This window comes from Hemicordylus capensis, chromosome 10 (genome assembly GCF_027244095.1).
Source record: "Hemicordylus capensis ecotype Gifberg chromosome 10, rHemCap1.1.pri, whole genome shotgun sequence".
In the NCBI taxonomy this organism is placed as follows: domain Eukaryota; kingdom Metazoa; phylum Chordata; class Lepidosauria; order Squamata; family Cordylidae; genus Hemicordylus; species Hemicordylus capensis.
The window spans coordinates 9,124,321-9,268,499 of NC_069666.1; the positions used below are offsets into that span (position 1 = coordinate 9,124,321).

At 46.9% G+C, this 144,179-nt stretch overlaps 3 protein-coding genes across 8 annotated transcripts in view; 1 reads left to right on the forward strand and 2 right to left on the reverse strand.

The window, feature by feature from the left end:
- Nucleotides 1-5,355: 5,355 nt before the first annotated feature.
- LOC128334925 (translation initiation factor IF-2-like) lies at nt 5,356-30,598 on the reverse strand. The gene is made up of 3 exons (XM_053272499.1): nt 30,552-30,598; nt 28,337-29,061; nt 5,356-6,221 (listed from the first exon to the last, which is right to left on the reverse strand). Exons 1-3 carry the CDS (start codon nt 30,596-30,598, stop codon nt 6,169-6,171), a joined length of 825 nt encoding a protein of 274 aa, XP_053128474.1. The 3' UTR covers nt 5,356-6,168.
- On the forward strand, nt 28,377-61,041 carry MINAR1 (membrane integral NOTCH2 associated receptor 1). 2 transcript variants are annotated; one of them, XM_053273030.1, is made up of 4 exons: nt 28,377-29,014; nt 39,453-41,788; nt 45,915-46,169; nt 52,872-61,041. In XM_053273030.1, the coding sequence occupies exons 2-4, from the start codon at nt 39,506-39,508 to the stop codon at nt 53,067-53,069; spliced, it is 2,736 nt and encodes a 911-aa protein (XP_053129005.1). In that variant the 5' UTR covers nt 28,377-29,014; nt 39,453-39,505; the 3' UTR covers nt 53,070-61,041. The 2 variants fall into 2 exon arrangements, with proteins under 2 accessions (XP_053129005.1, XP_053129006.1); XM_053273031.1 differs by having other exon boundaries at nt 52,903-53,078.
- Nucleotides 61,042-134,456: 73,415 nt separating this feature from the next.
- MTHFS (methenyltetrahydrofolate synthetase) overlaps nt 134,457-144,179 on the reverse strand; it is a 22,808-nt gene continuing 13,085 nt past the window's right edge. For all 5 annotated transcript variants that reach the window (XM_053272996.1, XM_053272998.1, XM_053273000.1 and 2 more), the window contains exon 3: nt 134,457-135,221. In XM_053272996.1, the coding sequence (XP_053128971.1) occupies nt 134,992-135,221 (230 nt within the window). In that variant the 3' untranslated portion in view covers nt 134,457-134,991. The remainder of the gene's footprint in view (nt 135,222-144,179) is intronic.

The following is a 144,179-nucleotide window of genomic DNA, read 5'->3' on the forward strand; positions in this document are numbered from 1 at the left end:
GGTCCTAGTCCAGCACTCTAACCACTACACCACGCTGGCTCTCTTCTTCCCACTCCTTTCCTTTTCTCGCCTCTGCTTGCTTGGGAGAGACAGTGGCGGCTTGCGGCGGCTTCTCTGGTGGGACTTTGGGAGCTGCGCTCAGCTGCAGTGCTGCTACCAGGGCCGGAAGCATCTTGTAATTAGGGCTGCAGTTCCACCAATATTTACTCATTTTGAAATGTAAATGTTGGGGGTTTTCACCAAGTGCCTGGGTCCCTCTCGAAAAGCAATTAATTGCCTGCTAAGGAGGAGCTGCCGTCCTCTTTCATTTCCCCCCCCTTAAGCCAATCTAGGGATTCTCCAAACAAACCCAAGGAAACCTATTTTTAAAAATCTGCTGTGAACCAGCAAACGATGCTGTCTGTCTGTCTGCCTAGAGTTGCCAACTGGTCATGAAAAAGCCTGCCAAGCCTGCTCCTGTGCCTTTATGAACTGCTTGATCAAGGGAGGCAGGAGGGAAGCAGTGGTTGAAGCTTTCCGCAGCAGGAAAACAGCTTTATTGCCTCCTGATGGCTGCAGACTGAGTGACTGTTAAAGAGTACTATGTAGTAGTTAATAAGTTGGCAGCCCTATCTATATGTGGGATTTTCCAGGTGGGCGACTAGGGTAAGGCTTCCTCCCCATTAGGAATCTAGTACTGCTATCAAACTGGGTCATAGTTCAGTGACAAAGCACCGGTGTTGCATAGAGAAGATTATAGGGAAAAGTCATGCTGCCGAATCAGACTATTGGCCCAGTTAGCTCAGCATTGGCTATACAAGCTACTGATCCAGTTAGCTCAGTGTTAGCTATACAAGCTATTTCTCCAGTTAGCTCAGCATTGGCTATACAGACTAGCAGCAGCTCTCAAGCATTTCAGACAGGTCTTTCCCAGCCCTACTGGGAGATGCCAAAGATGCATGCAAAAGCATCTCATATCCCTGATTTGGAGCATTTTAGATAGGGAACCTTCCCCATCCTACCTGGATAATTTTTGCAACCAGTTGGTAAGGATTGGGGGCTCTGAGGGCATGCTTTTATTTTGGAGGAACTGATGTTTCTTTCCAGGCAAACATCTGTTGGGGTGCTTTCCTGCCTTCCACCTGCTCTCCAAGTATAATAGCCAATAAAGAACATATTACAAGGCTACCTTAAACCTTTGTCTCACAAAGGAGCTGACTCTGCAAAAGTCTGGCCCATGAACATTCTACCCCTTGGAGATGTAGGGAAGCTCTGTATTCATTTCCCCACCAAGTTACTGGAAACTCATTCTGTAGGCTGGTTCACACAACCATTAAAATCAGGGTAGGAGCTGGGCTACCTTGATTTGTTCAATTGTCAGAGCCCATGCAAATCCCTCCAGCCCAGGTTGTTCAAAGCAGGATAACCCAGCTTTCTTATCCTGCTTTTAACCAAGGGCGGAAGAAAGGACAGCCCTCCTACCTCAATTCTGAGGTCATGAGAAGTCATGTGGTTCTCCTGCCCAACCATTGCACAGAGCACACCCGTGACCCTCCCTCCATATGGGAACTATAGGAAGCTATGGCTGCAGTTGTAAACCACCCAGAGATGTAAGTTTTGGGTGGTATAAAAGCATGTTAAATGAATGAATGAATGAATGAATACAGACAGAATGAATACTGCCATCCATGGATGTGCCACTCTGTAAAGCACACTCTATGACCCTGAAGAAGACACCCAGAGCCCCCAATCATTTCCACAATGGCACTCTTCTCCTTCCCATGGCTTGACAACATCAGATCCCATTAAGGAAACTGATTAAACATACAGTAGATAGTTTGGCAGCGGCTGAGAACTCTAGGGATTGCTTGGCAGGGAAGAGGAGGTTATCCTGAGTTAATACTATAAACACTTTTTAATGATGATGATATGGAAGATACATTTCATCTCCCCCTTCCCCCGGTCCTCTGCCTCCTTTTGTGAAATATTTATCTTTGCAAAATCACTAGAGATTCCGCCCCTCTTTGCGTTAGGAGAAGCAGAGCTTCAGTGAAAGATGAGTACCTTGCAGTTTTCTGTCCCAACAGGATAAGTAAAGGCTTAACTGTAGATTACCCTTAAATGCATGTTACCAAACCCAAACCTCCCCCCTCCCCAAGGAGAAGAGGTAACTCAAAGCAGAGAACCAGAAGTCAGGAAGGGGTGCTTAACCCTTTCCCTACCGATTGATTCTTGGGGTCCAAATCACACACCCCAGATGCCTCTCCCTCCCCCCCGCTTCAAAATACGAGTTTGCAAATTGTAAGGCTCTAAGGACCACTTCAGATGTGATATTTGTCTTGCACACAAATGTATCTTGATCTGGCAAGGCCTACTAGGGTGGGGAGATGGTTTGGCAGCAGTGAGTGTGACTTATCCTCTTTGCTCACACATCAAGACTCCCTTTCAAATGCATCCAGGGTGGACCCTGCTTAGCTAAGGGGACAAGCCATGCTTGCTACCACAAGGCCAGCTTGCTTTCAGTCAGACAATGCTGAGCTAGACAATGTGGATCAATTGTCCGACTCGAGACAAGGCAGCTTCCTGTGTTCCTATGAAAACTGAATCCAAGGCATGATGCAAGCCCCTGGAACATCTCCAGACATGGAGAAGAGGGGAACACGAGGCAGCATAACCATTCATACCACAAAGAAGTATAAGTCTTATTGCATATTGTGGTGTTTTTGGTGAATCCATTCCTCAATCCAGGCCAGCTTTTGAAGGGGGCTTTAGTGACTTGCATTCCAGTCCTGGAGTAGAGGCAGAGCGATCAACCAGCCAGCAGCAAGAGCGCTGAAAAGCCGTCTTAACTAGCCTCTCTGTACATCAAATCTGTCTCATTAAAGTATTAATATTCCTGATTCCGCTCCTGGGAGAGTCATTGCCAGTATGTGGAGACAATATGGAGTAAGATGGACCTTGCTCAGTGATGGATCACTGCCATGTCCTTGCATACCCCAACTCTTTCCTCTGGATTCTACACATATCATCCCACAGTGATCAAGCCCATGAGGCTGTTGTCAATACCAGCCTAACCGGGTTAGGGTTAGGCTAACCCTGGCTGGGCTGCCCCTCACGGATGCTCATGGATCCCTCCACTCCTCGTCCGCATAACCCCCTTAACGAGCTCAGCTTTTACCCGAGTTTAAGGGTGCTCTGGCACCCGTAATCCAGCTACCGGTTATTGTGTGAGTCACAGCCTGAGGAGTCACAGAGATGGGTGCATAGAGGGGTATCCCCAATGCACTGTGCATGCCGCACATAACAACAAGTTCTGGCCCCAGATCCTTTCTTGGGCTTCACAGAGCTGCATGGAGAAGGTCTGCCCATGTGGGCGCGCGGGAGGCGTGCTGAAGAGGACCTGCTTGGTCATCTGGGGGGAAGGTAAGGAGAAAGCAGCCTTCCCCACGTGCCTTCCCCACCCACCTGGGACAATCGTGTGCATCACTCCTATGTCTGTTCCATGCAATGGCCATTCACTAAGAAGCATCAATTGGCACCCCACCACACACATTCAAGCTTCGTTTCATCCCCCTGAGGACCAGAAACTTGTTTTCCTGTTTTTAAAGAAGTGCAATCACCAAATGGCAGAACAGACATAACTCTCTGGGTAGACATGGCTATTGCTAGGATGAAAATAAGTGGGACACAAGGACTACCCAAAAGGGCTGTCTTGTGAACAACACGCCCTGTTTATTGCATGATCCTTGAGCTGAACAACTTTGCTCCAGGACCACTTTTTTAAAAAATAAAATAAAACCAGAACAAACTGCATACACAAGCAAATGCACAGAGGCTTAATTAAACTCTTCGTCAGGGGAGGGTCAGAAAAGTCACAAAGAATGGCGCCTCACGTTTTTGCTTGGCACCTCAGAGGCCTTTTGGAAGTGCAGAAGGCATATTTTGACAGTTACCATTATGTATGAAGGTGAGTGCAGTTTGCAAGCCACAGCAGATGCACACATGATTAAGTGGAGGGAGAGGAAAAATCTCTCTGCAGAGATCCTTGTCTTCATCAATTAGTTTTCTGTCCTGAAGCGTCAGCCAGTATAAACGACGTCCTTTAAGCTGTGTTTCTAACTGACCCCTGAAGTCTTAAGTTGCCAATAATGGCAAGAAATGAGACTAACATGCTGGTTGTTGCTTTTAAAAAAATTGAAAGCATGAGTTATAGAATCATTGGAGCACCCTGTTTACACTCTCAGCTAGCCTTGATTTTGTCATTAAACCTCCATTCATTAGTAGCAATGAAACAGATAGATATTTCATAAGTTTTAGCCATTTTTTAAAAAAAGTATTTTGCCATCAGTTTTGTAACATATTGAGCTCATTCACACAATCAAAAACTGTTCTACCCAGGTTTGGGAGCTGTGTCTGCTCCCAGTTTTTGGTTGTGTGGAAGCAAGGTAGGAGGAGAATCTGGGTAGCTTTTCCTCCTACCTTGTTTCCACACAATCACTTCTAGCCAGGTTTTCCTCTTACAATTGCTTCCACATGAACGAAAACTGGGAGCACACACAGCTCCCAAACCTGGGTAGAACACAGTTTTTGATTGTGTGAATGACCTCATTGCATACCTGCCAACATGAATGGGAAAATTGGGACATTTTGGCAGGTATGCATATTGGGCCTGATCCAGCCAAAATCAAATATTTGTGCAGTCAGATATATCCATGGTTATTCTGAAGTACTGGCCATTGAGCTCAATGGCATTTTCTCCCCAGGAGACATGTAGACCTGAGATTCCCATGTTGGTGTGGGTTCACACAATCACACTACTGTCAGTCACCCATTAAACCTAGATTCAAATGATTGTGTGAAAACAGCTTAGTGTAGACAAGACTGAACTAGATGGACCAATGGTCTGAACTGGTATAGGAGAGCTTCCTATGTTTCATGTTCCTATGTACCTTGAGGTTAACTCTTAGCATCCCCCCACCAAATTTGGTTTTGAAAAGCAGCCCAATGTTTGCAGTTATGCAATAATTTCTCCTCACCTCTATTCTTTCATTCATGCTTTCATTTATTCCTTCATTCATTCAATCTTACACTGTCCACCCACAAACAGCAGGTTTGAAATAAGTTTTCTGTTAATATTTTAAATGGTTTTTATTTTACACTTTATGCTAACATTTCAAATGGTGTTGTTTTTGACTGTGAGCTCAGGGTGGCTCAAAGTCAAAAAATAAAACAATTTAAAATAGTAACATGAAGCTTTAAATAATAACCATTTAGAACGCAAATGTAAAACTCATTTAAAAGCATTAAAAACACTTAAATATTATTAAAAGCCAGGGAGAAGAGGTGGGTCTTTACGACTCCTTTGAAGGCCTCCAGGGATGATAACCCTCTTACATCCATGCGGAGCACGTTCCACAATGTAGGGACAGCTACTGAGAAGACCCAATCTCAAGTTACCACCAGACAAACTGATGACAACTGAAGACAGAGAGTGTCTATTAGGGGTGGAACCTTATAAGTGTAACCATCAAGGCCTTGAGCCAGCTCCTGAGGAGGGTTTTTGAGCCAGGCTTGGCTCGACTCGCTCTCGGATCTATTCCCCTCCGGTTCAGTTCAAGGGCGAGCCTTCAAGCCGAGATGGCTCAACCTCGAGCCGGCTCGATTCCGAGCCAGCTCATACACCCTAGTGTCTATGACAATGGGCAGTTACATACATTAGTTGGACCTTGGTCTGATCCACCAAGGATCATCTTATGTTCGGACTCTGAAGCACGGGTGCAGAGCACTCCCAAACATCTGTCCCCATCCAGAGTTGGAATGCCGCAGCTGAAGCTGATGAACAGTCTTCAAGAGTTTGTTCAGACTGCCATGACTCTTTCTGTCATCTCTTTGGTTTCCTGGAGAGTTGAGCAATGGTTTTAATAGAACGGAAATCAAATCATGTGCTTTTAACAGTTCTTCTTTGTGACCTTCCCTGCCTCCTAATAATCTGTCCTGTGTTAATGTCGCATCGCTATCGTCCTGGAATATTTTTATTTAATGCAGCACATACATTATGAAGGAGCAAGCCAGGCAATGAAACAGTATTAGATTCACTGGTTACAGTTATAAATGATTAGGTAAAGAACAAGGCAAACTTTTTCTGCAGCTCATCTGCATCCATTCAGGACAGGGAAGCTTCCAAAATTTTCATCTGGACATCTCGCAGGATTCTGGAGTTTCCAAGTGGTTGGCCTTGTTGCCTGAAGTGGAAGCAATGAATAGGAACCCATCAGTCTTTGGGTTTTTAGTTTTTATTTTCATTGTTTGCAATGCATGCAACAGCATACAGTTCTTTCAGTTCATTTATGCAATTTTCTCCTCTTTGTTAATGATGCACACTTCACTGATGGGACCATAGCTCAGTGGCATGGCTGGTCTTGTGGTAGAAAGCATGACTTGTCCCCTTTGCTAAGCAGGGTCTGCCCTGATTTGCATTTGAATGGGAGACTACATCTGTGAGCACTGTAAGATATTCCCCTTAGGGGATGGGGCTGCTCTGGGAAAAGCATCTGCCTGCTTGCCTGCAGAAGGTTCCAAGTTCCCTCCCTGGCAACATCTCCAGATAAGGTTGGGAGAGATTCCTGCCTGCAGCCTTGGAGAAGCTGTTGCCAGTCTGTGAAGACAATACTGAGCTAGATGGACCAATGGGCTGAATCAGTATATGGCAGCTCCCTATGTTCCTTTGCTCCTATCGGCTTTACATGAAGAAGGCCCCAAGTTCAACCCCTGGCAGCATCTCCAGGTAGGGCTGGGAAAGATGCTGCCAGTCAGTGTAGACAGTACTGAGCTAGATGGACAAAGGGTCTGACTCCACAGAAGGCAGCTTTCTATGTAAGTCAACAGAACAGGAAGTGTGAAGTCCAGCAGCTGAATTGAAGCAATTTAGCACATCAAGAAACATTAAACAGTCAATGATTAGGAAGTGATACTTCTAGCACTTCCAGAAAAGCTTTTGTCCACACCAACCAGAATTTGCCTGACAGAAATTCAGTGATACAGACTGTGGTGTTAGGGTATCTGGACCTCCAGCACTCTGGACAGCTCACCAGGAACAAGGTAGTTCAAATCAGCTCTCTGGGAAGACCAGTCTCTTTGAGGCTAAATTTGATTTGAACCAAATTTTTCTCCCAAATGGTCAAGATTCTTCTCTACTTATTTTGATGTCACATAATAATCAAGTATGCTTTCTATATTTCAATAGCCACTAACATTTGCTACATTTTAATACCAGTATTTGAAATCCCATGCATTTTATTTATATTTGATATTTTGATAGTTGATATTAGACAGAAATTGAGAGTTGACATTTAGTGCTTGGCTTTAAGTATTTGAAAGGCTCTCTTAGTTTTGCAAACAGTATTTAATATCTAAGTGTATATTTGATAACAGGCATGCAATGGTATCTGGGAGTTGACATGCAGTGCTATTTCATATTAACAGGTTATGACATTTTATATTTTGATACTTGCAAGAATAACAATAATCATGATGCCAAGAAGGGTAAAGTACTTAGTGTCAAATTAAAAGTGATGTAGACGTTATGGGAGTAGAATTTGCATATTTCCCATTCTTTCAAAAAAGCAGCTGCAGGGGGGAGATTGGAATTTAGTTGTGGGGCATGGTGGGGCAGGAGGGAAGCTGGCCTTGTGTTGGTGAGGCCTGGCCTTCCAGGGATGATGATGATGATGATGATGATGATGATGATGATGATGGTGGTGGTTACATTTATATCCCACTCTTCCTCTGAGGAGCTCATCTTCTTCTGAGGAGTACATGGTTATTTTTATCCTCAGAACAACCCTGTGAAGTAGGTTAGGCTGAGAGATACATGACTGGCCCAGTGTCACCCAGTGAGTTTCATGGTTGAATGAGGACTTGAACTCAGGTCTTCCTGGTCCTAGTCCAACACTCTAACCACTATGCTATGTAAACAGTTTTTAAACCGTAAAGGTTTGCCCAGGTTTTCCAGGGTTTTAAAAACTGTTTTAATTGTTTTAATAATGGTTTTATGTTGTTGTTTTACAGGTTTTTAAAATTTTTATTTTAAGAGTTAATTGATTTTAGTTTTGTTTTAATGTAAACCGCCCTGAGCCATTTTTGGAAGAATGGTATACAAACAAACAAACAAACAAACAAACAAGTAGCCCCACTGAATTTGAAAGACCAATGGCCAATGCCAAACATGTCCTTTTATTTTCAGTGTGTCTACTTTGAGTAATTTCCCTCATTGTGTCAACCAGGGAGCCATGGTGAAGTGTAGGGAAAGAGATTGCTAGGGCAAATTCGGAAGAGAATTACAGCCCTCTAATGCTAGCATCCTGGAGGGCTAGAAGAGTCTAGCCTTCCTTGTCTCCTGCTGGAAGCTCTTCATCTTATCTGTTTGAAGGAGATAATTCTTACTAACTTCAGAACCTGCTCCCTCTTTGATGGAGGAGTCATGATGAGACAAACATTGGGATCTTCGTGAACCCAGTCTGTTGGTGCCAACCTGGCATTGTTTCAAAATTGGTTAAAAGAAAAAGAAAAACCTTATAAGGACACAGCAGTCAGAGCCAAGATCAATGCCTTTTATGAGTTTTTGGCTGGGGTAGGGGGTGGATTGCCCCAAACATCCACTTCACAGAAGATAATGAGCTTAAGATTGTTAGCAGAGGAAATAACTGTGAGATGCCTCATTTCTTTTTAAAAAGGAAGACAAGGAGAAGAAACAGGGAGATCAGAGCACTGGGCCCTTGGCTACTGTCCAAGGGTGACTTGAGCTATCTGCAAAATTTATGTGAGTCGACAATGGTAAAAGCACAGGAGCAGCAGCAGGAGGAAAAGCTGGCAGTCCTATAGATTGCGTGGAAGAGAACTGGTCTTGTGGTCTGAGCATGGATTGTTCCCGTTGCTCAGCAGGGTCTGCCTTGGTTTGCATTTGGATAGGAGACTGCATGTGTGCACAAGAAGACAGGATGGGGACATAGCTGCTCTTGTGATGAATTCTCCCCTTTGCTAAGCAGGGTCTGCCCTGGTTTGCATTTGAATGGGAAACTACGTGTAAGTACTATAAGATATTGCCCTCAGGGGATGGGGCCACTCTAGGAAGAGCATCTGCATGCTTGCATGCAGAAGGTTCCAAATTCCCTCCCTGGCATCTCCAAGATAGGGCCGAGAGAGACTCCTGCCTGCAACTTTGGAGAAGTGGGAAGACAATCCTGAGCTAGATGGACCAATGGTCTGACTTGGTATAAGGAAGCTTCCTGTGTTCCTATGAACCATTCCTAAAATGCCAAGATTTTCCCTTCTGAAAAGAAACAACCTTCATTCAGCTGAGGGAATACAAACCATTTACTCACTTGGGCTTTATGGAGGTCAAATGGAGGTCATCTTTCAGTAGACTTGGCCACAGTAGTCAAGAGTGAGGAAATATTCATTTCACAACTATGTTCCTATATTCATAGCTCCGTGAAAAGTAAATCCCAGGTTCCCTCCCTGGCATCTCCAGGTAGATCTGGAAAAAACTCCTACCTGAAACCTAGGAGTGCCGTTGCCAGTCTGTGCAGACAATTCTGAGTTAGAGAGACCAAGGGTCTGACTCGGTATGAGGCAGCTTCCTATATTCCTAACTTCCAAATATTCCAGTCCTATATTCCCTTACCAATGTTGAATTCAGGAAGGGATAGCAGAAGCAGGGGTATCCCAAGAGACTGTGGTGCCTCAGCAGAGACACCCAATGCTGCCTTGCCCCATGGACCTGTTGGGAGCCAGCCCCCTTTCAAAACCCTTGCAAGCTTTGAATGTGGCACAGGGTGTGGAGAAGGAGGAAGGTTTCCAGGACCTTCTTTCCTTCTCTCAAGCTTTGCAAGAGAAGAGGCGCTGCATGCAAGCATCAGATCAGTCCCAAAGGCCTGCTATGCATTTTGCCGCCCTACTGGTGTCCTTGCAATATGCCGTCTGAGGCCATGGCCTCACCTGGCCTCATGAAAGCGCCACCCCTGAGCAGCAGCATTTCTGTCGATTGTATTGTAAACTCCTTTCCATTTTGTCTGCTGTTTGTGGATTCCTCTTCAAATGACAGGATGCCATCAAACATGTAAAGGAAATGAAACCTCTTTGTCTAGACATTGTGTTAATTGATCTAATCAGCTACCTTGTGTTTCTACAACAGTTTGGGCTGCAACTTCCATTTCTTCCGTTAAGGTTATTGCCTGCATTGTGCACCAGCTGGAGCCATTCCATTCCAGCAGACCATATAAGTGATCTTTGTTAATCTCATTCCACGAATAAAGGAACACATTTTTATCTTTATTTTTTGCCCGTCAACAAATCCGGCTTCTGACATTTCAGAGCGTGTGGAGTTTTATGCAGATTGTGATCTTTCCTGGTGAATTTCTATGCAACAGCTCACCTCACTTTGCAAAAGCCAATGAATTTTAAATTGAAACATTCCAGGTTTTCTGTGGATGAAAGCAGATTTTATTTCTACAGCCCATCAAACTCCTGGGCAAGGGGATACATCCATTAAAACAACTCTGCTGTTTATCTAGATGCACATTCTTAGACTGGAAGGGACATTTTTAAGAGAGAAAAGCTCCCAGACCTTCACTGTAAAGTTAAGCCTTAGGGCAGGGTTACATAAGCTTTGGCACTTCAGTGCCAACCCCCAAGACTACCTCTGTGCCTTCAGTGTATCATGATCCTAGAATTCCTCAGGTAGGGGATGAGGCAGAAGGTCCAGTGGAAGAAAGAGAGGTTGATGCCTCCCACCTGTGACCTCGGGAGGCATTGATGCCTCCCACCTGTGACCTCGGGACTCAGTGGGGTACCAGTTCTCCTGGTATGGGGGGGTCCTGGTGGCACATGGTTGCCCTGAGTCATCCAGACCTGAGAACACACCTTTTCTATCATGCTTCAGTAACAATCTCTCTATATAAAGCACTGCATGGCATGCGCATGCGTAGCACACTGGAGTTGCCTGGAGCACAGAGCCGCATAGGTGCCGAGTCCAGTCAGAGGTGTGGAGGCAGCAGTGGTGGTGGTGGTGGTGGTGCTGCTGCTCTAGGTGATAACACTGCAAAACTTCCAGCTTCCAGTGTGTTATTGTGCTTTGATTTTCCGGGCCATTGGACTTGCAGCGGCCAAATTTTAAGGGAGTATTAGAAGCTGTTAAAAAGTGTTTTAAAGCACAAAAATGATGATATAACTGTATCAGTGTTGTCAGAGGAAGTGAAATGAAAATTGGCAGGTGTGTCCTCTAAATATTACTCCATGGAAAGAGTACAACGATTTGTTCATTGTTACCCTAATCCTAACCCAAAACCTGTCCTCTATGCAAAAAATGACTGCAATTTTACTCGGATTGTTTAGGGGTAGGGATAAAGAAGGGGTGATAACACAGAGAAAGCTGTAAATGGAACAATGTGTTTACTCCTAGAGATTTTCCATCTCGAGGAGGGTAAATGCAAAAAAATAAAAATAAAAAATAAAAATCACTATGAGCATTCAATTCCCTGAGATGTTACCGATGGCCAAAATTTGTGGGCCTGGCTCATGGACTACTAAGCAGCAGGCTATAAAACCCAACGGTGTGCTGAGAGAAACTGCTGGAGCACCATTCCCTCCCTCTTGCTGCACCCAGCTCCTGTATTTCCTGATTGGTGCTGTCCGAGGTCCTGACAGGCACTGTCCAAGGTCCTGGCCTGCCATGCTAGCAGCTATCCAAGGTCTGGTGCATTCTTGAGCTTTGCATTGGAGGAGACTGTGATGGCTCAGCCTAGAGCAGCATGTTCTGGTGGAGCAGCTCTCTTAGCCAAAGGTTTTACTCCAACGTCACCTCCTCCCTCCAATCACATCCCAGCATAAGAATGGATAATAGTGGGGTTTGGGGGGGGGGGTTGCAGCCCGCCCCAGCCCCACCAATCCATGCCAGAGTATGGTATTTGTTAATTAGGCTTGATTGCTTCAAAATGAAAAGTTGAAACAACATTTTAAGAGCTATTAGCACTGCATGGGTTCCATACAAATGTGAGTTACCTAGCACTTTTCCTTCTGGAAAACTTTCTATGGGCAACACTCCATTCTTCTGTTTGATTTGTTCTGAGAATGTACATGCAAAATAAATCATTCTTGGCTTTATCAGAAGGGATTGTTTCTCTTTCACAACAACCCTGTGAAGTAGGTTAGGCTGAGAGAGAAGTGACTGGCCCAGAGTCACCCAGCTAGTATTATGACTGAATGGGGATTTGAACTCAGGTCTCCCTGGTCCTAGTCCGGCACTCTAACCACTACACCATGCTGTTATGAGAGCTGTGAGTCTTTCCCCACAAGAGTGGACATTTCATTTAATGCTGTGTCATGATGAACATGCAAAAATGTCCATTGATCAAATGCTGCCCACACCTCATGATGGCCAAGGAGCCTCAGGCTTGATTCAGATTAGAACTGGCAATTATTTTCAAATGACATGCAGCTAAGAGGAATTCTGAACACCTTAGAAGACAGCATCAAGATTCAAAATGATCTGGAGAGGCTTGGACGTTGGGGTCAAATCGACAAGGTGACATCCAGCCGAGACAAGTGTAAAGTCCAGTATTTGGTTAAGAAAACTCAAGTGCATAAGTCTGTGCTGGTATGGCAGCACCACATGGGGAAAGGATCTAGGTGTCTTCTTGGACAACAAGCTGAACATGAGTCAATATTGTGATGCAGCTCTACAAAAATGAATGCAGTCTTGGGCTCCATTAACAGAAGCCGTGTCTAGATCATGAAAAGTAATCATTCCACTAACTTCAGTTAGTAATGCCTAACTTGTCTCATTGATTTCAGATGCTTAGGAGCACAGGAAGATGCTTTATGCTGAGTCAGACCATTGATCCATCTAGCGCAGTATTGTCTACACCAGTCCTGCTCAACTTCCCCGCCCCAGATGTTTTTGGACGACCATAATCCCCAGCCACAGTGGCCAATAGCCAGGGATTATGAGAGTTGTAGGCCAACATCTGCAGGAGGGCCGAAGTTGAGCAGCCCTGGTCTAGCACCTCTCCAAGGTTTCAGAAAGAATCTCTCTCCCAACCATACTTGGAGATGCCAAGGAATGAACTTGAGGCCTTCTGCATGCATTATGCAGATGCTCTTCTGCTGAGTTATGGCCCCATCCCCTAAAGGGAATATCTTACAGCACCCATCCAAATGTAAACCAGGGCAGCCCCTGTTTAGCAAATGGAGAATTCTTGATTGCTGCCACAAGACCAGCTCTCTTCTTGACTGATTCCTAACTTTTTAGGAATGACTAACTCATCTTAAACATTTTTGGGAAACAGAAAAATGAGCTTAAAGCTTGCTTAACTGTGTGGGACTGTGGCCACTAAGTGAATCACGCTGAACAGGCTCAACCAACATTTAAAGAACAAAAATACCATTACAACTTTCTAATTATTTCCTGTTCTCCAAACAAAACAGCAGTACTATAAAAAGGCTTGTTTCATGCCATGACCAGAACCATGAACTTATTTACTTTAAAGAAATCCCACTGATTGAATTGGCACCACTCCAAAGTCAGTTTGAATTCTGGAAGGGATTTGATATCACACCTCCGAAATCTGTTTCTGCAGATTTCAAATGCTGTCATGTTTTGAACGAGTTCAGATAAGCTTTTGAAGTCATGGGTGCTGAACCAAAATAAGCAAAAATGTCCTTGCTTTAATTTCTTCTTTTTCTTTTTTTACTCTTGGAGATGGAAATTAGCTCATCAGTTGGATGGTGGTGGCTTTGTGAGCGACGGAGCCCAATTAGACATTTGTGAGAATCCTGTGATTGGAATGCCACAATTTTGTTTTCCTGTAACATAGGAAATAATGGTTATCATAGGAACATAGGAAGCTGCCATATACAGGGTCAGACCACTGGTCCATCTCACTCAGTATTGTCTACCCAGACTGGCAGCGGCTTCTCCAAGGTTGCAGGCAGGAATCTCTCTCAGCCCGATCTTGGAGATGCTGCCAGGGAGGGAACTTGGAACCTTCTGCATGCAAGCAGGCAGGTGCTCTTCCCAGAACGACTCCATCCCCCAAGGAGAATATCTTGCAGTGCTCACACATGTAGAGGCTGTTCTCACATAGCAGCCAGGCTATGGCAGCCTAGAGTGCCCATCTGACAGGGGAATGTCCCCCCATCGTGCAGTGCCTTGTGGGATATCTGGAGGCTGGGAAAACAAGTCCCAACCTCAGTTGATCCACACTGCCAGGAGTGTGTGGGTGTGAGTTGTCTGCATACACAGCTTGCATGCCAAAGACACAATGATTGATCAACTGGGGGAAGGTAGGTTGAACCCTGCCTTCCCCCCTGCTCCATTCCCCATCCTGGTATTGATCATGTGAACCAGGGATTCTCAACGTTCTGTCTCCAGATGTTATTGGACTTCAACTCCCATAACCCCCAGCTCTGGTGGCCTTTGGTTGGTGATTATGGGAGTTGAAGTCCAATAACATCTGGGGACCCAACGCTGAGAATCCCTGATGTGAATGACCTTGTAGTCTCCCATTCCAATGCAAACCAGGATGGACCCAGCTTAGCCAAGGGGACAATTCATGCTCACTAGCTCTCCTCCTATCATTGCTTGCTTTGTGTTTGAGTTGTAATTGGACTGGCCAACTTTGCCAGTTGCTTTTTAACAAACTCTTTGAGAGTAGATTATTACTCCCCAGACCTTGGTGAGATCTGAATCATTGGCTGACATGATGAGGTAAATCACTCAAAAGTAATCCCATTGGCACTAATGTCTAACTTGTCCTTTTAATTTCAGTGGGAATATTTTGAGCAATTTTCCTCATCACATCAGCCATTTTATTCTAAAAACAGAAAACAAAACCCATGCTCAGCAGAAAAATTCCCAGACTACCACCAAAGTTTACCACAGGGCTCTGGGGTCGCCAGGAGTCAACACCGACTCAACGGCACACTTTACCTTTACTGGGGTCAACCAGAGAGAGGGAACATAGTCTAATGGTTAGAGTAAGGAGGGAGGAAATTCAATTTCTATTATCTGGAGCACTCTTGGATGCTCTTCAAAAAACCACTCCGTTCATAATTCCACAAATGTGGTGTGTGTTTCCCCCCCATAATAATAATTCAGCCTTAAAGCTACTGTCCACAGAAGTGGATTCTTTCTGAAACCTGAATCAATTGCATATATTTCTGGAGTGTTATGGTTTGAAACCGCTTATGTGGAGATAACATTTCTCAAGGGTCATAGACAACAACATAGGAAGCTGTTGGGCAGAAAACGTCTCATCATTCAGCGCAGGAAATCCACTGACATTGATGTCCTCACACAGAGATACAGAGAAGGGGAAAGATACACATTTTGGAGTTAAGAATGCAAACACAGGAAACTGTCTTTGGGGCGGTCAGCCCACCTTTCTTGAACTGGCACTGACACAAAAACCTGTCTGTGTATACATCAAACACCTATATGCACATACAGCAGAATGTCTGTATAAGTGGCTAGGAAATATTACAGCACCATTGTTTGCTTGGAAGTGCTGCCTAACCCATTCATACCACATCCCTTTAGAGATGAGCTGCTGACAAGGACCATAGTATCGTATCTGTGAGTACTACAGATGTTTATACTAAGGCAGAACTGAAATGGGAAGGGGACACATCTGAGACAGAATTCAAAACGTGATGGCATAGAGATATATTTACTAGGGTTGAGCAGAAAGGGGTATGTTGTGTGAAATATCTCTCTCCACCCCACCCACCCCACCTCGCCATCCCCACCCCCCACAAAAACCATTCCCCTATTTGGGTGATGGTTTGGGGGTCTTGCAAAATGCAGCAAAACATGTCCCCATTCAAACTAAGAACAGGAAGGAGCTATCCACATGCCCAGGTGGGCAGGCGGGAGATTGAGCGTGGGGGAGGCTGAACAAAGCTTACCTTCCTGCACAGACGACCCATCTGTCGTTGCCGGGAGTATGAACAGTGCTCCCAGACGATCCTATGGAAATCCCACAATGCACTGCACACCGAGCACAGTGCACTGGGGGAGGAGTGCCAGAAGACAGGCACTCTAGGCACACATCTCTATGTGCGGCCAGGCTGGAAGCAGCCTGAGGTCGCACACAACCAGGAAGCCAAGGTTAAGGGAAAGAGTGCTCACGTAACCTGGGCTAACAGTCGGGCTCACAAGTCGGGCTAGGTAGCACTGCCCCTCCAGGATCGCCTTCCCTAGCCTGGCTTCGGCTGCATGTGAGAACCGCCTTGAAGTATTGCCCTCAATCTGGGTTGGCTCTGGGTTGATTGATTGGATGATTGATTATTTTGCATGTTTTTATATCACCAATATATACATCTCTGGGGTAGTTTACACACTAAAACCAATTTAAAGCCACCAACGATAACAAAACATTGAAATGGTTATAAATCATTAATGATGATGTCATCATGTGCCCTAATCTGATTGGCTTTGTGGAATCATGAAGTCAACAAAATGAAGATTCCCCCCGGTCTCATAATATTAGCACCTGGGGTCATCTGCTGAAGCGGAATGCTGGGAGATTCAGGACAGACAAAAGGAACTATTTCTTTACCCGATGGGTAGTTAAACTTTGGAATTTGCTGCCGCCGGATGTGGTGATGATCACCTATCTAGATAGTTTTTTAAAGGGACTGGACAAATTCATGGAGGATTGGGCTATCAATGGCTATTAGCCGGGATAGCTGTAAATTTCCATCAGGATCAGAGGGAGCATGCCCCTGAACACCAGTTATCCCCATCCATTATGGCTGGGGATGATGGGAATTGTAGTCCCACAACAGCCTAAAACTGGGGAAAGTGCAGAAGAGAGCAACCAAGATGACTAGATAGGCCTTGGGCTTGATCCAGCAAGGCTGTGTTTATGCCGCTTTGTTCTTCTGCATGCCCTGCCTTGTTTTTTGTGGAATATACACCATCACATTTATCATGAGCCAAAAACTGACTGCTTCACCAATACATTCATAAAAGCGTTACTTTGAGTTTGTTGTTCACTTTCTGCGCCATGATGCATCACAAAGGTCAATGCCTTGCAACTAATTCAATTACCATGGGCTCATCTATCATACCCGTTCTGCGAAGCCTTGGTTGGCTCACTGCTTTGTGTTTTGACGTATGGCAAAGATCCACGTGTGCATCTGGGCTTCTCTGCTTTAATTACTGGCCTTGTGGCTGACAGGGAAAGGGTGGGATGGAGAGGGGCTACTCTAAACATCTCCTGCCATTTCTTTTTGTCCTTGGGAACACAGGAACATAGGAAGCTGCCTTATTTTGGCTGCATTCACATGTAACGGCAAACCACGGGTAGATGGACCTGAGGTTAATCTTTGTAACTGTAAATCGCATTGCAGACATTTGTCCAAATGTAGCCCGGACACCTCCAGTTTCAGGTTAGGGGAGTCACTAGTAGCAGGTTGTGTGGGGTCAGTTCCAGGCAGGGCTAAGCAGGGAAGAATATGTGTTTATTTCAGATACACATTCTTAACCAGAGTTACCATAGGGTATTGGGACTGATAAAGTAATCACGCACATTTTTGCATTGTTCTGTTGAGAGGGAATGTGATTATCCAGATTATTGAAGAAGATGTGCATACTTGGATAAAACCACTGGGGGGCAGTGGGGGGTGTGCTGGAAAGTTTAATTACTTCCCATGCAGATATGAAGTGAAGGATATTTTGTGGGTAGATACAAGAGATGAATACAAACAGAGCAGGGGCTAATTCCATGACCTCTTTTCAAGCTGTAATGAATGGAGCTTTTCACATTACTTGACCTCATTTGTGTATTCATTCCTGGCTTCTGAAAATTAGACATTTTATCTGCAGCACTTTCCAATTTCGGCAAAATTCAAATGTCTCCAAAGAGCTTATTTGTGAAACAGTGGAGATGAAGTTGAAGTTTTTGCAAATGTTTTCCACAAAACTGATGCCGCATTCACATGTAACACAACACTGAGGGACCAATGGGCCTGCAGTTTCACCCCTTCCCCCCCACCACAAAAGGTTACCTGTCTGTGTTCGGATGTAACCTCCAGGACCCGAACTGCAGTCAGGGGGACTGCGGAGAGGAGGATGGAATGAAGGACATCCCTGGCAGCCAATCACAGACAGAATGAGGGAGGAGCTCAATGCAGCATTTGGATGTAACAGCCCTAAACAGAAACCTCAGGTAGGAATGGCAAAAATAACTACAAACCAAAGGTTCAAATTGGAGTTTGGAGAGGGAAACCTGGAGTCACTTTTGTGTCTGAACCGCAGTTGCACACATTCGAATGTACAAGAAATTCAGCCTCTCAATCCCCTTCAACTCCGGTATCTCATTATGTGTGAATGAGGCCAGTAAGGCATATCCCTCTTTTTTTGATAATATGGGGGCATTTCTGGTTCAAAAAGTGCAGACAAGTGTGAAATTGTGCACTTATTAATTCATTGATATTATCCTCACTTGACCTCACTTTCACAGCTGAATTGGACTGACCACATAGCATCATGACATCAGCCCATTAACTGCCTGAGCCCTGGTTGGGTGGAATCAATCATGTGATTAAGGGAGGAAGAAGCAAAAGCAATGAGGGGAGGAGTAGCACTAAAGGGGCTGGTCTTGTGGTAGCAAGCATGACTTGTCCCCTCTGCTAAGCAGAGTCTGCCCTGGTTTGAATTTGAATGGTAGACTACATGCATGAGGACTGTAAGATATCCCCCTTAGGGGATGGGGCCACTCTGGGAAGAGCATCTAGGTTCCAGGTTCCCTCCCTGGCATCTCCAAGATAGGGCTGAGAAAAGCTTCTGCCTACAACCTTGGAGAAGCCACTGCCAGTCTGTGTAGACAATACTGAGCTAGATGGACCATTGGCCTGACTCTGTATAAGGCCTATGTTCCAGTGAAGTGATGTAATATTGAATATTTTCACTATCTATTTTTCTAGGATTTATTTTACTCCAATGAAATGGCTAGTTGCGACAGCCAGACCACATTTCAATGGCATAGGGAGCAAAAGAGAGATCAAAACTGTTTCTCCCCTTCGGCATTTTCACCGGATGGATGATTTTGGGTAGTTGGGATGAAACTCACGGATACTCTTAGCCTCTACAGCTGGTGGCCACCATTTTGTTTTCCCCAGAATGCCCTGGAATGAGGCTGTCATATGACATAATGTTGTTCTGAGAGACATTCTGGGGGAAATGCCATGCATTCTTAAAATGGAACACAAACTTTCTTTTAAAAGTCTATTGTGATGTTGTGCCCACTGCCTTTATTTTGAGGGCATCTGCATTGAAGAATCAGTTATTCGGACCCATAAAGCACTTGAAAGAGCTTTTGTTAGTAAGGAAGACCATTGACAGGAATTCTAAGGTGATTCCAGCAAAAGCCTGCTCCAATACATTATTTAAGAAAGCACTGTACCATCAGCATATTTGAAATGTTTCTTGTTGACCACCAAGCCTTTTAGAACTACTTAGAACCATTATAAGGATGGCTATTATCGCAGACAGCAAAGGGTGGGCTTGAATTTCCTCGCTCGAGACCTCCAGTGGTTCTCTAAAAAAAGAAAGTGAAGTTCAAATGTCTTTGTGCTGAGATTTACCAGCAAAACTAGGTTGAACAGCCTCCCTCACATATGGTTTGCAGACTGCAAATAAGACCCTTCTTGGAGATGTTGGGGGCACTAGGAACAGAGGCGGTGCATTCATCCCATTGACCACAGTAATGAGCCTCCCCCACACACATTTATTTATTATTTATATTTTATACCAACCTTCATCCTAAGATCTCAAGGTGATTAAGATAAAAAACCATCACAGACATTCAATAAAAACAACCTGAAAATTAAACACAGTTACATGCATCCTAAAAAAAGAATACGGATATGCAAGCCAGCTCAACCTCAAACTGTCTCGGTTCAAGGGCTTGACCTCACGTTGAAAGTCCCGGGCTGGTTCAAGCCCAGTTTGGGGGTGCCATCCACATTAAAAAAAAAAATTTTTTAAGTTGGACTTATTGCTGCCAAGAGCTTCTGAGGCCTCAGGGAGTGCTGCTGCTGTCACAGAAAGTTCTCTGGTGGTACCGCCAAACCCAGAAGGTTCTCTGGCCACCCCCGAACCAGGCCTAAACCTGTTCATATTCAAACTGAACAGGAGCCCTCCTTCGGGGGTACCAAAACCAATCATGCCCAGTCCAGTTTGAATCCGGTTCAGACTGGAACCAAACCTCCACCAGTGCTGTGTTTAAAAATGGTCCCACAAGGCAGCAGCAAACCTCCTTGCCTCCCTGGTGCATGTCAGACCAGGAGTGCCTGGTCCATGTGTGTGCTCATGTGCGCAATGTGCACATACACACCAGAGTGGCAAGGAGGTACATTGCCACCCTGAATGACCATTTTTGAACACTGCACCAGTGGGAAAAACACAGCAGATAGGGGTGTGAGAGCACCCACCCTGCTCCTTAAAGATAACGCCCCCCTGCTATCGAACCTGCCAAACCACCAGTCCTTCGAACCGGTCCAGGGGTTCTGAACCGGTTCGGGGGTTCCGAACCGGGCCTCCGAACTGTTCATGCATATCCCTTGTGGCCACTGCAGGCCCGATGGTCAGGACAACTGAAGCAGGACAGAAACATACTGAAGTCTTGCAATGTGATCATCACTCTTCCATCTCTAGGGGTGCAGACCTTATCAAAAATCACAAGGACCATTCAGACCCCTAGATGGTACTGGCCACCCCAGCTAGCTCAACAACACACACTAATATTTATATACCACTTTTCAGCAAAAGTTCCTTTAGCAATTTACATATAGAAATAACGTGAGTGAGTAAGATGGCTCCCTGTCCCCAAAGGGCTCACTCCCAATCTAAAAAAAACCAACACAAGAGAGACACCAGCAACAGCCACAGGAGGGATGCTGTGCTGGGGGTGGATAGGGCTAGTTACTCTCCCCCTGCTCAATAAAGAGAATCACCACATTGAAAAGGTGCCTCTTTGCCCAGTTAGCTGGGGTTACTGCTAAGCAGCACACTGCTCGGGCACTAGCAACTTTGCTCAGAAACTCTTAAATTCTCTTTAAGTATAGGCCTGCCCTATGCCTTGAAGCACAGAGAAGACACCACCAAACCAGTATCAGAAATGCATGTAAAAAACTGAAATCAGCATTCACAAGAGAAGAGGGGTTTTTTTGGTCGTTCGGCTCCTGTGTTATTCATAAATCAAGCTGAAAAAACTCATTCGTTTCTGCCTAGCTCTGGCATCAAGTCCTATAACTTTCATTAATTTGGCGTATTTTTCATCAGTACATCTGGTGGGGATGGATTGATTTCTCCCCAGCAACCCGATGCCAAAAAGCCTTTAGCTGAACAAGAGTGGGTACCCATCATCAGTCATCTAGTGATTGCCATGGCCAGCTCAAAGATGCATCTTTCTAGGCACAGTGCTTTTGCAGAGTAGCCATGGATGCTGAGTTAACTATATTGATACCCTGAGGAGGAAGATTTCGGGAGGAGTGCAAATATGAAATAACTGATAAAAATTGCATCACGCACAAGTGCTGGCACATGAAATGTTTCTGGCCAGAGCAGAGCACCAAATGGTTGCACAGAAAGATGCCTTCTACCGAGTCAGACCCTTGGTCCACTTAATTCAGTGTTGTCTACACTGATTGCTAGAAGCTCTCCAGGAACATAATAGGAACAGAGGAAGCTGCCTTTTACTGAGTCTGACCACTGGTCCATCTAGCTCAGTACTGTCTGCACAGACCAGCAGCAGCTTCTCCAAGGCTGTAGACAAGAGTCTCTCTCAGCCCTGTCTGGAGATGACAGGGTGAGAACCTGGAACTTTCTGCATGCAAACATGCAGGTGCTCTTCTCAGAACAGCCCCATCCCCTGAGGAGAACATCTTACAGTGCTCACGTATGTAGTATCCTATACAAATGCAAGCCATGGTGGACCCTGCTTAGCAAAGTGGACATAGAAAGTTGCCATATCGAGTTGATCCATTGGTCCATCTAGCTCGGTATTGTCCACACAGACTGGCAGCGGCTTCTCCAAGGTTATAGGCAGGAGTCTCTCTCAGCCCGCTCTTGGAGATGCTGCCAGGAAGGGAACTTGGAACCTTCTGCATGCAAGTATGCAGGTGCTCTTCAGGGTAACATAGGAAGCTGCCATATACCGAATCAGACCTTTGGTCCATCTAGCTCAGTATTGTCTACACAGACTATCATAGAATTCTCCAAGGTTGCAGGCAGGAGTCTCTCTCAGCCCTATCTTGGAGATGTTGCCAGGGAGGGAACTTGGGACCTAGATGCTCTTCCCAGAGTGGCTCCATCCCTTGAGGGGAAGATCTTACAGTGCTGACACATAAAATCTCCCTTTCATATGCAACCAGGGCAAACCCTGCTTAGCTAAGGGGACAAGTCATGCTTGCTACCACAAGACCAGCTCTCCTCTTCCACTGAGCTATGGCCCCATTCCGTAAGGGGTATGTCTCATAGAGCTGACTTGTAGTCTCCCATTCAAATGCAAACCAGGACCCTGCTTAGCAAAGGGGCAATTCATGCTCGGTAGCACAAGACCAGCTCTCCTCCCTATGCTGGGTCTCAAGAGTAGAAGCAGCTCCACGGGTCTAATCCATTATGGGAAGGGTCATCGCTCCGCGGAAGAGCATCTGCTTGGCATGCAGAAGGTCCCAGGTTCATCTCCTGGCAGCATCTTCTCCACATAGGATTGGGGAAACCTTCTCAAACCCTGGAGAGTTGCTGCCTGTCAGGATAGACAATCCTGAGCTAGATGGACCAGTGATCTGATTCAGCAGAAGGCACCTTTGTTTGTTTTAATGATTTTTCCCCCAGCAGAAAGGGGGGGGGGAAAGGCAGTCCTTGCAAGTTCATGTTGACATTGTGGCTGGGTATCTCCATCTGCATTGTTTACTACTCTGCCCTGCTATAAATAGCAAAAAGGGATGGCAACGTGTATTAAAACCCACAGGGTCAGACGCCTTTTCATCACTGGACAAATATTATTGCACTGACAAGAACGATCACTCAAAATTCCAGTGGAAGTAACCATTTAATTATACCCCAACTTCATTCTCTCTGGAAAGTCACATCTACATTTTCTTAACTAGCCTATTCTTTTTAAATGTATGTTTTAATTAAATTTTGCAAAGGAGTAAAAATTCAAACAATAGAACATCACAGTATAATACAAAGTAGTAATCGCAGTATTTTCAGGTATTGAAAAAAGAAGAAGATTCCTACCAGATGATTGACATATGTTATGATACCTGAAACATTTATATGTTTTCTTTTCAAAAGATTATTTAAAATCTCTGTTACCATCCATAAATATAGTTCGAGGAGTCAGAACTGTGTATAGGGCCTATACTTCTCTCTAAGTATTACCAAAATGAGTTCCATCCTGCGTAAAACAAGGTCTTAAATTTGGGGGGTTCTGGTTTGAGGAATGATGAAACTTTATTGATAATCATTACTGTACACATTTTGGTAAACCAATATTTAATAGATTACTATTAAAAACTATCTAATAGTAGAGAGCCAGCGTGGTATAGTGGTTAGAGTGCTGGACTAGGACTGGGGAGACCCGAGTTCAAATCCATAAAAAACTAGCTGGGTGACTCTGGGCCAGTCACTTCTCTCTCACCCTAACCTAATTCACAGGGTTGTTGTGAGGAGAAACTTAAGTGTGTAGTACATCACTCTGGGCAACTTGGAGGAAGAGCGGGATATAAAAAATAAATAATTTAGATTTTAATACTTACTATTATTATATCCATATTTAGGTTACTATTTATTTATAATTTATATATATAAACTTTATTTTGGTTGTAGACCAGCGATACAAAAAATAATAAAATGAATAAAAAGAAATATAGATAGCTACACACACATACACACACACAATCTATCTATCTATCTAATTTATTATTATTATAATTTTGATTACTATTACTATTATCCATATTTAGATTACTATTTATTATTTAGAATATATATAAAATGCCATATATGTGTGTGTGTGTGTGTGTGTGTATAAATAAAATAAATAGTAATCTAAATTGGAGGAGAAGAGAGCTGGTCTTGAGGTAGCAAGCATGACTTGTCCCCATAGCTAAGCAGGGTCTGCCCTGGTTGCATATGAATGGGAGACTAGAAGTGTGAGCACTGCAAGATATTCCCCTCGGGATGAAGCCGCTCTGGGAAGAGCAGAAGGTTGCAAGAGCAGAAGGTTCCAAGTTCCCTCCCTGGCAGCATCTCCAAGATAGGGCTGAGAGAGATTCCTGCCTGCAACCTTGGAGAAGCCGCTGCCAGTCTGTGAAGACAATACTGAGCTAGACAGACCAATGGTCTGACTCAGTATCTGGCAGCTTCCTATGTTCCTAAATGTGGATAAAAGTAATAGTAATCAAAATTATAATATACAGGAAGATGAGGAGGGGAGGGTAAGAGGCAGAAGGCAAGCAGGGAGAAGGGAAAAAGCGGCAGGAGGTGAGAGAGAGTGAGTGGGGCAGCACTAACATCACAGCGTGTAATGAACCCGACTCTGCACTTTTGTTGGGGGGCAGTGCTGGGGGAGGTGAGGATGAGGCAGTGGAGGGAGACCCCGACCCCTTGGGCCCATCAGCTATGGCGTGGATTGTGAGAACCCAGAGTTTGTGGGTTGAAGCTCAGTGACAGAGCCTTTGCTTCTTATACAAAAGCTCCCAGGTTCAGTCTCTGACATCTGCAGGTAAGGCTAGAGAAGACTCCTGCCTGAATCAATGGAAAGAAACTGCCAGTCAGTGGAGACAAGCTACATGAGTCCTGAGCCTGCCTCGATAGAAGACAGCTTCCTAGGTTCCTCTGAGCACATCTGTCCTTCAGTGTATATATAGCAGGGGTTCCCAACCTGAGGTACTGCCAAACTACAACTCCCATCATCCCCAGGCACCATTTGTTGTGGCTAGAGATGATGGGCGTTGTAGGCTGGGAACCCCTATATATAGGGGTGGGGCTGTAGCTCAGGGAAAGAGCATCTGCTTGGCATGCAGAAGGTCCCAGGTTCACTCCTGGCATCTCCAGGTGATTGATTAAGTGCTGTCAAGTTGGTGTCGACTCTTAGCGACCACATAGAGAGATTCTCTCCAGGATGATCTGTCTTCAACTTGGCTTTTAAGGTCTCTCAGTGGTGCATTCATTGCTGTCGTCATCGAGTCCGTCCACCTTGCTGCTGGTTGTCCTCTTCTTCTCTTTCCTTCAACTTTCCCCAGCACGATGGACTTCTCAAGGGAGCTGGGTCTTGGCATAATGTGTCTGAAGTATGATATTTTGAGCCTGGCCATTTGTGCCTCGAGTGAAAATTCTGGATTGATTTGTTCTCTGATCCATTGGTTTGTTTTCCTGGCTGTCCACCGTACCCTCAAACGTCTTCTCCAGCACCAAAGTTCAAGGGTAGGGCTGAGGGAAAATTCTCCCCGATACCTCGGAGAGCTGCTGCCAGGCTGTGTAGACAACCCTGAGCTAGATGGACCAATGGTCTGACTCAGTAGAAGGCAGCTGCCTATGTTCCTATAGACCCTGCTCTCCTTTTGGAAAGCCTGCAACGGTTTCCATGTGGCTTCCTGCAGCTTCCCGTACAGTCACTGATGAGTTCCGCACATCCTCTGTGCATCAGCACAGCAAGAGATGGAGGTGCTCCGTGAACAGCTCGAGGCTTTTCCCTATTTGTCACCCGCGAGCAGGACTCAGTGGTACAGCAGGACAGTGTCATTTCAAACACATCGAATGAGGACATATGGCTCTTCCGTGACCTCCGGGTGCTCCATCTCATACATCAAGCGCGCCCGCAATTTAATTTTGCCGAGGCAGTGACAGGCGGCGGAGGAGAGACCAGGCCAGCCAGCATGGCAGCGGCGTAGCAGCACGGTGAGCTGAAGGGAGGTGATTAAAAAAGTTCAGGAGGTGGTGATGGGAGAAGACGGGGAGCAAAGCAGGCTCAAAGAGGAGAGCGAGAGAGAAATTGACCTGGGGAAGGCAGGAAAGAGAGGAGGAAGGAACCAAGCAATCCACTGGAGGAGAGAGATTGTCTGATGGCAGGGAGCATGGATGGTCTCCTTCTTTAAGCAAGCCCTGCCCTGGTTTGCATTTGGATGGGATCCAGCAGGGCTGTCCTTGTGTTCTTAAGTGTTCAGTGATTTGCGGGGAGGAGAGCTGCTCTTGTGTCGGTGAGTATCAATTGTCCCCTTTGCTAAGCAGGGTTTGCCTTGGTCTGCATTTGGATGGGTGACATCCAGAAAGGGCCATTTGGTGGGCTGGGAGCCAGGAAGGCCATTTGGCTTTGGCCCAAGGCTCAAAGGGGCCCTCAGATGTAGACACTTGTCGGTTCTTTTGCATTGGATATGTTTTGCACCTTGTTTTGATATGCATCCCTATCGGGGATTGTCCCCCGATATTGTCCTATTCAGCTACAGGACAGCAAAGTTGGAATGGGCTCACTGTGCTTAATATTAGCCATGACATTGCACAAAAGCTAGATTTTTCCTCAATAAATAGTGCATTCACATGGGAAAAGGCTAGAAAAGCATATGCTAAATAAAAATATATATTCAAAATGTTTCACCTTTTTTGGGGGGGAGGATTTCCATGTGGTGTCACTTTTAATTTTTATTATGGATAGGGACCTCAAAAGTCAGAGGCAGCCCAGGCCTCTTGGGACCTCTGAGAAGGCCTGCAAATAGATACCAGATAGCTTGCTGCTTTGGGACCTAGAGCAGCAGAGATCTTAAAAAGAAATAAAGGCGTTTTTTAAAAAGAGAGAGCTGACCAAGAAATGTATGAAACCATTAATTAAATAGTGCTCAGAAATCAGGGACGCTCCTTATATATTAGGACTGGAAAAGGGAAATAATGCCAAAATTAATAATCATCAAAAGCCATTCATTTTAGATAGCCCCTGGTCTCACAGGAGATTTGGGGTGCAGATGTTTGGTCATGTGATCTGCAGCCTCTGCATGCAAGCTCCGCCTCCATGAGGCACGTTTGTTGATTGGCGGGCTTCTGCCAGCCTGGGAATCAGCATATGCATCCAGGTCCACACCAGCCGCTTTGGAATCCTCTCCTTAAGCAGCTGAAAGAGAATTTGAGGCTTCTCCATCAGCCTGCTTGGGATCTCCTGCCTTTTTGTTCTGGAAAGATCCTTCCGCTTTAAAAAGAAAGAAAGGCACTCTGGATGGAGGAGGAGGAGGAGGTCTGGCTGTGGGAGCAGAGAAAGGCACTCTGCCTGTGCCTAGAAGCCTTCACCTCATTCCTAATGATTTTGGCACCGTACAAAGTGCTGAGAGCTGGCATTGCATGTCTACTGGGGAAAGTGGCTTTCTGCCCTGACCTGATTTAACAGCAAAAGGATTTTTTAAAAATATATATATATTATTTTTATTATTTTCATTTGCTTATTTGTGCTGCTTTAGGATAAAAGCATCAAGAAGCACAGGGGACAGTGCAGGGGGGAGAGAACCTCTTTAGGATCAGGCTAGCCTAGGCTTCTGTTTCCTTCCAACACAGATGCACCAACAGGATGCTGCAAAGCAAGAGGAACCACCCTGCTCTCTTGTTTGAGCCTTACAGTCCCTGGCCTTCAGAGATACACTTCTCCTGTGCATGGAGGTTCCATCCATCTAGCCACCAGGGGCCTGCCAAGAGACAGAGTGCTGCAGGATCTTGCCCATTGAGGAGAAAGTCCTAGAGCAGTGGGCGAGATTCACTTTGGAGTCAAGAATGCTCCGGATTGCCTTGTAGGGGGAGGAGAGCTGGCAGCGAGGAGCACAGGGCACCTTCTACCGAATCAGACGTTGGGTCCATCTAACTCAGCGCTGTCTACACTGACTGGCAGCAGCTTTCCCCGGTTTCAGGCAGGAGTCTTTCCCAGCCCTACCTCAGGTCGCTGGGGATCGAACCTGGGACCTTCTGCATGCTCTACCTCCGAGCTACAACCCACCCACCCCCAACAAAATGCCTTCTAGAGCACGGGTCCACCTAGCTCATTGTTCTGCACACTGACTGGCAGCGTCTCTCCAGGGTTCCAGGCACCAGTCTCTCTCCAGCCCTGCCTGGAGTCGCTGCTGGGGACGGACTACTGGGACCTTCTGGACACCACCGAGCAGCAGACGCTCTCCCTCTGAGCGGCAACCTGGAAACACAGGAAGCTGCCTTTCACCAAGCCAGACCGTCGCCCCACCCAGCCCAGGACTGTCTGCACGGACTGGCAGCAGCAGCAGCCGCCGCCGCCCTCCAGAGCTCCAGCCCCAGCCCTACCGGGAGTCTCCAGGGCTTGAAGCGGGGACCTTCTGCGGCCGGGGCCCCGGGGCTGGGCTGGGTCTGCCAGCCCGCTCCCCAGTCGGCGGTGGGACGCGGCCACTGATGTCTTCGCAGTCCTTGCGCGCGGGGAGCTCTGGGGAGCGAAGGGGCGAGGCAGGCGGCGGGATGGGGCTGAGCTGAGCCTGCCCGGCGGCGGCCCTCCTCTCTCTCTCTCCCGCCGCCGGCTAAGGAGGGTCCGGAGGCGCTGACGTCTTCTTCCTCCAGCTGCTGGAGAGCGCCCCCCGCCCGCCGCACACAAAGGCGACCACAAGCAGCAGCAGCAGCAGCAGCCGCCACCAGCTCCAACCCGCGGCGGCAGCAGCAGCGTCCGGACTCTCCGAGGCGTCCGCAGTGGCTGCGCTGCCAGTCCGGGGCGGGCTGGAGGGGATCGCGCCCCCTCCCATGCCCAGCCCCGGCTGCTGCCGGCCTGCCCTTCCCCGCCTCGGCGGGGCCGGCGGCTGTCGGGGCTCTGCGAGCCATGAGGAGGCTCTGCCGGGGCGGCCCTCCGCTCGCCTCCCGCCTCCCCCGTGCCCAGCGCCGGAGCCGGACGTGAGGAGAAGCCGGGAAGGGAGGAAGCAAGCGGGGCTCCTGCTGCCCAGCCAGCCAGCCGGCGCTCGGGAGGGCAACTTGCAGGAGGTAAGAGGCGCGCGCTCCCGCCGGCTGGTGGGGCCCCGAGCGATTGGCTTAAGGAGGGGACGGGGCGGCTGGGTGGCTCGCGGAGGGGGGCGGAGGGGGGCTGCTGCTGCTGCTGGGTCCCACCACCCCTCCGGCTCTCCCTCCTCCCTCCTCCCCAACGTGGGGGAGAGGAAGAGGGGCGGGTGGGGGGGGTGTTGAAAGGACAAAGTCAGGGGAGAGGGACCAAAAGATCAACCTCCCCTCGCCGACCCAGCTCAAGCCCCACAACCTAAGAGGACTACTGTCTCTTTAACAGTTGCAGATTAATTATTATTATTATTATTATTATTATTTACTGGGAACAGCCTATATTCTGCGACGATATCTTATAACAACAGCAACAACATTGACAATAAAATTCTGGCATCCCAGGTCCTTGGGAAGGACTCGATGTCTGGATAAAACAAACCAGTCAATAACACCTGTCGGACTGTGTGAAATAATATATAATAATAATATAGCTATTCAACAAAAATCTAGGGTGATCAGCTGCCAAGATAGAGAGGGAATAGTTGATTATCATCATCGTTACTATTATTACTATTTCTGTATGGCTTTTCAACAACAACAGACTAGGGTAATCAGCTGCCAGGCAAAAGAGGGCTCCTGTCTCTTTAACAGTTGCAGATGATGATGATGACGATGATGACAAATCTGTATATGCCACTTTGCAACAAAAGATCTAGAGCGGTCAGCTGCAAAGGGAGGAATGGCTCTTGTCTCTTTAATAGTTGCTTATTATTATTAATTATTATTATTTTGATATTATTATTATAAATATTTATACACCGCTTTGCAAAAAAAAAATCTTGTGGTCAGCTGCAGAGGAAGGAAAGGCTCTTGTCTCTTTAATAGTTGCATAATAATGATGCTGCTGATAACAACAACAACACATATTTATACGCCGCTCTACAACAAAACAAAGTTTTCAAAGCGTTTGCCTAGGAAGGGCTTGCAGGGAAAGCAGCATTTGGGAGTGAAGCTGCAGCAGCTGAAATCCCCACTTCTATAGGCCAGTACTGAAACCCCAAGACTGTTAAAGGTATATTGTTCCTCTGCATCTGGTCCCTTTAGGCTGATCCAGGTTATTATGTCATCACCTGGCAAAGAAGCCAGATCGGGTTTATAAGGGAAGAGGGTGAGGCATTTCCACTGATGCTGAATAAATGTGTGGGGGGGGGGGCGCTGGTTGTCCCTGCCTCTTCTCCCCCACCCCCCTGGCCTCTGAATTCTCCCGGGAGCATCAAAGTTGGTTTCCGTACTCTTTTCTTCTTAGACTCCTAAGGGTAAAGAGTAAGCGAGAACAACATTGTTCCGAGGAGGACTTGGTGTTGTGGTGCCAGCTTTGAAAATCCCAGTCGAGGTTGAGGACACCCATGGATGATGTGAAAACCAACTCTTCCCTTTTGGCAGCCAACGATGCCAGAAGGCAAGGATCTTGGGTGGGGATTTGGAAACCAGGAAGTCTTGGATGGGGGAAAGAATCCCCACTGCCAACCTGGCTGGCTGCAGGTGCCGAGATGGTTGGCTGAGGAATTCCACCATCCTGGCAAAGTCTTTCTTGTCTGTTTTGCTTTGCAAAGTGGGAATGCAAAAATGGGAATGAAATGTTTAAGATCCTACCTTTCTGCTGAGAACCACTTCTTTTGTGTATTTTCCACATAGGACTTAACATGGGTGTCCACAGGACTTTTTCGGGGTGGGGGGGGCAGAGAAAGGCTGCAATCCTATACCCAATTATCTGGGAATAAGCCACATGGAATTCAGTGGGACTGGTTCAATGCGGGGGGGGGGGGCTGCCCTCCTCTTGCCCTCTCCCAGACACCCATGCTTGCAAATGTGCCTGCTTGTCTGTTGAAAGATTCTCAGTTTTAAAATGTGAATGTTGACATGTTCGAATATCTTGTGGGCAGGACAGGAATTCTGGAGAGAAGGTAATTGGGGAAGGCTACTCCCAAGCATGCAATGTGAAGCAGTCATTGATCAAAATAATAACAATAACACAGCAACAATCTGGGAGGAGGGTTACAATTATAATTTGATCCCCCTTAAAGAAGAGACCCCCCATTTTCCTAATGCAGGGTTTCCGTTACATAACCAGATAATGACAGGTATTAATTTTAGTGTAATTATTCTAGGGGAAATTCTATTACAGACTGAAAGCATCGTTCAAACTTGGGCAAAAAAGCAACACTAGGAAATGCTGGTGTCTGTGAAGTGCAAAGTTAATGGGTTTTCCTTGGGCGGTGGGTGTTAAATTTTCAGGCCTGAAAGTTTAAGGGAGGGGAGGCGGAGCGGGAGGGGCTTATCTGGCCCCATCAGTCCTAAGCGCGGGCAGTTATTTGAAAATTATTTGGTTGTGAACAAATTGGGGGGGGCAATAAAAATGGGGGGGCAGGTCTGTGCTAGCCCCCCACTCTGTTTTCCAGTGCAATCTTTCCCCTGTAGGAAAGCAGATTCCTGTTGAGTCCATGGGGAGAATCAATCAGCAACAGGGAACTTCCTTGCAATCAATTTATCCATTTGGATTGGTTTGGGAGGAGGCGTTTGGAGGTCTCTGTGCAAAGCTTACATTTCCGTTAAAACACACACACACACACACAACCTGCAGAGAATGCCGACTTGCAGTAAAATGTTTGCCTGAGCTGATGAATAAGCTTCTTGTGGGTCGCAGGTTGTGTGGCATTGATCCCCCTCCTCCTCCTCCTCCTCCTCCTCGCTGGCTGGGGAGGAGGGAGTAAAAAGCCCATTAAGAAGGCTCCTTGCCAGACAAGGGTCTCATAATTGCCCCAGGGGGTGGGGATTTAAGGAGAAGCTGAAAGCTCAAGGCGATGGCCAGCATGTCTGCCATTGTGTTCAAGGCTGGCTCCATTGTTTCCTTCCCCTCTTTGAAAGCTTGTAAAAGGATGGAGGGCTGGGGGGATAGGTTGAGCATCACATGGGCTGGACTCAGAAAAAGCCCTTCTAAGTCACACTTCCTCTCTTCTTCTTCTTCCTGATCCCTAGAGGCAAAGAAAAGGGAGTCTGCTGAGGCTGTATTGTTGCCTGCATCCCTGTCTCCAAACAGGGGATGCAGTGAAAGAGGTTGTGTTTGATTTCCTCCTTCAACAGGAAAAGGGCATCTGCTTTGTATGCAGAAGGTCCCAGATTCAGTTCCTTCCTGGCATCATCTCCAGGTGGGGCTGGGGAAGATCCCTGCCTGAAACTCTCCAGCATCTAGAGATTCCTCCTCTCCAGCATCTGGAGAGATGCTGCTAGTCAGTGTTTGCAATATTGAACTAGATCAGGGCTGCTCAACTTCGGCCCTCCTGCAGATGTTGGCCTACAATTCCCATAATCCCTGGCGATTGGCCACTGTGGCTGGAGGTTATGGGAGTTGTAGTCCAAAAACAGGGCTCTGCAGCCTTGGTGTAGATAATGCTGAGCTAGATGGTCTGACCCAACATATGGCAGCTCCCTTCGTTCCTATCTCTTACAGACAGGAAGCTCCTCCCAATGTCTAGCATGAATCTGCTTCCTTGTCATTCCCACCCATTGATTCTGGTTCTGCTTTCATGGGCTGGAGCCCACTTTCACCGTGTTCAGACATTCTGCTGTACGAGTCTACAGATGCCTGTGTGAATGCCTGGACTTGCATTGGTTCTAAAAGTGAAACAATGGGTCAGGCCTCCTGGAATGCAGGATACAGTTCAGAAATGTACTTTTGCATCTGTGTTCAACACAGGGGGCCATTTACATGACCTACTGGGCAGGCGGGCAGGTGGGCGACTTTGCAAACCTTACCTTCCTGCCAGAGGATCATTGTTTGCTTGTGGAAGCACACTCCACGCTTCCACACAATACCCAGTGCAGTGCAGATCATAGAGGATCACTCATGGAGGATCACTCCCTCATGGAGGACTCAGACTCATTGTCCCAGCTTCCCGGTATCCCACAGTGCACTGTGTTCCAAGGGATTTGCCCAGGGGATGGGCACTCTAGTAGCTCATCTCTGTGTCAGTTTGAGCCGCACATAATCCCAGCAGCCCGGTTATTATAACATACTAGGAAATGTTATTGGCGTTATCAGAGGAATGGAAATAAAAATTGACAAGAATGTCCTCCAAGGATTATACTCCATGGAGAGAGTACAATTTGTTCATTTTTCCCCCTAACCCTGACCCTAACTCTTACCTTAACTCTTTCCACTATGCAAAAATGACTGCAATTTCACCCTGATCATTGGGGGGTAGAGATAGAGAAGAGGTGATAACTGTAGAATCCAGAGGAAAGAGCTGTGGTATGCAAGGACAAGACAGTGTTGTTGAATCAGGAATATTCACAATTTTAATGAAATAGATATTATATACAGAGAGGCAAGTGCAGAATGATTTTTCCGTGCTCTTGCTGCTGGCTGTTTGTTAGCCCCGCCTCTACTCCAGGACTGGAATACAAGTAACTAAAGCTCCATTCAAAAGCTGACCTGGATCGAGGAATGGATTTACCAAAAACACAACCATAACTCAAGATAGATCTTCACGTGCAGCAATGCTATCACCTGTTTTCAGATGTTGCCAGAAATCACCATGAGCATGTGCCCCCTGAGACGCTGTTGATGGCTAGAACTTCTGAACCTGCTTCATGGTCTACATAAGTTGCAATAACATCTCGTAAGTGGGATCCAGTTCACAATCACATATGTTGCAATAAATCCGTTCATCTTTAAGGCGTTATCATTACTGCAACGTACTAAAAGGGTGACTCCCCTGAATTTTGGGAGATGGAGCTGTGAAGTCTGCCCTGATACCATGCCCAAAATAGAAACACACCCTCTTGTACGTATGTATGTTCCTTGGAAGTATGTCCCACAGATTTCTCTGCAGTTGGCTTCCACCGTAGCGTGAATGAGATTAAACTGTCTGGGATCGAAGTGAGCTGACTTAACGGTCTCACAGACAGCAGGTCTAAAATGTCAGGTCCTGAAAAGGTGAAGGGCAGGAGCTGAGGATCTGTTTGACTGTGAAGTCTTGTAATACTGTGGCAGAAGTGTGCGCTGATTGAATAGTGAGCAATCACAAGGATTAGCGTCTGGCAGGAGGGTTGTGCAGGCTATGTTGATTTGTGCAATTGATTTGCAAGCCAGGGAGAGGCACTCCTTATGTCTATAGGCTGCCTCCATGTTCAGAGGCAGGAGAGCAATGGCAGGAGAACATAGGAACATAGGAAGCTGCCATATACTGAGTCAGACAATTGGTCCATCTAGCTCAGTATTGTCTACACAGACTGGCAGCGGCTTCTCCAAGGCTGCAGGCAGGAGTCTCTCTCAGCCCTATCTTGGAGAGGCCAGGGAGGGAACTTGGAACCTCAGATGCTCTTCCCAGAGCGGCCCCATCTCCTAAGGGGAATATCTTACAGTCCTCAGGCATGTTGTCTCCCATTCAAATGCAAACCAAGGTGGATCCTGCTTAGTAAAGAGGACAAGTCATGCTTGCTAGCACAAGACCAGCTCTCCTCCTCAAGAGGAGAAGGGACATGTCTTACGCTCTTCCCATCTGGTGGGCTTCTGTGGGAAACACGATTCTGGACTAGATAGGCCTTGGGCTTGATCCAGCAAGGCTCTTCTTATGCTCTTACCCTAACAGCACTTCCAGACTAACTGAAGGCTATGCAGCCATTGGGGACATATTTTCTGGTGGTATGGAAAGCTTCCGGGGAAAGGGAGGTTGGCACAAGGGAGGTTGGCATGATTTGCCCCTTCCCTGGTACTCCAGCACAGTTAGTCCAGAAATGGCATTAGGCTACTCCTCTCCTGCACCCGTGGTCCCTTGATTTCTCTGTCAGCCAGTGAATTTATTTATTTTATTTATTTATGAAAATATTCAATATACTGCCCAATTCACAGACTCAGGGCGGTGTACAAAGCAAGAACAGCATCCAAGACTTTTTAAAAACAACAACAACAACAACAACAATAACATAAATTAAAGGGCAAACACCTGGCGGAAAGAAATGTCTTCAATAAGGATTTAAAGGCTGAAAGGGAGGAGGCAGACTGAATCTTTTTTTTTGGGGGGGGGGAGTCCCAGAGTAGGGAGGGCAGCAACAGAGAAAGCCCTTCCACGGACCCTAGTACTTTGGACCTCTCTGAGACCAGGGACCGAAAGAAGGGCAACCTGAGAAGATCTCACAGAACAGGACGGGACTGGCCGGAAGAAGCAGTCCTGAAGGTAAACAGGCGCTAAGCCCTGAAGGGTTTTAAAGGTGAGAACCAGCACTTTGAATTGGACCCGGAAGCAAATAGGTAACCAGTGCAGTGACCGCAAAAACCGTGTCACACTGTCATATCTTCTAGCGCCCATAAGCAGGTGGGGCACTGCATTCTGGACCAACTGAAGCTTCTGGGTCATCTTCAAAGGCAACCCCAAGTAGAGCACATTGCAGTAATCCAGACAAGAGATGACAAGGGCATGAGTGACCATTGCCAGAACCTGCCGGTCGAGATAGGGCCGTAACTGGCGGACCAGCCGAAGCTGGGCAAAGGGTCCTCTGGCCATGGCCTCCACCTGCTGCTCGAGCAGGAGCCATGGGTCCAAGAGGACGCCCAAGTCGCGGACCACCTCCGTGAATGTATATGAGAACCAAACTTAACACGATGTGGTAGTTTTCAGATGGGACCTCATGGGCTGTGTAGGAGACTACTTTATACTGAGTCCAACCCTTGGTCCTTCTTGATTAGTACTGTCTACTCGGACGGGCAGGGGCTCTCCAGGGTTTCAGACAGGAGTCCTTCCCAGCCCTACCTGGAGATACTGCCAGGGACTGAATTGTGAACCTTCTGCATATAAAGCAGGTTCTCAGCCACTGAGATATGGCCCTCCTAATATATGAAGCCGCCTTTCTCGAGTCAGTCCATTGGTCCCTCTAGGTCAGCATTGTCTACCCAGAGTGGCAGCAGCTCTCTGGGTTTTCAGGCAGGACTCCTTCCCAGCCCTACCTGGAGATGCCGAGGACTGAACCTGAGGCTGCTGCAGGTGTGCAGGTGTGCTACAATCCCTCCTCTAACTCCTGATGTTTTTGTCTTTTTAAAAAAGAGAGAGAGAGAGAAAAGAAAAACCAGCCATGGCTGTCAGGTCATTGGAATTGGGGTGGGTCTGTTAACTGCCTCGCCCCCCCCCCGCCCTACACACATACACACACTGTGGCCCGAATCCAAATGAAATGCTTTTCTTTTACATTTCTCCAGTATGGTAAGTTCTCTCTGTGAGCTTATTAATGTAGGCATACAATTGTATTTCAGCTCTGGAAATCTGCAACAAAACCCTGCATTCGCCTAGTACAGATTCTAAATTCTGCCATTGGAATAAGTTATGGACATATTTATTTATTTATCATATTTTCATACCACTTGGTATGTAAATCTCTAGGTGGTGTACAAAGAAGTACATATACTTCTTTTACTTCTTTGCTTGTGTCAGGTAGCATTCCTACTCCGGGGTGCAGATCCCCTTTACTACTGCTACTAGATAGATAAACTTTATTGCGGTCTTTGACCAGTGTAGAAGCAAGCAGAAAAAACATAATATTATACACATACAGCATAGCAACAACATAGCTTTACGACTATACAGTGGCATGATGAATTATTCCACTACAGTGGTCATTAGTTGTTGACGTATATTCATTGCTATTAAACTTAAGCCATTGCTATTAGATTGGGAGCCCTTTGGGGACAGGGATCCATCTTCATTATTATTATTATTATTATTATTATTATTATTATTATTATTATTAATTGCAACTTATGTAGACCATGAGGCAAGCCCACAAGTTCTAGCCATCGATACTCTCCCTGCCTAATCTAATATCCCATCTCTTTAATCCTATCTATCTATCTATCTATCTATCTATCTATCTATCTAGTCTTTCCTCTCCCAAGGGGCATCATTAGGGGGTGATGTTCAGATTTCTGAAATTGTGGGGTGTCATAAGAACCTAACATATTAAGATGCCGGTATCTCGTGTGATCTTTCTCTCAGTCTCCATTTCCAATGGGAAGGTGGGACAGAGGTGCCAGAAGCGTCATTAGGGGATAGTCCGTAAGGCATGGGGCCAAATCACATCAGCCACCCCCTCCTCTGGGACTTCTTCCAGATAGGGAGTGCAGCATGTAGGATCCAGAGGAAAGAGCTGTGGTATGCAAGGACAAGACAGTGTTGTTGAATCAGGAGTATTCACAATTTTAATGAGATAGATATTATGTACAGAGAGGCAAGTGCAGACTGATTTTTCTGTGCTCTTGCTGCTGGCTGTTTGTTAGCCCCGCCTCTACACCAGAACTGGAATGCAAGTAACTAAAGACCCATTCAAAAGCTGGCCTGGATCGAGGAATGGATTTATCAAAAACACCACACAGTAGAGGAGGTAGCTGCACAGAGCAGGGGAGAGAGCTCCTTGCCTCACCTACTTCTCTGCTGTCTCCATCTCCCTAGGTTCGGGATTATAATACTATCTATCTATCTATCTATCTATCTATCTATCTATCTATCTATCTATCTATCTGAGAAATTTTGGGGGAGGGTGTATTCATGGGGAGAGCTGGTCTTGTGGTACAAGCATGAATTGTCCCCTTTGCTCTGCCCTGGTTTGCATTTGAATGGGAGACTCCATGCATGAGCACTGCAGAATATTCCCCCGAGGGAACTGGGCTGCTCTGGGAAGAGCATCTGAGGTTCCAAGTCCCCTCCCTGGCAGCATCTCCAAGATAGGGCTGAGAGAGACTCCTGCCTGTCATTTTGGAGAAGCCGCTGCCAGTCTGGGTAGACAATGCTGAGCTAGAAGGATCTGACTCGATAAGAGGCAGCTTCCTATGTTCCTATGATTGTGTTTAATGGTTTAGGGGGAACTGGGGATCTGGGCCCTGGATTCTTATAAGTACCCACCAGCAACACTCCTGCCTCTCACCCCCCAAAAATATTTAAGAGAAGAGTTGAACCTCAAGCGTTTCCTCTGTCTGTACTCCTGCTTCTGGAGGAACACGTTGATGGATTTTGTGGCCATTTTTGCTGGAGAGGGACCGGGAACGCAAAATCCTTTCTGTGCATCAGAAAAGGTAAAATTGAATGATGAATGCCTCCGTCTGCTCTTTCAGATGGCCAGAATGCTGGGTTAGGATCTGGGGCCTGTGTTCGCCCCCTCCCTGGCGGTCCCTCAGAGTGAGGGAAATAATGAAGAAAATAGAGAGGGTGGAGCTTAGGGGGGGGAGTTCAGAAGCTGGGGGTCCAGGGGTTCTTTGAACCCATCCGCTCAATTATAGCTACACCCCTGGCTAAGATTGCCCACCACCACCACCACGCATCTTAACATGAGAAATGTGGGATATTCAGCCTGACTTGATAGAGGTCATGGAAGGATTGATCTGTGCTAAGCCTGCTGCGTGTCCAAAAGACCCAACCCTTTCAATGCCAGCCAATTGCAAGGTGATAGTCTGTGTGTGTTTACTCCGCAGTGTGATTGCTCTGTTCCAGTTGAGAAAATTGAATCTAGGAGAGACAGGTCTCTCCTCAAAGACAACGTGTTCCTTTCGTTATTAATTGAACAGCCACTAAGCACTCTGTTTTGGATGTGGTACAGAATAGATATAGGGATTTCTTTGGTCGCATCAACTTCTTTTTTCATGTTTGATTCTGCAAGCCTTTGAGTTAACACAGAGCTCTTCAATGAGCAGCAAAGGAAACTGATTAATTCCCAGCGCGCTCGCTCTCTCTCTCTCTCTCTCTCTCTCTCTCTCTCTCTCTCTGTATTTAAAGTGTTAATTCCAAAGGAAATAATGAAAAGCTAGTATGTTCTGCATATAGTTGTGTGTGGTGTGGCTTGGTTCCCTGAGATATCTGCAGCAGTGTGTTCTGCAAGCATGTGCTGGTATGGCACAGTGGTTTGGAGGCTGTGCTTTCCTTCTGGGTGTGAGTGCAAATCTAACTACGCGGGGAGAGAGCAGGGACCTGTGATATTAAAAACATGAGGGGAGAAGCAAAAGCAGAAAAGATGCATTTCATGTAAAAGACCAGGAAGATCTCCTCCATATTTCACCACCATCTGAAGTGATGTTGGTAAGTATGTTGGATAAGGTCTTCTCGGTTGTGGCATCCAGACTCAGGACCTCCCTCGGGGATAAAACGTTCATGCTTGTGGCATCTAGGCTCTTGATGTCTGTGAGACAGGGCCTTCTCTGTTGTGGTGCCCAGATTTTAGAACTCCCTGGGACATGGAATTCTTGCGCTAGTATGAGAAAGAGAGAAAATCTCAGAATTGACATACATAGAATGAGAGAAAGAGGGAGAGAGATTGCTTTGATTTTTTTGTAATGATATAGTTCAGGAAGCATATTGTAAATGTCTTTTTCTTCTATTGTATGTTAATGTAGACCTGGAATACAACATTGAGGAGAAACGACAACGCTTGATATCCATCACAGTCATGGAGACCAACCAGGACTCTTCGTTGTTCCTCATGAACATTTTGGAAGAACTAGATACCAAACAAAACACTGTTTCCTACCAGGATCTCTGCAAATCCTTGTGTGCCAGGTTCGACTTGTCCCAGCTGGCCAAGCTAAGAAGCGTGCTCTTCTACACGGCCTGCCTGGACCCAAATTTCCCCGCCACCTTGTTCAAAGACAAAATGAGGTGCACCGTCAACAACCAGCAATCCAAGAAGATCATGGTGGCGGCAGACATTGTGACGATCTTCAACCTCATCCAGATGAACGGGGGCGTGGCCAAGGAGAAACTTCCTGTGGCCCGAGAGAAAGTGCGGAAGAAAGAATCGCTGGAGTCCTGCCGGTCGGACACGGAAGTATGCAATGTGGTGGACTGCGTGCCTAACTGCGAGATCAGAGACAGGGAATTTAGCAGGGGGTATTCGGGCAGGAAGTCTTCCAAATGCAGGAAGGGGGATTGTAAAGACTGCCCGCAATTTGTGCCTGCTTCGGAACCGAACTTTTTGCTTGGGGTCAATAAGGACATGAAGGGCCGAGCAGCTTCCCTTGATCGGTTGCAAGCCCTGACGTCATATACCATGGCCAGCTCTCCCCCCTGCGAAATGCAGAGTACATATTTCCCCATGAACATTGAGACTGAGTCTATATCGGACCAGGAGTCATTGCCCATCAGCGTGGGCATCAAGGAGACGTTCATTTCAAATGACGAGCCCTTTGTCATGCAGTCGTGCATGCAGAAACGAAACATCTTCAAGGAAGATTTCCACAACCTCCTCACCATATCGCCCAACATGATGTCGCCCACTAGCAAAGTGGAAGATGAGTTAGGAGACGCCCCAAGCCACAAAGAGACTTCCAAGCAAGCCTTTTTCAATCACAGTTTTGAAATGCCCTACAGCAGTCAATACTTGAACCCGATTTATTCTCCTGTCCCGGATAAGCGACGAGTCAAACACGAAAGCTTAGATGATCTCCAAGCCTCTACTTATTTTGGCCCGACGACTGTTCTCGGATCGCAAGAGACTAAGCGGTGGTTGGGAAAGCCTAGTAAACAAACCCCGTGGCCAGCCAAAAGCTGGAGTCTGAATACTGAAGAAGTCCCTGATTTTGAGAGATCCTTTTTTAACAGGAAACAGTCAGAGGACAAACCCCGGTACCAGGGTTCCAACAGCCAGCCTTCCAATTTCCCTGTCACTGAGAGACATCAAACTTATCTCAACCCAAAAGATCAGCCAAGCTACGCTGTGAAACCAAACGGGCATAAACCCAAAGAAATCCCTGCCATTCTAGAAATGGAGAAGCACGAGCCCATCAAAAAGTTCAAGGACAAAAGTATTAACTGCACTTCTGTTCAGCTTCTCAGCGTGGACAAAACCAACAGCATTGGGACACAGACAGACCAGCAAGGGTTGGAACACAAGAAGTGCAAAGAGATGGGTCACCCATCCCAGAATAAATATGGCGAACGTCATTCTCTTAAGCAATCGGACGATGACTCTGAAATCGTAAGTGATGATATCAGTGATATCTTCCGGTTTCTGGATGACATGAGCATCTGTGGGTCTACTGGAGTGATGCAGTCATCATGTTACAATAGCACTGGCTCCCTTTCGCAGATACACAAATCCGACTGCGAAAGCTCCCCTGAACACCATTTAGTGAAGATTTCCAATGGGAATTCCAGTAACAAGCTAGACAAAGTGACTCGGCTGGAGATCAGCAGCACAGATGACGAACTGAAAACCAGTGTCTGCAAACTAGTCCTGAGGATTGGGGAAATTGAGAAGAAACTGGAGTCTCTCTCGAGTGTCCGGGATGAAATTTCCCAGGTCTTGGGGAAGCTGAACAAATTGGACCAAAAGATCCAGCAGCCAGAGAAAGTGAGTGTTCAGCTAGACCTTAATTCCTTGACGAGCGAAGCTCAGTCAGAAGAAAGTACCTCTCCTAGGATGTTCTCCTGCCACAATTCATCCCATGGGGGCAAACTGGAGAACAATCCAGACTGGTGCTGTTCTGATGCCAGTGGCAGTAACAGCGAAAGCCTTAGAATCAAAGCCTTAAAAAAAAGCTTATTCACCAGGAGGTCTTCTAGGTCACTGACGGAGGAAAATAGCGCCACAGAATCCAAGATAGCAAGCATTTCCAATTCTCCTAGGGACTGGCGAGCTATCAGTTATTCCAACCAAGTTGGCATCACAGAAGAAGAGATGAAAGACCGAGGCGGGAGTGAGAACAAGGACTGGCACAGGAAATCCAAAGAGGTAATTTTCAGTCTCAGTACAGTCCATTATTTTCTTAACATGCTGGCATGAAAAGATCCGGTGCTCATTGTAAGGCTCAGAGAATGACATCTACCTCCTGCAAGGATTCGCAGACTGGGGTCCCCAGATGTTGTTGGACTACAACACCCATTGCCCTCGCCACGATATGTCAGGGGATGATGGGAGTTGTAGTCCAACAAATTCTGGAGACCCCGGTTTGAGAACCCATGACTTTAAGGTATTAGAACTGTCATCATGTTGTTGTTTTTATTATTATTGATTGTTTTCTTAGCCTGTGTATTAATTTCCCTGGCAATATCCCAGAGTGTAAACAATGGTTATGGTCTGAAACACACTGATCGTAGTAGAGCTTTGAGATGGAAACATGATAAAGAACGCTTTTGTTCCCCAAAACAAAAAATATTGGTGCTTCTATAGTGTGTTCTTTCCCACCTACAAAGTGTTCTTATGTCACACATTTTAAGAGTGGATTTATATGTGAATTATTTACAGAGAAATCTCACTAAATGCTGAGGTGGTACACAGTTACAGGCCCAGAAAAGGGATTTAATATTTCCTTAGGGCTATCAACCAATGGAAGACTGTTAGTCGATTAATCATCTGTCTTTTGGCCAATGCATCAATTCAGTTTAAATAAATTTACAGAATACAAAATCTGCAACATATCTAGATGCCCATCTGATAGATGTACTTGGTTGTTTTCAGAAAAAAGCAACCAATGCGGCATAAAATCATGTTAGAAAACACAATAAAGTAACCCAAACATTATAGAAATTTCACTGAAAGATCAGCCTGTAAAACCAGATTAAAGCAGTCATTCAGGGAACTGAAGGCTCATGCAAAAGAAGCTTCACAAAGCTATAAATGATGAAGAGGGAGGGTGCTACATAAGCCTCTCAAGAAGGGAAGGAATTCTAAAGTCTGGGGGCCACAGCTAAAAAGGCCCTATCCTACACCCCCCACCTACAAGTGGTGCTCAAAGCAGGGTCTACCTGGCAGATCTCAAAGGGCAAGCAGATTTATGCGGGAACAGGTAACCCTTTCAGTAACCTGGACTAAAATGGAATTGAAGGAAGTGTGAAATAACTTACATGGCTCATTCAGATGATTATCATTAGGGTAGGACAGGCTCCACCCTAGTTTGGGAGCTGCGCATACTCCTATTTTGATCGTCTGCAAGTTAAAAACAAGGTCGGAGGCGGGGAACTTGCTCGTGAGCTAAGCCCCAGCTGGGGAGAATGAGTGCTCTTATCCAGATTCTGCCCCCAACTTCGGAACGAGGCAGGAGGGAAAACTGTCCTACCTAGCTGGGGCTTAGATCACGTGCAAGCTCCCACCTCCGACCTTGTTTTTAATTCGCACATGATCACAAAACAGGAGTGTGCACAGTTCCTGAACTAGGTTATGACACTTGTCAGATCCGAATCCGACCCAATCCGAATCCGACAATGTCGGAATTGGATTCTATAGCCCCTGGTGATGTCAGATATCAGACTGGAGTCGGAATTCGAGCCAGAATTGAGTTGAACACTTGTCCTACCCTAATGATGAATGTGTGGGTGAAGCGACAGTCTAAGAAACACGATCTACCATGCCCAGTTAGAAGGAAAGGTCATCTTGAATCTCCCTTTCCTTTTGCTATTGCAGTAATCACATCAAAGCCAAAATGGCTTCAAGAAATGAACAGGGGTACTGTCCACTGATAAAAATCATATCTTGGCATTTAGTCATCTAGAACTGCAGTGGATTAATCTGCCATGTGAGGTCTGCAGCCCTGATTTGCAGCAGGAGAAAACTTGTGGAACATAGGAAGCTGCATTCTACCGAGTCAAACATTGGTCCATCTAGCTCAGTATCGTCTGCACAGACTGGCAGCAACTTCTCCAAGGTTGCAGGCAGGAGTCTCTCTCAGCTCTGTCTTGGAGATGCTGCCAGGGAGGGAACGTGGAACCTTCTGCATGCAAGCATGAAGGTGCTCTTTCCAGAGCAGCCCCGTCCCCTCAGGGGAATATCTTACAGCGCTCCACTCACATGTAGTCTCCCATGCAAATGCAAACCAGGGCAGACCCTGCTTATCAAAGCAAATTTCATGTTTTCTACCACAAGGCCAGCTTTCCTCCTGTGCTAGAGCTACAGTTATCGTTACAAGAATGTATGACAAAGAGCCAAACCAAAAAGCTTTGATCTTATTCCTCTTCCTCAATGGTAAATCACAGAAAGACAGTGGGGTATCTAAATTAGTGCTTCTCCATGTTTTTTAACTGGAGTGATAAAAATCACACAATGCCCCAACTGGCCCTACTCCCCTACCACTTTTTCTTTTTTCTTTTTTGGCAGCAGCAGCAGAAGCAAAGCTGTTGCATGATTATTACTGAGTGATTTAATTCACCCCCTTATACTCTGGGAATCCCTGTTAGAGGGAACACTGGGCTCGGACTGGATTTCCAGATTAGCAGCAGCCTCTTTTCATCCCTGAAGTGTTTGAGGTTTGCCCCCGTAATAGACTGGGACTGTATCCTCAAACCAGCACAGGCTCCTTATTCGCTGGTCAGCCATGCGGGCCGGTCATTCAACCCCACGGATGAGCAGTCTATGCAGCTCAAGTTAAAGTTGGGGCTCTGCACATCTTGGCCGTGTGTGGGGCAGGGCAGGGGAGTGGGGCTCCAAAGCCAAACGTTGCCTAGGCGGCCAAAAACTCGAGGGTTGGCCCTGGAGGGCATGCCCTTCCTGGTCCATTCTCTCCCTCTCTCACAACACTAGAACCAGGGTCCACATCATGAAACTGACAGTCGGGCTTAGACAGAGGAGAGGTCTATCACTGACTACTAAAACCGCCCTGAGCCTTTTTTGGAAGGGCGGTATAGAAATAGAATAATTATTATTATTATTATTATTATTATTATTATTATTATTATTATTATTATTATTATTAATACTATAGGCCACCTCCAGCCTCAGAGGCATGATGCCTCTCGATACCAGTTGCAGAGGGGCAACAGCAGGAGAGAGGGCATGCACATATCTCTTGCACATACCCCTGCTAACTGAGCAAAGAGGCACCTTTTTAACGTGGTGATTCTCTTTATTGAGCAGGGGGAGAGCAACTGGCCTTATCCACCCCCAGTACAGGACCTCCAGTGGCGGTTGCTGGTGTCTATCTTATGTTTCTTTTCGATTGTGAGCCCTTTGGGGACAGGGAGCCATCTTATTTATTTATTATTTCTCTGTGTAAACCGCTTTGGAAACTTTTGTTGAAAGGCGGTATATAAATTGTTGTTGTTGTTGTTGCCTGTGGCTTCCAGCGGCATCTGGTGGGCCACTGTGTGTAACAGGATGCTGGACAAGCTTTGGGCCTGATCCAGCAGGGCTGTTCTTTTGGGCCTGATCCAGTGTGCTCTTTCTTAGAGTAGAGTAGAGTAGAGTAGAGTAGTCTTACATTTTTTGTAATGCTCTGTTTTAAACTTGACATCGCTGAGAACCTTGACATGTCACAACATGGCCCTGTCTCAGGCAAGAGTTAGGACATGGTACCAGTTTGGGAACCAGAGAGTGCTTTCGATTCCTGGCATTTAGCCTAAATATTCCCGACTTACTGTCTTACTAACTGCCCTAAACTGTTCTGGGATGGGCAATATATAATCAAACAAACAATATGATGAAGGCACTCTCTTAAATACACTAGGCCCAAATCTCTCTCTCTCTCTCTCTCTCTCTCTCTCTCTGAGGATTCCAGCAGGGTGAAGGTTGTATATGTGAATCCATTTGAACCCTCAAAAACATTATACAAAATCACTATATTCGGCTCAGACCTATTTTCATGTGTCAGCTGATTCCACTGGAAAGCATTCCACCCATTCCACCAATCTCTGCATTCAGCTCAGACCTATCTGCATTTTCAGCATGCTGCTGAATGTGTCAGTGATTCCACTGGAAAGCATTGCCCTGGAGGGAATCTAGAAATTTCCCCTGTTCGTTTTGTTATCTGCTCTTTCATATATGTTGGCTGCTGTTTGATGCCACAGTTGGTTGTATGCACTGGCCCGGCGTGGAGGAGGTCGTGGGAAAGCCCTTTCCTCCTCTGAACCTTTCTCGAACCTTGTTGCAGGCAGACAGGCAATACGAAATCCCGCAGCCGCACAGACACTCCAAACCAGCCAAAGACTCTTTCTTGATCGAGCAGGTCTTCAGCCCACATCCCTACCCGGCATCGCTCAAGTCACACATGAAGAGCAACCCCCTCTACACGGACATGCGGCTGACAGAACTGGCCGAAGTGAAGCGGACCCAGCCCTCGTGGACCATCGAAGAATACACGAGGAACTCGGGGGAAAAGGGGAAGCTGGCAGCCTTGGATCTGCAGGTGGGTGGCCTCTCGTTCCAGTTCTGCTGACATGAGTACAGGGACCCAGGCAGTTGCCTTAGACCGTTACTGCATCCAGCTCAGTACCACCGACACGGACTGGCAGCAGCTCGCCAGGGCTTCAGGCAGGAGTCTTTCCCATCCCTACTAGGAGAGGCTGCCAGGAACAGAACCCAGGACCTTCTGCATGCATAGCAAATGCCTTACCACTGAGCTATGACCCCGTCCCCAGTAAATAGAAAAGAATTACCACTTTACATATGGACATAGGAAACTGCCTTATACTGAGTCAGTCCATTGGTCCACCTAGCTCAATACTGTCTACACTGATTGGCTGCAGCTCTTCAGGGTTTCAGACAAAAGTCCCCCACCAGACCCCAGCCTTACTTGGAGAAGCCAGGTGTTGAACTTGGGACCTTCTGCATGTAAAGCAGATGCTCTACCACTACAGCTCCATCCTTAATAAATATAAGAGAATCACTACTTTACATAGGAATGTAGGAAGCTGCCTTCTACAGAACAGAATATTGGTCCATCTAGCTCAGTATTAAGCTACCTAATGACACAGCGAGTAAATGACTTGCCTAGAAAGCATGAGGTGGCTGGTTCAAATCCCTGCTGGTATGTTTCCCAGACTGTGGGAAACACCTGTATCGGGCAGCAGTTATACAGGATGGTGCTGAAAGGCATCATCTCATACTGCATGGGAGGAGGCAATGGTCAACCCCTCCTGCATTCTGCCAAAGACAACCACAGGGCTCTGTGGTCGCCAGGAGTCGACACCGACTCGACGGCACACAATACCATCAGTATTATCTACACACTGACTAGCAGGAGCTCTCCAAGGTCTCAGGCAGGGGTCTTTCCCATCCCTACTAGGAGATGCTGCCTGGATCGAACCTAGGACCTTCTGCATGCAAAGCAGATGCTCTTCCACTGAGCTACAGTCCTTCCCCAGCATGGCTGTCCTGAATTCCTCCCCCTTTCCATTCGCAGGTAGTGAAAATTTATATTGGCGGTCCCTCAGGTATCCCGGGCCCAAACCGTTAAGGGCTTTAAAGGTCAAAACCAGCACCTTGAATTGGACCCAGAAACAGATTGGCAGCCAATGTAGCTCTTTCAAAATGGGGGCAATATGGTCCCAGCGGGCAGCTCCAGATAACATCCTAGCTGTGGCATTTTGCACTAGCTACAGTTTCCGAATATGCTTCAAGGGCAGCCCCACGTAGAGCGCATTACAGTAATCCAGTAATCCAGCCACGACGTGACTAAGGCGTGGGTAACAGTAGACGTATCTGCCTTCTCGAGAAAGGGATGCAGCTGGCACACTAGCTGTAGCCGTGCAAAGGCACCCCTGGCCACCGTCTCCACCTGAGCATCCAAAAGCAGAGCCGGGTTCAGCAGTACCCCCAAGCTGCACACTTGCTCTTTCAAAGGGAGTGCCACCCCATCCAAAACCAGTAGAAACTCCTCATCCCGATTGGCTCTCCTGCTGACCCACCATACCATACTTCCGTCTTGCCTGGATCTCAGTTTGTTACCCCACATCCAACCCATCACGGCTTCCAGCCCCTGATTCAGGACATCCACGTCCTCCCTAGAATCAGGGGACACGGAGAGATAGAGCTGAGTGTCATCTGCATATTGCTGACAACTCAGTCCAAATCCCCGGACGGACTCTCCCAGCAGTTTCATATCAATGTTAAACAGCATGGCGGGCAAAACTGAACCCTGTGAGACCCCACAGACTGATGGCCACAGAGCTGAGCAGTAGTATCCCATGGAGGATTACATTTTAGGAATATGAAAGGAGTGAAATTTGGAGGGCACGACATTAATTTTCTTGGTCAGCGTCAGCATTCCTCCTGGTGGTCAACAACTGGTAGCTGTCATTTTTTTTAAACCCAGAAGCATCCTGAAACAGGGGCAAAAAAACCCACATGCTGTCAGCCCTCCAGATCGCCTCAGCAGTTAAGGGAATTCATTTTCAGATATTCTGTATGTATTTGAGATTCAGACTTTGCATCATGGGCAATGTCTAACATTAGCCTTGGGTCAGAGGAGCCTAGAATATATTCCGTTTTAAACCTAATAGGCCAATTTACAGTAAAAGCCATTATCTTTCTCAAAGAAGTGTTACGGGGTAATTGTACAAGGGACAAGAAAACAGCTAAAGTGAGAACCCTCAAGGCATTCTGAGATCTGCTTAATGCATATGGCTATACTGAGAGTCCATGCCCACTTCTGCCCTCTGTGTGGAACCAATCTCAGTGTAGGAAGTGCATCATGCATTAAGCAGCCCTTAGAATGCGAGAGATTTCAGTTGTTTTGGGGATAGTTAGATAAACAAGGGAGTCATTGTCCATTTCACAAATCCAGATCCACGTAGATGCAGCCACAAATACGTAGCCCTCAAATCTTGGAGCTGCACGATTGTACAGCCATTGGAAATCATGGCTATACTAGTGCACAAGAAAAATACCCTGGTGGGCCATAACCAGCCATGACTTGGTATTATTATTTACATTTTACATTTTTTATATCCCGCTCTTCTTTCCAAGGAGCCCAGAGCAGTATACTACATACTTAAATTTCTCCTCACAACAGCCCTGTGAAGTAGGCTAGGCTGAGAGAGACGTGACTGGCCCAGAGTCACCCAGCAAGTCTCATGGCTGAATGGGGATTTGAACTCGGGTCTCCCTGGTCCTAGTCCAGCACTCTAACCACTACACCACGCTGGCTCACATGGCTGGTATGCAGGGGCCAAGGTAAATTATCGGCACATTAATGATGACATTAAAATTATTTTAATCTCCACACCATGCATGGAGTGGAGAAAGTGGATAGAGAGAAATTCTTCTCCCTCTCCCAGAACACTTGAACCAGGGGTCATCCCATGAAATTGATGGCCAGGAAATCTAGCACCAACAAACGGAAGTACTTTTTCACACAACGCATAATCCACTTGTGGAATTCTCTCCCACAAGATGCGATGACAGCCAACAACCTGGATGGCTTTAAGAGGGGTTTGGATAACTTCAGGGAGGTGTGGTCTAGCATCGGCTACTAGTTGGAGGGCTGTAGGCCACCTCCAACCTCAAAGGCAGAATGTCTCTGAGTACTAGTTGCAGGGGAGTAACAGCAGGAGAGAGGGCATGCCCTCAACTCCTACCTGTGGCTTCCAGCGGCATCTGGTGGGCCACTGTGTGTGAAATAGGATGTTGGACTAGATGGGCCTCCTTGGGCCTGATCCAGCAGGGCTGTTCTTATGTTCTTATGTTCTAATTATTAAAAATATTAATGAAAGCAATTATTAGTTACTCATTAAAAATATCAGTGAAAGCAATTCTTAGTTACCCACAGCATGAGGAGGGAAGAGGCATCTCCTAGCAAACTTTCCTCTTCCCTGTCCCCCATGGACTTTCAACGCTTGCAAAGGTCAATTTTGAAAGGGGGCTGACCCCCACCAGGTCCACGGGGCAAAGCGGCATTTTGCACCTCTCCTCAGGCACCACAATACTTTGGGCCAGCAAAAAAAGTCACTGCGGGCTGGATCCAGACTCTGGGCCTTATGTTGTGCAGGCCTGCTATACTGTCACGCAGCTGTGTTTGCAATATCTTTGCACTTGCACAAGAGTGTGCTTGTGCTACCTGACAGCATCCATGTTCCAAAACAGGCAGGAGAAGTGAAATTAGGAGAACCAGGAGGTGTTTTTCCTCCTTGTGTTGTTACTTCTTAAATCCAGCTTCACGCTAAACGTTCTCTACAGGAGAATCTTCAGCTCAGCCATACCAATAACGACAACTTGTGCAAACCTGAGTTAAGTCCAAAATAACACAAAAGTTTTTGGGTGCGTGCATTTTCATGGTAGTTCCCTTTCCCACAAAGCAGATGTTTTTCACAGCCTCTCTCACAGAAGGTGCAAAGGTTCCGGAATAGTCATCTGCTCCGAGGCCCGAGAGATGTTGGCGGCAGGAATTTTCAGTCACGAGGTGTGGCGATGACTTGACTCCCGCACATCTTGTGGGCTGTTTTTAGTAAAGCCGCAGAGCTGAAAGGGAGAGGCGTCACAACCAGGGAATGGGAAGCAGCCGCTTTCCCTCTCCTCACCTGCTTTGTGATGCAAATTCGGGGACAGGGGAGGTGGCTTTGGAATGCTCCAGGCCTAACCTTGTCAGTCCATAAGAATGAGGGAAGCTGTCGCCATTTGGAGAAGCTGGCCTGCTTTTTGGAGAATGCTTCCAAACAGAACAGTTTGTATCTGGTCTTGTGGTAGCAAGCATGAGTTGTCGCCTCTGCTAAGCAGGGTCTGCCCTGGCTTGCATTTGAATGGGAGACAACATCTGTGAGCACTGGAAGATATTCCCCTTAGGGGATGGGGCCATAGCTCCATGGAAGAGCACCTGCATGCAGAAGGTTCCAGGGCTCCTGCCTGGCATCTCCAAGATAGGGCTGAGAGAGACGCCTGCCTGCAACCTTGGAGAAGCTGCTGCCAGTCTGTGTAGACAATACTGAGCTAGATGGACCAATGGTTTGACTCGGTATAAGGCAGCTTCCTCTGTTCCTACTTCCTGTCATCTCTTCTGTTTGGGAGAAAGTCAGGGGGTGGCTTCAGACATGATGCAGAACCATGGTTTGTTTTGACTAAGGGTTCGTTAATAAACCCAGAGCTTGTTTTCATGACCAGAATCAGGGTAGAAAGAGCCTCCGGCCAGGTTCCAAACCCTGTGCACACTCCCAAGAACGGCTGTGTGTCACCAAAAGCCGAGGTAGGAGATTGGCTGAGGCTGTTCTCATGACCAGAGGGTGGGTTGGAGGGAAAACAGGATCCTATTGTCCTGGTCCCAGATGATCATAGCCTCCTTTTAGCTCTGCAGCTCGTGCACCCACATGAATGCTGCAGTGGTATTCTCCATAGCTTAAATTAGGAGCTGGGACCTCCAGCTATCCCAGAATGCATTGCGTGAGCAGCAGAAAGGCAGCCTCCAGTACTGAAGCAGCTCCATTCTGCCCAGCTCTGCTGTCCTCAGAACTCTTTGGTAAATATGGCCGCCGGCTGCTGGCAGCTCAAAAAGCCAGTGCAATCACCCAGATGTCCAAATTCTGTCCTACCTTACTTTAGACTTGGGTTATCTGCCCACTTAGGCAGGAGTGAGATATAAGGGATTCCCATAGCTCCAGGTGAGCCTTTGTACCCTGGTTTAGCCTCTCCTACACAGAAACAGCTGGCCATGAGAACAAACTCTCTGCTATACACAATCTAGGCAGGATGTCGCAGGATGTGCCCCCACCAGTGGCCAGGTGAGTGGCCGAGGCAATTCCCCGCTGCGGGGGCTGCTGGGCGGCATGGAGCACCAGTTCTGTTTACCTTAAAGAAGCCGCCCCACCCCCAGAGGAGAGTTCACGAGCCGTGCCTGCGCACAACCAATGACAGTCGGGAAGAGGGAGGAGCTTCCTCCCTCAGCTCCGGTTTGAGTTCACGCCGCCTTCATTTCTGCATTCAGACATAATGCAGTCTGCGCTAAACCTCAGGTTGGAGTGGCGAAACTCACTACAACTCAAGGGTACAAATTGTACAGTGGAACCTCAGGCCACTCTCCGAGCTGAACCAGAGTTCTGAGTGGCTGGCCTGTATTTGGATGTAAGCGTCCGGGAACCTCTGGCCCCTTACACTCCAGCTCCATGTTACGTGTGAATGCAGCCAGTGACTTCCCCCTCCTTGTACCTCCATTTTTGCTGACATACACAGTCATTGTTTAGGAGTGCAAACAGGGCTTGGAGCCTGGCTGAAGGCTCCTCCTACCCTGAAATTGGTCATGAGAAACAGCCCCTTTATAGGCACCAGACAGTCACCAAATCCTGCTTTGTTTTGCCCCATGGTGGTCTGTTTGGGTTCTGCCCCTTCTTACCTTCCATGATCTAGGTTTGCCTGCAGGAACATAGGAAGCTGCCTTAGACTGAGTCATCCCATTATTTCATCTTTCTCAGTATTGTCAACACCGATTGGCAACATGAACCTCTTCGAGCTTTACGAATATGACGGGTATTTACATACACACCTTTTTAAGGAGGCCTTTTAATGCTCCATTATTGTTTTGTTATATCTGGTAGGTTCTTTAGCTTCTTTAGCTTTTTATAATTTTCAGTTTTAATTTGAACCTAGTAATTGTGGTTTTTAATCTGACTTCTTTTTTGAAAAGTTAATTTTATTACTTTTATTGTATCTGTGTCTGTCTTATTGTCATGAGCCACCCCAAGCAGTAGTGCACTGGAGGGACGGGGGTATAAATATTTTAAATAAATAAATAAATAACCCATTTCAACAAAAGTTCCCAAAGTGGTTTACGTAGATATAAATAAAATGGAGTTCAGGCAGGGGTCCTTCCTGTCCTGACCTCCAGATGCCAGGTTGTAACCTGGGACCTTCTGCATGCAAAGCAGATGCTCTCCCACTGAGTTGCAGACCCATCCCCAAATGATGACCCCCCACGAGAGGGGATTCAAACCCAGGTTTATCTGCCCCTAGCTTGACCCTCTCACCACTACGCTAACCCAATGATGCTGCTACATGTGATTAATGTCCATACTGGGATGTCCTCCTCTTTGGCTGAATCCTGCCCTTAGTTTCTAAACGGTATGTACTCTTGCTTGAAACTGGGGGGAACAAATGTAGCTTTCTGTTTTGTTGTTGTTGTTTCCAGACTCAAGAATCTTTAAATCCCAACAATTTAGAATACTGGATGGAGGACATATATACGCCGGGCTACGACTCGTTATTAAAACGCAAAGAAGCAGAATTCAGAAGAGCAAAAGTCTGCAAAATCGCTGCATTGATTGCAGCTGCAGCCTGTACAGTGATCCTAGTGATCGTCGTTCCCATATGTACTATGAAATCATGAATTCACCGATGGATGAATAATGCCCATCCTGTACAGAACATTGCTCCCGAGATCCCATTCAGTATTTAAACCACCTTGTGGCCAATATTGTGAGGAGGAGCTGGGGAGGGTTTGCTGAGAGACCTCCACAAATGAACATGTAAAGAAATTTTGGATTTTATTTTTTTTTAAGGGAAAAAAGCAAAGCATTTGGCAAACTCAATGGGAATTCGGTTTCAATTTTTACACATTACTACAACTGGAATGTTCTTTTCCCCCCACCCTTGGAGGAGAAGAGAAAATACTTTGGAAACTGATGAAGAGAGCATTTCCCCCCTCTTCCCATACCAAGCTAAATTTTATACTGCAGCTATAGTTATGGTTGGGAACTGCGCTGTATGATATGCCTTTCATCAGACAACTAAGAGGAACGGTATCGCTCTCGAAAATGTGAACAACCTGAATGTATTGTGTTGCGTTCATTGCTTGTTTGTCCGACTTTGCAAGCAGATTGTGTAGCCATGAGATTGTGCATTCCGACATTTGGAATCGATAAGGGCTCTTTGTATCCTGGTCTTGCCCCAATACCTTCTTTGTTATCACTGAGTACGTCGCTAAAATGCTATCTGCTGCAGACCCAAACAGATTCTGTTGAAAAAACAATCCTAAAGGCGGTTTCGGTTGTTTGCATTAATCGTGCATTTCCAAAAAAGCCCAGCCAAAAGAGTGCTTTCATTTCACCTCCACAGATGGCATAAAGATGTTTCTGCTTCACTCCGTTCCAGCCGGATAAACCTACCCAATTCAAGAGGTGCCCACTGTTCTGTTGCAAATTCTTGCAAATATAGCCAGAGAGGTTATAATTCTGTCACCAACAGGTTGTGTCTCTTACAGTGTGAAACCATTGGAACATTTCATATGCCGTATTTCCCCGAATGGAAGACAACTCTGGATTTTAGACAATCCCCTTAAAAAAACAGGTTATTTAACTGTATTTGTCTGAAAGGAAGAAGTCTCTGAATTTAAGATGACCCTCTATTTCTCACATCAAAAAACTTGGGGGGGAACGCTAGTCTTGGATTTAGGTAAAGTGTGTCTGTGCACGTGTGTGCGTGCGTGTGTGTGATATACTGGGCCCTTTTGCATGATTATAATTAGGGTAGGAAAAGTGTTCGGAAGCTATACACAATCCCTGTGGTGTTTTTGTTTAATCCATTCCTTGATCCAGGCCAGCTTTTGAATAGGGTTTTGGTGACTTGTATTCCAGTCCTGGAGTAGAGGCGGGGCTAACAGCCAGCCAGCAGCAAGAGCACTGAAGCAGTTGCCTCTCTATACCTAATATCTATTTCAATAAACCATTCATGTCCCTGATTCCACTCCACTGCCTTGTCCTTGCATACCACAACTCCTTCCTTGGGATTCTACACTCCCGTTTTGTGATTGTGCATGAGAGAAACAGCAAGGTCAGAGGGGGAGGAAGTGATCATCTGGGAGAAAGGAGCTGGGTCAAAGGGCACCTTCCGACCCCACTCTTGGACACAGCACTTTACCGAGGTAGGAGGAATCGCTGTCTGACTCAGCCCCTCGCTCCCAGACTATCACTATCCCTCATGCAAAAACACAAAATGCACAGCTGCCGAATGAGGATAGGACACCTGTCCTATTCTAGACTTGTCCTACCTTGTAATCATGTGAACGGCCTTAGTATCAGACCAACACACACACACACACACAAATATGTCGTGCTATTCAATTTTATAGATCAAAAAAAGAAGGCAGCACCATTTTAAGTTCATGCATTAAAATATTAGTTGGTTTAAAAGGTGCTGCCTTCACACACACACACACACACACACACACACACACACACACATAAATATTGACATATATATAGAGAGAGAGAGAGAGGGAGAAAGAGAATTTTAAAAGCTGCAATCAGAACTCCCTACAAGTATTGTCTGGGTCCTGGAAGGGTGCAATTACATAAATAATATAAGTGTATTGTTAATTAATGAAAAAATGAGATGGAGCCAAACCTCTCTGCACATGACATTTTCCAGGCATCCCTCTGCAATATCTTTTAAAGTGCACACCTACAAATGTTATGTCTGAATGCAAACGTGAGCATTTGCAAACAGATGTACTCTTTGGGAAGCCACCTTCATTGCAGCTCCCTGTTGAATGGAAAGCCTGTGGCAAATGTGAGTTTATTCCTCTGTAGCATGTGAAAAGGCCCCGAGTGAAGCCAGTTGCAGTGAGGGTAGTGGCCTTGTTGAAGACATGGAAGCAGTTCACATGATGGAAAACAGGGCAGGACAAGCATCCTACTCAGCCTTGGGAGTTGTGTGGGCTCCCAATTTTTGATCATATGTGAGGAGATACTAGGGAGGAGGGAGTGATCGTGTGTGAGGCAGGAGCTGGGTGGGATGGCTTTCCCTCTTAACTTGTTAAAATGCCGGGTACGAGAGCATGGCAGGGCGGTGCTGTCCCACCCAGCTCCTGCTCACAATCACTTCCCCCTTCTGCTACCTAGTTATTTGCTTATACGTGATCAAAAATCGGGAGCGCACACACGTCCCAAAGCCGGGTTGGATTCCCATTTTCCAGTCATGTGAACTGTCTTAATAATGGCTGACATGATGAGGGAAATGACTCCAAGCGATGGTAACTCCTCCAACATATTCAGATCTGTTGAGTTCCAAGACTACAGTATCTGCGGACTCTTTTTTGTTTCCTTTCTTGCTCATTTCATGTGACGCCGCCGCCGCCAAATGAAGTTCTAAAGCCCATGTTGTAGAGTGCCAAGGAACCAGTCGGGCATTGCTGGCACCTGGATATCCCACCCAATGCCTTCTCAGTTTAAGAATAACTGTGTTTCTGTGTTGGCTCTTTCATGTACTGGTTTGAGGAGGCCAATTTGAATCTCACAGAGCCCATGTGGAGGCCACCAGCAATCACTGTTCCTTGAGCCTGTGAATGCAATGCATAGAACTCTAGAATGCATCCTGGTTCATGTGCCAGCCCAAGAAGAGGCAATAGGTTCATTCACATGATCCCCATCAGGGCTGGAAGAGTGCCCAGCCAGGAGTGATGAGAACTCCAAAGATCAAGGTAGGATCTTTGGAGAATGACCATGTGGGAGGTAGACACACCCTACCCAGATTCTCCCCAGCATTTTACCGAGGGTGGACAAAAAGCTGTCTGACCCAGTTATTGCCTCCATCATCCTGTCCTACCAAGATCAATCTCCTATCAATCACCAATCAATCAATTGCCAATCAATCGATCATTTGCCAATCAATCAATCAATTTATTACCATCATTCAATTAACTGCCATCAATTAAATTTGCCATCAATCAATTGCTGATCAATCAATCCACCAATCAATCCCCTATCAGTTACCTACCCAGATCATTCTATCCTACCCAGATCAATCCCACATGATCTGTCCTATCCAGTTCCTGCTTTCCACACGATCATTCTCCCCTCCTCCTACCTTGATCTTTGGAGTCCTCATGATCACCGCTGGCTGAGCACTCTTCCAACCCAGATGGGGATCATGTGAATGGACCTATTGCCTCTGCTTGGGCTGGCACATGGACCAGGACACTTCCTCTGCAGTTCTCTGCAGATTGACCCAGCCCTTCTACCTTGGCTGGGAACTTCTCCTACTCAGGAAGGGATCATGTGAACCAGCCTGCCTCCAGAACAGTAGGAAGCATCCTTAATGGCAACTAGTCCTGGAGGGAGGATACGTCATGCATTTGGCTGCTGCGTTGGGGAGGAGGGTTTCAAGGGTTTCGTGTTCATCATGTGGAGTGTTGTCAGGAGAACACTCCATATAGTGACAACCATGTGCCTGGCCTGGCCTGCACATGGCGACTCCGATGTTTAAATTGGCCCTCACAACCGTGGCATGGTAGAGGAGGCAAGAGCCAGAATTGTGTTCAGTATATGTAGAAAAGGCCGCCTTCTGACCTGGGTTGTGAAACTGTAACCTCTGATGGAGATTTGTACCTACTCCTCCTTGTTCTGGCCACAATCTTCTGTATATGGTACATATATTCTGTACATGGTACATAGGAACATAGGAAGCTGCCTTCTACTGAGTCAGACCCTTGGTCCATTGTGCTCAGGATTGTATACCCAGACTGGCAGCGGCTTCTCCAAGGTTGAAGGCAAGAGTTATCTACAGCCCTATCTTGGAGATGTCAGGGACCGCAGATGCCCCCCCAAGAGTGGCTCCATCCCCTAAGGGGAATATCTTCCAGTGTTCACACATGTAGTCTCCCATTCAAATAATAGTTGGTTGCAAACAAGTTGGACCCTGCTTAGCCAAGGGGACAATTCATGCTTGCTACCACAAGACCAGCTCTCCTCAGGATGCGGTGTGGCAGAAGGTAGTGGAACTAGGAGAGAGAAGGGCAGAGGCATCAGCAAATGGAGACCTTTGTCTGATGACACGAATAAAGAACTGGAAGTTCATTTTCAATTCAGCTTCTCACATTATTCTAGAGTAGGGCTGCTCAACTTTGGCCCTCTGCAGATGTTGTCCTACAACTCCCATAATCCCTGGCTATGAAACACTGTTGCTGGGGATTATGGGAGTTGTAGTCCAAAAACAGCTGGAGGGCCGCAGTTGAGCAGCCCTGTTCTAGAGCAAAGGTGAGCCAGGTGAGACTCTCCAGCTGTTGAACTACAACTCCCATCATTCCCATCTGCAGTTGCAGCTAGGGATGGTGCGAGTTGCAGTCAACAAAAGCTGCAGAAACTCAGGTTGGCCCCTCCTGCTCTAGAGTAAAGACCTGGGGAGTTGCAAAGTCTTTTAAAAACTGTGATTTTTGCCAAGTGTTTGTTTTTGAATGTTTACCAAATAACAGGAATGGGTCGGTGACGGGGTACTTATATTAAGGACCCCCGGGTTCAAGCACAAATGGCACGTTTTCATATCTGTGCAATACACACATCCTAGGATGCTGCTATGTAATAGTGTAAGTGGAAATGTTACTGAATGTTCAGGCAGCTTAGTAGGTCTTTGAGTGGAGGAGGTGTGGTCTCTGCGGCAGTCGTCCCTACCACTTAGAGCTGTGGTTCCCAACCAATAATTGTAAATAATAATAATAATAAATGTTGAGGCTATTCTCACGACCTCCCCAAACTGGGCTAAGGGAACATAGCCTGATTTGGGGAGGTCGTGTGCAGCACCGGGTGCCGAGGTTAGCGGAGCGAGCGTTCCCCGTTCTTTTGATCGTGAGTCGCTGCAGCACGGCTGTGTGCTCTGTTGTCTCATGAGGAGACCCCCAACCAGGAGGCTACAACAAGCCTCCCAGCCTCAAGAGTCTCTCCAGAATGCCCCGCGCACTTGCATGGGGCATTCTAGGACTTCCGGAGGCCGGGCAGCCCCTGATCCCCACTGCCCCTACCAGCTCCGGGACGGAACCGGTAATCATGCGAGTGGCCGATCCAGCCACCCAGGGCTAGACAGATGCTCGTGTGCAGGGAGAGCGGGCTCGACCCACTCTCCCCTCCAAACCCCTTACGGCTCTCCTCGCTGCTCATGTGGAGAGGCTCTTTATTTGTTAGCCGCCCCATAACCAATTGTTACAAGAGTTTGTCAGGTAACAAACCAGGATTCCTCCAGATGTTGCTGAACTAGAACCCCCAGCTACAATTCACTATGGTGGGGCTGCTGGGAATTGTAGTTCAGCAACCTCTGGAGGGACCCTGGTTGGAAACCATGGCCTCAGAGCTCTGTGGTGAGGCCAACTCATGGGGAGGGTCCCACTTGCCCACGTTCTCTCCCCTACCATCGAAAATGGAGGGGAATCAAAGCATGGCCATGGAGCACCATGAGGCTGGGGCTCAAGACCGTCAGGTGACTGCAAGGAGCGTCCTCCAGCCAGCCTCCAGGCCCCAGGTGCAGTCCTGAGAAACGGCCCCGTGCCAGCAGAAACTGAAGAGGGAGGACAGGAAAGTGGACCGTGTGCTGGCCCCACTCTGGGTACGGCAGAAGGCGTCATTCAGGCGTTCACCAAAAGCCCTGCTGCAGCCATGTCGAGTGAGGCGAAGGAGGAGGAAGTTCTGCCCCCCACACATCCATCACCCGTGCGCCATGCCACTCGTGGTCCTGATGGGGCTTGTCTGCAGAGGGAAAAGCCCTTTCTGCGATGCATCGTTCCACCCTCGCAGTCACGGATAGGGCAGGGCATGTCGGTGACTGATGCAGTGGGAGGCGGGACTTCCTCTCCTTCACCTCACTGTACACGGGTTTCTGAGGACTCTTCTCAGGGGCGTAGCTAGGAGAGTGGGGGGGGGGTCCGTGTTTGCCCCTCTCCCCGGCGGCCCCTTGGAGTGAGGGAGATAATGAAGGAAATAGGGAGGGCTGGAGCTGGGGGGCCCTCAGGGGCTGGAGGCCCAGGTTCTTTGAACCCATCCGCTCAATTATAGCGACACCCCCTGACTCTTCTCCATTTGCATCCCCTGCTGCTATTTGTACTTCTCTGGCATGCCTTTGCTCCCCCCCACCTCAGGAGTTAAGAGGCCTTCCTAATCCAAGATGTCATAGGAATATAGGATGCTGCCTTATACCAAGTCACAGCATTGGCCCATCTAGCTCAGTATTGTCTACACTGACTAGTGGCCCTCCAGAGTTTCAAAACAGTCTTTCCTGTATACCTGGAAGTGCCGGGGATTGAACCCAGGACCTTCTGCATGCAAGGCAGATGTTCTACCACTGAGCTATGGACCCTTCCCCTACAGCAGAGCTGCACATCTTGGGCCCTTCAGCTGTTTTTGCACTACAGTGCCCATCATCCCCAGCCTCTATGGCCAATAGTCAGGGATATTGGACCTGTAGTCCAATATCTGCAGGAGGGCCAAAGTTGTGCATACCCTAATGAAACAGCGGACATGCTCATATGTAGTCAGTCAGCCATCCAAATGCAAATGAATGCAAACCCTGCTTAGCAAAGGGGACAATTCATGCTCAGTGATGCGAGACTGGCTCTCCACCCCAAGGACGGGGGGGGGGAGAGAGTTGAAGCCAGTACATAGGAACTGGGGAGTGGGGGGGACACCTCAAACCTGATTTCTTTGGTTCCCAAATGTCCCGGGAAATTTCAAGTTGCTTCCTCAGGCTTCTGAAACACGGGTCCCCAGATGTTCTTGGACTACAACTCCCATCCTCCCTGGCAACAATGACCATGCTGGGCGTTGTAGTCCAACAGCATCTGAGGACCCACGTTTGAGAATCCCTGCTGTAGCAGATAAACCATTGCAGAAGGTCACCAGAAAACAACCACCATGCCATCTTCTCCCTACATCCTGGCAACCAGCTCCCAGTTCAAATATGCATATAATTCCAGGGAATTCCTCTGGTACTATCAAGCAATATTTTGATTCTCCTCCATCCCTCCCAACTTTCCTGGCTCTGATACAGCTGTAGCTGCAGGCAATGGACCATGAGTCATCAAGAGTGGTCCATGATGGAGATGTCCATCTCCCTCAAATGCATCTAGACGCTTCAGTCTGGCCCAGATGAACATTGTGATGCAGATGGGAATGCATATCTTCAGCCACATCAAATACGTACATGTAAGGCTGCTTGCGCATGTGAATTTCCCTTGCCCAATGTAGCAGTTTCTCATAGGATCCAACCTCATGGTGAGTGCTGAAATTCAGGGAAGGCAGATCCTTATTTTATTTCCTTTTTGTAAAGTAGAACTATCTGGCAGCTGTAACCTGCAACTATATTGTGTGCAAACTTGTGTACCAGTCATGAAAATGCTATATACTGTATTCTACATATAGACTTTTGTATGGAGATGATAATCATAATAAAAATAATATTATTATTATTACTGCAGCTATAGGTACATTATAATCCTTATTATGATTGAAAAAAATGTACTAGACAGTATTACTCAAAATAATGAGTGTATTAATATTACTTTTTGTATTTATGCCTTATAAATAAACTGGTTATATACACAATGAAGGGGGGTTTGAGAAAAATTAATACAATCTAATGACCATTTGACGCACTCAGTTCTTCACACTCAGTTATAGGGGTGATCTCTGAGCCAGCTATGTTGCCATGACCAAGTCCATTGCAAACAACGCAACAAATTAGAATCAGAGCTGGTCAGAAATGTCCCTCAATTTCCACAGCCTGCCTAGAGAGGGGCCATTTCAGGAATTTGGTGTGTATGTGTGTGTGGTGGGTCAGTTTTGTGGGTAGAGGTACAATCTTATCCCCAACTGTATTTCTCCTAGATTATCCCTCTGAATGATGCCGCATGATGGTTTGGTATTGCCTATGAGGGAAACAAAATGGCAGCCATGATTTTGTTTCCTCAGTAATGCCTTTCTGAGTGATGTCATCACATGCTGTTGTTCACAAAGGCAGTGTGGGTAAACCCCAACTGAGAGCTCCCATTTCCCCCTCTGGATGATACTATATGATGATGTAGTAATGCCCAGATGTGCATGACAGAGGAACCAAAATCACAGCAGGGACCAGGAGCATCCCTTCTGGCAGGAGGAGGCCTTCTGTCACTGCCACCACAAAAGAGTTGAAAGCAGAAGGGGCACATGAATGTCTCTCCCTTTTGCCTCCCACCCCAAAATTCAGCCAAAATTTGCACGGTCAAACATTCAGCCCAGCAGTACTGGTTGTAGTTAATAAGACATTGGTCCCTCTTAGCTCTAGCTGGATAGCATTCATCAAATTGGATTAGGTTTGGTTTACATACACCCCAATAAGAAAAGGACGACACATTGACCCTTCCTTGGGTTAAAGGTGGGTTTGTGGGATTATCCCCCCCACCATTTAATTGGGGCATTTGGTTCCTGTCAGATGTAATGATGCCTTTCTTTCCTAAAGTTACTGTACAGCGTGGCCTTTTAGTTCATTAAAATATGACATCGAATAAACTTGAAATATTGCACGCCTCCCTTTGAAGTCCACCTAATGAAACAGAAATATTCATTTATCACTCTGTCACGTTTCCTGTTCCAGGGGACATCAAGTGGCGTGAAGCGGGGTGTTGGCTGCAGAACCAGGCACTCTCTCTCCCCTTGGCATCGGGGAAGTAATAGGATGGCTGAGGCTGATGAAAAATGAATTTCGAATAATAGCTGCTTGCTAAGGGATTTGCAGGGCCCTGGAAGAAAACGGCCCTCGGATTCTCAGGCACGGCGTTTCACCATACAGGGGAGGGTTAGGGCTAGATAGAATCTTGGCTTCCCATGCAGACAATCCCCGGACTGGCATGGTACTATCCTCCCACCCCCCACGGCCCCCCGCCAGTAAGAGAAATAAACCAATAGAAAACTCACACACGTTTAACAGCCAGAGTTCAAAGCAAGCACCTGGGGAAGCATGTCGGCACTGAGGGCAGTGATACCCTTGTTGAGGAATGATTCAGCAGTTGCTCTAAGGAGGCGGCTCTAATCAAATAAACAGTGATGACTCAGGGTGTGATTTCTGGTTTGAGCCGTGAGCTAACCTTGAGCTGAGTGGTAATGACTGTCAGCTCAGTGGAGAACGGCACATTTTTGCGCTGGATACATTGCAGTCGATTTCGTGTCAGCGCACCGGTTCGGTGTCTGCGTTGGAATCATAAGTGATGAAAAATTGAAACGGATGTAGCCTGTTCGTCCAGTTCATTGACGAGACCAAATTCCAGAGTGTGAATGAGCTTCCAATGTCATATGAGCCCTATTCGGATTTTGCATACCTGCCAACGTGACCCTATTTTCCCAGTCAGGTGAATGGGGAAAAGGGGGACATGCATGCTGGCAGGTATGCATTACGTTGCGCTTGCATTCAGATGGTTGTTGTACCCTCGTACATGCTTTTGTGTGAACGACTGGACCTGTGTGTTCCTTTTAAAAGTGAACCAAAATGCAGGATACAGAAGCCCTCTTTAGACACTATGAATGCTGTGGGCACAGATGCTTACGAGGGCAAAATCAAGGCGTCTCGCCACCTTGCTGTCAATCACCCCTTCATGCCCGACAAGCACACTGAGAGCATTCTTTGTCTGAAGGGGGTGGTGGCACTGTAAGCGTGAGCTGCAACCTCAATCGATCGACTGAGCGGCCTGTATCCAAGATGGCGGAAGGCCCCCTATCCTTTCTTTGTGGCACCATTTTGTGGCTCCCCAAAATGGGGGAAATTTGGGGGTCCTCCCACTGCTACTCACCCACAACTAAGTCCCTTGTCCCCCACCATGGCCATGCGCACCACCACAATTCCCACATGGGGAGCCAGAGTGACCTTCCTCAGCACTGCCCCCGACCTTGCCACTTGGAAGTCCTCCTCCTCCTCTCTCCTCCTCTCTCCCCCTCCTCCTCTCTCTTCCTCCTCTCTCCTCCTCCTCCTCCCACTGCCGCCACTTCCTCTCTGCTTCACCTGAGAGAGGAAATCACCCATTTAGTGGCTTACCGCCACATGAGCTACCTGGGTAATGGTGTCAGGAGGAGGAGGAGGGAGGGAGGAGAGCAGCGAGGCTGGCAACAGTTGCATTGTGGGAAACTTTGGGTTTGTGGCACAGCCGTGCAGTGGCAGGTGAGTGTGTGTGTGTGGGAGGGTGACAGGCAAAGGACCCTTGGTGGCCCCTCTTCTCAGGCGGAGGGCTGGGGCAGCCTGTATTCTTTGAATACGTCCACCCCATTGCAGTTACGCCCTTGAATAACTTCACTCGAGCACATATATGTCCCTGTGTGCACTGCCCACAAATTCTACAGTGGTCAGACTGTATGTTGTCCCTGTGTACACTCAGACATGCCCCTGCTGTTGGTCCAGCTACCCGCCTTTCCACCCTTAAGGGCCAGCCTCCCTGCTGACGAGGTGGGAGGGGGGCGGGAGTTGGCACCAGGTGGTTACTTCCCCTGTGTGTCCTTCGGGGACATTGTGCGGGCCTCTCCCCAGAGGACCCAAACACTCTCCAACTCCAGCCTGCCCTCATCACTAAGACCATAAAAACAGCCCTGCTGGATCAGGCTCAAGGCCCATCTAAGCATGTAAGCATACAGATGCTCTTCCCAGAGCAGCCCCACCCCCTAAGGGGAATATCTTCCAGTGCTCACAGAGGTAGTCTCCCATTCAAATGCAAACTAGGATGGGCCCTGCTTAGCAAAGGGGACAATTCATGCTTGCTCCCACAAGACCAGCTCTCCTCCCATGTTAAAAGTGCACCCACATTCAGGCCCCCTCAAATACAGGTTACAGATCAACAGTGTGTTGCCATGCCTGCATTCAACATGACACGAAGCACTGCACATTTCTGCCTGGTACAAAGATTGCCCATGGGTGCTGAACACAATGTGTGGCTTGTGTCTCTTGTCCTTGGTTCCATTGAGAAGCCTAGGCTGCTGTTGGCCTCCCACCAGACATTTTCGTTCAGGGTCTTCATCTCCCACTGATTTCACGGAGTGAGATCACTCCACTGAAATCCGTGGGGGACGGAAAGACGCCTCGTGCCTGACAATTTCACGCCAATGGGATGGAAAACACCGGTGTGACAGGCAGCTGAAGAACCACAGGGTCTTCCACTGAAATAAGGCGGAAACGAATTTGAATGGGAGTTCTGATAACAAACCAAAGCCTAACAAACGGGTAGCAAAATGAAGGTGATTTTGAGGGATGAATAACAAAATGAATGACACAACAAAAGACGCCATAACGTGGCTGAATGATGTGTCCCCAGACCAGGTCCTGGCGCAATAAAAAAAGGGCTGGGGGTTCAGATCACAACTTTGTAACTGTTGTTATCATCATGCTCCTGATGGGCTATTGGTCTTGATGGCTGTATGCTAGCCCAGATTCAGAAGCTGGATGCTTCTCATTCTCAGCCACAGGGGAGCAAAAGCAAGGGGGGCTTTTACCCTTCACACCCCGGCTTTGGACTCCTTGGGGGCATCTGATTGGCCATGGTGGGAAACATGATGCTGGGCTACAGACCGCCCTGATCCAGCAAGGCTTTTCTTGGACAGTTTCTTCTTCCTTTTCCTCGGTTCCCTGATTTTTGACTTGTGGCAGTTGAAGTCACATAATCACGCCAAGGTTATTTTCTCATCACTCCGCCCTCTTAAAGTCCCCAGATTCTCACTGGGATACAGCTTTTCTCCACCAATCGGCATGAAGGGATTTGCATAATTATGACACCCTTGCTTCTCAGCACTAGAGTAATGGTAGCAGAAAATTCCCCCAATTGGCTATTGTCATTGGCCTGATCTGATTGGCTATTATAACCGGTCTCCTGGGATTGGTTCCTTTATTCAGTTGTGTGTGCCTGTGAGTGTTTTTGTTTTTTAAAGCTGTTATGCTAGCAGCAGCAACAACAAATCTGTTTTTATACCCTGCAGCTTAGACAGAAGGCCTAAAAAGTTAGATGAAGTGGGAGCAAATTCAATACCAAAATCAAAACACACTATATACCATTTTTTTAAAAAAAAAACCCAATCCTTTGTGGTTGGATTTGGTCCTTTTGTGTTACTTCATTTTTGACATCAATGAAATTGTCCAAAGCAATGCTGGTCATTTCCTGAGGTCTTTTGTGTCTCCAAGTCTCCTCCCTGAAAGCATCTCCAAGAAAGGGCTGAGACTCCTGCCTGCAACCTTGAAGAAGCCGCTGCCAGGCTGTGTAGGCAATGCTGAGCTAGATGGACCAATGGTCTGACTCAGTGTAAGGCAGCTTCCTATGTTCCTATGGCCTCTGTTGTTTAAAGAAGCCTCATGCACTCACTAGACCCCAGAAGAAGTTGCAGAAGCCAGTGCAGCCAGGATGTTCAGAGTTCCCTGAGAAATGTCACTTATCTTACAGAAATTAGTTTGATTTCCCTTGATGGTTTGCTTTGGGAGGGACCCTGAATTCCACTTTGGATTTCACTTCTTCAGCATTCCAGCCCTATCCTGCATCTACATTTTCGGCTCTTCCACCTTGCCAGTGCTCCCCTCTGCTACTTTGGCAGCCGATCCCAGCCCAGACCCTGACAACAGAAATTCATATTCAGAGTCATAATGTCTTGTGACTGAATAGATCAAACTGAAGAAAGGGTGGGGTGATGGGGATTCCCAAAAATGCTGATGAATTTTCATAAACTGATTTATTCAATATTGCCTGATGCATTTTGAGATCTATATTGAACATATATTGAATATATTAAATAGATCAATTTATGAAAATTAATCAGCACTTTTGGGAATCCACCCCCCCCTTTTTGGTTCTGAGTTGTTGGTGCTGTTTCATTTCTCTCTCTCCCCCATCCCCAATCTTGACAGAATAGATCCCCAGCCAACTTGACCCTGGCTTTGGCTTCAATCTCACACCTGTACAGTATGCATTCCTATCTGATATCCAAGCTCCTTACAATGGAGAGAGCTACTTGTCTTTCCTGGCTTGTTCCTAATTTCCAGCACTTGTGGATGATTTAGCAGAAGAAGCTACCTTGGCATTCTTCTCCATTTCGATCCCCTGATGCCCTTCTTCGCCGGAGATATTCATGTTTCTCTTTTTATAGCACAGCTAAAATTGCATTTCCTTTCACACATCCACTGCTATACCTAGCACACCTGAAAAGTCAGTAAACATGTTATCATAGTTGCCTGACCTGACTCACAGAGAAATTGACAATGTTGAGAAAACAATTGCGTAGAAGAGAAGCTCTTGTTCTGGAGCTTTCTTTCTTTGGAGGTAGGTCAGTATTTTCTCTCCTTGTTGCTCATCTCAGGGACAATCTTCTGAGATTTGAGCAACAAGCCTCCAGTTTTAGTGTTCACCCTAGTATACCCACCCATTCCACTTCATATTGACCCATGCATGTTACAAGAGGTTTTGTGGACAACAAATATCCCTGTAGGTCTCCCTTAGGAATGAGATGTAGTCTTAGGAACATACATAGGAAGCTGCCTTCTACTGAGTCAGACCTTTGGTCTGTATTGTCTACACCAGGGATTCTTAACGTTGGGTCCCCAGATGTTATTGGACTTCAACTCCCATAATCCCCAGCAAAGGTCACTGGGGCTGTGGATTATGAGAGTTGAAGTCCCATAACATCTGGGGACCCAACATTGAGAATCCCTGGTCTTCACAGACTGGCAGCGGCTTCTCCAAGGTTTCAGGCAGGAGTCTCTCTCAGCCCTATCTTGAAGATGCCAGGGAGGAAACTTGGAACCTTCTGCATGCAAGTATGCAGATGCTCTTCCCAGAGCAGCCCCTTCCCCTAAGGGGAAGATCTTTCAGTGCTCACACACGTAGTGTCCCATTCAAATGCAACCCTGTCTTGGAGATGCCAGGGAGGGAACTTAGAACCTCACTCGGATGCTCCTCCCAGAATGGCCCTATCCCTTTAGAGGACTCTCTTACAGAGCTCATATGTAGTCTCCCATTCAGATGTGGACCCTGCTTAGCAAAGCGAACAATGCATGCCTTCCATCACAAGATCAGCGCTCTAGGATTAATGGATACTTAGTTAGAAAAGATATTCTGATCCAATGACATCATTTGCCAAAGAAGTGTTTGCTTTTGCCATGATTGGCTTCGGCCCAATTACACTAAAACCTACAGATTGGCACAGCCTGAGTGGTTAACGTTATCCATTAATGTACGGCTGTTGCACAGAGTGTGCCAAGTCCATCTCCTAAATGACAAGCCAGAGTCACCACCGTTCAAGCTACAGAACCGTAAAGCAGGTTTAACGGTAAGACAGATGGCCAGAGAAGTGATCCCAATGATCTTTTGTTCACTATAATGGAATAATTCATGACTTGCATTTCCAGTCGCTATGATACGGGAATTGTAATATTATTATTATTAAAAGAAATCAAAGAGCCATGTGTTGAAAATGTCAAGAGAGTGCAAAATGAGGTCATGGCTATTAAGACAAATGGCCATAATTCACAATGCAGTTCAGCCAAAATGTTTCAGTTTTAGGCAGATTTGGATCCCTGGTAGCCAATCGCTTGGAACATAGGAAGCTGCCATATACTGAGTCAGACCATTGGTCTATCTAGCTAGCTCAGTATTGTCTTCACAGACTGACAGCGGCTTCTTCTGCAGGCAGGAATCTTTCTCAGCCCTGTCTTGGAGAAGCCAGGGAGGGAACTTGGAACCTTCTGATCTTCCCAGAGCAGCTACATCCCCTGAGGGGAATATCTTGCAGTGCTCACACATCAAGTCTCCCATTCGTATGCAACCAGGACAGACCCTGCTTAGCTACGGGGACAAGTCATGCTTGCTACCACGAGACCAGCTCTCCTCTCACATGTAATGGGGAACTAGAGTTGCAGAGGCCAGAGGTTTCCCTACCGTTCCATCCGAATCCGTACAACTCTGGTCCAGTGTTCCCACTAATGCATGAGCATGTATGTGTGCTCATACATTTTTTGATGTCTAAGCTGGTCTAAGGACCGTAATAAACTTACTTACTTACTTACTTACTTACTTACTTTTTTGATGTCCTCTCAGTAAATGTTAGGTCCCATTCATGTTGAATCAGGAAGGCCCCACTCTGAATGCATGTGCGCGCACACTACCTTGATAGTGCCACCCAGAACAAACCTCATTCCACACACAGTTGAAAAAAATAATAGAGGAAACGCTGCTCCAGTCCTGTTCATTCTGCGGCCCACAGTTTTGTTCTGGAGACTCCAATTTGAACCCTCAGTTTGTAGTGAGTTTCACTGCTCAAAACTAAGGTTCAATGGAGTCTCCATTGTGTACAAATGCAGTACTGGAGGCTGCATTCCCCTGGACCAGAGTTGAGGGAGGAAGCTCTTCCCTCTCCCCTTGTGTGATTGGCTGTGCTGGATGTCCTTCAAGCAAGAACGATGCCCATACAGTCAGTTCCCCCTCCTCTCTGCAGTCTCACTGACAGCAGAGAGGGAGCTCTCCCTGCCATTCAAATGCAGACAGGAGAGCAGGGAGGGGAGCAGAACCGCAAGTCCATTGGACCCGCAGTTCCATGATACATGTGAATGCAGCCAATGGTTGGTTATTATTGTGTATTTCAGCCATACCACTTAAGCTACACCCACTGAACGCAATAGGATTTAAATAACCTAACACTTGTGCATTCTATAATTAGGACAACATTGTTAGAATTTATGTAAATAACCCATGTAGATGGAAATAAACCATTTACTTGAACTGGAATAGTGTTGAACTATTAAGCATTTGGGTTCAGTTCCAGTTTAGACTCTAACACTTAAAAAGTTGCCAGCCATCTCCTCTTCTGTCCTTGGCAGGTCTGTTCTAAAGACCTGCTCCAATGGCAGTGACATGGGGCATTTTGCCACCCTGCTGGGGTGCCAATAATCTGCCGCTTGAGGTGATTGCCTCACCTTGCCTCATGAAAGGGCAAGGCTTTGGCTCGTCTTCCTGTTGAAATGAAAAAATCCTTCTCAGATAGCTGGAGCATTGGCTTTAGACTGGGTAGACTGATTTATGAACCAACTGGGAGTACCTTTGGGGATATTAATGTGCACAGGAAGTGGGAAGCAACAGGCAGTAACAAGAAATATAAGGCAACAGGAAGTCACGTGGGAGAGAACAGGAAGTGGGAAGCAAGAGGAAGATGAAAGAAGAGAAACTATAGCCCTCTTCAAATGTTATAAAAATGGTGAAAGAGGAGGAAATCCCACCCCCCATTGTGTCAATCGCCCTCGTAATCATGGATGTGCCTGCCATCACAGGGAGGACTTTTCCCTCTTCAGACAAGCCATCATAACCATGAGTAGTGAGACACAGAGTGAGTGACGCCAGAAGGGCGGGACTTCCTCTCCCTTCACCCACTGTACATGGCTACAGCAGGGCATTTTTATAACGTCGGAAGCTGCTGCATGGGTTGCTTCTCTGCATTTCCATCTTGTCCTTCTCAATACATAACATAAAGGGCCAGGTGGGGAAGAGACTTGGACACTTTTTCTTCTATTCTGGACTTAACATAAAAATAATTTTCAGTATCCAAGGTGCCATAAAGTATATAAATCAAAACATGAACTCTGAAATGCACTGTTTTGTATTTTCCTGAGAAAGGCATGCTGGGAGATGATTTGAGGACCAAATGGTTGGATAAATAGGAGCAGTGATGATATTGCCTGTCCTAATAGTGGTGGGTTAATGGTTCCAAAGAGCCAGAAGAGCTGGAAAATTGCAATCTACGTCCTTTAGGTGAGTCTCCAGCTGCTGCCGGAAAAGTTGACTCACACAGCACTTGCTTTATTAATCTGATTTACACAGCTAAAACACTTGTAAGCAAAACAGTAATTTTGCAAGGGGTTGTGACAACTTATTTCCAGTGGTGGATGATATATTTAAAAGCATTTCGAACAAAGTTATGGACACTTAACAGAGGTTTTGTCCTGATTTCGTAGGGAGGAGTTTGCTATTGATCAGTGAGAGTATTATGGCGAGTTATCATCTATACTATTTCCAAAAGAGCAGGAAATGTTGCTGTTGTTGTTGTTGTTGTTGTTGTTGTTGTTGTTGTTTACACAGTCAGACAGGTGTTATTGACTGGTTTGTTTTATTCAGACATCGAGTCCTTCGCAAGGACCTGGGATGGCTGAATTTTATTATCAATATTGTTGCTGTTGTTGTTATAGATATCGTCGCAGAATATAGGCTGTTCCCAGTAAAGTTGCTTTTTGTAATTGGCTGGTGGTGATTTCTGTGGCCCCTCTGGTGTTGAGGTGCTCTTCAAGGTCTTTTGGAACTGCACTCAGGGCGCCAATTACCACTGGGATTATTTTGGTCTTCTTCTGCCACAGCCTTTCATTTTCATTTTGTAGATCTTTGTATTTTGTGATTTTTTCTATTTCTTTTTCTTCTATTCTGCTATCACCTGGTATTGCTATGTTGTTGTTGTTGTTGTTTATTCAATCTCTATATTCGTTATGATCCTTATAGGCAGGTAACCAGAGCACCTCCAGGCTAGTGGGGACTGGCAGACTCAGAGTGACCCACAGATCTGTCAGTGTTCAAACAATGTAAGTCAATGGGACAGAAGGTCCGCAGGCTCAGTGCAGGTAACAGACAAGCAGCTGGGTCAGAGCTAATGGAACTCAATGGCTGTAGGATGGGGAGGAGCATTTGAACAAAAAGAGCAGGAAATTTCTCAGCTTGAAGAATAAATAGTCCCTCAAGATAGTCACAGCCCCTTCTGCTTCTGAAGGGGAAAGATAGGTCTGAGAGAGATTCCTGCCTGCAGCCTTGGAGAAGCCGCTGCCAGTCTGTGTGGACAATACTGAGCTAGACGGACCAAGGGACAGACTCAGTAGAAGGCAGCTTCCCACGTTCCTATGACACCTACAACCCTGTAGCTTCCTCGCCAGGAAGCATGTATGAAGCTTCGGCTAAACCTGAATAATCTGCACAGTCCCCTTAGCCCCATGTGGAGGTGCCTATTCCCACCACGCCATGCTGCACGTTGCCCAGCAGTGCCAGAGGGCTCCTTTAATGTTCAAACAGCCCTCTTGGATCCCTGCACAATCGTGGAAGGTGTGGACAGAGTGCTGGGAGCGTAGTCCTTCTCGGCGTTTTCCTCCTGGAGTTTTTAAGAGAGGTCTCCGACTCTCTTAAGGGGCCATCCCAGCATGGAGGAAAGCACAGTACAGTACAATACAGTACAGTGAGTACAGCACTATGCTGTGCATATGTCAGCATTGAAGGAAATGCCTCTCACACTGAAGGTTCTTTGGCAATGTGGCCCCCTGCTTGAAAAATAGTGAAGATCCCAAATTTAGACTGTACTGCTTCACACTGCGAGGAAAGCAAGACCACCCAAAATTCTCCCATGCTAGCAAAGAGGCACCTTTTAAAAGTGGTGATTCTCTTTATTGAGCAGGGGGAGAGCAACTGGCCCTATCCATCCCCAGCACAGCACCCCTCCAGTGTCTGTTGCTGGTGGCTGTCTTATATTTCTTTTTTAGACTGAGAGCCTTTTGGGGGACAGGGAGTCATTTTATTTATTTATTTGTATCGATATAAACCGCTGGGGGGGGGGCCTTTGGTTGAAAAGCGGTATGTTGATATCTGTCGCATTTGTATCCTCATGTGCAAAAACCTCACATGCCATAATCTAGCAGATCAGAGGGAAAGGCAACCCCCAACCTTTCCCTGAATTTAAACATATTTCTCTGCTGAATGGATGCCCAAAATGCAAATAGCTCCTTGTTTCATTCAGAAAGGCTGCTATGAAACATTTCCTTCTTTCTTCCTTGACAAAAGAACTGTACACACTTCTTGGGCTGTATCAGGAGGGACTTTTAATATAAAAGGAGAGTCATTACTGCTACACAAGCACAGGATATGCTATTATACCTGCAGGAGATTAGGCTATGCTCCAATTTTAAGCACCCAATTCATGCTGAGAGCCAGCTTTAAATTATCTGTTCCACTAACAGCAAGGTATAGTGCAAAGAAGACTTTGGGGAAATAATTAACCTCATGTTTTTTCCTTTCTTCCTTGAATCCTGATTGTCCTCCCTTGACTATCAACGGAAAACAAGCAGTATTTCGCATGCACAGTTCACATTACAAGGATCTTGAGGGGCTCACAAACAGTAAGCCTCCTTCCCCTGCCCCTGGGGTGGGGGAGCTGGTCTTGCAGCCGTGAACATGCATTGTCTCCTTTGCTAAGCAGGGTAAACCCTGGTTTGCATTTGGATGGGGGAACTACTTTTGAGCACTGCCTGCTGTAAGATATTCCTCTTAGGGGGTGAGGCCATAGCTCAGTGGTAAAGCATCTGTTGGACTGCAGGAAAACGGAGGTTCAGCCCTCAGCATCTGTAGGTAGGGCTAGGAGAGACTCCTGCCTGCAACCTTGGAAAGCTGCTGCCAGTCAGTGTTGACAATCTTACTGAGCTACATGGAGCAAGGATCTGATTCGGTGGAAGGCTATGTACAAAGGCAGCCCCACACATTGCAGTAATCAAGTCTGGGAGTTACTGTAGAATCCGAGTGAAAGTGTTGTGGTATACAAGGGCTAGGCATTGGAGTGGAATCAGGAGTATTAATAGTTTAATGCTATGAGCGCACCGCTCACTGAGATCATCCAGAGAGGTCCATCTGCTCTTGGCTTCCACCAGTTTGTCCACTGGTGGATTAAAGAGGAGGCAGTAGAGGCAACTGCTTATGGTGACAAAATTTTGGTCATATGGGGGGGAAACCCCTTTAAAACCGCGGGGCAGAGTTCAAATCTATTTTTAAAACTTTTTTTAAAAACACATGCACAGAAGGCCTGAAATCAGGAGATAGCTGTCATTTGGGAGGTAGGTGGGCTTGGGTTAGGAGGGGTATTACCGCCCTCTCTGCTGCTGCATGGCAGTGGTCTAAGCATTTTAAAAATAGATTTAACTCCCCCCTCCTTCCTTCCTTGCCACTGGGGCGGCAAATCCTTGGCCGCCTATGGACAGCAAAGAGCTTAATCCGCTCCTGAGTTCATCTGGTGGCTACTCAGGGACGGGCCTTCTCGGTTGCCACCCAGGGGCTCTGAAATACACTCCCTGCCAAAACAAGAGCCTCCCCATCTCTGACAACTTTTTAAGAGTCTCTAAAGATGCATTCATTCACCCAAGCTTTTTAACTAGAATTGTGATTGGAAATGCTTTTAATGTTTTCATTGCTGTTTTAATTTGTGTTCCGTTTGGCGTCAGCCGCCCCGAGAGGGGAGTTTGAGGTGGTGTACAAATGTACCCAATGAATCAATCAATAAATTATTATTTATTATTCATTCATGTATTTGACTTATTTATTTATTTATTTATTTATTTATTTATTTATTTATTTATTTATAAATAAATAAATAAATTATATTATATTATATTATATTATATTATATTATATTATATTATATTATATTATATTATATTATTAATTATTTTAAATGATTATAAATTATTTATTTATAAATAAATAAATTGCAGCATGCCTGCCAGAAATCTGCTGCGGTGCACAGAGCCCCTTGCGGAGACACCATTTGTGATTGCGCTTTTCGGGAACTCGCCTCCATCCTGACAGCCCCTGAACTTTCTGAGCTGCAAAACCAGCTGCTTTGTCAAGAGTGATGACAAACCCATCCAATTTCAGATTCATTTACCGAACCTTCAAGCCGCTTTCATAAAGCCTTCAGTCACCGCCACGTGTGCTGCTCAGGCTGTGTTAGGTAACATCTCTGGGTAATATACTTGCTTGGCAGCCCCACAAAATGTCAGCAGACAAAATGAATCCTGTGTTCCCCTTTTGCTTCAATCAACACCAAAACCCGGACAAATAATCCCGTCTCCCCGCTGCTGCTGGGATGCACAGGGCTGCCCTCATCTCCCTGTTTCTGTTCTCGGGGACCGCTCGGCTGACATTTTTGTGCCCTTGGATGATGACTTTAACCTTTCGGCAAGGAGTTTGCTTTTGCAGAAAGCCCAGCCAAAACCACCAGGATGATATTAAACTCGTCCATTTATGTCACAAAAGTAAGGTGGTCATTCCCACAGGTACAAAACGTGAAACTTTAGACAGATTCCCTTCTGTTTTTATACTGCTCTCAGCTAGATTGCAGCGGGGAAGTAACTTGCCTAGGGAGCAAGAGGCTGCCGGTTCGAATCCCTGCTGGTATGTTCCCCAGACTATGGGAAACACCTATATCAGGCAGCAGCGATATAGGAAGATGCTGAGAGGCATCATCTCATACTGTGCGGGAGGAGGCAATGGTCAACCCCTCCTGCATTCTACCAAAGACAACCACAGGGCTCTATGGTCACTACGAGTCGACACTGACCCGAGGGCACAACCTTACCCTAGATCTGCTGCCTTCCTCAGCGCCAAAACAGGGCTTTAAAATATCCAGTGTAATTCACGCACATACTCACATGTTCATTTGTGCACACATACTTTAGGAATATAGGAACACATTTAATCATTTGGGGGGTATTCAGAGATCCCTCATCATGCGAGGGCCTAAGCTGTAGCTGTAGCTTGTGCCTAAATCCGGCACTGTGCCTTATACTGAGTCAGACTATTGGTCCATCAAGGTCAAGTTTACCTACACTGACTGGCAGCAGTTCTCCCACACTGCAGACACATATCTTTCCCAGCCCTACTTAGAGGTACCAGGCACTGAACCCAAGACCTTCTGTGTGCAAAGCAGGCGCTCTAGCACTGAGGGGCAGCCCTTCATGAGAAAAGGAAGCTGCCTTATGCCAAGTCACACCATCAATCCATCTATTACCTACACTGACTGGCAGTGGCTCTCTGGATTTCCCCACCACGCAGGGCTTTTAGCTTGCACCACCTCTGGAATGGAGAGTGTGAGTTCACATATCAGTCAGATTTACCCCAAAGTCGCTGTGAGCAATTTCACACACGATTCGGGTTCCCCCCCCCATACGATTCAGAGCACTTCACAAACGATTCGGGTTTTTCATTACGCATTCGAGTGTAGCCTGATTTATATCCACTTTATATTGATACTCTGTATTGATTTATATTGTCACTTTTTGTGTCAATTTGCGGGGGGCAACTTCGAACTTGCAGTAAAGCCTCACAGTAAGATCCCGGCGAAGACTGCTGTGTGAAAAACGCCCAGGGTTTTCAGAGAGGGGACTTTCCCAGCCCAACTTGGAGACGCGGAGGATTGAACCTGGGACCTTCTGCATGCAAAGCAGACGCTCTGCCACTGAGCTATGGCCCTACCCAATAGGGAAGATGCAAGAGTTGCAAATGAATGGGAAGCTGTGATGTAAACCGGGCACACAGGTTACTCTGTACAAAAAATAAATAAAATCTGGAAGTAAACATGACAGCATGAAGGATTCCTAACGCATCAGTTCTACTTCAGAAACAAGACCAGGGCAGCGAGAAGTGCTCCAGTAATCCATGGAGATGTTCAAAAGAGGAGGGTGTCAGAAGCAACCCTAACTGACAGGTGAGCGGTCCTGAAACAGCTGGGTTTCCGACGGGATGGGTCTTCTGTCTCTGATGGGCACAGGTGACCCTACCTGCTGTGCCCTTCACTCAACACCTGTCTTGGCATTTGGACTGTGACGGTTTGTTGGAGCCGGAGACGGACAACAGGCGGCTGATAGCATCTGGGAGAGCCATGAAGGCCAGGGATCTATTGCCAAGAATGAGAGACGAGCAGAAAGGTGCCAGGGGCTCTGAAACAGAGTCGTGGTTCGTTATGAGCAGAATCAATAGCTCTGAGCACATCCAAGGCCGTCAGATGGTGCATCAGCTGATGGAGATTTTGTCACTGGCAGGTGCGACATCCTTCGGGCGTCGCCCGGAGACGTGCTGTTCTCCTCTACGCAGATAATTAAACAGTTGGGAGAGTATTCTGTCTGTCTTCCCAGTTTTCCCGCAGGCCTGGCAGGGACGTGGCTTTGACGGAAGATCTGACTATATAAAACCATCAATTAAAGGCACAAATGTTGAGACATTTGTACAGAGTGCCATCTTCCAGGAAACAGGCACTGCACTTAAGCAGGTGGGTCAGCAATGGGCTCTGTGGAAGAGCATCTGCTTTCCAGGCAGAGGGTCCTGGGTTCAATACCTGGCAGCATCTCCAGGTAGACACTCCTGCGAAACACTCCTTTCCCGAAACTTTAGAGAGCCACTGCCAGTCAGTGTAGACACTCCTGAACTAGAGGGACCGATGGTCTGACTCAGTAGATAGCAGCTTCCTATGTTCCTCCCTAAGGTTGATTTTTTAGGGACGGGACCAGAGCTCTGTGGCAGAGCATCTGCTTTGCATGCAGAAAGTCCCAGGTTCAGTCCCTGGCAGCATCTCCAGGTAGGGCTGGGAGAGACTCCTGCCGTCCACCTTGGAGACCTGCTGCCAGTCAGTGTGGGTAAGACTGAGCTAGATAGACCAATGGCCTGCTCAATATAACTCAATATGACCCCTGCTAACTGGGCAAAGAGGCACCTTTTAACGTGGTGATTCTCTTTGTTGAGCAAGGGGAGAGTAACTGGCCCTCTCCACCCCCAGCAAAGTACCTCCAGTGACTGTTGCTGGGGTCTATCTGATGTTTCTTTTTAGATTGTGTGAGCCCTTTGTGGTCAGGGAGCCATCTTATCTTATTTATTATTTTTCTGTGTAAACCGCCCTGAGCCATTTTTGGAAGGGCAGTATAGAACTCAAATAAATAAATAAATAAATAAATAAATAAATAAATAACAGGCAGTTTTAACTTGTGCAGTATTTTGGTGGAACATAATACCTGTGATATTCAAGGGTATTTCTGTCCTCAGAAATTCTGTCCTGCTATTTCTGTCCTCAGCCCTATCCCAGTTTCCAGCTCTCCTTGTGCTGGCATGTTTCAAAAGGATGCTCGGTCCCAACGTATGTCAGCCACTTGCCTGCTGCTGAGGTGGGCAGCAAACCCTGCATCCACATTCCAGTATTGCAAGCTGTGCCTGAGCATGTAGGTCACTGTGACAGGTTGCTTCGGAGGGTTCCTGCTATTTGGCAAGCGAAGGGCCTCGGAGCAGCCAACAGCCTGTCAATCAGGGCAGCTTCTCAGATATTTTCCCAACATGGAGCTAAGGAGTTTATGGTGTTGCTTATACCAGGGATCTTCGCTGTTTTTTCAAGTGGGGGCCACTTTAGCAAAACAAACAAACAAACAAACAAAACAAACTTCCATGTGAGAGCTGTTTCCCAGTGAGCTGATCTCTGCACTATGCAGCACTTTTCTCAGTGCTGGGAGGGCCCTTTAAGAGGGACAGAGCCCGCTCTTACATAGGAACATCGGAACATAGGAAGTGGCCATATACTGAGTCAGACCATTGGTCTATCTAGCTCAGGATTGTCTTCACAGACTGGCAGTGGCTTCGCCAAGGTTGCAGGCAGGAATTTCTTTCAGCCCGATCTTGGAGATGCTGCCAGGGAGGGAGCTTGAAACCTAGATGTTCTTCCCAGAGCGTCTCCATCCCCTGAGGGGAATATCTTCCAGTGCTCACACTTCTAGTCTCCCTTTCATATGCAACCAGGGTGGATCCTGCTTAGCTAAGGGGACAAGTCATGCTTGCTACCACAAGACTAGCTCAAGAGCTCTAGGAGGAAAGCACTGAGCTGGGATACACATCCCAGCAGGGTTGGAGCCACCATCACACAGGGGTTCAAAGAACCCGGGCCACCATGCTCAGGGGCCATGCAGGGGGAGCGACTGGGGCAGCAGGGGTGCTGGCAGTGAGCTGGACAGGGGCCGCCGGCATCCTTGCTCTGCCAGTGCATCCTAGCATTCTGTGCATGCCTCCCGATATAGCGCAGGTGCTCAAGAGGGTTCCTTTCCCCTTAAAGGGACCCCCTGGTGCTGGGCAAAGTGCAGCATTGCTCTCTGGGAATTGTAGGCATTGCCTGTTACCAGGAGGACTATGCAAAGTATTCAGCTTTGGCTGAAGCTTCACACAAGGTGTGCAAAAAAAACCCCAACCCACAATACTTTAATTATTTTTAAAGTATTTTAATTAGTTTTAAATGGTTTTTAATGGTTTTTGAATTGTTTTTATACTGTTTTTAGCACTGTGTTTTAAAGGGTGTGTCCCACCCCAGATTATTGCATCTATCAAGATGGGTGGTGTGAGTGTTGGGGTGGGTATAACTGTGGGGTATGGCTGTTGGGGTGGGTGTGACCATGGGGACTGTCATAGAAAGCACGTGTTTAAACATTCACTCATCGCCTTTAAAAAGCACAATAAAAGGTGTTTTTTTAAAGTGAGAGGAGAGCTGGTCTTGTGGTAGTTAGCATAAATTGTCCCTTGCTAAGCAGGGTCCATGCTGGTTTGCATTTGAATAGGAGACTACATGTGTGATCACTGTAAGATGTTTCCCCTTAGGGGATGGGGCTGCTCTGGGAAGAGCACCTGCCTGCTTGCATACAGAAGAAGGCTCCAAGTTCCCTCCCTGGCATCTCCAGATAGGGCTGGGAGAGACTCCTGTCTGTAAATTTGGAGAAGCCGCTGCCAGTCTGTGTAGACAATGCTGAGCTAGATGGATCAATGGTCTGACTCCGTATATGGCAGCTTCCTATGTCCCTATGCACTTCTAAATTTGTGACGACACCACTGGCCAGATGTCTCCTCTAGGAAGCCTACAAGTGGGGCAAATTTCTCAGAAGGGGGTCTTTCACATCCCTGGATTGTCACTGGATTTCACCTAATCCAAAATGTTGTTGCAGCTCGTAAGAAATACACTTTGCCCGACAAAGACCGACATACCCTCCGGCATTCGCTGCTGCTCTTTAGTTTCAGCATTTCATCTGTATACAGCTATGGGGATCTTCTGCCTTTGATGTGAAGATTACATGGGATTCTGCTGACGCTCTTGTCTTCCGAAGCTACCAAAAGAACAACCCCTCCAGTTCCGCCCCCCTTGACACATATTGTGTGACAAACGTACGTCTCGCCGCTATGCAAAGAACCCCGGCTGGAACTGTCGATATAATCGTTCATAAAAGCAAAACAAGGAGGGATTTTCGTCTGCTGGTTTTAAGCATATCGAGCCGTTCCTGTGATGATACATCAGGATGCTCGTCGGCGGTTGTTTCCGAAAGCTTCATTGGCAGTTTAAATCTAGATTTTAAATCACAAGGAGCTCTGGAGCAGGAGAATAAATCCCCCAAGCAGCCTACATTGACAGGTAGAACACTGATATAACATTCACTTTCAACATTCACAGCTTTCTGAGGGCCAAGCAACCTTGGAGAAGCCGCTGCCAGCCTGTGTAGACAATACTGAGCTAGATGGACCAATGGTCTGACTCAGTATAAGGCAGCTTGCTAGGTTCCTATGTTGAGCTTAGAGTCTAGTGACATACCTTCTGCGCTTGTCCTGTGTATTGGGAGCTGTCCCAGGTCCTGAAGAGTCTGACCACCTAATGGCGCAGCAGGGAAATGACTTGATTAGCAAGCCAGAGGTTGCCGGTTCGAATCCCCACTGGTATGTTTGGGAAACACCTATATTGGGCAGCAGCGATATAGGAAGATGCTGAAAGGCATCATCTCATACTGCGTGGGAGATGGCCATGGTAAACCCCTCCTGTATTCTACCAAAAGATAACCACAGGGCTCTGTGGTCAGCAGGAGTTGACACCGACTCAACGGCACACTTTACCTTTACTGATCTTTTTGCTACAGGTTAGAATTTTCCAAACTCTGCTCTCTCACACTTGCTCTGTAAGATGCATACATGCCTTTATTTATTTATTTATTTATTTATTTATTTATTTATTTATTTATTCAGTCCACAAATGTGTATCTTGTTGTTCCTTGTAAAGACTCCCAAGGTGATTAACACCACGAATGCAAAATATTAAAAATAAGACCCTAAGAGTCCAAAAGCAGCATTATAGACTGAGACTCCAAAACCCCACTCCATTTGAATTTTAATAACACACACTATAAAGCCTTTAGGAAGATAAAAATGTTAATAACTGCTGAAATGGAGGCAATGATAGGACTGAGAGAGACTCCTGCCTGAAAGCTTGGAGAAGCCGCTGCCAGCCTGTGTAGACAATACGGAGCTAGATGGACCAACGGTCTGACTCGGTAGAAGGCAGCTTCCTATCTTCCTATGTCCCTGCTAAAAGAGCCGAGAGACAGCTTTTAAAAGTGGTGATGCTCTTTATTTAGCAGGGGGAGACAAACTGGCCCTATCCGTCCCCATCACAGCATCCCTCCAGTGGCTGTTGCTGGTGTCGATCTTATATTTCCTTTTAAAACCGTGAGCTCTTTGAGGGACAGGGAGCCATTTTATTTATTTATTTATATCGATGAAAACCTCTTTGGGGACTTTGGTTGAAAAGCGGTATATAAATATCCAATGTAGTCATATCTGTCCTATTCGTATGCACGTTCCTAGGTGGGAGCTGGGTAGGACAGGCTGATTCCCTGGCCAATCCCACATTCTGTCCCCAGCATTTTATCGAGGGTGGATGAAAAGTGGTCCAGTTCCCGCCTCCCACACGATCCCTCTCCCCTCCTCCTACCTTCATCTTTGCAAACACACAATTGCTGATCAGGACCGGAGCATCCATGACTCTCTTGCTCTGGCTGGGGGCTCCTCCCACTGTTCACAATTGCAAGAACAGCCCACAGGCCTAGCAAAGTCCTGTCTCTATAGGCCATTTCCTGCCTCTACCCAGTCCCACTACCTAACCTCTAAGGTGCCCTTCCTTCCCAGGCTCCTCCCCCTGAGTCTCAGGATCTGAGCCTCAGGAAAGTTGGTAAACCTAGAGAAGGCAGTGTTCCCTTTTCCTGCCCACTGCACCTCGGAAGCCAGAGGGTCTCTGTGAGCAGAACCACCCCAAATAAATAAATAAATAGAGATCTTAATGATTGGGCATATGGGAGCAAGATATCTTAGGAACCTTGTTCTCCCTCCATTTCTTGGACAGGAAATTTGTCTGTGACGAACGTCTCCAAGAATGCAAAAGGCCCCAAAGGATATTGGAAAGAGAGACAGAAAATGCACTTGATATAGAGCAAAGCAGGGATGCGAGATGTCTTGATAACCGGAGCTTTTCTGTAGATCTAAATAAGACAATCACGCCCCTCGAGGGTGGGGGGAGGTGTGGATCAGAAAGGCGACGGCACACAGCGATGAAAAGCAGAGCATGTGTTATTACTTTGAGCAAAGACCCGTTACATCCTTATCTGTTCTCAGGGTAGATTTTGCCGTGTTTTCCGTGGGCTTCTTGTCAGACAAGAGTGTGTCTGGGGAGGTAGGACAGCAAAAGCCTCGGCTGCAGAGTTCTTTTTTTTTTTCAAAGCCCGTGTAACTGCAGAAAATTTTCATGGGCGAGGTGTCATGCTTGAGCAGTAGGAAGCCATTAAGTGGGGGGTCACAGATGTGGGACCAAAAGAAGCCCCTGGACACAGGAACATAGGAAGCTAACATTTACTGAGTCAGACCTTTGGCCCGTTTAGCTCAGTGTTGTCTACACTGGCTGGCAGCAGCTCTGCAAGGTTTCAGGCAGGAGTCTCACCCAGCCCTACCTACAGATGCTGCCAGGGACTGAACCTAGGAACAACGGCATGCAAAGCAGAAGCTCTACCATTATATGATATGGCCTCATTCCTATAAGTTACATAGGAAGCATGGGAGGAGAACTGGCCTGGTGGTAGCAAGCATGACACTTGTCCCCTTAGCTAAGCAGGGTCTGCCCTGGTTGCATTTGAATGGGAGACTACATGTGAGAGCACTGTAAGATATTCCTCTCAGGGGATGGAGCTACTTTGGGAAGAGTAGAAGGTTCCCTGGCAGCATCTCCAAGATCGGGCTAAGAGAGATTCCTGCCTGCAACCTTGGAGAAGCCGCTGCCAATCTGGGTAGGCCATACTGAGCTAGACAGACCAATGGTCTGACTCAGTATATGGCAGCTTCCTATGTTCCTAAGCTGCCTTATGCCAACTCAGACCATTGGTCCATCCTCCAGGGCTTCAGGCAGGAATTTTTCGCAGCCCAGGAATCGAACCTGGGACTTTCTGCTTGCAAGAACGTAGCATTGCTCAAGCAAGGTTCCATCACGAACAGGGAGATGTCATTGCCCTTCCTGTTGAGGACAGCTAATGATCTCTTAGTGGGTGGGGACACTCAGTACATAGTGGGAGGAGTCAGAAGCGCTGATATACTCCACCCCTCAATTGTGTCATGCCGTGCCGTGTCACATCAGAAACCTGACATTTCCCAGCATTCCCATCAGAGCCCAACTGAGAGGTGCCGTATGGGCCATTTGAAAGTTAAGTGGCTTCGAGGAGGCCCACTGACCATTTAACTGGGTCTGATAGGGATGTTGGGACTCTGATGGAGTTCTGACCCTACGACGCCAAATACTACTACAACCAATATTATACACCGCTCATCAACCAAAGTTCTCAAAGCGGTTTACATAGGGGAAAAAAACAAAGAACACACAAATAAGCTGGTCGCCTGACCCCAAAAGGCTCACAGTCTAAAAAGAAACATAAGGTAGGCACCAGCAACAGCCACTGGAGGGATGCTGTGCTGGGGCTGGATAGGGCCAGCTGCTCTCCCCCTGCTAAATGTAAGAGAATCGCCACTTTAAAAGGTGTCTCTTTGCTCAGTTAGCAGGGAGTTCCCACACAACAGAGAGGAGCTAGGTTGGAGATTCCTCCCCACTGTCGTGTCTGAGCTCATTTTGAGAGTACCTAACAATGAGCATATTAGGTCTGACATGCCTGTCAGATCATCACAACTGCACAGCCCTGCCCAATACACAAAAAGCAGAGAGTAGAGCTCAACATGGGGCTGCCATTTTCAGGGCCAGCCTTTGGTTCTCTGCAAAACCTCATTCTGCTGTCTCATTCTCATTCTCGGTTCTCTCCAAATTCTTCAGTTCTCTGCAAAACCTCATTCTCTCAGTCTTTCTCCTTACCCGGCTCTTTCCATCCGCAGCATTTGTGGCATGACTCAATCTATTATATTTTAAACAGCTGACAACCTCGTGCATGGTGGAAAGAATCTTTAAATCACATTGTGCAGAAATGAAAGCACTCTGGAGGTCCGACTGGCATGGGGGGAGGAAGAGGAGGGGAAGACCGATGTGGACAGCATCCATCTCCTCCTGCCACTAAGTTACGCATCATGTCACCCAGTGTAACATTGGACTCCCAAATGACACAGGTAGCAAAGTCTTTCAGATTGACTGGGAGCCCGGCAGCTGCTCTATTGACACCATTTCCCCAGCAAGTCTTAGCTGAGATTGGACGGGAGAAAGCAGACAGGCTGGCATGTCTGCAATTAATGCCTTGCTGGTTCCAGGCCACGCTTTGCTGGAAGTACTAAAAGACCAAGGCGGAGAGACATAATGGTATCCTAGTGAGGTGGAGGAAAGGAAACGTATCGGGACAGATGTCTGCAGCCCAGCTGAAGCATCGGAATTTTGGTTCACAGAGCTATATCTATATTTTGGTTCACAGAGCTATATATATCTCTAAGAGGTACCCGTGGCTAATCCCATGTGTGGCAGCTCTCGCGAGAGTTTGCGAGCAGCTGCTGATTAGCCACGGGGATGCGGGAGAAAATGGTGAAGGCGGCAGTGGCCGGCGGGCAGCAGAGAGGGTGGCACAGCCTCCCTCTCTGGCCTGCCTGCCAGCCAAAAGGCAAGAGCTCCAGCAGCAGGGGGAGATGTTGGCGGTGGATAGATGGTGGAGAGAGCGGCTCAGCCTCCCTCTCTGACTTGCCTGCTGGCCACAAGACAGTAACACCGGGGATAGGAGTGCTGGTTGGAGGGGGGAAACAACAGGGGAGGGAGAATGGGGGAGAACTAGAGGCACAGATGCTCTGCGCCCGACCCAGCTTGTTTGTTTTATTATGATTACAGCTTTGTTCTTCCCACCATCCTCCACTCAGGGTAGGTGTTCTCCTTCTGCCCTGCCTCCTCCTGCCCCCCGCACCCCATTAGCCATCATTTTATTCTCACAACAAGGGTGCCTGTTCCATAAGGCCTTGAGGCTGTGGTAAGCTTGGAGTGGGCCCTGGAACAAGAAGTGATGATGGGTCCATGGGTCCAGAATTCCCTCTAACAGGGATTCCCAGATGTTGTTGACTACAACCCCTATAATGGTGAAAAACAAAATGGCTATCTCACTTCTATCCAAATATTATCAAACGCTTCCCAGACACTGAGCCTGTTCTCACCACCACAGATTCTTGGTTAGGACGGGGTTAACCCAGGAATCCATGGTCATCAGGGGAGACAGGAGGCCTCCTGACCCAGCAGCCCAGACCCTCCACCCAGGTTAAAAGTTAGGTAGGAGGAAAACGAGTCTGCCCTACCTTCTTCTTTGGTTGTTGGCACTGTCACGTGACGTTAAACAGCTCCTGGGCAGCTGGTGGCCATGTTAACCATAGAGTCCCATGGCTTGCAGGGCCAGGGAGAGGAGAGCTGCTGCAGTGCTGAGGGCTGCCCCTTTGTTAATCCTGCAATGCATTGTGGTACATGTGGAGGCCCCAGCTCTCAAATTCAGCAATGGAGACTGCCTCTGCAGTATTTTTGTATGGGTGTGAAGGCTCTGGTCATCTGGGAGGCACAAGTTACGTGTGCCTTCCCTCCAGCAAACTGTGAGAACAATCTCTCTCTCTCTCCAGTTTTGGGTTTGTTTGGTTTTTTTGTTTTTGGGTTGTTGTTGTTTTACTGCTTTCTGACTGGGGGCACTGTTTTAATCAATGACAAGGTTTTTAATCAGCATAACCCATTCATCAACTAAATACTACAGCCCTAATTTTTAATCAATGTTCTTAATTGTCAGTCCAGAGCATAAAAATCAATAGGCATGGTATGAATAACTTTGCTCAAATGCAACCCCCCCCCCGCACTTTTGCAGGGGGTTTATGGAAGATCTCTCCTTTCAAGCTATAGGAAACCATTCCTTACCACATGCTTTCTTTCTTTTCTTTTCTTTTCTTTTTTAGCAAATATATTCAGTTATTGCTTCTTATTATCTTGGATCATTAGCCAGCATCCCATTATGTAATGTGATCAGAAGCCCGGCAGAATATGTCACCATGTAAGATTCTGTCTCAAGCAGAGCATTTAGGGGAGAAATTATTTCCTCACTGCTGTGGCTTTATTATGGCAAGGAATTCAAATGCTTCCCTTGTTGCTGTGGAGGGGAGAAGAGGGGAAAATGAGTTCTACCATGAGACCCACCCCATCCCAAATGTCTAATGTTATGTAATAGTGCTGTTCACACAATCATAAACATGAGGGTAGGAGGTAGCAAACCCAGCTATTATTGCCCTTGAGAACCCACGCAAATCCCTCCAACCCAGCTCGCTCAAATGTGGGTAACCCAGCTTCTGTACCTTGTCCTTTACCAAGGTAGGAGGGAAAAAAGGAACTGTCCTACCTGGGTGTTTTGATCATATGGGTCCATTTACTGTTTCCAGCGGTCCCAGGGAGCAAGTAGCCATGTTTGTAATAGAGAGCTGCGGCTAGAGGGGCTGCCATTTATGTATGTGCCACTCTGCACAGCACACTGTATGGTACTTTGTTTGCAATGCCTTCAGTAGGGCTTGGCCTGCCTCCAGCCCCTTTGTGGGCAATCAGATGATGGATGATGAGTGATGGGTTTTTACATTCTGCAGCCAGCACAATGCATGTGGGGTCCCTGCCTTGATCCTCGGAGGACCTAGGTCGCAGTAAGTTCAATGGAGACCATGGCTGCCATGATCATCTGGGTGCAGGGTATGCAGACGCAAACGGAGGTTCTACCTGCTGGTGGGAAACAGGGTACGAGCTTGCCCCACCTGAACTACCCCCAGATGATTGTGTGAAAGGCCTTCATATGTAGTGACAGAGGGAATGTGCACCCTTCTTTTAGATTCCCTTTGTAGCACTAATGAAAAGTTTGAGGCCCTGCTATACTTGATGCTGGAATAAACATCTAGGGTTGTCTATTAAAGCTTCCTCCTGTAGAATCCAAAAGCTCCCTCCTGTAGAATCCAGAGGAAAGAGTTGGGTATCCCCAAGCAAAGGCCATTGAAGCTGAGGATTCTGGGAGTTGTAGTCAACAACATCTGAGAATCCCAGTTAGAGGGAACACTGGTCCCATCCCCTGAGGGGCATATCTTCCAGTGTCCACACATGTAGTCTCCCATTCAAATGCAAACCATGGTGGACCCTGCTTAGCAAAGGGTACAATGCATGTGTGCTACCACAAGACCAGTTCTCCTCCCTCCCCGCCCACCCACCCCCACCCCACACACACACCCACAAAGCTGGGGAAAGCTCAGCCCTGTGAGGAGGTCAGTGTGCTGAAAAATGGCTCCCACACTGAAGGGTTTTTTTTTTTCCTTCCTTCCTTCCTTCCTTCCTTCCTTCCTTCCTTCCTTCCCACACTTGGAAAATAGTGAAAATGGAGCATTCACAAATAGTAAAAATACAGGTGTCTAAAATGAATGTTCAGAAACTGCAAGTTCATTTCAGTACACAAAGTCACATGCAAAGCATTCAAAATAAGATTTAGGGTTATGCTAATTGGTGGATTGAGAGAGAGAGGGAGCGACAAGAAGAGAACAAACACTAAAATAGTTTGATATGATAATGATCTACTCAAACGGTGAGCTTGGTAGTGAAATCTCACACTAAGTCAAATGGCTTAGGAAGTCTCCAGAATTAAGAAGAGGGGAGAGTGAGGAGGCTTAACGAGAGATGGCATTAGATAGGCGATTAACAAGGAAACGGGACGGGATTTAGGTGGGCATGTCGTGTTCTGCTGGGATGTAATTCCAGACGTTGCTCAGTTTTCCTGCAAATTTGCAGAAATGGTAGTAAGAATGATCAGGGCTGGCTCAAGAGGTTCTGGTGCCTGCCGTGAGGCACCAAATTCTGCCTGGCCGCCCTTAGTAGGGATCAGCCCCCTTTCCAAAGGGACCCTCTCAAGCCCTGAAAAGGGTACAGGAGGGCAGGGAGGAGGAGAGCTTGCCAGCAGCCTCCTGATTATCACTGATGGTCCATGCAAAAGAAATTCTGATCTGAACAGTATTTCACTGCAGGGAGAAAGAAGCCAATTTGTTGCTGCTGCTGTTGTTATTTGTTGTTGTTGTTGTTAACACCATCTTAGATTACAATCATTTCTGGGTATTATTTTTGATCTCTGTGTTCCACCAGAAAATGAGAACGCCACAGTAGCAGCTTGCTGTGGATAGCCATAACGGCCCGACAGCACACGAGCTGAAAGGCCCCCTCCCAAACAACAGATGTTCGCCGACTTTGTCCTTCCAAAGCTCGCCTGAGCAGTCCATGGAATGCTGCCATGCAAGAGTTCCAGGATGAAAGTCAAACAATTTCGGCGTATACCCAGAATATGGAGCTGGAGCCTGCAGCATTACAGGGGAGCTGATAGTTCTCTTCTTATTAGTATTATTTTACATTTATATACCACTCTTCCTCCAAGGAGCCCAGAGCGGTGTACTACATACTTGAGTTTCTCCTCACAACAACCCTGTGAAGTAGGTTAGGCTGAGAGAGAAGTGACTGGCCCAGAGTCACCCAGCTAGTCTCATGGCTGAATGGGGATTTGAACTCGGGTCTCCCTGGTCCTAGTCCAGTACTCTAACTACTACACTACGCTGGCTCTCAGTTTATAACCACGAACAAATACACACACACACACACACACACACACACGAAAACTGTGGCGGTGATCTATTAGCATCTAAGTGGCTAATCACTTGCGAGCGCTTATTTTTAAATAAATCTAGCATGCAAATGTGCCTGCGTCCCTTCCTGACGAAGCAGCTTCTTTTTAATAATTCATACTGATTGAAGAGCATTTTATTATTCTGAGTAGAACAAGAAAAGATAGCCAGGCTGCTAAATTAGCAGAGAGCTTCCTGCAAATTGCAGAGTTTAGCAGCACTTCTCACCGGTCCAGAAATATCCAAAGAGACTCCAATTAATGAACTGAATCCACTGTAAAAAGAAAATATTTTTTTTTTGAAAGAGCGAAGAAGAAATAAGCGCAAGAAAAACAAGTCAGGGAATGCCGCTAGCTTTAGGCATTATGGGATAAATGGGGCTTGCATCTCCTATAAACGGGTGACAACGGAGACGACATTAGCCCCAAACCAAAATTTAACAGGTAAAGTGATCCTCTTCTATCTGGCTGTAGGCAGCAGCTTTGCAATGTTGTACCTTGTTGTTATTATCAAGTCGTTACGATATTTGCTTTACAGTTCAAACCGCACGTTCCATATAGGCAGCAGGGATTCTGCATTGAATTTCCCTGGCACATTTTATGATTTGAAATTACTGAGGCCCACTGCACTCCAACACCCCCCAAGGTTTACGTTTAGGGTGCGAAAGAATTATCCACCCCAAGAGGAGTCCAAACCCTGGCGTTTTTGCCATGAATCTTTGTTATAGATGGGTCCCCTGCATACCCTCTGTGGTAAAATTTAGGTCATAGGAACATAGGAATATAGGAAGCTGCCATATACTGAGTCAGACCATTGGTCCTTCTAGTTCGGCATTGTCTGCGCAGACTGGCAGCAGCTTCTCCAAGGTTGCAGGCAGGAGTCTGTCTCAGCCCTATCTTGGAGATGCTTTGGAGATGTCAGGAGGGAACTTGGAACCTTCTGCATGCAAGCATGCAGATGCTCTTCCCAGAGCAGCCCCATCTCCTAAGAGGGGAACATTTTTCCAGTGCTCACATGTAGTCTCTCATTCAGATGCAAACCAGGGTGGGCCCTGCTTAGCAAAAGGGGAAAATTCATGCTTGCTACCACAAGACCAGCTCTTCTTCCATAGGTAGGTCACCCCACAGGTAATCAGGGAAACATATCTTCTTGTTGTTGGTATATTTCTGGTTGCACTCTGTTTATACTCAAGTTCCCCATTAAAGTTTTAGTAACATTTCAGCCAAGAGCCCAGACAGAAATCATTCATTCATTCATTCATTCATTCATTTTATATGACTCCAAAGGCTCTATTTATTTTCTTTCTATCTATCTATCTATCTGATTTTTATACCACCCAAAATGTGAGTTCTCTGGCAGTTTCTTAACCCAGATGTCTTTGGACTACAATTCCCATCATCCTCAGCCACAAAGGCATATCTGGGGATGATGGGAGTTGTAGTCCAACAACACCTGGGGGCCCAAGGTTAAGAAATCCTGCTCTAGGCAGTTCACAAACACAAACACAATAGAAACAGAACAAGACCTAGGAGTCCACACAAACATCCCGGAAGGGCATGTGGTACAGTCTTCACAAGGCTGTTGTTGCAGAGCGGTGTATCAATGTTTGTTGTAGTGTCACCCAGTTGAGCATGACTGCCTTCTGCCAGCCTTGCTGGCTGTTCACATGCAGAGAGGAGAGCTGGTCTTGTAGCTGCAAGCATGACTTGTCCCCTTAGCTAAGCAGGGTCTGCCCTGGTTGCATACGAATGGGAGACTAGAAGTGTGAGCACTGTAAAATCTTCCCCCACTCGGGGATGGAGCTGCTTTGAGAAGAGCATCTAGGTTCCAAGTTCCCTCCCTGGCAGCATCTCCAAGATAGGGCTGAGAGAGTTTCCTGCCTGCAACCTTGGAGAAGCTGCTGCCAGTTTGTGAAGACAATACTGAACTAGATAGACCAATGGTCTGACTCAGTATAGGGCAGTTTCAAATGCTCCTGTGTTCCTTTTTTGACATGAGGGGCCCCACAGTCAAACATGAGCCCCCTGTATCTATTCTGAGATGGTGCATTCCTAAGAGAGCTAGGCCATGTTCCTTTCCTGAATGCTTAAATGAGCACTTTTATGATGGAAATGGGGCTAGAGTGTCAGAGCATCAGCCTTGCATGCAGAAGGTGCCAGGTTCACTCTCTGGCTGTGTCACTCTAGGTAGGGCTGGGAGAGACTCCTGCCTGAAACTTTGGAGAGCTGCTGCCAGTCAGTGTGGGCAAAACTGAGCTAGATGGACTAATGGCCTGACTCAGTATAGGGCAGCTTCCTAAGTTACTGTGTCCCTATTATGTGAGTGATGGGAGGCTTTTTTTGCAACCGTAACCAAAATGCACACATTTTGCTGATGAGAACTGAGAGAGGGAGGGAAGAAGGGAGGAAGGGAGAGAGCTGAAGAGACTGAAACATTTCAGTAGCATCCTTCCTTATTAACACAATCATTGCCTGCTTTAGCCATCATGGTTCAGTGGCATGCATATAGACAGACTTTGGCATACCCTACCTAGAAAAATATGCCAGAATCCCTCATTACCTCCACTGAAGTAGTTATTAACATTTTTATCTTCCGAAAGGCTTGATAGTGTGTGTTATTTGAACTCAAATGGAGTGTGGTTTGGGAGTTTATAGTGCTGCTTTTGGACTCTTAGTGTCTTTTAAATATATATTTTGCATTCATGGCACTCATGGGACCTTGGGACTCTTTATGGGGAAGAGCAAGACATACATTTCTGGACTGGATGCTTGAATAAATAAATACATACATACATGTATGCATCCTCCGGAGCAAATGAGAGTGTACGAGGTTTGGGAAATACTGACCTGTAGCAAGAAGATAGCCTTGAGCAGTAGCTAGCTACAATTTGTCCACAGCCAGGGCTTGGTCCGACTCTTCAGGACCAGGGACAGCTCCCAGGACACATTCCAAGGGAAGAAGGTGTGGCACTGGAGTCTAAGCTCAACATAGGAACATCCGAAGCAGGCTTCTACTGAGTCAGACCATTGGTCTGTCTAGCTCAGTATTGTCTGCACAGACTGGCAGCAGCTTCTCCAAGGTTGCAGGCAGGAGTCTCTCTCAGCCCTGTCTTGGAGATGCTGCCAGGGAGGGGACTTGGAACCTTCTGCAAGTAAGCATACAGGTGCTCTTCCTAGAGTGGCCCCATCCCCCAAGGGGAATATCTTACAGCGCTCAGATGTAATAGTCTCCCGCTCAAATGAAAACCAGGTTGGACCCTGCTCAGCAAAGGGGACAATTCATACTTGCTACCACAAGACCAACTCTCCTCCCCAGAAACCCTCTGGGTGGCTATTTCTTGGACCAGTTGGGGGTCTGCAGGATTCCTGAGGGACACTACCCAACAGAGGCCCCTCTTAGCATTGGAATCACTGTCCCAAAACCTCTGGAGTCTGGGATGTAAGAAGCTCCAAGGGAACGGAAAAGCTGATTTCAAAGTGGTTCCAAACATGGACGGAACGTGCGGCAGCTGAAAGATCATACTGCCAAAATGCCACCACCACCATATGCTGGATTTATGGGGGAATATATATATAATGGAATATATATAATGGAATAAACCAAGTTTCCTAAAATTGGAGCTTTTGTGTGTGATAGATGGCATTCAGTTGGTATTAAACTTCATTTTAGCAAAAAGGATGTTCTTTAAGAAAGACAATTTTTCTACCTTAATGCTTTGAAAGATGGTAACAGTTGGGAAGAGCAACAATTACTTAGAAACAGGGTTATTTTCAATGCAGGATGCTTCCTGGCTGCGCAGCCTTCTACAGTGTTTCCATAGAAAGAAGAGGCTTATTTAAAAGGAAGCCATCAATAGCTGGCTTCTGAAGCAAATTCCTTTAGATTCTGACATCCATCACACACACACAGAGACACACATGGACATGACCTGAGTCCAATATATTGAAGAAACTGAGATGACAAAGGCGCTCTTGAAAAAGTCCTCAATAGGGATTTAGAGTTGGTCCTGCGGTAGCAAGCATGAATTGCCCCCTTTGCTAAGCAGGGTATGCCATGGTTTGCATTTGGATGGGTGACTACATGCACGCACTGCCTGCTGTAAATATTCCTCTTAGGGGATGGGGCCGTATCTCAGTGGTAGGGCACCTGCTTGTATGCAGAAGGTCTCAGATGCAACCCCTGACAAGCTTGGAGAGCTGCTGCCAATCAGTGTAGATCAGGGATTCTCAACCTTGGGTCCCCAGATGTTGTTGGACCATCTCCCATAATCCCCAGCCCCAGTGGTCTTTGGTTGGGGATTATGGGAGTTGAAGTCCAGCAACATCTGGGGACCCAAGGTTGAGCACCCCTGGTGTAGATGACACCAAAGTAAATTGACCAATCGTCTGACTCAGTATAAGGCAGCTTCCTATGTTGCTGTGTTCCTATGTCTGGCTCTTCGGAATGCTCCCAAATTTCTCATCCTCATCCAAATTTCCACCTCCCTCCAAGTTTGTAGTTCCACAGAATTCATTCTTGTGGAACTACAAGTGGATCCAGTGCTTTAGGAATCATAAGAACATAAGAACAACCCTGCTGGATCAGGCCCAAGGCCCATCTAGTCCAGCATCCTGTTCCGCACAGTGGCCCACCAGATGCCACTAGAAGCCACAGGCAGGAGTTGAGGGCATGCCCTCTCTCCTGCTGTTACTCCCCTGCAACTGGTATTGATAGGCATCTTGCCTCTGAAGCTGGAGGTGGCCTATAGCCCTCTGACTAGTAGCCACTGATAGACCCGTCCATGGATTTGTCTAAGCCCCTTTTCAAGTCATCCAAGCTGGCAGCCATCACCACATCCCCTGGCAAGGAATTCCATAGATTAATTATGTGCTGTGTTAATTTATCTTTTACTCTCCTGATGTTTTTATTAGTGAGGTTTTGTACAGAACATAGGAAGCTGCCTTATACTGAGTGAGGCCATTGGTCCATCTAGCTCAGTACTGTCTTCACTGACTTGCAGTGGCTCTCCTGGTTTCAGGCATAAGACCATAAGAACAGCCCTGCTGGATCAGGCCCAAGAAGGCCCATCTAGTCCAGCATCCTGTTTCCCACAGTGGCCCACGAGATGCCTCTGGGGAGCCCACAGGCAAGAGGTGAGGGTTCACCCTTTCTCTTGCTGTTGCTCCCCTGCAACTGGTATTCAGAGGCATCGTGCCTCTGAGGCTGGAGGCTCTCTCAACCACACCTGAAGATTATGCCACACCAGGATTGGCACCCTGGGACCTTCTGCAGGCAAAGCAGATGCTCTGTCACTGAACTATGCACCATGCACAGTCTGCTGTGCCTTCAGTACACTGGAGCTTTTCCTTCCCCTTTTCTGAGAAACAGGGTCTTTTCAGTGGTGGCCCTGAAAATTTCCTCCCTTTGCCAGGCTCATCCTGTAGCCGTTTTTGCATGGAACCTGAAGACCTTCCATTCCTGGAAATGCTTTTCTCTATTGTCTGACTGTATTCTATTCTTTGCTATGTGTAAATTTGTATCTCTGTATTTTATTTTAAGTTGCTCATTAAATATGAGTTGTTTGAATGCTCCATTTAAACTATTCCCTTGACATGCAAAGCTAGCATTTCAGGGAGAAGATTCTGTGCTAATCATTTCCCTAATGACAGCTCTTTGTATGCGCAAGTAGAGAGGGTTTTGGCTTTGTTTTTTTTTTTTTTTACAAAAGAACAAATAAGCAACACACACACACACACACACACACCAGTTACATTCATAAATAGTACAGCCCAGGAAGGGATAGATCACACGGGGCTTCTGCTACTCTGAACACAGGACTATTGGAAACTGCCATATTCTGAGTCAAGCCATTGCTCCATCTAGCTCAGTATTGTCTACACTGACTGGCAGCAGCTTTCCAAGGTTTCAGGTAGGCGTTTTCCTGCCCTCATTCCATGTTGTCCCATTAAGACATTTTGCCTCATTTTGTGTTATCACGAAGACATGTATTGTTGTCTTCATGAGAGCTGGTCTTGTGGTAGCAAGCATGAATTGTCCCCTTTGCTAAGCAGGGTCCTCCCTGGATTGCATTTGAATGGGAGACTACATGTGTGAGCACTGTAAGATATTCCCCTTAAGGGATGGAGCCACTCTGGGAAGAGCAGAAGGTTCCCAGTTCCCTCCCTGGCAGCATCTCCAAGAAAGGGCTGAGAGAGACTCCTGCCTGCAACCTTGGAGAAGCCGCTGCCAGTCAGTTTATACACACGCACAAACACACACGCATACACACATTTATACACAGGCGCACGCGCGTGCAAACTGCTGCTGGTCTGGGTAGACAGTACTGAGCTAGATGGATCAATGGTCTGATTCTGTATAAGGCAGCTTCCTATGTTCCTATCTGTTGTAAAAATTCTTTGGAATGTGCATTTTTTTAAAAAAATCATATAACATCAGAGCAGGAGAGAAAATCACCCCGAGAGGGCTATGTGATACTGCTTCATTTGCTTTGCACTTCTTAAAGAGCCTTAACAGCTGGCTCACTCACTTGAAATGGTTCGAACGGCTACAAATCTTCATCTTTTTGTCGTTTCCCAAAAAGCCGAATTGAAATGCTGCTGGGGTATCCAAAGGTTCTTCTATTGCCATGTAGAACTCTGGAAGTCATCAATATTTAATCTGCGTTTTCTTACCAAACACAGATGTTATTGGACTTCCTCTTATAATCCACAGCCCCAGTGGCCTTTGGTTGGGGATTATGGGAACTGAAGGCCAATAACATCTGGGGACCCAACGTTGAGAATCCCTGGTCCATGCCACCGCTGCTTTTAAACTAATCCCGGGTGGCCGAGTAGGGCCATGTTTTCCATAAAGTTTTGAGGCTTGAGAGGCCAGGAAGAGGAGCACTGTTGCTGTACTGAGGGCTGCCCACTGCTCTCCGGTGGTGCATTGTGGGATACTGGAGGACCCAGCTTGGTTTCCCCTTGCCCTGCTCTCTGTTCTGGAAATTGCTAGCACCGTTCATGGGGGCTTGCGAGTGCCAGAGTCATGAACAGGCTCTGGTTGTCTGAGAGCAGGAAGGGTCAGATCTTGCCTTCCCTCCAGAAATGCCCATTTGGTTATGTGAACAAGCCCTTTGTGCGGGGGAGGGAAGAGTCTGCCACCCACCCCAATCACTGCATTTGCAATGGGGCATAACTTGTGGACAGGGCTAGCATCGTGGAAGCACTGGGCGTGCATTGCTAAGCAACCGCTGTGTGGGTTTTTTTCATCCCTCAGCCCCGTCCAGAAGAGGCCCACAATGGGCAAGGGAAGAGGTGGTTGCCATGGCAACATGCGGGGGGGGAGCAAGATGGCACAGAGGCAGGGTTGGGTACCAGGGACTTAGTGCCGCAATCACCAACTGGGTCACAGCGTCTGCTCCTGTTATTGGCACCAAAATAATATCCATGTCGAAGAACGGCTAAGAAAACCTTGGGCGTTTTTTCCCCTTGCCAAGTGCATCAGCAATATCCGAATGGCCTTCAATAAATAAATAAATAAATAAATAAATAAATAAATAAATAAATAAAATTCCAGGTTGTTTTTTCTAACCACAATATGCTTTATTTTTGCATGCATAAGCAAACAAATAAATAGCAATATGTTCTCTCTGTGTTTGCATAAATAGCATCGATAATGATGATCATCATCAACACCACAGCGGCGCTGCTCATTAGCTTCTGAGCTCTCCTTAGGAGCCTCTATCCCGCCACCATATAATACCTCACAGCCACAATGTCCTGCTACGCAGAGAACATGATTTTAGTCCCTGCATTTGCATAAATGCTAATCTTCAGCCAAACATGATACCACTCAAAACTGACCCCGGGTAAACTTTATTCAGATTGACTGGGGACGCTTCACTCAGTAGGCCAGTAGAATTTTCCCTCTCCATTAGCAATCTGGTATCTTCTAACTCAGGGGTTCTCTGGCATGTTCCTTGATTATTTTGGAATACAATTCCCATCATCCCCAGCCACAATAGCCAGTAGCCAAAGGCTATAGTTATTGTAGTCCAACAACATTTCTGGACATAAGACTGAGAAGCCCTGATCTAACTGGTATAGACCCACTAACTGGTGTAAAAGGTAAAGTGTGCCGTCAAGTCAATTTCAACTCCTGGCACCCACAGAACCCTGTGGTTTTCTTTGGTAGAATACAGAAGGGGTTTACCATTGCCTCCTCCCACACAGTATGAGATGATACCTTTCAACATCTTCCTATATCGCTGCTGCCCAATATAGTACCAGCAGAGATTTGAACCAGCAACCTTCTGCTTGTTAGTCAAGCATGTAGACCCCTGCTAACTGAGCAAAGAGACACCTTTTAAAAGTGGTGATTCTCTTGTATTTAGCAAGGGGAGAGCAACTAGCCCTATCCATCCCCACCACAACATCCCTGCAGTGGCTGCTGCTGGTGTCTAGCTTATGTTTCTTTTTAAGACTGTGAGCTCTTTGCAGACAGGGAGCCACTCTATGTATATAAATATTTGTTGCATTTGTATTAGGGGTGGAAAGCCGATTTTGAGGTAGCAACCATGAATTGCCCCCTTTGCTTAGCAATTGGTTTGGAGGCTACTCACAAGTGCTTCAGGATATTCCCCTTAGGTGATGGGGTCATGGCTCAGTGAAGAGCATCATCTGCTTTGCATGCAGAAGGTCTCAGGTTCACTCCCTGGCAGCATCTCCAGGTAGGGCTGGGAGAGACGCCTGCTTGAAGCTGGAGAGCCACTGCCAGTCAGTGTAGGCCAGGGCTATCCGACTGCCATTCTCCAGCTCTTTATGGACTACATCTCCCAGCATTCTCAGCCACAGTGGCCAATAGTCAGGGATGATGGGGACTGTAGGCCAAATCTGCACAAGGGCCAAAGTTCAGTAGCCATGGTGTAGAGCAGGGATTCTCAACGTTGGGTCCCCAGATGTTATTGGACTTCAACTCCCATAATCCCCAACCAAAGGTCAATGGGGCTAGGGATTATGGGAGTTGAAGTCCAATAACATCTGGGGACCCAACGTTGAGAATCCCTGGTGTAGAGTTTCTGAGCTAGCTGGACCAATGGTCTGATGTTGTATAAGGAAGTTTCCTATGTTCCTAACCTCTGGATTATATCATGCATAAGTGGCCTCTCTCCTTACAGCGTTCAGCAAATGCACCATGACTGTGAATGGGAGATTCTTATAGTGAGTATTGGCATCCAACTATCAGTATCTCCCATCCCTTGACTGCTGCCAACTCCATCTGACAAGCTCCACAACCTTTATTCCCCTTCAGTGCTATACACACAGCAGGGCAGATCTTTTTTTTTTTGTCTGGCAACAAAGAGGAGGCTTATGCATGGTTAGCCTGGATGGTTGTTCACTGAGCAAGATATAATGAGAGAAAATGTGGGCTTGGAAGAAATCGAGGCCCCTAATCAATAGCATGGGTTTTGAATAGTACCTCAGCTTGCCATGAATTAAGTGGGATTCATTAGAAAAATCCGCTCATTCAGTGGCGGGATTTCTTTCCCGCTAGAGATTAGTGCAAGACAGCCTTGCATTTGAAAAAGATAAACCTAGGATTTTTGCACACCACAGTTTTGGCTCTGTCTGCACATTGGATTGTTTTCCTCTCCGATCATGGGGATTCTGTTGTGCCAAGCGCCAGCTGGTGCATTTTCATCCGTGCTTCAAGACATTCGCTTCAGGCCCTTATCAAGCCGCTCATTTATTTTGGTTCTAAATAATGCGCAGCTAAGAGTCCTCCATCCTCAAGATTCCTTGTGGGATCTGGAACTAGAAAACAGACATCAGAATATAAGAGCAGCCCTGCTGGATCAGGCCCAACACCTATCGAGTCCAGCATCCTGTTTCCCACAGTGGCCCACTAGATGCCTCTGGGAAGCCCACAGGGAAGAGGTGAGGGTGTGCCTTCTCTCCTGCTGTTACTCCCCTGCAACTGGTATTCAGAGGCATCTTGCCTCTGAGGCTGGAGGTGTCCTACAGCCACCAGACTAGTAGCCATTGATAGGCCTGTCCTCCATGACTTTGTCCAAACCCCTTTTAAAGCCATCCAAGGTAGTGGCCATCACCACATCCTGTGGCAGAGAACTCAATATTTTAATTACGGTCTGTGTTAAAAAGTACTTCCTTTTGATGGTCCTAAAATTCCTGGCCTTCACTTTCATGGGATGACCCCAGGTCCTAGTGTTGTGAGAGAGGGAGAAAAAATTGTACAGAGCACCCAAAAAGATTGGAGGCACTGTGAGTGAGGTCTCAATTTGCATGTTTCACCTCTTCCGGGTTATGGAGACCACGGAGGGTGCTTTATGAGGACACCCTGATAACATCTAGGACCCAGAATGGTTGCTGAGATTGACTTCATTTTTAATTTACCTAGATGTGTTAATTCCAACTCATCTAACAGAGAGCTGCAAAATTTCATCTTGGTCCGCTTAGCAATAGCATTAATTTTTTCTCCCTTTTTTAAGTTCATGGAGATCCGCCAGAAAATTTCAGATCTGTCATGGTAATTTTTAAGTTTAAAAAACCCCAAATTTACCAGGAGACATTATTGCTAATTATCATAACCTTACTTCTAACCTTCTTTCTCAGTTGGCAATGAAACCTCACCTCCCCTCAGCTTCAGAACCGCCTAGAGTGGGACATCAGAATTTTAATCACTTCTAACCGGGACGCATAACCCAGGACTGCACTGATCTTGACTTCCTTGATGGAGTAAAAAGTGGTTCCCTCAGTTGCTGCCATAGGATATACTTGATGGCTTAAATATCTTGGGCCAAACATTAAAATCATAAGAAAAGCCTGAATTGATCATGCTGCAACCTATAGATAGATAGATAGATAGATAGATAGATAGATAGATAGATAGATAGATAGATAGATAGATAGATAGATATTAGTCCATAAGCCAAGCCCACACATTTTGATCATGGGTATCATCTCAGGGAACAAATGTTCATAGTGATTTTTGACGATGCCCATCCTCCCAGAGATGGAAAATAATTAGGTGATAGCATTGTTGCACTTACAGCTTCCTCTGTATTATTACGCCCTTTTTATCCCTAACACACACATACACACCCCACTGCACCAAACAATTAGGGTAAAACCGCAGTCATTTTTGCAAAGAATTAAGGTTAGAATTCAGGGCTATGGTAGCGATGAACAAACTACTGTGCTCTCTCCATGGAATAATCTTGGGGGGACATTCCTACCAATTTCCATTTCCATTCCTCTGACAGCATCAATCACATTTTATAACAGTTTTTGTGTTTTTGAAACTTAAAGGGTTTTAAAACACCATTGCAAATTGGGCCAGTGGAGGTCCGATGGTGAGGACAATAAAAGCATGAGAACACACTGAAAGATGAATGCACTGGTCAGAGGTGCTCTTACCCCTGGACTTCTGGGCCAAAGTCCAGGGCCTCCACACACCTCAAGGGCCCCCAAATCCTCTTTCGTCTGTCCCGGGTGGTGTGGTTGCCATGCCACATCACTGGCCTCTGCTGTGCTGGGCAGCTGAGTGTGACCTCCACTTTAGAGACAGAGAGGGGTGTGGGGAAAGAAATATGTGGGATGGGAAGATGTTGGCTGCATATTGAAATTTTTCTGCGAATGCATATTTGCATTAATACACCTCTTTTATATTCTTCCATTCTTGTGAGTTCAGTTGCTGTTTATGCCTTTAGGAACCCATGTGTTAAAAATACTGCATGTGTCATGGTGTGTGTGTGCGCGGGGGGTGCAGCGGAGGGGGGTGGGGTTCCAAAGGCCTTTAGGTCCAGGCTCCAAATTTACCTGGCTGGCTGCACCTCTGGCAATGCTATCGGCTCTTTTCCATTTCCAGAGGTGTAGACTTTGTCTAAAATGATAAAGAACATCCATTCCCTGAGATAGTACTGAGTTCCTCTACTGTGAGATATTCCCCTCAGAGATGCACCTAAGTAATTCTGGAACCTGGACCTAAAGGCTTTGGGAGGCCCCCTGCACCCACACTCACAGTATTTAAAACACATTTCTTAAAGTGACCACACCACCTGGAACAGACTAAAACGGATTTGGGAGGCCCCAGAGGGTGTAGAAGTCCAGGGGTGAGAGCACCTCTGATTCCCCTTAAGAGATGGGACCAAAGATCAGTGCTTTGCCTGCAGAAGGTCCCAGGTTCAGTCCCTGGCAGCATCTCCAGGTAGGACTGGGGAAGACTCCTGACCAAAACCCTGGAGAGCTGCTGCCAGTCAGTGTAGACAATCCTGAGCTAGATGGACCAACGGTCTGACTCCATATCAGGCAGCTTCCTATATCTAGTCCAGACCATTCTAGGTCCAAAAGTTCTGAGGTTTTTGCTGATCGCCTTCATCAGGCACCAAACTTCCCTTTGTGCTAAAAAGCTTGTGCTGTTTAATCGTGCTGTTTAATCACATTGATTAATTGATGATATTTCATTGCCTGGCTTCATAATTGCTGCATGAAAAGTCCACCTCACGTTCTGCCTGCCTTGGGGCACTCAATTATTCTGAGTATTGAACCACATTAATAACTTTCAAAATTAAGTTTTCTCCTTAATAATTTTGCCCATATTTCATAAGTGATCCATTATTTGTGCATTAAGATTCCATCTTCTGCTGCTGTTGCTCTTTGTTACCCCTTTAATGCACATTGAGAGTGTTTATTTCTTCTTCTAAGGCTCACTGGCTGGAAACAATAATGTATTCTCCCTTTGACCGTGAATTTGTGTGTCACACACTCTCTCCCTTTCTCCCATGAGGACAGGTTCTTCATCACAGCCCAATAAGCAATAATCGCTCTGTTCTTTCTATTACTGCTAGCAACATGATGTGAACGAACATAATGAGGTATAGATTTATTTGGGAGCAGAGCCACACAGGACCATAGGAAGCTGCCTTCTACTGATTCAGACTCGTGGTCCATCTAGCTCAGTATTGTCTACACTGACTGGCAGCAGCTCTCCAAGCTTTCAGGCAGGGGTCTTTCCCAGCCCTACCTGGAGATGCTGCCAGGGAATGAATGTGGGACCTTCTGCACGCAAAGCAGATGCCACACCAAAGAGTTACAAGCCTTCCCATGGAGAATATTCCAGCATGCTAACTGAGCAAAGAGACACCTTTTAAAGTGGTGGTTCTCTTATATTTAACAGAGGGAGAGCAACTATCCCCATCCAACCCCAGCACAGCATCCCTTCAGTGGTTGTTGCTGTAAAGTAAAGTGTACCGTTGAGTCAGTATCGACTCCTGGCGCCCACAGAGCCCTGTGGTTGTCTTTGGTAGAATGCAGGAGGGGTTGACCATTGCCATCGCCCGCGCAGTCTGAGATGATGCCTTTCAGCATCTTCCTGTATCGCTGCTGCCCAATATAGGCGTTTCCCATAGTCTGGGAAACATACCAGCGAGGATTCAAACCGGCAACCTCTGGCTTGCTAGTCGAGTCATTTCCCTGCTGTGCCATTAGGTGGCTGTGTTGCTGCTGTAGAAAGTATGAAAGGTCCCCTTTGCTAAGCAGAGTCTGCCCCAGTTTGCATTTGAATGGGAGACTACGTGTGTGAGCACTGTAAGATATTCCCCTTAGGGGGTGGAACCACTCTGGGAAGAGCACCTGCATGCTTGCATGCAGAAAATTCCAAATCCCTTTCCTGGCACCTCCAGGATAGGGCAGAGAGAGACTCCTGCCTGCAACCTTGGAGAAGCCACTGCCAGTCTGTGTAGACAATACTGAGCTAGATGGACCAGTGGTCTGACTCAGTAGAAGGCAGCTTCCTGTGTTCCTTTTTAGTTTGTGAGCCCTTTGAGGACAGGGGCAATCTTATTTATGTATTTATTTTTCTATGTAAACTGCTTTCTGAACTTTGGTTGAAGAGCAGTATATAAATATACTTTGTCGTCGTCGTAGCAGCAGCAGCAGCAGCAGCATGGAGAATATTCCAGCATGGGCATTCTCCCATCCCAAATGCATTGGGCTAAAGTGGTCCAGTCCAGCAAAAAACCCATAACCTTTGCACTAAATATACTACAGGCTGGCTCTGGTTTAAGCCAGCAGCCCTTCTGAAGCTGCCTCAGGGTGATACAGTGGTGGTCAGGGGTGACGGGGTGGCGAGAGGTACCTTTTAAAAGTGCATGGTATGGTTACAAGATGATTGTACAGTTCACACTGATGCTCCCAAGCTTGAGTCTTCAGATGTTATGAGACTACAACTCCCATCATCCTCAGCCACCTATGCCAGGGGTTCTCAAGCTGAGGTCTCCAGATGTTGTTGGACTCAGGGCCGGCCTGCCCACTGGGCTGACCTAGACAGTTGCCTACGGCACCAGTTCTTGCGGGGGGGGGGGCACATAAACAGTGAAAGCTATAACTGACCATTTTTCTTTCTTTCCTTCTTGTCTTGCACTCCGCCCCTAATAAACCAGTTAGACCAGGCCTGCTCAACTTTGGCCCTTCTGCAGATACTGGCCTTCCATAATCCCTGGCTACTGGCCACTGTGGCTGGGGATTATGGGAGTTGTAGTACAAAAACAGCTGGGGGGGGGCCAAGTTGGGCAAGCCTGAGCTAGTCTCTTAAGCTGCATGCTCTCTTGAAGATGAATTGCCTGCCTCAGCATTCCTTTCCAAAACAAAATGGTGTCAGACTGGATTTCCAGATTAACAGCAGAATCTTTTCATCTTGGAAGGGTCAGAGTTTTGCTCCCATAATAGACTGGGGAACTCCCTCCCACTGCATTCTCAAGCCAATGCGGGCCCGTCATTCATTGGTCATCCCTGCAGGCTGGTCTTTCGACAGCACGATGGAGCAGCCTGTATGACTTGAGTTAAAACCAGGGCTCCACATTTCTCGGCTGGGCGGTACCACAATCAATCTTTGCTAAGAGCACCAAAAACCGGAGGGCCAGCCCTGAATGCTAGTAGATCCCAGTTCATCCACCTGACTGGCCCTGGTTGGACTACAACCATCATCCACAGCCATGGTGGCTGTCATCATTGGGGATGATGGGATTTGTAGTCCAACAACATCTGGGAAACAGAGTTTGGGAACCCCTACCCAAGGGCGTTAGCCTGTTTTTCTTTATCAAAGCAAATATAAACACATTTTAGTACAGCTGAACCCTTTTGATGTTTTATGTTTCACCAGTTCCCTTTACTGGAAAGGCGATGTGCCTACTGCTATTTTCGTTGTCTCCTGATGATAAAATGGAAGCAGTCAAAACATCTTACTAAGGAGTTCTTCCGCACATTGTTTTCTTGAGGGACTTCATTAGCTCCAGACATCTCGCCTCGGTCCCTGAGCTACTTTTGATACATCATTTATGCGGGAAATGCTTACACGCTTCCTCAGCGGATTGTATTTTGTAGATCGACTCTTAAGGCACTCAAACAGCAGCCAGCAGTTAAAAATCTGTATAATTTGCTATTAACAGTTTTAAATAAGGGCTTTCAAGTTGGGTTAACAACACCTGCAATTTTCAGTTTGACAAATTACCGGCTTCTGCTATGAAGAAACTGGCCTGCAACAATGCCTGAAATATTGCAGCTTGGAAGTTTTGGATCTGCAGCTGAGTCAATGATGCAAGACGTGTGGACATTAGCAATAGGTGCACAAAAAGGAAGGCAAGAAAAACATACTGCGAAAATATCTGTTCCATTAACTGAGAGGTAAAACGAAAACGACATTGTAAAGTTATCTGTTTTAGTAATTAAAAGACAAAGAAGAGTTAACCACAATGGGAAAATATCTCTGTATGTAACAACCATGTGGTTTTCAATTCTGCCCTTTAGCAATGTTTTTAGGGCAGTTTATACAAAACATTACTCTGTTCTAGGCTGAGCCAGCATCTCTGTTTAGGCAGGGATCCAGGACCATGGATAGCTCCAAGGGAAAGGGGTTCAGGACCCTGGATAGCTCCGAGCAGAACAAACAAAAGCGTTGTATAGCAACCAGCAGTTTATTGGAGAAGACAATTTGTTTTTCTGACTGCTTCCAGATAGAGTGAATTGACTCCAGCATTTCCTTGGAAAAGGCTCTGTTGTTTAAAGGAGCCTTGCCCAATTTTCTGTGTCCTGGCTCTGGTGGCGCTAGAGAATTTTTACTCAGGCTGGTAAGTCCTAGGGAAACCCCTTTGAGTGAGAAAATGAAGGTAAAATCATTTCTTTGGGTCATGGTGGAGGTGCTGGCTCCTGACTGGGGGGTCCCAGTGAGATGGGGTCACCCACAGTCTTTTTAGACAATACTGAGCTAGATGGACCAATGGGCTGACTTGGTATAAGGCGGCTTCCTCTTGTTAACACATTTCAACGGAGATTTACACATACAGAACAGGACGCTGATGTGTTCAAAGTGTTAAAACTGTGAGATTTGGCCTTGGCCCAAGCAGAAACTAGCGTTCTCTGTGCTATTCTCCCCCCTGCTGCCAAGCTCTCAGAAAGACAAAAGGCAAGCATTTGAAGACAGGACAGGTTTTCAAATTAGATACTGGAACTAATAGGCTGTTATTGTCTCATAATTATATCTGACATTATGCTGCTTTCCTCGCCTTTCAGAAAAACCATCCTGCATCAAAAGCAAGCAGGAAAGCATGGCTAGCTATTATTTTGCAGCAGATGTCAATCACTCTCCCACCTGCCATGTACCATTGAGGGTGTTCTCTTCATCTCTGGTGCAAATCATGAAGCTGGGAGATGAAGCTCATTGCAAAGAAACAGGCTGGGACTACTTCCACTCTAATTTCCTGCCCCATTGGCAGAAGAACTTGCACAGAGGCTGTTCACACAACCATGGTTTACCTGTCAACATGAACATGAGTTACTTTTGTCAGTTAGTGTGGCCAAAAAATAACCAGTATAATACTGGGATGGAGCGTGTATACTATATAAATAAAGATATAGAGGAGGAGAGCTGGTCTTGTGGTAGCAAGCATCAATTGTCCCCTTTGCTAAGAAGGCCCTGCCCTGGTTTGCATTTGAATGGGAGACTACATGTGTGAGCACTGGAAGATATTCTCTTTAGGGGATGGGGCCACTCTGGCAAGATAATCTGCATGCAGAAGGTTCCAGGTTCCCTCCCTGGCATACCCAGATATGGCTGAGAGAGACTCCTGCCTGCAACCTTGGAGAAGCCGCTGCCATTCTGTGTGGACAATACTGAGCTAGGTGGACCAATGGTCTGACTCAGTAGATGGGAGCTTCCCAAGTTTTCCTATGTCCCTATGTCCACGGAATGTCACACAACCGCCATTCCAGACGAAAGCTTCCAAATGTATCGAATTAATTGAATTCCAAATCTTTGCCTTTGTTTGTTTGTTTGTTTCCGCACTAATTTAGATAAACGAAGCTGAGCTTTGCTTTCTAAATCATGCAGGAAATTGAAGCTTAACATTTGCGCAAGGACACTTGTGATGTTGTTGACAATCCCTCCCCCTCCACTGCTTTCTCTTCTCGAGGAGTTTGCATCCTTGGGTTTAAATTCTTCAGTGTGCTCTAAAACTGGCTGGTGACCTTCCAGTTATATGAAGTATCCATGGCCAGGAGCTAATTTTGGCGCACCCAAAAGGGTTGGAAGAATGAACAGTGGGGTTGACGATTGTTTCCTTTGAACAGTGGCCCCCTCCGCACACACGGAAACAGCTTGATGACGTTTCAGAAGCAAGCATAATGTGGCACAGGAGATTTCTACAGACTGGCCTCGGTTTATGGTTTATGAATATATGAAGCTATTATCTGCGGAGTCCAATCAATGGTCCCTCTGACTCAGTGAAGCTCTTCTCACAAGCAGGAGAAACCGGGCGAAGGGAGCCCAGCCCAGTTTCTGCTGCTCGTGAGCATCAACGGGAGCCTGCTTATGGAGCTCAGCATTTAACCTGGGTTTTAGGCACAAGTGTGCCCGAAAAACAGGTCATCAGATAGTGTGTCAGCTGTGGCTGATTGCAGCCGCAGCGGACACACTCTGGGAGGGGGATCCCAGAATGCACCGCACACTTGTGCCATGCATTACTGAGAAAAATAGGAAGCTGCCATATACCGAGTCAGACCATTGGTCTATCTAGCTCAGTATTGTCTTCACAGACTGGCAGCGGCTTCTCCAAGGTTGCAGGCAGGGATCTCTCTCAGCCCTAGCTTGGAGATGCTGCCAGGGAGGGAATTTGGAACCTTCTGCTCTTCCCAGAGCAGCTCCATCCCCCGAGGGGAATCTCTTCCAGTGCTCACACCTCTAGTCTCCCATTCAAATGCAACCAGGGTGGACCCTGCTTAGCTAAGGGGACAAGCCATGCTTGCTGCCACAAGGCCAGCTTGTCTGAAAACCCTGGAGAGCTGCTGCTGGTCAGTGTAGGGAATATTGAAGTTCTTCTCATGATCATGTGAGAAGGCTCTTCCCCTCTTTTGCGGGGAGGAAGCCCGAAAGCACTTAACTGGGAAGAACACCTGCCTGATGGCCAGCAGAAGGTTCCAGGTTCCCTCCCTGGCATCTCCGAGAGAGGGCTGAGTGAGACTTCTCCCTGGGCGTCGGGGAAGGAAGAAGACCCTTCCCCGCAGACAAGCAACATGAAGTTGCTGGTCATGCGAATCGCTCACCAAGACGGTCCATGGCTGCTATGCTCACCGAGGAGTTGTGACGGTCCGGATAAATCATCCTGGCACCCAGGAATCCCACAATGCACTGCACAAGTGTGCAGTGCATTCTGAGCCCCCCCCCCCCAGGGATGGACAGGCACTTGTCAGTGTGGCAGCACTGCCCTCGCCCAGACTTGGCAGCTCATGAGAACAGCCAAACAAACTTGGCTAAGAAGCCGGGCTCTTAAACGAGGTTGAGGGAGCGATCACATTCGTAGTGTCTACACCGACCAGCAGCAGCTCTCCAGGGTTTTCCGACAGCTGACCTTGTGGAAGCAAGCATGAACTTTCCCCTTAGCTAAGCAGGGTCCACCCTGGTTTGCATTTGGATGGGAGACTACATGTGAGCACTGGAAGATATTCCCTTTAGGGGATGGAGACGCTCTGGGAAGAGGCTTGCATGCAGAAGGTTCCAAGATCCCTCCCTGGCATCTCCAGATAGGGCTGGGAGAGACTCCTGCCTGTAACCTTGGAGAAGCCGCTGCCAGTCTGGGTAGCCAATATTGAGCTAGATAGACCAAGGGTCTGACTCAGTATACGGCAGCTGCCTATGTTGACTTCCTCCATTCTGCCACTCTCAGCCATTCAAACATTTGCCCCTAGACTATAGGACTTCAATGCAGGGGCCTCCACTATTGATCTTTAATCGCCTGAAATGCTTGCTGATGATATTCTTCCCATTCCCACCACCTCTTTCAGGCCCTTCTTGCCCTCTCTATCTGTATCTCTCCCCCGGCCCGTGTTGCTGTGTTATTGTTCCTGACTGCCGCTCCACCTCTCCTACTTAGTTCCACATACACTGATCCACGTCTCACCACGTGAATATATGTGTGATCCGAGCTTCGATTTGGGAGCAGCCAGTGGGTATCACGAAGCCTCCTAGGAGTACCACGAAATGCTCATATCTGATAGGGCTTCCCCTCTTTGGGACCTCTGGGGAGGTCTCTCCCCTCCGCCTGGCGCTTCTAGGATTCCATATTGAGACCCAGGATTTCAAAGGCAGCAGCAAGCTAGCATCTTTTATCGGCGCCTGCAAACTGCAAAACCGCCTTCGGCTAATTAGCTGCTGGAGATTGTTTTGGCCACCTACGATGCCGTAAGGTGGGTAGCCTGGAAGAAGAGGAGGAGGAGGAGGAGGAGGAGACCCAGCTAGTCAATGGCTGCAAAGATCCCCTTGATGCAATGACTGACACAGGCATCCTATTCAGGCATGAACCCTTTGGGGAGAGCTTGCAGCCTGTGAGGGCTGCTGCAAAGCGTCATTAATTCCTGGCAGGAGTGATTACTTAGCCAAACATTATATAACCTATCAGTGATAGATCGTGCTACCTGGGAACATAATTCTACCACCGGTGGCAGAAGACAAACATGGCTACACAACTTCAGCCCTCCTGCGGATGTTAGCCTACAATTCCCATCATCCCTGACATTATGTGGACATGGAAAAGATGGTTCCCTATCCCAAAGGGGCATCCAGCCTAAACAAACAAACAAACCCAAGGTAGACACAAGCTACAATCACTGGAGGGATGCTGTGCAGGGGTTGGATAAGGCCGGTTGTCCCCCCACCCACCCTCCTAAATATAACGGAATCACCACTTTAAAAGGCGCCTTTTTGCTCAGTTAGCAAAGTAGGATCAAATTACATGCACTTTCTGGGGATTTTATTTTATTTATTTATTGTTAAATTTATACCCCGCCTTTCATTAAGAAAATCTCAAGGGGGGACATTATAAATAGAGATGTGCAAATCGATTCGGATTCGAATCGGTTTGGCTCAGTCTGGGTGATTCGAGTGATTTGAATCCAAATTGAATCACCCCTTAAAGACACAATTAAATTTGAATTTGTATCACATTTTCAAAGTTGGATTCATATTAGATCTGAGTGCCATTTGGCATCTTTTAAAAACCATTCATGCCCCCTGATTGGTTAAAAAAGGCGTGCACATCCCTAATTACAAAGAAGATCCCAGTTCTCACTAACTAACTAACTCAGTCACCACCCACCTAATTATAGGAGGTGAGGCAATCCGAATAATGATCTCTTTAGATGACCACATAAGACAAAGGGGGGGGGTTAGGCAATCCTTGGGATGATGTAGTCCAGGGCTGCACTCCAGTTGTTTTTGGACTACAACTCCCATAATCCCCAGCCACAGTGGGGGGGGGACAACTGGCCTTATCCTACCCCAGCACAGCATCCCTCCAGTGATTGCAGCTTGTGTCTACCTTGGGTTTGTTTGTTTGTTTAGGCTGGATGCCCCTTTGGGATAGGGCACCATCTTTTTCATTTTATTTCAGTGTATTTGCTACATAAACCACTTTGAGATGTTCTTGTTGGAAAGATGGAAAGATAATAAATGTAATATATATGTGCCCTCTGTGCATTGAAGAAGTTGCAGACTTCTACAACGGCATTACATTTCTGGAACTGAGGAACAGAGGAGGCTGCCTTGTACCAAGTCAAACCACTGGTCCATCTAGTTCAGTCTTCTGCACACTGAATGGCAGCCACTCTCCAGGATTTCAGGCAGGAGATTTACCCAACCTTGTTTGGGGATGCGGCCAGGGATAGAATCTGGAACCTTTTTCATGCAGGACAGATGCTCTACCATTGAGCTATGGCTCCATCGCAGCATAGAAAGCTGCTGTCTACTGAGTCAGACCATTGCCCCATCTAGCTCAGCATTGTCTACCCTGGCTGGCAGCAGCTCTCCAAAGTTTCAGGCAGGAGTCTTTCCCAGCCCTACCTGGAGATGCTGCCAGGGATTGAACCTTCTGAGACCTTCTGCATGTAAATCTGATGCTCTACCACTGAGCTATGGCCCCATCGCAAGGAGAAGAACTGTAATGCCCAAATCAACTGCAAGTCAAGGAGACACTGATCTTGCCTTTCAGTTTGGCTCACACTGGTGCACCTGATTTAAAAAACAAAAACAAAAAACCTACAGTGCCTATAAACTCAGATAATGAAAGCATTTATTTAATCAGACCTGATTAGACTCCTTGTTCAAAGAATCATGTTTACATTTCATATTTAAAATGTGCAATCTAATTGGCCATGTTTCATTTGCACTGAAAAGCTGTTGCAGCGCAAATAAGAGACTTTGCTTAGAGTCTTCCAATCGTTGCTAAGGTCTTTTTTTTTTTTTTAAGCTAGAGGTTTATTTTTTCAGATTTCCAGGTTCAAATATCCAGAGTTTCCCCTTCAATTTATTCTATAGGGCAGCCATTTTCCAAATCCAGCCTCCATTTCATGGACCCAGTCCAGTGAGGGCTGATCGGTGTTTGGGAAGGGAGATATTTCTGCATGCAGAAATTCCCAAACCTAATGGGAGGGAGGGAGGCACAGGTAAGTAGGTAGGTAGATCTTTTGGATTGCAAGCCCCTTTGGGACACAGAACCATGTTATTTACCTATGTGAATTGCTTTGAGGACTTTTGTTGAGAAGTGATGCATAACACTTGGTAGCAATAGTAGTTCTTTGTCATTGTCCCAGGTTCTATCCCCAGAATCTCCAGCTGGGGCTGTGAAAGACCCCATTCTGAAACCCTGCACAGCGGTGCTGCTAGTCAGTGAAGACAATTCTGGTCTAGATGAGCCAGTGATTTGACTTGGTCGAAGGGAGGAGAGCTCATCTTGTGGTCGTGAGAACTGTCCCCTTTCCTAAGCAGGGAATCCCAAGCATCCATTTGGATGGGTGACCACCTGGGAGCTCTGTAAGCTATTCCTCCTAAGGGATGGGATCATAGCTCAGTGGTGGAGCAGAAGGTCCCAGTTTAGGCCTCTAGCAGCATTACCAGAGAAGACTAGGGAATAGAGATGGATAAAATCGATTCAGATTTGAATCGATCGACTCGCATTTGGGTGATTGCCATTAAAAGGGCAATTTGATTCAAAATTGGAATGAATTTTTGAAATGTGATTTGAATTCGATTTGAGAGCCATTTGGCACTTTAAAAAAAAACATTCAGGCCCCCTGATTGGTTTTAAAAGGTGCCAAATCGGGGCAAACGGTTTTGAATTATATTCAAATTCAAAGCAAATTTTTGGACCAGATGCGAATTTGATTTGAATTTGGAACGAATTTTTGGAATTCAATTCGAATTTTTTTAAAAAACGAAAAATACCTTCCTGTTTCCTGTTCTTTCTTTTATCCTGAAGCCTACAACTCCTATGGAGATGCTGAGCTAAAGGCTTTTCTTCTCTAGTTTATCTGACCGTTTGCATTTCGATGGATGACTACATGTGAGTGTTGCAAAATAGCCCTCTTAGGAGATAGGGTCATAGCTCAGTGGCATCTACTACTTGTATGGAAAAGGTCCCAGGTTCAACCCCTGGTAACATCTCCAGGTAGGACTGAGAGATACTCCCATTGAAACTTGGAGAGCAGTGTGGACAGTACTGAGCTGGATGTACCCATGGTCAGTAGAAGGCAGCCTCCTATGTTCTTATGTTCCAATGGCTCTAGCATGCCACTGTAATTCAATTCCATTAGTAACTGCTAGGATAGCATAAGCAGTTAAATACTTTGATATGTTGCCCGCATCTCCCGGCCACACCCTGCTCTCCCACTCAGGGGCCTGTGGTAGGTTTACAATTCCCAACAGATGGCCTTTAATTAGTAGAGAGTCACACCGTGGCTCTTTGCAATGCTGACAGCTTAACCTGCAGAGACTTTAACCGGTGAAACTCAATTTTACTTTCCAACCTCTAGAGCCAAATCGATCCAACCTATTTCAACATCCTGCTTCTTTAATTCCTCAGCTGTTACCTGTGCTGGAGAAATCCGATGAAGAAATCCGATGAAGATATTCCCCTTAGGGCAGGGCTGCTCAACTTCAGCCCCCCTGCAGATGTTGGCCTACCACTCCCATAATTCCTGGATAGGGTCCACTATAGCTGGGATTATGGGAGTTGCAGGTCAAAAACAGCTGGGGGGGTGGGACAGAGTTGAACAGGCCTGCCTTAGGCGATGGGCCATAGCCCAGTGGTAGAACATCTGCTTTGCATGCCAGAGGTCTGAGGTTCCGTCCAGGTAGGGCTGAGAGAGACCCTAGCTGAAATCATGGCGAGCTGCTTCCGGTCAGTGCCGACAATCCCGAGACAATACCAAGGGTCTGATGTGGGATCGGGCAGCCCCTTACGTTCCTATGTAAAGTGGTGATTCTCTTATATTTATTGCGGATGGTACTGTAGCTCAGCAGTAGAACATTTGCTTTGCATGCAGAAGGTCCCGGGTTCAATTCCTGGCAGCACCTCCAGGTAGGGCAGGCAGAGGCCCCTGTCTGAGACCTTGGAGAGCTGCTGCCAGTCAGTGCAGACAATACTGAGCTAGATGGGCCAATGGTCTGACTCAGTGGGCAGCAGTTTCCTATGCTGCGATGGGGCCATAGCTCAGTGGTGGAGCATCTGACTTAGTATAAGGCAGCTTCCTATCTATCTACTTCTATATCTAAATAATATACAATCCCGCTATACAGTCCAAGCTACAATGTGGATGGGGCTATAACTCTGTGTTCAGTCCCTGGCAGCATCTCCAAGGAGGGCTGGGAAAGACTCTGGCCTTCAGCCTTGGAGAAGCCGCTGCCAGTCAGTGCAGACAATACTGAACTAAATATTATATTATTATTATTATTATTATTATTATTATTATTATTATTATTATTATTACTATTATTACATTTATATCCCACGCTTCCTCCAAGGAGCCCAGAGCGGTGTACTACATACTTAAGTTTCTCTTTCACAACAACCCTGTGAAGTAGGCTAGGCTGAGAGAGAAGTGGTTGGCCCAGAACACCCAGCTAGTATCATGGCTGAATGGGGATTTGAACTCGGGTCTTGCTGGTCCTAGTCCAGCACTCTAACCACTATACCACACTGACTTTTCCAAAAGAGACCAAAAGTCTGAGGCAGGCAGCTTCCTATGTCTATTTGGGAGTGAGCATTGACTCCGATTTGCTCCGGAATCCTGACTGAGGTCAAACAAGTCGTATTGTCGTATTGTGTGCCAATCAATGGTCTGTCTCCAGGACGTGAGACCCCAAAGCCAGATCTGGAAATCTTTACCAGACAGCCTAAAGTGGGTCTGTGCTCAGAGGATGCTCTCACTTGAACATTCCGCCGTCTCCGCCAGGTGAACTCCTCTCTAGCACAAAATGATTTTTATTTTATTTTTTTAACAGCAACAGCAACAAAGCCCGTTCAGATTAATTTAAGCTCTCCTTGTCTCCGGCACACCACCACCACCACGCCACCGTCTAGACCAAATTGCAAAGCATTCACACCGGTGCGCCTGTTTTGTAACTAGATCTCCAAATTGCTATTGAAGGCTGGGATGAGGGGACATTTATAATGAGCGTTGTGAGCGAGAAACTCCAGAGTCTTGTTGCTTAATTACCTCAAATCCTCGGCAGCTGAGGCTGCGGAATTTATCGGGCTTTACGATATGCAGCACCTCTGAAATTGGGTTGGGACCTCGCGGTGGTTTGCAGCCACTCGCTCGGAATAATTTACGCCCGCCTTTAACTCTGCTGCCTCCATCCAGGATCTACTGAAGCTTAAGGTTCCCAGGTGGAGACACCTTTAATTTAAAGTTCACTGTGAAATCAATTGATCTGTGTGGCCTCTGCTTTCCAAGGAGGTGCGTGGCGGTCCGCTGACCTGTATGCCTCGCACGAACAGGGTTTTCTAAGCAGAAATCAAACTCTCTTTCCTGGCCACCTTTATCCCTCTGCAGGCATAGAACATACGAAAAGAACTGCTGGATCAGGTCAAAGGCCCATCCAGTCCAGCATCTGCTCTCATGCAGTGGCCACCAGGTGCATCTGGGCAACCAACAAGGGCAGGAGGGCAACTGTACCTTCCCATTAGTGTTCCATAATATCTCATGTTCTGTTAATGTTCTTAGACACTTCGAATCAAACTAAGAACATAGGAAGCTGCCGTCTGAGTCAGGCCCTTGGTCCATCTAGCTCTCTGTTGTCAGCACTGGCTGGCAGCAGCTTCTCCAAAGTTCCAGGCAAGGATCTTTCCCAGCCCTACCTGGAGATGCCAGGAATTGAACCTGAGGCCTTCTGCATGCAAAGCTACCCCTGAGCTACAGATGCTCCTGATGAACTTAGAAAGCTGCCTTACACTGAGTCAGACCATTGGTCCATCTTGTTCCATATTGGCTACACTGACTGGCAGTGGCTTTTTGAGGCTACTCCGAAACTCTGTGTGCTGCAGCTATGAAAAAGGCAGATTGTAAGCTAGGGATCATTAGGAAAGAGGTTGAAAATAAAAGTGCTGGCAGCAGCTTCTCCAAGGTCACATGCAGGAGTCTCTCTCAGCCACATCTTGGAGGTGTTGCCAGGGAGGGAATTTGGAACCTAGATGCTCTTCCCAGAGTGGCCCCATCCCCTCAGGGGAATATCTTACAGTGCTCACGCATGTAGTCTCCCATTCAAATGAAAACCAGGGAGGACTCTGCTTAGCAGAGGGGACAAGTCATGCTTGCTACCACAAAACCATCTCTTCTCCTCAGGCCTCAACCATGAGAAGAACAGCTCTCGCATGTTGTTATAAAACTCTCTCCTGGAGAGGAAAAATAAATATTAGCGAACCCACTTGTAAAAACCACACGTGCATTTTTACTTTTTTTTCCTAAAAACAGTGGGTTGTTTTGTTTTTGTTTTTTAAGGGGGAAAATTGCCGTCTGTGGCATTTTTCCACATCAACAGCATGCCCGGCGGATAAATGCCTGCCTCGTATCAATAGCATCTGCTGATTCCCTCCTTTCTGGGGCCGAGTAATCAATCCTTCCCAGCAGGCTGTCCCGGAGAACTGCAAGCTTGCAGACTGAGATCACCATCTGTATTCCAAGGCCAGCCTACTCCAGACCCGACAGGGTTTGCCAGAATGAGAGGATTCGGCAGATCTCTCCAGCCCAGGGAACCACCAAGGAATCAAAGAGGCGGGATGTGGAAACCAGTTGGATCGATTCCTCTCCAGAAGTGGGAGAACAAAATTGCGTCTCACTTTTTAGAGTCTCTGGGGGTTCAGCTCTGTCAGCACAGCAAACCCACTGTGCGATTCGCTACCCATTAGAGGCCCTCGGTCTTGTAAGTCATCATAAATGTACCAAGTCCCCTTGAGTAGGAGAGCAGAGTGAGGCCAGGAGATGCTGGCAATGTGGCGATGTATTTAAGTGCTGACTTTATCCTAGCAGTTACTGAGGAGAGTTAATTACGGTAGCATGCTAGGAATATAGGAAGCTGCCTTATACTGAGTCAGGTCAGTGGCCAGTGTAGCTCAGGATTGTCAGCACTGACTGGCAGCAGCTTTTCAAGGTTTCAGACAGGAGTCTTTCCAAGACCTACCTGGAGCTGCTGCCAGGGATTCCACCTGGGACCTCCTGCATGCAAAGCAGATGCTCTTCCACTGAGCTACGGCCCCATCCCTTCTAAGCCTCATCCCCTCCTTGCGTGTACATGTGTACAGAGGCCTGTCCATGCATACCATACAGCACAAGAATACAAATATGTCAGATAATTACATACCGCTTTTCAACAGAAGTTCCCAAAGCGGTTTCCATCGATATAAATAAATAAAGATGGCTCTCCTGTCCCCAACGGGCTCACAATCTAAAAAAGACAGCCACCAGCTGCTCCTCTGCTAGATACAAGAGAATCACCACTTTTAAAAGGTGCCTCTTTACTCAGTTAGCAGGAGACTGGCCCTCTAGCTTCAGCTGCTTTTTGTAGGTAAACACGACCAGCAAACTCTTTGATTTAAAAAGGTGGTTGGACTCTTTGAGTGACAACCAGCTCCAGCAATGAATGAAAGAAAGAAAAGAGATGAATTCTCTCTCTCTCTCTCCCTTTAAGTTGCGAGCCCTTTGGGGACAGGGATCTATCTTATTTATTTATTATCTCATCTGGTCTGTGACCATAATGAACTAAACTACTACAACTACAACTTATTATTTCTCCCTTTGCCATTTTTGGAAGGACAGTATAGAAATTGAATTAATAATAAAATAATAATAATAATAATAATAATAATAATAATAATAATAAGAAGAAGAAGAAGAAGAAGAAGAAGAAGAAGAAGAAGGCGCTTAATGACAGGAGATTTATTTATTTTTACATGTATATCCTGGTCTTCTTCTGAGGAGCCCAGAGCGGTCTACATGGTTGTGTTTATCCTCACAACAACCCTGTGAGGAAGTTTCAGCTGGGAGAGACGTGACTGGCGCAGAGTCACCCAGTGAATTTCATGGCTGGACAGGGATTTGAACTCAGGTCTCCCTGCCCTCAGTCCAGCTCTCTAGCCACTACACCACACTGGCGTGTGGCTCTTTGCAACCTCCGTTCCTCTACAAAAGCATGCAGTGTTAATGCTCCTTGCAGCTTTAGGGGTGAGAAGGAGAGTAAACTCTCTGCTAACCCTGCCTAGGTTTCATTTGTCAAGGAAATGTTGGACAGGGAAGCGGCTGAAGATGCATTTCAGTCCTTTTGGGGGCTTATTTCCGAAGCAGTTCTTTCTTGTTCTGCCTTAATGCCATGGATAATTCATCTCTCTGCAACGGTGGAAACCAGAGAGGGGGGAAATGTTGGACCACTTCCAGAAGCTCAAGAAAAGACTTGGGCGGGGGGGGGGGGCCTCTGTTCACAGAGTCATCGCTTTGACTGCCATTTGGAAAGTGTTCTGTGCATCTAGTCCAGGAAATCTCCTATGGAATGTGTGGTTTGGGTGAGCAGGGTGCTGAGAATCAAAAATAGCAGCAGTTTCTTTCTTTCCCCCCCTCAAATTGGTGCTCCAGCGAGACAGGCCAGTGGGTGTTTTGATGGATTAGCTCAAGTGTTCCCAACCGTGGGTGCCCAGATGTTGTTGGACTACAACTCCCATCATCCACAGCCTTGTGGCAGTGGGTGATGGGAGTTGTAGTCCATCGACATCTGGGCACCCAGCTCTGGGAACCCCTGAGTAAGACTATTCAATTCTTTTATAAGTTTGTTCAGCTAAAAAAAAAGGCCGTCACCTCACCTTGCCTCATGGACAAGCCGCCCCTGCCCCTGTCACATTGGTCACTGTCAATTTCCCTAAAGTTGCAAAATCTTTGGATGTCGGGGCTGATGCTTAAGATGATCAGTGTTGCTGCTGCTGCTGCTGTTGGTATTTCTTAAATACCCCCCCAAAAAACAAGATGCTCTTTGGTATAATCGGCTCAACTTTTCACTGAATATTAGGACTGTGCAAAACCAGATTGGTAAAATTGGAAATGGTCTGATTTTATCCAGATTGGAATGGTTTGGAGAGAGTCTGAACCTGAACTTGCACAGCCCAGTTCGGGTTGGGCTTTTTCAACCCTGTTTGGTGGGGGGGCAGGGAAGGAGCAATTTGAAGCTCCAAATGGTGTCAGGAATCTGCTTTCCCCCAGCCTCGATCGATCGCAGCTGCGGGGGGGAGATCCACCGTCTGGCACCTCTCTGCCCGCCCACACGCCTGCCAGCCAACCTACCAATGCATTGTTTTAAAAAGTATTTAGCCTTTAAATTGTACTTAAGATTTAAAAGCCAAAGGGAAAGATACTCAGATGTGAGGTCACTTCCCCTGAGATGATCAGATGTCATGTTTCTTCTGCATTCTCTGCTAGAAAATTCTCATTTTCTCGGTGTCTTTTTAAAATTAATTTAAAAATCAAAGAATAGTTGGATTCACTTCTAATTAAACACACAGAGTCCAGCTATCCTTATCCTCTTGTGTGCCAGCTTTAAGAGCTCCCAAGCTAGCCAGGGTGGTGGTGGGCGGTGTTTGGCAATTTCCCACCCCCCATAGATTTCTATGGAGATTTTGCTCATTTCACTGACTCCAACCTTTTGGAGGGTCCAGCAGGATCCGGAACAGATATTTCTGATTCCGGATCCAACCTGATCCGACCCAATCCAATGTTTTTGATCGTGCACAGGCCTACTGAGTATTTACACTAGCGAAGAATTTGAATTGCCATCCAAATTGGCAGAGGAGAATGTTCAAGAGACTTGAGGAGGGGAGAAAAAGAAATTTATTTCAACACTCCCTTAAATACAAAATAATTAAATAGGTGGTGAATACTTTTGTGGCAGAGAGAACATTCCCTTACTGTGGAGAGAAACTGACTTGCAGGGCGGAAGGCTCGTAAACGGCCAAGTGTGTTCACGGGGCTATTTAGATGATTCATACAATATTAAAACGATTATGGCAACAATTAGTTCCTGTTAATGTTAATATTGAGTTAGCAGGATGGCTGCATGGCAATTAATGGGAAGGCATTAAACTCCTTCGCCCCCGTCTTTTCTTACGCTGCCTTGCCAGATGACTCTTTTAAGGGAGTAGGAGGGGACTGTTTAAAAATAATAGTTACTGGACCAATAACAACAGCAGAGGAAAGGTGGTTAGAGTCATCATACCCTATTGTAACTAAGTACACGTAGCTTTGTAAATACACATAACTATTTCCAAAAAAGCTGGAAACATAATCCTCATTGCACCTGCGGGAAAGTAGGGGGCACCAACAGATCCAGAGTGGCCCACACAGGTACACCAGTGTTCCAAAAGTCTGAAGGAAAAAATCCCAAGGAGGCCCCCCAAAGCCCCAAACTGCCCCATGCAAGTCAATGGGACGGAATGTTCATGGGTCCAGAGTGCTGCAAACAGACAAGCTGGTGGGTGGAGCTTATGGAACTCAGTGACGGGGTGGAAGGAGGGCTTGAAGAAAAAGAGCAGGGAATTTCTCCACTTGGAAAATGACAGTCATATCCTCCTTCTGCTTCTGAGGGGGAAAGGCTTCTCAGATTCCTTAGTTTTCTCACCAGCCATTTCACACCTTTGTGTTTCTGGGATCTGCCACATCTAAGCTCTTGGTGTGGGGGTTAACCCCTCCATAACACAAAACAACGGGGTGTGTGTGTGTGTGTGTGTGTGTGTGTGTGTGTGTGTGTGTGAACTCTCCTGAGGAACGGAGCATGAAGCTGCACACTCAACGTGTTCTTCTACTGATCATTGTATATCCATATACACTTGCACAGTTGCATGATAAGGTAACGGCATTCAGCATTAGATATAACCTATTCCACAATCCCTATACTGGAACATTTTGTTGCAGCTTCATGCTTTGTTGGACTAGGACCGAGAAGACGTGAGTTCAAATCCCCGTTCAGCCATGAAATTCACTGGGTGACTTCCTGGGCAGTCCCTTCTCTCGCAGCCTAGCCTACCTCACAGGGTTGTTGTGGGCATAAATGTAACCATATATACTCCTTCCTTGGAAGATCTTCTTGGAGTGCTCCTTGGAGGAAGAGCAGGACAGTAATGTAAAAATTAACAAACACTTGTAAATATATGTAGCTGAAATAACGGCATATTCCTTCCCAGTTTACTTCTGCTTCCATTTCCCTCCTCATTTTCCCTGGGTCAAATTTTAAATTGTAAGCCCTTTGGGGCAGGGACCGTCTCCACATATATTACTCTGTAAAAGCAGATTTGTTTCAGTGATCCCTCCTGTTTTCAATGGGATTCACTGCCTCTCTAGTAAAGTCTGTGTGGGATTGTGGATTGACAATCACAAGAATCATGGTTCAGTGAACTGGCCGCGTTGCAAAGAACTGTATGACTCTCCTGCCCAGATGCCTAGCCATCTCCGGTTCTTCCTCCTGCCTTCTGCAGTGGCTGCTTCATGGTGTCATCCTACTGTGTTCATTTTGCTGGCAATGAACATGTATTCTGGCAGCCTAATTGTTATTAATTTTATGGATTACATGCTGACAATGTACCTGGCCCTGCAGAGGACGCAGTATGACAGAGTCCTTGTCTCGGAGAGCTCGTGTCCCCAGCAGTGGGGTAATGCTAAATCCTTAAAGCGACAGAGTCTTGATTCCTAGGAACGGAGGAAGCTGCCTTCTACTGAGTCAGACCACTGGTCCATCTAGCTCAGTATTGTCTACACAGACTGGCAGTGGCCTCTCCAAGGTTGCAGGCAGGAGTATCTCTCAGCCCGATCTTGGAGATGCTGCCAGGGAGGGAACTTGGAATCTTCTACATGCTAGCAGTAAGGTGCTCTTCCCATAGCAGCCCCATCCCCTAAGGGCAATAACTTATAGTGCTCATGCATGTAGTCTCCCATTCAAATGCAAACCAGGCTGGACCCTGCTTAGCAAAGGGCACTGCTCTACACTGACTGGCAGCAGCTCTCCGGAGTTTCTGTCAGGGTTCCTTTCCCAGCTCTGCCTGGGAATGCCAGAGAGTGCGCTTGGGACCGTTGAGCTCTGGTCCCCTCCTGAAACAGGGCATATGAATGAAACCCAAGTGGCTGGCCAGTCACATCCGCTTTTTCTGTTGATTAATCTACCAGTGGGGTTTTCCGACTTGGGTGCCCGATGTTATTGGACTACTGCTCCCATCACCTCCAGCCACAATGGCATCAGTCCTTGTGACTGGGGATGATAGGAGTTGTAGTCCAACAACGTCTCGGGGACTCAAGGTTGAGACCCCAATCTACCCAATAAACAAAATGATGCTTGCAGCAGCCCTTATGAAGCCAAGACATTTTCCCATCACCAATTTGTGAAGGGTGGGGGTGATTTCTTCACCCCACAATGAGCCTAAACTGCCTTTCTCAAATTGCATGCCGTTTACTTCACTGAACGCTCTCAGATCAAAGAGGCCCTTGGTCACAGGATCTTCTCTCCTTCTCCTCGGAGCGTTTTGCAAAAGCAAAGTCGGTCTTTTAAGAAGAGGCCTAATTTTAATTGAATTTCAAGCCAGTTATTGGGGGGAAGGTCAGTATTTTGTCAATGACAAACTTAATGGAAATAAAGGCCCAGACTCCACAACATTCTGGGACAGGATAAGCCTCCTTGACTACCAGCATTGCAATTGATAGTTCCACCCAGGCGCCTTAAATTCTATCGATTCCCCCCCCCCTCCTGCAAGCATTTCTGCCTTAAACTTATTTTTCATCTCTGGAAATCAATACTATGGATCCTTTGATGTGGAACAAGGAACATCTTGCCAGTATGGAGTGGAGGAGGGAAAGAGTCAAGAGATTCTCTCTCCGGCTTCTGGCTTTGTCAGTCTGGCGAGATGTGGAGCAATTTCAGAGTGGCTTCACACAGTAACAGGACAAGTGAAGTGAAGTGAAGCTGAGCGAATCCAGGTTGCGACAGAACACTGGGAGAGTGATCAACGCCCACGAACAGGCCAAAGGAACTCCTGCTAAGTTGCTGGCCAATGAGACACCGTTCAAAGCGGCCATTATTTTTTCCCCAATCTATTTGCATTTAAAGTCAATGTGCTTCAGTACGAGAGCTGGTCTCACAGCAGCAAGAATGAATCATCCCCTCTGCTAAGCAGGGTCTGCCCTGGTTTGCATTTGGGTGGGTGAGTACATGTGAGCGCTGTATGGTCTTCCCCTTCGGGGATGGGGCCATAAATCAGTGGAAGAACATCTGGTCCCAGGTTCAGTTCCTGGCATTTCCTGGTAGGGAGGGGAGAGACTCCTGCCTGAAACCTTGAAGAACCACTGCCAGTCAGAGTAGACAGTGCTGAGCTGGATGGACCAACGGTCTCACTCGGTAGAAGGCAGCCTCCTATGTAAAGTGGTGATCCTCTTATATTTATTGGTGATGGGGCCATAGCTCAATGGCAGAGTATCATCTTTGCATGCAGAAGGTCCCAGGTTCAGTCCCTGGCAGCATCTCCAGGTAGGGCGAGAAAAGACTCCTACCTGAAATCTTGGAGAGCTGCTGCCAGTCAGTGCATTTCATATATTTGTACATATTTCATATATTTGTACACTCCTCCAAACTCACGTCTCTAGGCAGTTTACAGCAAACACAAAACAAATTAAAACAGAAATTAACACATTAAAACAACTTAAAGCCACAATTCTAGTTAAAAGGTTGGATGAATAAATGTATCTTTAGAGAATTCTTAAAAGCTGTCAGAGGTGGGGAGGCTTTTATTTCAGCAGGGAGCACATTTCAAAGCCTCGGGGTGGCAACAGAGAAGGCCTGTCCCTGAGTAGCCACCAGATGAAAAGGTGGCATTTGCAGATGAACCTCTCCAAGAGTTTTCCCTGACAGCAGGCTTGACTTGTGAGTTCAGGGCATATCAGAGACTCCGGCGCAAAAGTGTATTTTTTTTTTAACCCCAGGCATAAATCAGGCTAGGCTCCAATGCGGAGGCCAAAACCCAGATCACGTATGGAGTGCCCTCTGATATGTCACATAGTCTTCCGGGTAAATCTGGCCGATATGTGAATGCACACCCTCCCTCCTGGTGGAGATGCTAGCTAAAAGCCCCACCTAGGAGTTACCCAGACATGGCTTCGTGCTGCGGGTTATCGGAAGGGTGAATCTGCTTCACAGCAGATTTTGAGTTGTTTAATTCGCAGTATTAAATGGACCGTTCGCATTTCCTTGTCTCCTCACCACATTCCCTGCAGATCTTTCTCTGTGTGCATCCCCACAGCTTGTTCCGGGTTTTTCCTCCCACCAACCACATCCCAGAGGAGGAGGCATGAGACACCTCCCTTCATTATTTCTTTTTTTTTAGTTTAACAGACAGACAGAGTTCCGCAAAACTGACTAGCCAAAACAACAGAACGCTTAACCTGAACCTGCCAAATCTGACCCAAATCTTTGCTGATGTTTATAATGAACTTGCCTTTGGGACTGCCTTTATCCCCTCATGTCCCGCCCTCCCACCCCAAAGACCATTTAAGAGGCCACGAAGTTTAAAGTACAAACCATTGCTTTCTCTCTGTGATGAAGAAAAATACAGCTGCATGGAATCAGCTCAGACACAAAAAGCTCAGGCTACATCGAACTTGTAGTTTCCATTGATAAACTTCCAACATCATCTGCATATGGAAAGCCTGTGTTCCTATGGTGACCAGGCTTGAATAAAACAAAGCCGAACTTGAAAGCATATGAAGACCCGCATTTTGCATTTCCGTTTAACTCAGGCATTTCTCCCTCCCCCTCCCCTTCTGGACTCCCTCAACAGAATTTCACCAATCTGCCACAAGGAGAAGAGGAGGAGGAGGAGGAGAGGGAAGTTGGAGGAGGAAACGAGGGGAGGAGGAGAAGGAGAAGAAGAGGAGGAGGAAGGAGGAAGGAGGGGGAGAGGGAGAGGGAAGAGGAGGAGGAGGAGGAGGAGGAGAGGGAAGTAGGGGGAAGGGGGAAGAGGAGAAGGAGGAGGAGGAGGAAGAGGAAGGAGAGGAGGAGGAGGAGGAGAAGGGGAGAAGAAGGGGAAGAAAGGGGAAGAGGAGAAGGAGGAGGGGAGAGAAGGAGGGGGAAGGGGGAAGAGGAGGAGGAGAGGGAAGAGGAGGAGAGGGAAGTAGGGGGAAGGGGGAGGAGGAGGAGAAGGAGAAGGAAGAGGAGGAGGAGGAGGGAGGAGGAGGGGGGGAAGAAAGGGGAAGAGGAGAAGCAGGAGGAGGAGAGGGAGTAGGGGGAAGGGGGAAGAGGAGGAGGAGGAGAGGGAGTAGGGGGAAGAGGAGGAGAGGGAAGTAGGGGGAGGGGGAAGAGATGGAGGAGGAGAGGGAAGTAGGGGGAAGGGGGAAGAGACGGAGGAGGAGAGGGAAGTAGGGGGAAGGGGGAAGAGACGGAGGAGGAGGAAGGAGGAGGAAGAGAAGAAGGGGGAAGAAAGGGGAAGAGGAGGAGGAGGAGGAGAGAGAAGTAGGGGGAAGGGGGAAGAGGAGGAGGAGGTGAAGAGGGAGGAAGGAGGAAGAGGAGAAGGAGAAGGAGGAGAAGAAGAGGGAAGTTGTTGGGAGGAGGAGGAGAAAGGAGAAGATGAAGAAGAGGAGGAGGAGGGAGGAGGAGGAGGAGGAGAAGAAGAAGGCTGGAACCCCATTCTTCCCAATGTGAGTGCAGCTTATGTTTTAGTATATATGTAATTTTATTGTTTGTGTTGTGCTTAATGGTTATACAGTCTTGTGTTGTACTTACGGTTCCGTGTTCCTATTCTGTTTTGGTCTACTGACCACATTAAATCGACTACTACTATTAACAATGAGGGGAGGCAAAAAAGCAGTGGTCTTGAATGTCGTTACATACCATAAAGCAATTAAGCTAATTTATTGGTTGAACTTTACAGCTGTCAGCCTTCCTTGCTGACTACAGTTTGCTGGCTATAGAGAAGCAAAGGAGCTGTAAGATGGGCTCAGGGGCAGACTGACTGCAAAGATGCCAACCCACAGAAGCCACCCTTCCTATTTTCATTTGCAAGCTTCTTGGGGCAGAGACCTATCCCTGTATATAACTGGGTTATGGACCTCTGGAAAGCAGCCTATGTGTGCTGATGGTGCAGCCATACCGTTAATAATACTAAACATGGGTAGAAAAGAACAAATACTCCAGAGATGAAATGGGCAGAAGGGGGAAGAAATCCAGGCACAGAAATATGTTGTAGAGTGCTCTGGAAAGAGCTAGGCTTCTGAAGGGCTCAACAGCTCTCTGGATTTGTGGCTGCCATGATAAGGGCCTTTGCTTGACTGAAAGGGAGAAAAATACAAACCAAGGCTTTGTACAAGCAGTAACAGGTATAAAAAGGTTCCATTCAGAGTTCATCTCTTATTTAATCCACCAATAAAACAAACTGCTATTAACAGTCCCAGCACAACGGAAAAACCGTAGGGCAGACAAAGGAAAGCGAAGGGACTCGAGATTGATGTTCTTTTCCCTGAATTTGTTATCTTACAGAAAGCAGCAGCAGAATACAAATCAATGCCTCCTTTCTGGTGGAAGGGAGAAGGTGGGAAGGGGAGAGGAAAGCTGTCCTGTGAGGCTGGCTCCGTTGAGGGATGAAAGACAGTCGCCAGCAGCTGAAATGCAACACTATAAAGAGGAAAAAACCTTTGAAAAGTCTTAATTTTAAAAGATAAGGAATTAAAGATGTTTAGGAAGGCAACACTGAATCAGGTAAAGGCTGGATAACTTCATAGGTAACATCATTTAGTTTGTAGAGTGCTTGGGGCAGAGACCTGTAGTCGGATTCCAAGAAGGGTCAGGTTTGAAGTAGGGGTGTGCATGAACCACTCGGTGTAGAACTGGTTCATACGGAACTGGGCCGGTTTGGATATTGGATCGCAGACTGAACCACAGCTGGTTTGAGCCACAATCAAACCAAATCAAGCCCGGATCGGTTCTACATCGACGAGAGCCGGCGGGGGGAGCAGCGAGAAAAGTAATGTAAAGTGCTCCTTGCTGCTGTCCAACCCCTCCCCGTGATGCCCAAGCACGTGAAGGTCCATATTTACCAAGCCGCCCATGCAGCGGTGGCATGGTTGCAATCTCCACACATGCCCAGAGGCCATCGCGCATGCCCGGAGGCAACTGCACCTCTAACGCACGGGCAGCTTGGTAAATACGGACCTCTGCACACTTCAGCAGTGCCAGGGAGGCACCAGCAGGTGTGCTGGCCAGTAAGGAGTACTGTAGGTTACTTTTATTGCTCCCCACCCCCTCGCTGCCCCTTTGTAGATTTTCCCACTCCTTTACTTGTAAAGGGGAATCCTCACCGGATTCCCCTTTACAAGTATAGCTGAACCGCCAAATCGGTTCGGTCAAACAGACCAGACCAGTGGTCGGTTCGACCAAACCAATTCGGCAGGTTCCGTTCGAATTCTATTCGGATTCAAACCGAACCGCAATTTCTGGTTTGTGCACACCCCTAGTTTGCAGGGAGCCAACTCTCAGTCTTCTCTTAGGGCAGATTCACGCAACTGCCTGTAAGTACTTACAGATAGGAACCAGAGTGCCTATTAAGTATAGGAAGGAAGGAAGTATAAGTACTTACAAAGAGGAACCAGAGATCGTGGGAAGCATGTGCCCTTGTTGGGTGTGCTAACTGAACCTGCCCAAGTCTGATCCCCAATCTCGGTTATCAACGTCTGCCTTATATTTTATCGACCTTTTAGCCTGATTCAGGCATTATGCTATACGAGTATACCGATGTCTGTACACTGTACACTTTTGTGTCAATGACTGTAAAGTGTGCTGTCGAATCGGTGTCGACTCCTGGCAACCACAGATAAACCTCTATCATTTCTCCCATCCGTCTCTTTTTATTCTAAACCCAAAAGCTCCAAATCTTGTAGCCTTGCCTCATAAGGAAGGTGCTCCAGGCCCCGATCATCTTGGTTGCCCTCTTCAGCACCTTTTCCAGTTCTACAATATCCTTTTGGGGATATGGTGACCAGAATTGCATGCAGTACTCCAAGTGTGACCGCACCATCAGCTTGTATAATAGTTATCCACGCCTGCCTGCAACCTTGGAGAAGCTGCTGCCAGTCTGTGTAGACAATACTGAGCTGGATGGACCAATGGTCAGACTCGGTATATGGCAGCTTGTTATGTTCCTATGCATTGCTAAGTACACTTACATGGCAGGAAGACCTAGTGAACTCAGTGGGACTTACTTCTGGTAAACACGCTTGGGATCAGACTTCAGGGCACTTCAAAGAGGTCGGCGTGGGATTCTCATGGATCAGACCTAGGGAAAGATGTGTATCGCAAACCTCTTTAGGGGGACCAGGGATCGGGAGGCAATGTGGAAGATCAGTTATGCAGCCAGCATGCTGAAAAATAAAGTAGGATTGTTTCATATTTCGCCATATATAATTCATGAGCTGGGGCCCCTGGAGAGATATAAATATGGGATTTAAATGAGCTGATGAAACAGCAGTCTATAGAACCCAGCAGGCTGCATGCTTTCATTTAGAGCTCATCTGAACCAGAACTAAACTTCTCTAAATTCAGCTACAGGAAGACACACACGCCTCTGAATTCGGATGTGCCAGGAAACAGACAACCAGGGCTGAGATGGGCCCTAAAAGAAGGGCCCATCGTGTGGCTCCAGGTTCCCTCCCTGGTAGCATCTCCACGATAGGGCTGAGAGAGATTCCTGCCTGCAACCTTGGAGAAGCCGCTGCCAGTCTGTGAAGACAATACTGAGCTAGATGGACCGAGGGTCTGACTCAGTAGAAGACAGCTTCCTGTGTACCTAGAGGGTCCCAGGAAAGATCTTTGGCATCATCTGTTCAAAGGTCCTCACCTAAGACCTTGGAAAGCCACTGGCAATCAGACATTATGCTGGTACACACAATCATTGAAGCCAAGGTAGAAGCTGGGCTACCCTGATTTGTATGGTTATCAGAACCCACACAAATCCCTCCAGCCCAGGTTTCTTAAGGCTGGTTAACCCAGCTTTTCAACCCTGCTTTTAACTGAGAGGAGAAGAAAGCTCTCCTACCTTGATTCTCATGCAGATCTTTTACCCAATCATACGGTGTCCTGCCCGCCCGCCCCCACACGGCAATCACAGAGATCTGTGGCCAGACTAGCCATCGGCAAGGGGCTCTCCTACAAAGCACACTCTATGACCCTGAAGCTGCAGCAGCTTTGGCAGTACTGGGTCCTCCTGCTGCTGCTCCTTGGTGGCCAATGGGGTGGCAGCAGATGCTGATGTTATGAGGCTTTTCCAGTCTGCTGGATGCAGCGGCTAGCTTGATCGTCTGCTTCCTGGGTTTGCGGACCAGAAAGGAGGTTCTGCCTGTGTGCCTCTGCTAGGGTTGAAGCTCTCCTGGCCTCTTACCCATCAACAAATGGTCATGTGAAGAAGACAACTCTGTACTTGGGGAAAGACTGTCGCTCAACCAAAGAACAGCTGCTTTGCATGCAGAAGCTCCCAGGTTCAATCCCTGGCTGGCAGCATCTTCAGGTAGGATTGAGGGTGGCGGGGAGATCCTGCAGGAAACCCAGAAGAACTGATGCTAGTCAGTGTAGACAATCCTGACCTAGATGGACCAAGGGTCTGACTCAGTCAGGGCAGTTTCCAGAGTCACCACATCATATCCATAAAGCTAGTTAATTTTTAAATAAGAATTAAAATGTCCAAAGCAAAATAGCCCAACCTGCGGTGGTGCAGCACATCCTCTGCACCCAGGATCATTCCTGGAGCCCCTCCAGTTAAAAGGACCTCTAATGGCAGAACTGGGAAAGACCCCAGTTGCAGACCCCAGCAAGCTGCTGTTACGCACTGGAAACCGGGTTAGATCAGGGAACCAACCTTAGGTCCTCAGCGGTTGTTGGACAACAACTCTCATCACCCAAAAGCTGTTTGTCACTGGGGATGATGGGAGTTGTAGTCCAGGCTGGGGGTGATGGGAGTTGTAGTCCAACCATATCTGGGGACCCAAGTTTGAGAATCTTTGCCTTACACGAATGGATCTCCCTGGTACAGAATTCGTACCTTTGGCCCCAAAAGCAGCACTACCGGAATCTCATCCACACACCCTGTTTCTAACTGAATATTGTGCATTCATTTTTGATGAGCAGCTAGTTTGTTTAATGTGATGGCTAAATAATTGTAAGGCCGAATTTGTTTTCTGCACGGGACATTTTGGAGGTAATGACTGATATTCAATTACTGCCTTTCACGGAAAGATGCAAAATGCCAAGTCGAGCACACGGGGGGAAACGTGGTGATTTATTTCTACTTGCTTTGATTAAGCAGCATGCAAAAAGACTGGAGGGCCCAAAGCTCATTACAGAAATGGGAAACGTAGTCTCGGGTTCCTTCTTATTTGATTCCAGCGGCAACATGGAAAATAACCAGCTTGTCTGCCCGTTGATTGATTCATGCCAGATTATGAGGAAGGGTGTGTTGTGTGTTTCCGTGGAAGAAAAGAAAGGGAGCACCAAGGGGAAAGAGCTAGTAGGGGTCTCATGCAAATGAGAATTGGGAAACTGAAACAACTCTTTGTTTTTCGTGGCATTTTTTAGGAACATACGAAGCGGCTGTATACTGAGTCAGACTATTGGTCCATCTGGCTCAGTATTGTCTGCACTGACTGGCAGCGGCTCTCCAAGGTTTTGGGCAGGGGTCTCTCTCAGCCCTACCTGGAAATGCCGGGGAGTGAACCTGGACCTTCTATTTTTCCACTGAACTACAGGCTGTAAGGGGAATATCCCCTAAGGGGAATATCTTACAGTGCTGATACATGCAGTCACCCATTGAAATGCAATCCAAGGCTGAACCTGCTTAGTAAAGGCAGCAATTCATGCTCGCAACCACAACACCAGCTCTCCTCTCCAAGTGACATAAGAAGCTGCCTTATACCAAGTCAGACTATTGATCCTTCTAGCTTAGTATTGATTATACTGACCAGTAGAGGCTCTCCCAAGATTTCAACAGGAACCTTTCCCAGTCCTACCTGGAGATGCTGCCAGGAACTGAACCTGGGGCCTTCTGCTCTACCACTGACTTGCGGCCCCATCTTCTAAGGGGAATAACTTACAGAGCTCATGTGCAGTCACCCATCCAAATGCAAACCAAGGCAGACCCTGCTTAGCAACGGGGACAATTCATGCTTGCTGCCGCAAGACCAGCTCCCTTCTACTGTTGCAAGTGGCAATGCTGAAAAGTGCCTCCAGAAAAGTGTCCTTATGCAATAGTTTGTTGCTGACCTTTGCATGGAAGTCCCTTTGAAAAGCCACTGTGAACACACGGAATAATCTTGGGGGAATTAAGTTTTGCAACCGATACAGATCTGCAGAATATCCAAAGGGTGATCTCCCATCTGAAAGACCGACGCGGCCATATCTTTCAGCACAAAGAGGGATTGTGTGGATATCAAACCATCATGGAGTCTACCACTGAAATATCGCACTCGGATGCCTGGGTAACCCATTAAGCAAACAGAAGATTAGACAAACGAATGATAAAGCGAACAGTTTCATCTTGTCCTTGGTGGGTGAGGAGGTAATGAAAATCTCATGCAAGATAAATGGCAAAGTTAGCTTTAAATGGGTTTGATGAAAGCCAAGGAAGGCACACATTCGTTCTGTGCTGTTGATTTATGCCTTCCATATTTAAGGCGTCCAGGTGGAGTTTCTGTTTTACATTGGCACTTGGAAGTCTAAGATGGGAACACTGGGAGCACCATTACTGGGAAGTGTTGGGTACATTAAAGAAAATAATGCTGCATTTGTAGTGATTAGCCGCAATGTCCTTGGCTGAGTTCTTGTTAAAATGGAGGCATGAAAAAATAGTGCGGCTGACAGAGCAGGAGCCGATCAAAACCGAATTACAACAAAGGAAATAAATGCCTATTATGGGATGTTGGCAGAAATTGCAGAAATTGCATATCGTATGAAGGCGATATGCTTTCTCCAGATTAGCAGCACATTAAAGTATCTGTTTACTTTGCCTTTATGGTTTCTCAGATGCCTCTTCTGAAGTCACAAGATCTAATTTTCTGTTTCCGCTTCCTTAATTATCATATTATTATCATATTGCATTTAGGTTTCTTGTGTTCATCGTCACTTCTGCCTCTCATTAGGAGAATTTCTGATCATTTTGAATGAAGATAAGTGTGCCTACATACTATATGGCTGGGATCCATGTCCTTACTATTCACCTATCTTCATGTAGAGCAGGGGTGCCCAGCCTCTCCCCAGATGCTGTGGGACTACAACTCCCATCATCCTTTGTGGGATGATGGAAGTTGTAGTCCAACAACATATGGATAGCCAGAGTTGGAGCTCCTGATTCAGGGTCCAGTTGCACCATTATGTCCTACTGTGATCCTTCTAGTAAACTGACACCAGCCTTTAGATAAAAATCACAGGTAGTCACATCTGTCCATTCGAAAACAACCCAAACATCAAAACACAGTAATACCTTGATTAGGTATTACTGAAATCTCATTGCATCTCTGAGACTGAATTCAATCTGACCAGCTTAATTAAATCAGCACAACACTAGCATGTAATACAGTCTCAAGCAAGCTTCCAGATTCTACAGAATTCTTCTTCAGGCTGGATGTTAAGCAAAACAAGAGGGCAAGGAGAAAAGGGCAAAAGTATGTACGATTGCAGAGTAGGGGGGAACAAAGTCGACAGCTTATCACGGTCTTGAGACGGAATGCAGGTTTTCTGGAGGGTTGGCACCACACATTTTAAAAGAAACAAAAAAGCACCACCTCGGAAATGGAAAGTAAATTTCAGGATTCCTCTCAAGAGAAGCATTCGAGAGCTGTTCTCATGACCTCTAACCAGACAGGACAAGCGTCTGTGTGCAGTTTTCGACCACGTGTGAATTAAAAGCTAGGTCAAAAGGAAGGGGAAGGGATCATGTGGGAAGCAAGTGCAACGGCATCTCCTCATAGGAACATAGGAAGCCGCCTTCTACCGAGTCAGACGATTGGTCTACACAGACTGGCAGCAACTTCTCCAAGGTTGCAGTCAAGAGTCTCTCTCAGCCCTGTCTTGGAGATGCTGCCAGGGAGGGAACCCGGGACCTTCTGCAGGCAAGCAGGTGCTCTTCCACTGAGCTATGGCCTCATCCCCTAAGGGGAATATCTTCCAGTGCTCGCAGGTAATCTCCCAATCAAATACAAACCAGGGCAGACCCTGCTTAGCAAAGGGGTCCATTCCTGCTTGCGACCACAAGGCCAGTTCTCCTCCCACTTATTACCCTTGATAATATCTTGCCTATCCTACCTTGATAATATGCTCGGTAAAAGTGCTGAGTAGGATGACGCCATCGGATCCTGTGCCCGCCTCCCACAAGATCACTTTCCCCTCCTCCGACCCAGCTTTTAACTCACACAAGGCCAGAAGTTAGGAGTACACACAGCTCCCAAGACTGGGTAGGACCCTTGTGCTACCCAGTTAAAGGCCATGAGAATAGCCCTGTGGTCATTTTCAAGAAACGTCAAGCAAATTTCTATGAGTCAAACTTCTCAAGGGGCTTCTGCACATAGCTAGTTTTCTGCAGACCTAATTCAGTTGGCCTCTGGGAGATGCAAGCAAAATTTCAGGGCTACCTGGTCAAAGAGGCTCATAACTGCATTCATCTCCAATATTACAAGTTAGCATGGCACATGTGGCTTCTTCCCATCTGGAACGCCCTCCTTCAAACAGAGCTTTCGGAATAAAGGGCGAGATGCAACTTTAAATACAGATGTAAAGTCTGCTTTTATCACCATCGTCGCTTTCCCTCTGGCTCTGAGAAGTTCCACACAATTGGTTATGGTGTGTATTTATATTTAATCTGTGGCCGATGCAAAGATACCGGTTCAACTCTCTCTCCCCAAGAATGTTCAAGAGAAGCCCAGAGTTCTCACCCGCTGAGCTTCTCTCCTTTTGCTGCTGAATTCCCCCTCGGCGACGTTTGGCCGAAGGCAACTCTAAGAAGTCACCTTGTGCACAAACAGCTCTTTGGAGATCAAAATTGACTCTCCTCCACATTCCAACTCCAAAGGTCTGGAGAAGGAAATGCAGTCCATAGATTTCAGAGGGGAATTGTGCCCGCTTGCTGGGGGGGAGGATTAATTTGATGCTTGAAGGGCAGCTTTCTTATATTGTGCTCTTGAGTGCACAGCGTTAGTAATAGAAGTTTTGCGCAGCAGATTAAAAACTCGTCAAGACCTGGCCGCCGGCAAGAACTAACCAGGCCCAACACCGCCCATACCTGTACCGCCCCGATCTTCAGACTCACTTTACTATCATTTCACCATATTTTAATTAAATCCACTTTATCATACCTTAATTAAAATTTTAACCCTAATTTTAAAACTCTTCTATCGCTCTAACCGATGTTTTAGAGATCTTACAGCTCTTTTAGCTTTTATAGAGTTAGCGTTAACTATTTAACCGCAAGGCATCAATTTTTATCAAAACTTTAAATCTCTCTTTAAAACTTATGGCTTCTCATAGATTTTAGCTCTATGCTCATTTTATATTCTGGCAACAATAAGACTTTAGCATTAATTTTACAGATACGGTCTTCATAGGCCTTGTCTGCTCTTAATGCCTGCTGAAGCAGATTGTGTCGGTGAGAAACCTCAATATAAGCTTTTTTCAAGACCTCTTTAAAAGCAGCGATAAAATAAAACAGATGTTAAAAATAGCAAGCGTTTCAATGCTATACATCAGCTTCAGTGCTATACGGTGGTGGCTGAAATGTGCTCTTAAAAACAGCATCATGACTCAGCAAAGTGGACATCAACAGAGTCATGATGTTATTTTTAAGAGCACGCTTCAGCCACCACTGTATAGCACTGAAACTGATGTGTAACATCGAAACGTTTGCTATTTTTAGCAACTGTTTTCCTTTCTTTTATCTCTGCATTAAAGAGGTCTTGAAAAAAGCTTGTGTTCTTTTGGAGAATGCGTATTTCATTGCCATTCCACCATCTTATTCAACCTCAGGATATTTGGACAGATAGGCTGCTTCACACAACCATTAAAATCAGAGTAGGATATGAGCTAACCAGATTAGCATGCTCATCAAATCTATGTTCATGCAAATCTTTCCAACCCAGGTTCAGCCCAACATCAGGGCTACCCAGTTTTTGTACCCAGCTTTTAACTGAGGGTGGAAAAGAGGAGAACCATCCTACCTTGATTATCTGGTCATGAGAACTCAGGAGCCTCTTCAACCTGGTTGAATGGTACCCAACCCTGCACAACCACCATAGAGAGCTGTGGCTAGAGTGGCTGCTGCCAATGCACATACTAACCTCCAAAGCACACTCTAGGATCCTGAGGTGGGAGTGGCTTTGTCAGAGCTGCTTCCAGCTCCTGCTCCTTCATGGCCAATGGGAGGGCAGCCACAAAGCTTTTTCAACCCACAAAATGCTTTTGTAGTCCAGAAGCATTTGGCCATTGTGGCTGGGGATGGGTGGGAGTGAGTTGTAGCCCAACAGCAGCTAGAGGCCCACACTGGAGGGTCCCTGAACTAACCAATAATCATGCAGATGGGACGGTAAACATATGTAAAACATTCTCAGTGAGAATATTTTGTGTAAAAACAAACGGGGGGAAACCATTCTGGACTATGCTTTTGGTTTAATAACGAATCTAGTGAATTAACTGAGTTGGTTTTAGGAGAGCCGCAGTGTGTGGTGAGACTCCCTCAAGAGGAGCACAAGCAAAGTTTAATTGCTACACACTGTCCGTAGGGAACCCCTTACAACCAGTTGTATTAAAGGAAGCCAGATCTTCCCTTTTCCCAAAAATGCAAATTGTAAAATGAGAGAAGGGAGGCAAAATGGAAATCTGCGTTTGGAATGCATAATGCATTCCAATTAGCTCCCCGTTAATGAGAGCAATTACTAAAGGCTATCGCAAGATTGAAGGTTGCACTTGAGCCGTTCTTTGGTGACGTGTCTTTCAAAATAATTATCAGCTCGCACTTCACACGGTCAACCGCTTCTTTTGAGCTGAATGGTAGCAGGCAGAAAGGGTCAGTCAGCAGCAGATTAATTCGCTCCACTCTAGAGGAGAGAAGCACAGGAGGAATTCAACTCTTTTGCAGATTTCACCACTTTTAGCATGAAAATCCTGGCCAGACCGCTCAGCATTTAACCAGGTTAAATAACCCAGCATCCAATCCTGGTTAACCAGAGTGGTTTGACTAGGATTGCCCTGAAATTTTAGGCTCTCAAAAGCACCTCCTCAAGGCTCAGTGAGCCTGGTCAACTCTTTCACCAGGATTATGTGAACACAGCCTTGTTTGTGACATTTTATATATCGCCCTTCTGCCAGTGCACGCAAGGCAATTCACCATTTGCAACAATGGCTTAAAATTTAATTGTGATTATGGAAAAGGGAGGAGGGGAGAAAAAGACAATAAGCAAGATCAGACCCCTGTGTGGGGCAATTCTGGATCAGGAAAAGCCCAACAGCAGCAGGTCCAGAGAAGGCCCTTGCTGTCTTTTTTCTACGGATGTGCACGAAATTAGCACAAATCGACTCAAATTCAAATCAAATTTGAATCAATTCGATTTGGAACCATTGAACAGAATGGAGATTTGTTCGAATTAATTCAAATTAACCCAAAGTCAAATCCGAATCAATTCATGCAAATCTCTGCTCTATTCAGTGGTTCCAAATCAAATCGATTCAAATTCGAATGGGTTCGTGTGAATTTTGTGCACAGCCCTACTTTTCCCCCTCTCAGCTTCTGCCAGGTGACATTCTCACATGCAACATACCCCTTGATATCACAGTGACTCAGTGCCGTATGTACATGTGTGAACACGTTCTAGGGATTCATGAAAGTCACTGGCTGGTGTTCAAAGAGTTATCCTAGGTATCCAAGTCACTGTCCGTTGCCTTCAAAGAGGACTTCGTCGACTTTCATATCCTTTTCAGTCACGGGGACCACATCGCATACTTGTTCTTTAAACGCTAGCGCAATTGTGTATGGTTTTCCTTTGGGGTGCTGGGTACATCGTTCAAGATATGTGTCGTAGTACCCTTTTCCTCTTCCCAGTCGGTTGCCAGTTCTGTCAAAACCCAGACCTGGCATCAGGATGAGGTCAAGCCCTCCTGTCAAAGAGAGAAAGTGTATAAATTTCAGGCGACATAATATTAGGGCTGTTCTGATGACTATCAATGCCTTGGGAGCTGTGCTCGCTCCTGATTTCCAGTCATGTGTGAGTTAAATTGGAGGCGGGGAAGTGGTACTGCAGGAGGCGGGGACAGGCTCGGATGGCATCGTCCTACCCAGTACTTTTACCCAGCATATTACCAAGGTAGGAGGAAACACCATTAGAGCCTGCACCCACCTCCCACAGGATCACTTTCCCCTCTTGGGGGAAAACATGGTTTTGCTTAAAATCACAACAACCCAGTGAGGTCAGGCTGAGAGATACATGACTGTCCCAGAGTCACCCTGTGAGTTTCATGGCTGAGTGAGGATTTGAACTCGAGTCTCTCCAGCCCAACACTCTAACCACTATACCACACCGGCTCTCATCCAAGCTTCCAAAACTTCTCTTCAGAATGTTTTGTACATCCCCAACCCTTCTGCTTAATTCTTTCTTTCCTTCCTTCGTTTTGTTATCTGGTGGCAAAGGCCCTTCTAGGATTGTTTCTGCTCTCACAGTTTGGTTTTAATTTCTCCAGGTAGGCTCACTTCCCTGACTCCTTTTTCCTTTTCGCAAATTACAAACTAGGATTGCTCGACAGCAGGCGGTTTGAGGTTTTGTTTTATTATTCCACCTTCCAGCTTTTCAGAGGTATAATTATTTTTGCCATTGATCTATTGTGCAATCAATAAGATGAAAAACCAGGTTTCTGCTTTAAATAATCAAGATTTTTGTATCCTTAGTTTTCTTTTATGGAAGACAGGAAACAGCTGCTGATTTCATAACCACGGCAGCATTTCAACTGCAGGCTGGTCCAGTGGGGCCACTCATCAAAGCAGAATGGGATGCTTTACAGATCGGGCCCCTGGCTAGGAGGCTTCTGGGTCCCAGCATGTGCTTACCAATATTATCCTCAGCAGGCAGGAGATACTTTGCCTGCTATGCCGTTCCTGCCGGTGTCTCTCTCAGCCCAATCTTGGAGATGCCGCCAGGGAGGGAACTCAGGACCTTCTGCATGCAAGCAGGCAGGCTCCATCCCCTGAGGGGAATATCTTCCAGCGCTCATATATACTCTCCCATTCAAATGCAAACCATGTTGGACCCTGCTTAGGAAAGGGGACAAATCATGCTCGCTACCACAAGTCCAGCTCTCCTCACTCCTTCAACCACTCTTTGTAGGGTTTGGTTTCCTGACCCCACATCCGCACCCATTCCAGCGTATCAACATTCATCTTAAAATGCAAGATTAATAGCATGTTTACCCCAACTTCCCAGGGCAGGATATGTGCCTCACTCCTCCACGTTGCCCTCTTCGCAATCCTGCAAGGTGGGTTCAGCCATGACTCAGCAAGTGAGCGGATCTTGTGGCAGCGAGCATCCATTGCCCCCTTTGCTAAACAGGGTCTGCCCTGGTTTGCATTTTGATGAGAGACTACCTGTGAGCACTGTAAGAGATTCCCCTTAAGTGTTGCGGCCACAGGTCAGTGCAAGCGCATCTGCATGCAGAAGGCCCCAGGTCCACCCCCTGGCAGCATCTCCAGGTACGGCTGGCAGAGACTCCTGCCTGACCCCTTGGAGAGCCGCTGCCAGTCAGTGTAGGCAATGCTGAGCCAGATGGACCAAGGGTCTGACTCAGTATAAAGCAGCTTCCTATGTTCCTAACCACTTTGTCTCACTGACTGTACACACTACAGCACAGCTAGCATATGGAATGGGGCTATAGCTCAGTGGAAGAGCATCTGCATACCTGCATGCAGGTAAAGCTGGCAGAGGCGCCTGCCTGACCCCTTGGAGAGCTGCTGCCAGTCAGTGTAGGCAATGCTGAGCCAGATGGACCAAGGCTCAGAATAAGGCAGCTTCCTATGTTCCTAACCACTATGCCATACGAACATAAGAACAGCCCTGCTGGATCAGGCCCAAGAAGGCCCATCTAGTCCAGCATCCTGTTTCGCACAGTGGCCCACCAGATGCCGCTGGAAGCCCACAGGTAGGAGTTGAGGGCATGCCCTCTCTCCTGCTGTTACTCCCCTGCAACTGGTACTCAGAGGCATCCTGCCTTTGAGGCTGGAGGTGGCCCACAGCCCTCCGACTAGTAGCCATTGGTATACCTCTCCTCCATGAAGTCATCCAAACCCCTCTTAAAGCCATCCAGGTTGTTGGCTGTCACCACATCCTGTGGCAGAGAGTTCCACAAGTGGATCACACGTTGTGTGAAAAAGTACTTCCGTTTGTTGGTCCTAGACCTCTTGGCAATCAATTTCATGGAGTGACCCCTGGTTCTAGTGTTGTGTGAAAGGGAAAAGAATTTCTCTCTCTCCTGACTGTACACCACTGCAGCAGAACTGGAGTGTGTGTGTCTGTCCCAAATATTCTTGCTTCTGTTCTAACAAAGAGCATTTCGGGCAAGTTTCTCTGCAAAGGAGAAAACAATAGCTGGGCCGGGGGGGGGGGTGCGGGCTGGAGATCAAAACGCCAAGGTGAACTGAAAACCTGAATGGTGTGTTTATGCTACACGCCACTCTTGGAGAGCGGCGGTTTTGCTGGGCCATCTCGCTTCCAGAATTTGATGCATGCCTCTGCCAGGCAAAACAAGGGAACGGCTGCCATCCTGAACGGCTGCCAAGTTTAAGGGCAACCAATGTGCCGCTTTGCTATTTTTGTACGGAGAAGGAATCGCCAAGGGGATCTTCGGAACAAATGAGCCTCCAGTGCCTGTGCAGCCCACCAGAACGAGCCTCATCATCTTGCTTGCTAGTTTTTGCAGAGGAGAGAAAACTTCGGGAACTTTCTTCCACGGGGGAGGGATGGAGCAAAAGCATTATATTCACTGCCAGGGGAGCAAAGTATAAAAACAAAGGAATCGGAAGCATAAGAAATGGAGCTGTATGTATGCCACAATCCAGCGTATGGGAAACCTCTGCTTTCATTTTCCCCAAGTCAAGTTCCTAGCCCTCATGGCTACAACCATATGCTTGGGAAAGTGTGTGAATAAGGCAAGTTAGAATTTTAGAGCAAGCCTACACTCCTGCTAACTGGGCAAAGAGGCACCTTTCCAAGTGGTGATTCTCTGATATTTAGCAGTGGGAGAGCAACTGGCCCTATCCAGCCCCAGCACAACATCCCTACAGTGGCTGCTGCTGGTGTCTACCTTAGATTTCCTTTTGGACTGTGTGCCCTTTTCAGACACAAAACCAACCTCTGTATTTATTAGATTTTTTTCTGTGTATACCACTTGGAGAGCTTTTGTTGAAAAGTGGTGTATAAATATTTGTAATAGTGGCTTCAAGTGAGTGGAACCAATTCCTTAATTCTTCCCGTGACCCAGACATACACTGGAATACGGAACATAGGAAGCTGCCTTATACCGAGTCAGACCATTTGTCTGCCTAGCTCAGTACTGTCTTCACAGACAGCAGCTTCTCCAAGGTTGCAGGCAGGAGTCTCTCTCTCAGCCCAATCTCGGAGATCCCAAAGAGGGAATCTGGAACCTTCTGCATGCGAACAGAATACAAGATGCTCCAAGAGTGGCCCCATCCCCTAAGGGGAATATCTTACAGTGCTCACACATGTAGCCTTCCATTCAATGCAAACCAGGGTAGACCCTGCTTAGCATAGGGGACAAGTCATGCTTGCTACCACAAGAGGAACCAGGATCCCAGAACCGTTCAGGCTACCGAGAAATAGTCATGCATCGACAAAAATCAAGGTAGGAGGACGGGGAAGCGATTTGGGCAGTTCACATGATCGACATTAGGGCAGAAGTCCCCTCCTGCCCTGATCTAGGAGCTGTGTCAGTTAAAAACATTGCCGATCGGTTCTGCCGAATGATTGGTATCTTGAAGAAAAATTAAAAGACCACGTGAACATGATGTCATGATGTCGCAATCATGAAAAACAAAACGAACGCACAATCGGTCATTTTGGCAATCGATTGAATCGACGGATTGATTTTGACAACGTGTGTCGCTTAAGAACAAGGTCTACGTGGGGCTGCCTTGGTATGTGGTTCGGAAGCTTCAGTGGGTCCAAAATGCAGCAGCTAGGTTGGTCTCTGGGGTTTCTCGGAGAGACCACATTATGCCCATCTTAAAACAACTGCATTGGCTGCCAATAGGTTTCCGGGCAAAATACGAAGTGCTTGCAATTATTATTAAAGCCCAAAACAGCTGCCTGGGAGAGTGCCTTCTTCTGCACAATCCGCACTGGACGATAAGGTAATCCGGAGAGGTCCGTCTCCTGATGGCGCCAGCTCGTCTGGCCGTGACTTGGGAGCAGGCCCTCTCTGTAGACTCTCCTGGGCTGTGGAACGCGCTCCCTACAGATATCTGTGGCTTAACATCTTTATCAGCCTTTTAAAAAGCCCTTTTCTAGCCTGGCTTTTCGTAATCGTTGAATGTTTTAAGTCGTTTTAACTCGTCGTTTTAAGGGTTGGTTTTATTGATTGTGTTTTTATTGTATTTATGGTCGTGAACTGCCTAGAACCTTCGGAGCCAGGCAGCATATAGATTAAGGTAAAGGCAAAGTTGTGCCGTCGAGTTGGTGTCGACTCCTGGCGCCCACAGAGCCCTGTGGTTATCTTTGGTAGAATACAGGAAGGGTTGACCATTGCCTCCTCCCGCGCAGTCTGAGATGATGTCTTTCGGCACCTTCCTTTATCGCTGCTGCCCGATACAGGTTTTTCCCATAGTCTGGGAAACATACCAGCGGGGAATTGAACCGGCAACCTCTGGCTCGCTAGGCAAGTTACTTCCCCGCTGCGCCCTTAGGTGGCGGTTAGTATGTAGATAAGATAAATAATAAGCACATGAATAAATAAGGTCGGAAGTGGGGAGCTTGATCATGAGCTAAGCCCCAGCTGGGTAAAGTAAAGGCAAAGTGTGTCATCGAGTCGGTGCATTTGTCCTACCCAGCGGAGGCTAAGCTCACCATCATGCTCCCTGCCTCCAACTTTGTTCTTAACCAATACGTGATCGCCAATCAGGGGCACGCTTGGCCCCCGAATTAGGCTAGGAGGCTTCTCCTACGCTGGATGTCAATCGTGTGACCTGCCCTGTTGTGTGCCAGCTGCAATCCAGGTAGGGCAGCAGTCCTGGCCGACCAACATCATTTACTCAGCGTTGTATTAAGGGGGCAGGGAAAGCACGCCCTGGGCCATCCTACCCAGATCGTGGCTGGGACACTATAGGCTCATTCACACAATCACTTGAATTGCGGTTGAACGGGGATTACCAACATCAGTGCCCTTGTGTGGACCCAGGACAAGGCGGGGATCTTTCCGAGCCAAAAACCACCTTGGCCTGGGTTCGCACAATCACTTCCATGTAGATAACACACAGTGAACCTAGATTCAAGCAGTTGTGTGAACGAGCCAAACTGCTCTCCCGTCTTTCCATGCTGAATTTTGCCGACAGACGGGCAGTTCTTCGGAACGTACACGCGGCTTGGAGCCTGGCTAAATGGTCCTCACCCAGCTTTTGATCATGAGAACAGACTTCTGTCCTCACTGCCATGCTTTTACCGCTGATAGATGGCCCTTTGATATGAATTTTGCAAACCCCGTGTCATTTCTGATGATCTCAGAGCAACTGTTTAACAACAGACAGGAATGACTGGAGGCAAAAGCTCTCCCCGTTCCCACCTTTTGTTTAATGTCCCCAGCCTGGAGTAGTACATTGTTTCCTCTCACTTAATTATTTTCAGAGTTCTGGCTGGGAGAGGCAATTTATTTCTGTATTGGTATCCATGCGGCTGGATGGGTACTGTATGTGTAATTACTGCCAGGCCTCACCCACAGCTCTGTGCCAAGGCATTTGTGTTTATCAGATTAAAAAGGGGAGGAAAGAAAAAAAGGAAGGGACACAAATGAATTCTTTGTCAGGCGGGCGTGCCAACCAGAGCTGCAATTCCCAGGCGCAACGCGGACTAAACGCTCCAATATGCGGAAGGGCTGACGATCTCAGAAGTAATTACATTTAGGGTCAGACAGATGCCATGCTTAAGTGGACAGCTGTGCCTCTAGCTTTCTCCTGCTTTTCGGTAACACCTTGCGGAAGTTATCTGTGCCCGGCTGATGGGCAGAAGGAGAAGAACCTTTGCTCAAGCATGCTGCGGATGCAAAGGGCACACCGGTTCAAAGGAAGCTGCCTCTTACCGAGTCAGACCCTTGGTCCATCCAGCTCAGTATTGTCTACATTGACTGGCAGCGGCTCTCTAAGATTCCAGGCCATTGCTGGAGATGTGAGGGATTGAAACCGGGACTTTCCGCCTGCCAAGCAGATGCTCTAGCACAGAGCGACCGCCCCATCCCCTAAGGGGAATATCTTACAGCAGACAGAGCTCACTGGTAGGCACCCATCCAAACACAAACCAAGACAAACCCTGCTTAGCAAACGGACAATACATGCTTGCTACTGCAAGACCGGCTCTCCGCCCCTCTTCAGCTCTCTGCCTCTTCAGCCGTGGTTTTTGGTTCTGAGCTGGTTTTCAGCCTTAAAGCCTCAAACAGCTTGGGACCAGTAGGGATAGGGTAGGACGTTGTCCCCTGATAACTGAGCAAAGAGGCACCTTAAAAGTGGCAATTCTCTTTATTTACCAGGGGGAGAGCAACTGGCCCTATCCAACCCCAGCACAGCATCCCTCCAGTGGCTGTTGTTGGTGTCTTATCTTGTGTTTCTTTTTTCAGATTGTGAGCCCTTTCGGGGACAGGGAGCCATTTTATTTATTTATTTCTATCTATGTAAACCACTTTGGGAATGTTTATACTGCTTTTCAATCAGAGTTCACAAAGTGGTTCGCATAGAAAAATACATAAATAAGATGGTCCCCTGTCCCTAAAGGGCTCACCATCTACAAAGAAACATAAAGGCAGATACAGTACCGGCAATAGCCACTGGAGGGATGTTGTGCTGGGGCTGGATAGGGCCAGTTGCTCTCCCCCTGCTAAATATAAGAGGAATCACCACTTTAAAAGAGTCTCTTTGTTCAGTCAGCAGGGCTCTGTTTTGGGAACTTTTGTTGGAAAATGATATCTATAAATATTTGTTGTCGTATGCGTTATAGTAAAAAAAAAATCTGTGCTTGAGATACAACAGCAGGTGATAAGAAGCAAGCACACAGTTAACATGGCAAACTATTCCTTGCAGAATGTCCCTATTAATGCGTGAACATAGCCTTAAACAAACAACTTTCTGGATAAATATTGAAAAAGCATTTGGGGATTAAAAAGAAGGAGGAGGAGGAGGAGAAGAATAACAATCCCCTTAGAAAATAAATCCTCAGAGTCTGCAAATGAGAAGCACACCTTTTCAACCCAAATTTGCATCGTGCATAGATACTGCAAATTGTCAAACATCCAATACAAATAGTCATTTCCTCTCCAGTTCTGCCACAGCGATGGCCTAGTTGGGATGAAATAATAATACACTGATACAGCCAGGTGTCTCCCACCCCAAGACCTTACCCCATCCAGGATAATGACTTACAAGCAAGTTTAAAACGCTACTTCAAGTACTAGGCGTTTGCCTAGTACATTCGCTCTTTGTTGGTTTTCTGCTACATGCGGTAAGGTAAAGTGTGCCGTCAAGTCGGTATTGATTCCTGTATTCTACCAAAGAAAAACACAGGGCTCTGTGGGGCACCAGGAGGGGTTGACCATTGCCTCCTCCCGCACAGTATGAGATGATGCCTTTCAGCATCTTCCTACATCGCTGCTGCCCAATACAGTACCAGCGGGGATTCGAACCGGCGACCTTCTGCTTGTTAGTCAAGCATTTCCCCACTGCGCCACTTAAGGTGACGCTATACACGGAGGGACGGGCAAAGAAATCCCCTTTGCCTGGGACAGAGAGATGAGATACAGCTAGTCAGAAATGCTTCATTTGCTGCTTTTATGCTTCATTTTAATGTTGCTCCTCCTTCAACTTTTTCACAAAGGCTTTTGGAACAGCCCTTTAGCTCTGTGGCAGAGCGTCTGCTTTGCATGCAGAAGGTCCCAGGTGCAATCCCAGCCATCTCCGAGCAGGGCTGGGAAAGACTCCTGCCTGAAACTTTGGAGAGTTGCTGCCAGTCAGTGTGGACAATACTGAGCTGGATGGACCAATGGCCTGACTCAGTAAACAGCAGTTTCCTATGTTCATACATACTTGGAGAGAAAAAAGAAAACTAGAACATTCAATAAGGGAGCCTAGAATATCCAAGGCAGTAGCCACAGGGCAGGGGTGTTGGTGGTGCCAAGAATATTCAGCCCTTTCCATGAATGTTCAGGGTGCTACCCAATATAATTAAATAACTTTAGGCTATCCTTGCGCTCTAACCATCTGCAAGGATTCCTGGGTCCCTCACCACAACAGTTCTGGCTACAAAGCTGGGAATAGCACTGGGGAATCTAGTCCCCAATGGCAACAAAATTTGTTTGGTTGTTTGAAATTTCTTGTATCCTGCCTCCTCCAAAGACTCTAGGCGGTGAACAACAACAATAGCCATATAATTTTTTAAAAACTCAAAGGACAAAAGCCTGGCAAAAAAAGTAGGTCTTGAGAAGGGCCTCGAAAGCCACTAAAGAGGGGGCTGAATGAATCGGGGCAGGGGGGGTGTTCCAAAGAAGAGGGGCGACCACAGAGAAGGCCCTCCTACAGGCCCAGGTACCACGCACTACACCAGGGCCCGGGACTCTAAGGAGGGCCAGCTGAGAAGACCTCCCAGGCCGGGATACAAGCGGCCAAGAGAGGCGATCCCGGAGATATACAGGTGCTAAGTCCCATAAGGCATTTGCAGGTGGGAACCAGCCCTTTGAATTGGACCCGGAAGCAAACAGGCAACCAGTGCAGTAACCGTGAAAGGGTGTGACACTATCAAATCTACGGCCACCCACGAGGAGGTGGGCCGCTGCATTCCGGACGAGTCGAATCTTCCGAATCGT

What these genes read in the sequence shown, in the direction of transcription:
- LOC128334925 (XM_053272499.1), bottom strand. Translation starts at nt 30,598, where the DNA reads ATGGTGGAATTCCTCAGCCAACCATCTCGGCACCTGCAGCCAGCCAG. An exon ending in CGGCACCTGCAGCCAGCCAG is followed by an intron (nt 29,062 to 30,551) that starts GTTGGCAGTGGG and finishes CCCCTCCTTAAG; the next exon opens with CCAATCGCTCGGGGCCCCAC. An exon ending in TCAAGCCCTGGAGACTCCCG is followed by an intron (nt 6,222 to 28,336) that starts GTAGGGCTGGGG and finishes CTTCCACTTCAG; the next exon opens with GCAACAAGGCCAACCACTTG.
- MINAR1 (XM_053273030.1), top strand. Translation starts at nt 39,506, where the DNA reads ATGGAGACCAACCAGGACTCTTCGTTGTTCCTCATGAACATTTTGGAA. An exon ending in GGCACAGGAAATCCAAAGAG is followed by an intron (nt 41,789 to 45,914) that starts GTAATTTTCAGT and finishes ACCTTGTTGCAG; the next exon opens with GCAGACAGGCAATACGAAAT. An exon ending in TGGCAGCCTTGGATCTGCAG is followed by an intron (nt 46,170 to 52,871) that starts GTGGGTGGCCTC and finishes TGTTGTTTCCAG; the next exon opens with ACTCAAGAATCTTTAAATCC.